This window comes from Haemaphysalis longicornis, unplaced genomic scaffold, assembly GCF_048455015.1.
Source record: "Haemaphysalis longicornis isolate Haplotype H1 unplaced genomic scaffold, Haemaphysalis longicornis Haplotype H1 scaffold_12, whole genome shotgun sequence".
Taxonomy (NCBI): domain Eukaryota; kingdom Metazoa; phylum Arthropoda; class Arachnida; order Ixodida; family Ixodidae; genus Haemaphysalis; species Haemaphysalis longicornis.
Genome location: NW_027526225.1, coordinates 5,252,226 through 5,391,341, shown reverse-complemented (window position 1 = coordinate 5,391,341; position 139,116 = coordinate 5,252,226). Strand labels below are relative to the sequence as shown.

Genomic DNA, 139,116 nt, shown 5'->3' with positions numbered 1-139,116 from the left:
GTCAGACACAAAACTCACAGCGAAATCAACAGCTACAGGTTGTGTGTGTGTGTGTGAGGGGGGATGGGGGTGTGTGTGGGTGTTTGTGGTTGTGTGTGTGGGTGTGTGTGTGGGTGCGTGGGTGTGTGTGGGGGTGTTTGTGTGGATGCGGGTGTGGGTGTGTGCGTGTGTGCGCGTGTGCATGTGTGTGGGCGCGCACGAGCGTGTGTGTGTGTGTGTGTACCACTACGAAAATAAATATAAGTTAGAGAATAAGGCCTGTCTTGGCGTGTCATGTCCTTGGTATGAAATTCTTCGCTCGATTGCGGTAAATGACAGATTGTGCAGTTAAGTGGGGGCACGCCAACTGATCTTCGCGCAGAGTCCGCTAAATCGGCTCTAAACTGGAACGAATTCGTGCCAAAATGGAATGCCAGCTTACACCCTGCTCGACCATAATATCTACCGACGCCGGCATTCCATACAATGCAGTTGCCACCACCATATACTCCGTAGAGATTCTTACTATAAATACCATAGAGGAATCGGGCACTAGGGTTTATGCCGCGGACACCTAGGGCGCTTGTGTCATCATTGGCCTCCATCATGCTGCACGCTCGCCTAAGCTTCATGATTGGCTTGGATTGAAACGTTTAGGTGGCCGTAGATTCATATCAGGGCCACGAACAGTGCGAAGAAGAGTGTAATTTTATAAGTATAAAGAAATCATAGGTTGGCAAAACAGAAAGAACCCAATAAAACTCACATTTTTTTCCTTCACGCTGTTCTCACTCAAACTCAGAAAGCTCATCTGCTCTCCTAATCACTCGTACTCACTCATCACATACTCTTTTGTATTCGTACTCACTTGTTCTCAAACTCATTTGCGCTCGTGCGCAGTCGTACTCAATCTGTATTCACCGGTACTCAATTCTTCTGTACTCACTTGTACACATACTTAATTTGTACTCACGAGTACTCGCATGCATCTGCACTCACTTGTACGTAACTCATCTATACTCCCAAGTAATAGTACTCAGTCTGTACTCATGAGTACTGAACTAGCACTGAAAAGTACTCAAGTTATTTGTACTGTTTGCTAGGCTGTGGCTCTAGTGGAAGACTGAATAGGGAAAATTATAAAGGTTCGATTAGGGAAACTGAGGTTACATATAGATCAGGACACAGGAGCACGAGAAGAGAACGTCTGACGCGCTGCACGGTCGTAGGGCGAGTCATTGCGAGAGGGAGAGAAAACAATTTTATTGTGTGCCCGGTGGGAAAAAGAAGAGGTTGGAGATCCTCCCCGGTCCCCTTCCCCGAAGGCACGTACACGTGAGAGACTGCAACAGAGCGTAAACAGTTGCGTTGCGTCTGGTGTCTCCTTGTGTTCTTAGGAATGAAACATTGAAGTCCGGGACGCATTGTGCTCTTGGGGGGCTCAGAACTTTTCGGTGAGGCCGTGGCCGTAAAATGCGGTTTGCTGCGTGTTTTCGGACGCCAGCTTTTGTCGTCCATTTTCGTTTCTCGGTGCGCCTATAATCTCCGAATCGCTGAAGCCAGCTGGCACGCTCCTCCTTAATGCCTGCCCCCGAGCACAATTAGGTGTCCGCGTAGATTGACGCTCGTTTGTATCCAGATCACTGCCCGCTTGTTCACAGTTGCTCGATGCCGGCGTTCGTTTCAGGGGCGAAGCACCTTCAGGCCGAGGCTTGTCCGGCGTCTGGCGTCCGTGCTCACGGCACAGCACCGTGTAAATTGAAACATCTGTGGACAAAAGGTTCACAAAAGTTTAACAAGAACCAGATAAAAGGTTCACAAAAGGGTAAAGAGACCGGAGAGAGAGATCGATAGATAGATAGATAGATAGATAGAGAGAGAGAGAGAGAGAGAAGAGAGAGAGAGAGAGAGAGAGAGAGAGAGAGAGAGAGAGAGAGAGAGAGAGAGAGAGAGAGAGAGGCACAGCACCGTGTAAATCAACATCTGTGAACAAAAGGTTCACAAAAGGTTTACAAGAACGAAATAAACCGTTTACAAAAGTTTAGAGAAGAGCTCCTGAAGAGCCGTGCTGCGCATGCGCGAGGAGCGTTGGATTGGATTGGATTGAATTGGATTAGGATTGAATTGAAATGGATTGGATTCGTCTCGGTGGATCTTTCGTCTGCCTGATCACGTGACCCATTGAACCTTCCGTCTTGGCGGATCTTTCGTCTCGTTTGACATTAGGCCACAAGCGTTACGCTCTTAGTGAGGTCATTTCAAGGGTCGTGGACTAGATAAGGGGGCGTTGGGTATCTAAAATCAGGCCTTTTCGACTCCAGACAGCCATGTATAGACCTTATGCAAAAACTGGCGACCCCTTGCGGTGACCGCGGGCCGTTCCGCCATGTTGGGGGCTTACCGGATTCCGCAGACCATGTGATAACGTGGCACAGTTTTATCGAAGATGCCAAAGCACTGCTGTGTGCCTCGGTGCACATAAAAGGATCGAAGGACGATCAAGGAAATCTAAGGCGTTGCGCTGCTGAGCACGAGGTCGCGGGTTCGATTCCCGGCCGCGGCGGCCGCTTTTCTGATGGAAGCGAAAAGCAAAAACGCCCGTGTGTGCGAGATTTCGGCGCACGTTAAAGATCCCCAGGCAGTCAAAATTAATCCGGAGCCCTCCACTACGGCGCGCCTCATCGCCTGCGTTGCGTCGGCGCGTTAAACCCTACAATCAATCAATCAATCGATCAAGGAAACAAGGTAAGGGTGCTAGCTTTGTAGATTTTTTAAATTTCTCCTCGAACAGGATGCGACGCCGGCGGCAAGTCGCTTGTGAGTGCCGAGTGCTTTTCGCGAGGTAATAATTAAGCAGGAAATGAATTCCAGAAACAAATAACACTTTTAAAGCTTAAAAGATGCTATGGTGAATCGCTCGCGTGCCCTGTATTTACCGTGGAGCACTCCTTCCTGCTATCAGTACAGTCGAAAACTTTATGACAGGGGATCGCGTGTCGCTCGGTACATGCAGAGCCATGTGCAGAGCGGTCTAGCGATGGGATGGCGAACGGTCGTAGTTCGTACATTTGGCGGATCCACCCCCTGACAACTGTTGATTGCGGTGTTGTCTGCTGCGGTAGCTATAAGTTAGACATCTGGAGAGAGAGAGAGAGAGAAAACATCTTTATTTGTCCTGCAAACGCGACGCGGCCTCACGTCGTGTCAGCCGGCCACTCGGCTTCTGTCACCTACTCATGCCTACCCCCGGGTGGGGATGACACTTTCGGGCGTTGAAGCTCGAGGGCGTCTGACACTTGCTGGACGGCCATGTGTTGTATGACGTAGTCTTTGCACGCCGCCGCACTGACAAGGTACGGCGGGAACGTCTCTGCTGCACTGGCCTCGCTCGGGTGTCTTCTGCAGTCCCACAGGATGTGGGCCGCCGTGGCCCTGTCCTTCTTGCACATCACACACACACATCACTGGGGTACACCTCCGGGCATATGTGTTTAGCTATCACTGGAGTCATCAGCGCACGTGTTTGCAGCGGCCTAAACACCACTGCTTCGCGTCCCGTCAGCTTAGGGTGGGGTGGGGGTAGTGTCCGACGGTTAGTCCGGTACCACTCCAGGGTGTCCTTGTAGGTGGTGAGTGGCACCACCTCGTCGTCTTCCTCCGCCGCAAGTTGGGGGCTCGGGCTCGCGCCGCGGCTGGTGAACGCGCGTGCCGGGCTGCGGTTCTCCTCGTTGCGGTTCTCGCCCGTTCTCAACGGGCCGGCGTGCGCCGGGAACCACTTAAAGTCACCGCTGATCGTCTGGGGAGTAGGGCCCCGCACACCCTCACAACACTGAGGGAGACACTATTCGTAGCGTAGTGCGAGATCGCCTGTCTAGCGTCACTGATGACTGTGGTGCACTCTGGGTTCGCAAGGGCTAATGCGATCGCCATATCTTCGGCCTGGTCCGTGCTCTTGGCCCTGACGCTGCCGGCCGTGTACAGCGCCCCGGTGGTGGCTGCTACCACCGCCGCGGCGTACGTGTTGGGCCGGTCCGGGTACTTGGCTACGTCCACGTAGTATGCTCCGGTGTCCATCGCGTGTGTTGCCGTGAGTGCCTTGGCTCTCGCGAGCCGTCGTTCCTGATTGTGCTCAGGATGCATGTGCCGGGGGATGGGTGGCACGTGGAGGTTGCGGAGCAGGTCCCGCGGGAGCGAGGCTCGCTCCGCGCCATCCTGCGTTCCTTGTCCCTGGTGCCCGAGCCGCTGTAGGATCGCGCGTCCCGCTCTCGTTTGCCGCAGTCTCGTTAGCTGTACCGTGCGCTGGGCCTCGGCTATCTCGTCAAGAGTGTTGTGAACTCCCAGCTCGAGGAGCTTGTCCGTGCTGGTGTGGGTGTATAGCCCGAGTGCCGCCTTATACGCCTTGCGGATGATGGCGTCGGGCTTTTTGCGCTCCGCCGCCTTCCAGTTGTGGAAAGCCGCTGCATAGGCTACGTGACTGACTGCGAATGACTGGACGAGCCGGAGCAGACTTGCTTCCTTCGTCCCCGCATGCCTGGTGGACACTCCGGATGAGCCTAGTGGCCGTTTCCATCTTAGTTTCCAGCTTCCTGATTGCGAGGCCGTTGTGCCTGAGCGCGTCTATGTGGAGGCCGAGGACCCTCAGGGTCTTAACATGTGGGATGGCCGTGCCGTCCCGCGTTCTCAGGGTGATGTCCGGGGTTGTACCCTTGCACCTTCCGTTGGGTGGCAGAATTAGGAGCTCCGACTTTGCAGGCGAGCAGATCAGCCCGGTTCCCTGCAACTGGTTCTCGATAACGTCGATCGCCTGCTGCAGTGCGGCCTCAATGTGGCCGTCACTGCCTCCCGTCATCCACAGGGTGATGTCGTCGGCGTAGATCGTGTCGTGTGCTTGACGTCCGGGAGGCCGGCGAGCCTGTTGGCCACCCCGATCATCACCATGTTGAACAGAATAGGCGATATCACCGACCGCTGCGGCGTCCCGACACTGCCCAGCGTCCTGGTAAGTAGCTGTATAGCCCCGACGTTGATTGCCGTCGTGCGCTCGGTGAGGAAATCCCTGATGTAGGCGAACGTTCTCTGCCCCATGTCGAGGCGGGACACTTGCTCAAGGATAGCTGCATGCTTGACGCGATCAAATGCACTTTGTAAATCTAGGCCCAGGACCGCTAGGTTGTCTAGAGAGTGGGTCGCTTGGTCGATCACCTCCTGCTTAAGCAACAACATGGCGTCCTGAGTGCTAAGCTTAGCCCGGAAGCCCAGGATCGTATCGGGGTAGAGTCCTTCTTCCTCGAGGTACGACTGCCATCGGTTGAGAAGCACATGCTCTAGCACCTTGCCCACGCACGACGTAAGCGATATCGGACGCAAGTTGTCGATGTGAGGGGGCTTACCCGGTTTGGGGATGAGCACCGTCCTCGCCTCCTTCCATCGCTTGGGTAGCTTGCCGTTGCGCCAGCACTCGTTGTAGTACCATGTGAGAGCCGAAATGGCCGCGTCGTTCAGGTTAAAACGATTCCAGAGAATGCGTGTTCCGATGAAGGGCATTTTAGCAAGCGCATAACGGAGCGAACGCACTAAAACGTTTGCTTTCCGGTGCCCGATCGGGTGATAAAATATGTTTTCCTCTGTGACGTCACTAATGCAGCAGGCCGCTGCGCGATAAAGCGCTTTCAGGGAGTGCGCCCGCCAACCGCACAAACTACGAGAGCACGCCAGCCTCTCACTAGAGCGCTCTGCATTTATTAGCGGCACGCGCTTCCGTGTTTACTGTCATAAAACTTTCGACTGTACACGCAAGATGAAACCAATCCTGCTATGTGGGGATTGGTTGCCGCGCAATGCACCCGCCGCTTTTTATAACCTTCGGTGTGGTTTTACGAAAGTCCTACTCATTCATTAGCTTGCTAAACAACACAGGCTACGCAAAACGCTACAGTTAAAACCCACACGTAGCGCTAGTAGGGTGCACATTAGGCAGCACAAGTCGACCTCTTACCGCGCGTTGCCGGCTGCTCGAGCTTCGGGTATTTTCCCGAGATCGAATTTTCTAAGTCATAGTGTGCACCCGTAGTGCAGCGGCGGTAGTCATGTTCGACAGTCGCACGATGGTACACCTGCTACAAGTGGGATTAGCGACAACGTTGCCGGCTGCTCGAGCTTCGGGTATTTTCCCGAGATCGAATTTTCTAAGTCATAGTGTGCACCCGTAGTGCAGCGGCGGTAGTCATGTTCGACAGTCGCACGATGGTACACCTGCTACAAGTGGGATTAGCGACAAAGATTATCGTGTCACTATCGCCAGCCGTTTTAACCTATGTAACTGTGCGGACCCGCCACAACGCCCTTAAAGGGGTCCTGAAATACCTTCCGCCGATGCATGGATGTACATGTAACCAAAGAAGACAATGTATTAGCAATCTCCTCCCGCAAGAATTTTGTTAAAGCGATGAGTATTAGCTGAGAAATCGTAAATCAAAATCCGCGCATTATCGCCGTGCCGCGTTTCCTCCTCCTTTCAACTTACTCTCCGCTGTTGACGGCGCGACAGCTTTCCCTGCCGTGATGCTGCGCTCCTCGGCGGTGACGTACTTCCGCTATCGCGCTGCTCATACTGCCGTCTGCTACGGGCAAGCTTTGTTGACACCTTGAATCCCTCACTCCGCTCAAGGCTGGAAATGCGAACGAAAAATCTGGCCGCATTTCTGCGGCGGCCTGGCCTTGCCCTTTCGCGGTGTGCGTTGCTGCAGGGCAGCATGTGACTTTTAATCGGCGGCGAACTCGCAGCCGCTCGGGGACGATCGTGCCCTCGGTCCCTCATGCCCCTCAGGCACCGCGCACTGTTTATCCAAAAAGCGCCGTATCAGATGTGGCCCCGCTGGCGCCGGGTCTTATTTTGCGGTGGTGGAAATTCCTGTCGGCGGCATGTGAAAAAGACATTTTAAACCGATACAGAACCCGTGCACAAAATGCTTCAATCATGTTGACCAGTTCAGCTGGGGGTGACGCGTGGTGGAGAGCGGCAACGTTGGCAAAACATGCTCCGGCGCAGCTCTGAGCTTTCTAGCGCTGCAGCGAGCGCCATTTCTTTAACGATCTCAAACATCGGTTGCCTTGGCAACAAGGCACAAACCGCCCTAGAAGTCAGTTACGGTTGCGTGATCCCGGTTCAGCTCGGGGCCCCACCTCGCGACATGTTGGCACTGCAGGCGTACCACTCACTCCCATTGGGAAGTGTGAGATGCGTTTGGCATTACAGGAGGCGATGGTGTGTGTGTTATGGACGCCTTTGTTTCGCGATGAAATGCGACGTTGTGCTTCTGCGGGTGGATAGTGCTTCCCATGGTCTGTATTATCTTTCTCGAGCGACGTACGACTCAACCTCGCATGGGGTATGTGCAGTGTGCGTGGCTAAAAGCCATCTCGACTTGCGCGCCAGAGTTAAGTGACTTGCTGTTCGTCCCCGCAACCGCGCGCGAGGTGAGTGCCGAATTTACGACGGGCAGGAGGAGGCAACCCATCGTCTGTCAATCGCGGTTCAGACTTGCAACGCATGTTGTGACGTTGTGTTCGTTCGAAACGCATCTGTGGATTGTTTTAAAGTGGAATAAAATGTATCCGTCAAACCCGGGCATTCGGCTCAAGGCGTTCTCTGCGATTGCACGAAAGAAGTGCCACGGACTTCAACGCTTTCTTTACGGAACGTACTCAGGTAAGAGAATATCCATGTCGTGTTATGGCCGTGTTGCATTCAACACGAACGGTTAAGCGTTTGTTTACACTTGTTTCGTTTGTCGTAAAATGTCCAAGCACTCCGACACTCCGCTGGCAGATCAGCCGGCGAGCCGACGCTGAGCAGACGACTCATCTCTCTGCCCGAAGTGCGTGAAAAAGCCGCCCAATAGCAGGATGTCTAGCTCATGGCGAACATCTGGGAATCGATGATGTAGACATGTGAAGATGGCGGCGTCCGAAAACACGAAGGAAAGGGTGAGAAAAAAGCGACGAACTTTGCAACAAAAGTGTGAGCTTTCCGCTGCGCGTAAAAGAGTAATACTTGGCCCAGATGACCTTGACGACCCTATCTAACGATTGCGCTACTTCGTTTAGTGTGCTCAAAACGCCTTTCAGGGCCCCTTTAATGCTCGAAGAGAATCTGCTCCTCAGTTTTAAAGTAAACAAAAAGTTGAGGCTTCCAAAGCATGCACTGAGTCATGAAAAGAAAAAAAACCTTGCCCAGGTACACAGTTTATTTCGTTGTGTTTTTCTTCCCAGGTGTCTTTCCAGTGCATCACAGGGGAGCACAAGTTGCGCAAAGCATGGCTAGTGGCTATAAAAAGGGACCCCCCATTTAACATTAGCACAGCCAGCGTATGCTCCAAGCACTTCAAGGAAGATGACTTTCTGAAAAACATTGCCAGTGGGCGCAGGGTGCTGACGGACACAGCCGTGCCTTCAGTGTTTTCATTTTCAAAGCCGAAGAAAACTCCAAAGCCTCCCAAAGCTAGACCTCCTCCAGTTGTCTCAACCGTTGTCCGTGAGGAGGCAACGCAACCAATGAACATCTCCGATAGCGACAACAGCTCTCTTTTGATGCCCTCAGATCACAGTTCTTCACCGGAAAACTGCCAGACTCCTGTCCCTCAAAAAAATCAAGAAATCCTTGAACTCCGTCGTGAGCTGCAAGAAGAACGTGACAGAGTCACAAGACTAGAGGCCCAGGTTTCTGTCCTTTTGAAGAGATGCGAGTACCTGGAGAGTGCAAGTGCGGAATTTGCAATAGAGAAGTTCAAGGACAGCGACGAGGACGTGCAGTTCTACACCGGCTTACCTTCCTACGCCGACTTCAGGAAGCTGCTGAACTATATGAAGCCGGACAGCGTGTGTACCGAAGACAACACCGAGGAATCGAGAAAAGAGCCAGGGCGGCCTCCTGGTTCTTAGCATGGAGAACCAGCTGTTTTTAGTTTTAGTTACCCTTCGGCTCGGGCTCTTTCAGAGAGACCTTGGCCACCGGTTTAACATTCGCCAAAGCACAGTTAGCCGAATTTTTAACGAGTGGATGAACTTGCTGTTTCACCGGTTTGGTGATTTCTCTTCATGGCCCCGACGTGAAGTGGTCGACAAATTCATGCCACAAGAATTCAAGGAGAAGTACTCTAGTACCAGGGTCATCATTGATGCTATGGAGATCAAGTGCGAAGTACCAAGTTAAAGTTCTTTTGCGCTCCAATCTGAAACCTACTCCAACTACAAGTCTGCAAACACATCTAAGGGCCTTGTTGGAGTCTCACCAGATGGGACGCTAATATTTGTGTTTGCACTTTATACGGGCTCCATCTCTGACAGAGAGCTCGTTAAAGCCAGCGGACTTCTTTGGCGACCCTTTGACGAAGGGGATGTAGTTATGGCCGACAAAGGGTTTACGATCAAGGACCTACTGGAACCAATGGGCGCTCACCTTAACATGCCACCTTTCCTACGAAATTGCCAGTTTTCAAAGGAGCAGGTTGAAGAGACAGAAGCGATTGCAACCCTCCTCATTCATGTAGAGTGCCGGATTCAACGCTTCAAGAGTTTCCATATATTTGATCGAAGAATTCCCATCCCGATGGCCCACTGCAGCTAACCAGATATGGGCAGTATGCGCTATTTTGACTAACTTTCAGACGCCCCTCATGAAGGCATCCTAATGGGCATCTAAACAGTGTACATCAACCAACCTCACTGTCTACCTCCCTGAACTTTTCATGTTTTTTTATATAAGTTTTAACATGCCGACGGTACACCGGCGATGAGGCGTACCGTAGTAGAGGGCTCCAGGTCAATTTTGACCACCCAGGGATCTTTAACCTGCGCCGAACCCTCAAGCACTCGGGGGCTTTTGCTTTTCGCCTCCATCAGAAAAACGTCGAAGTTTGACTTTTTGTGCTTCTTGGTGCTGAGTTAAATGTCCTGGGCCATCTCCCGAAATGTGAAGCCTGAGGAGGGGCGAAGCATGCAGTGCATAAGTGTATTCTTGGCGTTTTTTCCCACGGAGATGAAACCGTTGGGGGTAAAGGTATACATACAGCTTTGCTGTAAATATCTCGTGTCTTTGAAGCACGAAGCGTTCTTGCACGAGGTGTTGGAAAACGAGTTTCCCAGTGTGTTCTTTTAGTACACGTTACGTTCTAGTGTGAGGCATTGGAAAACGAGGGTCCGGGTGTTTTAGTACTGTGACTACATGATACAGCAACAACATGAGACTGTGACCACCCGATCCCCTAAGGCACTTCGCCCCTACAAATAATTATCCTGTGACGGCACTTGTTTGTGCATGGTTGTAAACTGTGGAACGCAGTCAGTCGAGTTTCTTCCATTGGGTCTGCTAACAAGTGAACTCGTTCTGGTGTTCTGGTACCCGTTTCTTTTGTTGCTCCTTTTTCACTGTGTACTTGATGCTCTGATCTCTTGAATATTGAGCCATTCAGGTCGAATATTGATTGTTTTAAGTTTTTTTCCATTGTCGGTGCATTTATGTAATAAACTTGATGGGTGTCTGTGCAGACTCGGTGCTGAGCTATTTGAAAGACTTCCGTAATAATGTGTTCCGTTGAATTGTACTGGCTCTTTGTGCTAAACATCTCTACTCACTCCTGCTATGTCTCAGAAAATAAGACAGCAGCATCTGTACATGAAATGAGAAGGCATACCCATGTGGTAAAAGTTACCTGGTTATTATCTCTTGTTGCATGCCTTGTAGCATGAAGAACTGCGACTTAATTTTTTCTAAATATACCCCACTCTTCGCAGGTGAAAAATCAAGAACCCCATGCGAATTATGTACGAAAGATGCCGATATGCTGATTCCCAAAACTACTAGATGGCAAATAATTCTTTATTCACTCATTAACAGGTGCAATATATTGACAATAATGACAGAATGCATGTGCCCTGCTATGCAAACAGCGACAAGACAAATGTTTTACATTTCAACTTGCTGGATCACAGTTGAGAAATTGATCAAATATTGGAAATGACATGACGTCCCCCTTTCTAGAATATGGCATCAAAAAAGCAAACTGAGCTAAAAAATTGCACTCTTTCATTGGCCTGCTAATCGCTACCTGTGTTATACTAGAGAACAAGCAATGACTAAAAAAACTACAAAGCCGACTATGCCATGGCATCAAAAAAGCAAACTGAACTAAAAATTTGCACTCTTTCCTTGGCCTTTTAATCCTTATCTATGTTATACCTGAGAACAAACGACGACTAAAAAAAAACACAAAGCCGAGTATGTCATTTGCGACTTTGGTTGTTTTTGTGATATGCAAATTAGATAATTTACACTAAGTTTGGGCTACAGAGCAAGAAGCTCCGTGGTTTAAGCACAGCAGACACAACATTTGTACATTGCTATCATGGCTGGCTTAGAGGTGTGTCGTGTGATATCTTATGTAATGAGCCACAAATAGAATAGCATGGTTAAAATAGAAACTGTCTAGCTTAGACTTCATCCCTATCCAGGTGGACTCTGAAAACACAACCGTGCAAACAACAATCCACTTCTCAGCATAACAAAATGGGTCCACTTGAAGCCAGAACAGAACATTTGTCCCATGACTTGAGCATAATACTCACTCGACACTTTAAGCTCTGGGATGCCGTCGTTCAGCTGCATACAAAAGTCCTCTGAGGCAAGAGCTGTGCTCAGTGGATCGGCCCTCTTGCTCCAAGGACACTTGACTTTTATTAGACCAAAAGGGGGGTCTTCACGTGGGTCGTAGACAACACGATCTGGCGTTTCACCTAGCCATGGGCAACTAGGACGCACCATCAGCCCACAGGTGGAGACCACCACACTGCGGCCGAGATGCTCCATGACATGGACGTAACGCTGAATGGCTCGTGGTTCATTCGTCGTGCCGTGCCTGCGCATATTTAAAAGGCGGGTATTCTGGGTCACTACAATGAATGTCAAGAAGCAGACCCAGCAAAAACATTAAATTACGCAGGTCCTCGTGCTTTACTGCCAAGAAAATGTTAGAGAATGTAGCAGTAATCGTGTCAAAGGAAAGTTAAAGGGAGATCTATTAGAAGACTTCCTCGAGGTGGGCATCAGAACGGTCTGCTGGTGAAAGAGGGGGCAAGGACACTGGACCATGTTCTTGCTGCCATCCACCTCTCACAATGCAAACTCATCAAGGGCATGAAAGCAATTTTGGCCTGTTCCTTCCCTTGAGGCCTTACTGTGTGCACATATAATCATTGGTTAAAAAGGGAAAGGAGGAGAAGGGGTGAGGTAGTAAAAAAGACATTATGGGTTATGTATTTGAGACTGCCAGTACTTAGAGACATATATACCGGCAAAATTGGATTCTAAAATTTGTACAATTTATCCAACCATGACAAAATGAGGTGGGGCTAAGTTATCTTGCTAGCCTAGCAACGCACTTTGCTAGGTAAGGCATTTTATCGAGCCATTACCACATTAAATTCCCACAGCACGTTTTATAAAATCTCGGGCGAAATAACAAAATTATGGTAGAAATACAAATTTATAAATTTTAACGAAAATCCAGCAGGGCTGGCAGGTATGAATACAAGTGCGCTCTGTTCAGGAATTAAACGGATTATGTTGGAGCATTACATATGCTTACCCCACGAAAAGAAAAAGAAACAGTAAACTAAAGAAACAACCTTAAAACAAGCTCTGTGTGTGCGAATTGCTAGTTTTTTCTCACCTCACAATGGAATTCGAGAACGCTTTTGGCCGCATGACATTTGCGATGACTCGCTCCGTCCATGGCTGTTTTCGGTTCAGAACTGCGTGGAACTTCGATGCCGTGAGCCTGTTGGCCCGTGCAGCCTTCCACGTCGGGCTCTTTGCCTGCTGCCGTGTGTTGAGCTCCAGTACGCTGGCATCCTCCGTTGACAGCACCAGACCCTGGGTGGACAAAACAAAGATATGGCAGGTATTACATGCGACAGCTCAGGTGGACATGCTGCAGACTCCCATTAGGTTGAGTGCAAGGGCACAGCAAAATGTTTACATTGACACTGCTACCCAAAATTTATTAAGTTGGTTAAAATTGCTGCCCGCAAAGAAACAGAAATTCAGTAATATTTGTAAAAACAGTATGTTTAATGCAACACGTCTTGCTTTCCTGGAAAGCAACTTTACTGCTGTCCTTGTGACCAATAAATTTTGCACGCTAAGTACTGTCAATCTCATTTCAGATAAGGTAACCACAACTTTCTCTCTCCTGCTGTTGCCACTAGAACATGGTTTTATCAGTTGCATTTCTTTACTGGCATGCAAATTTTCACTGACATAACATTTGGAACATAGTTTAAGCTACCAGAAAGTAAGCATTGTTACAGCAATTCAGTATCATACCTGCAAGAGCTCACTGTTTCCCAGTTCCTCGGGGGGCCACCAGCTCTGCTCGTTCGGCAAATATCTGTGCACTGGTGCCGATCCTAGTTCTTCCCTTGATGGTGTTTCTTGCCAAGGCACAAGGCCCTCGTAGCCACACGGAAGTAGTGGCATTTGTACATCCTTTGCCGAACCTTCAAAAGACGGCCCACACTGAGTCTTAACGAGGCGCGCGGTTGCAGAGTCAGCTAGAATGGCTGCCCAACAGCCATTAGCCTCGTTTGTGCTCTCTGAGAGCCTCATCATAGATTCCCTCTTTTGTTGCTCTGTAAGAGCTGGTTGAACAAAGTCCTGTGTGGAGCACTGTAGCTGAGTCATTGGAAGTCCGCCTTCTATACGGCGCAAGTTGACATTCATGACGCCTTGTGGGGCCATCGTCTTTCTTGGTCGTCGCCACTGCTGGGGCCGTTCAGTAGGGGATAATTGTTCGGGCGTCTCTTTATAACCAAGGTTCTGGAGGTGAACAACAGTCCTCAGCACTGCCATTAAGTGACTACAGTAGCCCGACACTCCTGCCGGGCAGCTGCACTGGGCCTGCTCAATGTCGCAGTTAGACCTGAAGGCAAGGTGCACAGTGTAAGGGTCGGCATTCTTTTTCCAGCTCCTGTAGCATGAAGAGCGGATGGCGACAACAGGACCAGTGCCACTGTAAGAAAGCAAATGCACAATGCAAGTAATTTAGTCAAGAACAGCTAACATGTAATGACAGCCCAAAGGATGACGGAATGACGAGGCTAATTTTGGCACAGCATCACCATCTAAAAAAAACAATTGTACTCAAACAAAAATGCAGTTTGTCTGTAAAAATACCATTAAAGTGAAACGTAGATGCCAGTGATGCCACCACGAATGTAAACAAAATGTAAAGTGCAAGAAAAAAATGTGGACAAACACACTGATATCTGTGCGCCTTCTTTTTTAGTCTTCCATTTTTTGCGCTGTTATTTGCTTGTGTAAAATGCACCGGCTAGCCCCAGAACACCTTGAAGCCCCATTCCGTTAACAAAATATTCAGAATCGCAGTTTAAAATTACAGGCGTGTAGGCAAGGTGTTTTTTTAGAGCGTTTGTAACGAAGATACTTGTCAATGGTGCCTGCATGCCCAACTACGCAAGTGTTTCTTAAGTACGTTTCTAAAACGAAATCTGTATTGAAAACTGTTAAAACTGCCGCTGAAAGATTGGACAGTGCATTTGTTGTCGCACGGGTCAGAGAGCAGGCTATGAGTGAAGCGGACTAGTGTGGAATAACTATTTTTAGGAGTTAGCTTTATCGGTGTTCTGCACAGCGCAGGTTACGAGCGTCTTCGTTTCGTGAAAACTGGACCCCACGGCATGAAGTATGCGCTCTGAACGCAATGAAACAGCACAACATAACCTATAGACGTCATGGAAACGAATCCACTTTAGTACCATTAGACGGCGTTAAAAACTTCGGAATTCCAGCAGTCCGCAAGTTTGAGCTAGGCGCACTCGTATTTAAGTGTGCTTTTCTGTGCAATGCGGTGGCGGATACATTCCATCAAATGCGACCAACCACGCAAAAAGAAAACAAAGGAACGGAGCACAACAACTGAAGAACAGTTTAAGATTGTTTAAAAAAGACAGAAAAAGACTATACTTGCCCAGCGCACTTCTTGGTCTTCAACGTCCGCAGGCTGACATACGATTCCGTTGTGAATTTGTAGCTTCACTGGCGGTGCCTGTCTGAATGCGTTTTGGACGCATAATAGGAGTCTGCGAAGTCGCTTGGAAAGTTGGGCAACACAGAAAGGTCCACAGACCACTCGTTGCTCATTATTTTTGTCTAAACGCGGAAAATAACAGGATCGCAAAACTGAGAAAGCTGCTCACATGCACCACGCCACACAAACCCGTGAACGCAAGCCCCCAACATGGCGTCGTTTGCTTGTTTCGGTTTTGTCCCGGTAGATGGCGGCACTTTTGCATAAGGTCTATAAGAGGACGAGGTGATTCGAACAGCCGTCGGGGCGAATCCCTTCAACCCGCAATCAGGGGCTAGGTTCGCTCGCCCGTCGCACTGAGCCGGCGAGCTGTAAAGAGCTGAATAGGCACCGGACACTGCAGTTTGCGCTAAGGTCCAATTTTAGGGACCTTAGTTTGCGCGCGACTCCAGCGCTGCCTCTCGCCGCCGCTTAGCAACTCTGGGTCGGTGGATGTCGCGACCGGCCGTTCAGCGCACGTAAAAACACACGCGCTGCGTGCGGTTCGACGTTGTTCGGCGGAAGTTTTTTTAAGAAACATAGTTATAATTGCAAGTTGCGGGGTCCGAAAGGATCAAAAGGGTGCAGGAAAGAATTAGTGGCAGCGCTGCTACTGCTGCGCGAAGGACAGCCACAATCGAGAAAGGCAGCCTGCCATCGTTCTGTACAGGTTTCTCGCTCGGGCAGCCGTGGGAGAATAAGCGTCGCAAGAAATGATTTTAGCAGTAAGAAAAATCAAGGAAATAAGAAAGTCATGACATTTTTTGTCAGTGGAAGGAGTAAACTTATGAGTACCGTTACCGTTTATGCGCATCGCAGACACGAAGGGCCGTAAAACTCAAACGTTTGCTTTCAGTGTTCATACACATCACGCGCTGCGATGAATCGCATGCCGTCATAGTAGTTGCATAACACAAGGTATTACCGCTTCCGCCACTATTGTTTTATCAGCAGTAACTTTTTTTAGCGACATTCACGGTACCGAATGGATACCAAAAGGCGGCACAAGAATATGCATTCACAGCCCTTCGCGGGTGATGCCAAAAGCAATGTCAAGACGGTCAATACGCATCGCTCTTACTGCCCTACTTTGTTACCCGAAGTGTACAGAGTTCGGCCACGCATTGCAAGCGAGATCGTGAAAAGGTATCAAAGGCAAGGTTGCATTCACTCGCGCTGACTTCTTTAATGTGTTTTGCGTACTCTGAAAGTTGAGATTATTATTGTTTAGGCATAGGATGGGGAGGAGAATTCTTTAATGCGTTTTGCGTACTCTGAAAAGTTATTGTTTAAGCAGAGTATGGGGAAGGGGAGGAAATACTTTTTTGGAGAATTCCGAACGGCCTGAACAAACTGTATCACAATAGCCGCTAAGACGACTCTAACATTACGCACAAGATAGAAGCCGAAACTAAACGGAATCTTCGTAAAGACAACCGCCGCTCCGCAGCAGATTTCGACCTGTGTGGAACTGCGTTTACTTTGCCAACAGCTATGCGTTCTTAATTAGTGACAACACCAACCGAGCTGAAGAAGGGCAACCGAAAAAAATCGCGCCAATCCACCCCGTGAATGTGGTTGGAAAGCAAAGCTGTAAACGGCACCCATAACGATTACTCATGCGACGTCACTTAAAATCACTCACATCGCTCTACAAATAGTAAAACCAGAGAGAAGTGAAATGCACTTAACTACACCATTCATTACTTCAAAGAGATATTCTTGGTAAGGTTAAATCAATGCATGATGCATGAACGGTGTTTGGTTGAGTTGTATTGGTGTAGCACAAGAGTAGAAACTTTTTTTATAAAATTAAAGTAAGCTCCAACCCGGTGTTAGACGATCTGTCTTCTCCGTCTCTGCGCCGCAGACGGAGGCGACGAGATTTGCGGCAGATAAGGAGGAGGAGGAAGAAATACTTCTTTTCAGATTTCTCAACGGCCCAGAGTGCAGCCCTGGGGAGTGATTCCTTCTTCTGTGGGGCCCATATGCAGTCCGCGCTGCCTGTGTTCTGTCCCCCCACTGAAGCTAGGTAGGTGGAGAGGGCCTGGACAGCAGCATCTCCCATTGCTCTTGTTGGGTGGTTGACGGAAGGAGAGGAGGGTGCTCAGGGCTAAAGCCGCACACCCCGATTACGGGGCGGAGCGTTCCTACTTCTGAGCAAAATTTACATTCAGCGTCGTAGCGATTCGGATGCATTACGTGAAGACGCGTAGGCTGTGGGAAGGAGCCCGGATCGTATGAGCCGTAGGGTAGTTTGTTGTTCTCTGGAAAGGTCAGGGTAAGGCGAAGGTACGGTCTGTCTCAGAAGGCGATAATGCTGGATTATCTCCCTGGACGTGACAAGCGGGTGACTCTTCTCGTGCAGCTCCATAGCACGGGAGGTAAAAGCTCAGGCTTGTTGGGAGGGCGTATTTGTTGCCCTCCATTGAAGCGTGAGGCGGTGTCCAGATGAGCTGAATGGAACCGTTTGGGGAGTGGTTTTTTAGCACGCACAGCGCAGGTCAGGACACCGAACCCGACTGGTAATCCCAGTAGGCTTGCTTGGAATCGGTGACTACCCTCCGAACCCCTGGTTGAGTGAGAGCCAAGGTGATGGCTGCCTCTTCTGCTGCCGTCATTTGTTGGGTCCTAAGCGAGGTACACGCAAGGAGGTTGGTTCTGGAGGTAGCCACGATGATGGCGTGTTGCTGCCCTGGATGTTTGGAGAAGTCTGTGTACATAACTGCATGAGCCCCACCGAGGGTGGTGTTTAGCGCTTGAGCCCGTGCTTTTCGTTGACCCTCGTCATGTGAGGGGTTCATATTTCTGAGCAAAGGGAGCATCTTTAGTTTTAGTCGCCAAGAGTCTGGGAGTACGTCAAGCGGAGTGACATTCTGGGCTGCCCAGCCAATCTGGTGAAGCATGCGGTTACCCACCGCAGTTCTGAGTCGGACCTTCTGGTTAGAAAGATGACCTTCTATCAGCTCTTCCACCGTGTTGTGGAGCCCCATGCTAAGCAGCCTCTGTGTGGACGCACTCATGAGAAGACCAATGGCCTGCTCGACCGCCTTTCTAATCATTATAAAAGCATCTCTATGTCTTCCTTGTCGAGAAGAAGACAGGGGGTTGATGTAAGTAACTCTTGAGAGGACAAAAGCTTCAATTAATCGTAAGGTACCGGATTCCTTTAGGCCTCGCTTCTTGGTGGCAACTCGCCTGATCATGTGTATGATTTGATTAATGCTGTTTTTAAGGCGCTGCAAGGAGACGACACTTTTGGTGTTAGCCTCGAGATATAGGCCCAGGATCTTGATGCTGGGGCTTGGAGTGATGGCCTGGCCATCAAGGAGTATTTGAATGTATTCCTTGATTAGGCGTGAGGGCGGACGACAAGGAGCCGAGCTGTGATTTTTTATGTGAACACTGGAGGCCACAGGCTTTAGCACATTGGCGTACTAGAAGTGAGATGCCATGCATTGGTGTGACTTCCTTTAAATTTTGTAACTCTTAGCACATGAGCAAGATGTGCACAGGGCCGCTAGACGGGCGTGAGTGGTCGCGTGACGATTTCACGTGGCATTCAGCGAGAACGCAGGGGGTAAACCCGTAGATGAGCTTGCTGAGTACACCACCTGTCTTCCCGTCTTCGCGTGGGCTCGTAGCTAAATTGGTAAGACAACGGGCTCTCGCTTTGTTAGTCTATTAGTTCCAGGTTCGATTCCCGGCGGTGCCAGTGAATTCTTTTATTTGTTCGCTGGAGTTTTCTGGTGACACCAACGGTCGCGAAAGAACCCTTGGGGGGTAGAGGTAAAAAACTCCCAAGCATTTCCCCGAGGGTGAACATGGTTAAGTGCGAATGCACGGGGTGATGCTATGAGGGGGAGTAAAGTTAAAATCCGTTGGCATTCGCCCGTGAGCGCACGCGAGCCGACCCACGGAGGTCTGGCAGTTTATCGCTGCATATATAGGGGGGTACGCCGCGCCGAGCGCGCCGAGCCAGGTGGCTGAGAGAGGAGGCGAGCGCAAGGGGAGAGGGACAGCGGCGCACGGCAGCTGCAGCCGAGCGAGGGGGAGAGGAGAGAGTGTGACGTCACGGTGGAGAGAGAGGCGCGCGGCAGCTGCTGGGGAGAGGAGGCGCGCTGTGACGTCATACCATGACGTCACGGCGCGAGGAGCGGTGCGGGGAGCGGCGCGCACCCGCGCAGCCACGGCGAGGAGGCGGAGCGAGCGCGGTCACGTGGTGAAGTGACGTCACCGCGCCGTTGCTACTGACGCTCCTCTCCGCTCCACGCCGTTGCCAGGGAGAGGAGGACTGCGGACGCCGCCGCCGCCGCCGCCGCCGGCGGTGGAAGGTTTGGGGTCGCTTATAAAGTGCATTCGCACTTAAAAGCTTTGCTTTAAAACAATTGCTGAATCACTAAAACAAACCGAGAGGTGCCGAATATATGAACGCGCGACCGCCGTCTGCCTCTCACCGACCCAAAGTTCGCTCAAGCTTCCGTGGGGCGGCGCTGGGTGTACTTATTCGTCGCGCCCTCTGAGCAGTGACCGGTGCCTATAGGTGCCTTTCTGTGAAACAATGCGGCACCCCACCTCTATTCTTTGGATGGAGCTCGTATAAACGTGGGAGGGGTTAAAGGGACACTGAAGTGAATTTGTCAAGCTCCCGTTTTTGCTTGCATTGCGTATACTGGCTCAAATTAGCACACTTTTCATCGTTTATCCGGTTGACAAATCGGTAATTATTTTACAAAGCGCGAAAGAAGAAAAACTACCATGCGCGGTTTGCGGCGGCCGCACCAACTAAGGCTGTGACGTTGAGAGGAGGGGCGCCGTGATTGGACGATGCCCAAGGTTAGCAATCACACGAGTTTCGGTTTCGGTTTCGGTTCTGTAAAAGATAACCAATGGCTTTGTTGGATGGGCATTCTCAATATCTCAGTAATCATCGTACCGCGCTTCTGCCATGCTGTCGGCTGTAAAATGCGTAAGATAAGCCTCCCAGGACGGCTTGGAATCGTAGCATTCACTACCCGAGGCCTACGCAGTGCATGAACGCCCTCCGCGTCCCCGCAGACGCTCAAATGCCATGCGCTTTTCCCCCATATTTGGAGCTTGCCGCACTCATGCCTGTATCGTAAAAAGCGTGCTCGCACCAGGCCAAGGGTCTGTTGATTCTGGCCTGTGCCCACTGCCTGCAAGCAGTCGGTGCTTATGGCAACAGCACGCCAACGAGAACTCGCTAGCGCGCCAGTGCCAGCCTGCGCGCGTTTTGTGAACTAGTTCGTGTAGCCATGAACGTTGCGGGGCCCCAAAAAAGGTGAACTCAATATAGAAAACATCGGCGGAAAACAAAAAAGTTAACTTACAAAAAAAAAAAGCACGTACCCGCGGGGATTCGAACTCGTGACTCGCAAAACATTTGGAGTGAAATCCCAGCGCCCCAGACTGCTCGGCGACTGAGCGGGACACGAATGCGTTACTAATATAGGGTATATATTGTACAACCAGTTTACACTTTTATTTAGTTTTGGCATTTCAAGCCGCTTAGGTGACTATTGGTTGTACTGCGATCGTGCAGTAAGCGTCGCCCGAGTTTCCACAGTAGCTCACGTCTAGCAATTGCATTTCGTAGACGGAAAAGCGTTCGCAGATGCGTAGTCGTGCTGCTGACCGCTGTGCTTGTTCGCCCAGCGCAAAAAAAGTGCTTCCCGCGCCCTAGTTTTACGCTGTACGGTAAAAATATCAGTTGATTTTATTTGCTTAGTACCTATATTGACTTCGCTGACTCTTCTCCCGCCTTCAAGAGGCCTTATATTTTCCTACTGGCGTACCAGTCAGCGAAGCGTCGCATGTGCAGCGCTTGTGTGAAGCGACCTTGACTTGGAGCTAGATACAGTGTACAAACAAACCAAGTAAAGAAAGGCACATTCTTCCATTCACAAACGTGTCCTGGCTTCGTTTCAACTAAGCGAACGAATTGCGACCAAGCAATTTTTTTTAACCTCCTTGATTGCGACGACCCGCCGGCGGCCGGCGGACGAAACGCTGGGCCGACTGACTCTGTCGGCCGGGGAGCCATGCAGTAGCGCAGCCGTGGCGCAGCCAATTGCCAGCTCATCCCCTCCTGACGTCACACGAAAACGCCACAGGAAATGGGCGAGCGTAAAGAGAGGAGGACAGCGTTTTCGAATTAGTTTTTCTACTAAATAAAATCGCGTAAACGCGCCTAGAGTGGTCGAAACATGGCCTGGGGACTCCGGACTACAATTTGCGCTAGTAATCCCGCGATGTTTACATATCACTTCAGTGTCCCTTTAAGCTAAGCTGAACCCGCCAGTCGGCTCGACCCTGCGTTGTTGAAGGGGCCATGCAGATAAAATAAATTTGGTTTTATTCGAGAGATTTGGTGTTTTATAATGTCCCCAGCAGTTGCGCGGCAGCGAACGAGGCTTTGTTCACTGAGAAATTATCCAGTTTAGTTAAAAATTTGATTCTCCCGCCAAATCGTTTTTTCGTGACGTCTGCAATGACGTATCCAGGACAGGTCTTCAAGCGCACGTCAGTACGCTGTTTAGTCTGAAGCGGACTGCAAAAAGCTTTGCATACCATCAGCCTTCTAGATGGCTCCACCATACTGCGCAGGATCACTGCCAACTCTCGGTTTCTTTCTGACCGTATTTGCCCCTGGCTTGTCCTTCGGTGGTTGGTGGTTGTGGTTTGCGACGGGAAAATGAAAGGAAATTCACTGGGGATATTTTGAGCTCCGCAGGGAGCTCACCTGCATACAACCCAGTGCAGGGGAAGGGAAGTAGAGGGGGAGTGATAGGATAAAGTAGAAAGAGAGAGAGAGGGAGAGAAAGTTATAAAGAGAGCTGTCAGTCCTAGAACGCTGTCAGTCCGGGCACACCAGTCAATCACTGCACTCCGGGCTACAGCCGCTGCGTAAGGCCGGTCGTCTCCAGGAAGTGAAGCAGATAAGTGAACACTTCCCGTTGGGTTGCCGCAGGTCCCTTCGGGAACAGAAGGTCCTCCATGTCGGCGCTGGGAAGGCCTCGAAGCTGGAGCGCTCGGTGGAGCTCTGCTCTCGGGCCCGCGTGGTGGGGGCAGAAGCAGAGTAGGTGCTCGAGCGTCTCCAGTTCGGAACAGTCCGCACATGTAGGGGAGTCCTTGCGGCCGTGTCGGTGCAGACGCTCCGCCACATTGCAGCAGTCCAGCCGCATGCGGAGAAGCAGGCAGCGGGCGTCCCTGCTGATGCGTGCGGGCAACGGTCTGGGCGCCAGGCCGCTCACGACCCGAGGGTCGGGGTGCATCGTCTGCACCATGCGGGCCAGGGCAGTGCGGGCCTCGTCGAACGCGGTGACGTCTTCGGAGACTGGGGTGCCCTCCTGGTGGGCCTCCCTGGCGTCGGCGTCTTCGTTGCCCCGGATGCCACTGTGGCCCGGCAGCCAGTGGAGCCGCAGGTCGCAGCCTCGGGAGGCCACAGTGCGCAGCTTGATTGCAAGGGAGTGCTCCGGGTAGCCGCTGCTGTTGGTGGGTTGATCGGCCGCGTGCAGCCGCAGCAGGGCAGTCCTGGAGTCCGTGAGGATGACCGCCACGGGGTGGTTATGGGGCCCCCTTTCGAGGAGGAGGTCGGCGGCCAGGTGCAGCGCTGCCAGCTCCGCCCGTGTGGAGGAAGTGGGGAGGGGCAGGCGGCAGCTCCGGCTGGCTCCCAGCTCAGGCACCACGCACGCAGCCGCCCCCTCGCACGTGCTGTGCTTGACGGAGCCGTCCGTGAAGAGATGCAGGTAGCTGCTCAGCTCGTCCTGCAGCAGGACGGCCGCCTCTTGGCGGATGGCCTGGGGTGGTGTGGTCCGCTTGTTGCGGACCCCGCGGAGGGTCGTGGTGATCTGCAGGGCCTCCCCGGTGTCTGGTTGTGGCGGCTCCAGACAGGGTCGGTTCGGAACCTCGATGCCCTCCTCGAAGATAGTGAGCAGCGCTCCCATGTGCGAGTTGGGCCGGCTACGGAACCTCTGCAGGAGCGGAGCCCCGTCACGTACGGCCAGCAGACGCTGGATGTGCCGCAGCCCCGTCTGCAAGGCCCGCATCTCGATGGGCCAGGTGCCCGCCTCGGTGTAAGTTCCCGCAACCGGCGACGTGGAGGGGAGGCCCAGGCAGAGGCGGATGGCGCGGCGTTGGTCGATCTCCAGCTCCTGCCAGCGTCGCGGTCCCAGGTAGGCGAGTGGAAGCGCGTACAGCACAGCTGCGGAGGCCATGCCGTGGAACACGCGCTGTGCCACTTGGTGTGAGCAGCCATTGCCTCGTTACAGAAGCTGCCGCACCCCTTGGAGCACCTGTGCGCTGCGTGCCCGGAGGGCCTTGACAGCGGGCAGCCATGTGAGCCGGCAGTCAATGAGCAGCCCCAGGTACTTCACGGTCAGCCGCCAGGGAAGGGGTCGCCCGTTGAGTGTGATGGGCGGTGTTGCCTGTCGAGCCCTCCATCCTCCCGGGTGCAGCATAAGGGCCTGTGTTTTGGCCTCCGAGAGCTGCAGGCCACGGCTCTCGAGGAAGACTGCAACTGCGCCCAGAGCCTCCTGGAGGCACGCCTTGACTATGTGGCAGTCTTTGGTGGGGCCATGGGTCCAGAGTGCCACGTCGTCAGCACACACCGCCACCTCTACTAGGCGTCGCAAGCCTGGAGGGATGCAGTCGGGGAGAGGAGCCAGCACCAAGTTGAAAAGAAACGGGCTCAGCACGCTTCCCTGGGGCACCCCGGAGCGGACGTCTCGAGGACTGCTGGTCGCCCGGCCTACCTTCACCCGCAGGGTCCGGTCACGCAGGAACGCCCGGATGTAGCCTCCTAGGCGCCCCACAACGCCCATGCCGTCCTGGGCCTCCAGGATGGCCCCGTGGGCAACCGTGTCGAATGCCGACCGCATGTCCAGCAGGAGCAGGAAGGCCACGTCCTTGTCATGGCGGGCCTGTTCCAGCATGGAGATGACGTCCTCCAAGGAGTCAGCCGTGCAGCGGTGCCGCCTGAAGCCGCTTTGCTGCTCCCGGAAGACGCCGCTGTGGTCAGCAATCCACTCGAGACGGACCAGGGCTGCACTCTCCATGACCTTCCCAGCAGCCGACGTCAGGAACACGGGACGGTAGGACTCTGGCTCCGTCGGGGGCTTGCCGACCTTGAGAATTGGCGAGATGAGCCCCACGAGCCAGGGTGGAGGGAGGACACCAGTCCGCCAGACCCGATTGAACAGTCGCAGAAGCGGCTCTAACTGAGTCACGTCCAGGTTCCGCAGCATCTGGTACGTAACCCCGTCCATACCAGGAGCGCTCCGCCGCTTGGGGCATCGGTTGAGGGCGGCCTGCAGCTCACGGAGTGTGATGTCCGTGAAGCAGAGGGACACCACTTTCTGGTCGTGTGGGGCGGCTGGCTCCGCGTCGGGTGAGGCCGCAGGAACTGGAGGCGGGGTTTGAGCGGCCTTGGCTCCGCCAGGGCCCCTTCTGTGATGCCCAGGGATATGGCGACCGCATGCAGGGGACGCCGGCTGGTGGTGGTAGGCCCCAGAAGAGCCTTAGAGATACGCCAGGCTCTGCCCGGGTCCTTACGAGAGTTCATGGACGAACACAGCGACTCCCAGCCCTGCCTGCGACACTGCCGTGCCCGTCGGCGGCATTGGGCGTCCGCCCGCCGGTACTCCGTCCAATCCTCTGGGCGCTTGCTTCGCAAAACCTTCCTCTGTAGCTGGTTGCGGCGGGCCCGAAGCCGTAGCAGCTGCATGTCCGGGAGTGGCGTGCAGAGAGGTACCTCTCCCCGTACCGTTGCCTTGTCGGCGCTCCGCACGACTGCTGCGAGGAAGTCGACTTCAGGATCCTCGGTGCATTTGGTCATTTCCTTGCGGAAGTCGACCCAGCTAGTGACTGCGTAAGCCCTTGTGTCGGCTCGCTTGCGGTGGTTCCCGGGGGTGACCAGTATGGGGTAGTGGTCAGAACCCCACGTGCTGGCGGCGGTCTCCCAGGAATAGGCGCACCGCTGCGTCACCAGGGTTAGGTCGATGCATGACTGCTGGACCGTGCCACTGCGATGACAAGGGCGGACGAAAGTAGGGCTGCCGGTGTTGGCCACGTGCAGTCCACAGGTGGTGATGGCGTCTAACAGCTCTCGTCCCCTTCGGGTGGCTCGATGACTCCCCCAGGCAGGGTGATGTGCATTGAAGTCGCCGCACAGTGCAGCGTCCGAGCCCAGGTTTGCGCGCATCCGGCACAGCGCCACGGCGTCCCATGGTTTCTGCGGCCGGATGTAGACGCTGGCCACGGTAGTGTCCGTTGTCCCCATGCGTACTGTCACGGCGGCACACTCCATTGGGCCGTCAGCAACTGGGGCCAGGTCAACAGGAGCACTGTTGAGGGTGGCGCGCACATAGACCGCTGCCCGCGACTTTCCCGGTGGGTGGCTGGCGTCGCGGCACGGTGTGCTGCTGCAAGACCTCAGGCGGCAGCTCATGGCGCTGAGATGGCACACGTAGCCCAGCAGGCGCAGCGTGTCGCTATAGATGTAAACTTCCTGCAGTGCCCGCACGTCGAAGGACTCCCGCAACAGGTGCTCAGTCAGCTCCGCGCTGCGACGGCCTAGGCCGTTGCAGTTCCACTGCAGGATGCGTGGCCGCTGGCCTTTCCCACTGGGTCTGCTAGCCATGGTGTAGGTGGGCGGGGGGGCTTAGGAGGGCCAAGGCGTCTGTGGCCGCCATCCTTGCAGGGTCATCGGCAGGCAGTCGGCCCACCAAGCTGTGCGTCAGGGCCAGGAGGACGGGCATCAGCTGCTCTGGGCCGGGGGCTGCAAGCGCAACGACTGGGGCTGCGGGCGGGGCGGGCTGCTGGGCAGTGGCGCGCCTGGCTGCCTTCCGCTGGGCTGCAGACCGGGGCTGCAGTCGTCCCTGGGGCGTCTGTGGGCCAAGCCGTGACTGCTGCTGGGTGCTGCACCGCCTGACCATCTCGGCGTAGCTGGGCTGCGCTGATCGAACCGACGCCTCGACCTCAGCACGGGGCACTGGCTTTAGCGCCTGGGCCATGGCTGTGGCCACACGGCGCTCGGGCTGCCAGCGTGGGCAACGGGGGTCCGTCACACTGTGGCGGCCACTACAGTTGGAGCAGCGGGCCACACCTGCGGTGCACTGTTGTGAGTTGTGTCCTCCCCCACAATGCACACACCTCACGGTACCCTTGCAGCCGGCCGTCACATGATCAAGTCTCCCACATCGGCCGCACTGGACAGGTCTGGGACGGCAGGCTCTCACGGGGAGCAGCAGCTTGTAGACAGCGACGAAGGCGGGTGGGACCGGTCCCGCAAGGTGCATCATCTTTGCACCATTGCACTGCCGGGACGCTTCACTTATCGGCACATCGGATTTAACGTTGGCCATTATCTCGTCCGACGTGAGTTGCGGGTCCACGCCGAAGATCAGGCCACGACTTGTGCCGCGTTCGACGGGTCGATAGGCTCGTACGGGTATACCGCATATTTCCTCCGTTGCCAGCAGAGAAGAGAGACACTCCGCAGTCTCGGCATCGGCGGCAACAACGTTTAAGCGAGTGTTCATTCTCACTTGGGAGACACCGGCGACAGCGGCCAATTCACGGGCGACTGCCTCCCTCGATACCGCAAGGAAGGAGGCAGAGCGGTCAGTGGGATGAAACAGGCAGGTGCCAACAGCAGGCTGGTGTATCGGGCGCATGGCAGCAAGCTTCCGCGCTTTGCGACGGTGTGCCTTTGAGAGCTTCTGCGTCCACTGGCCCTCCACATCGTCCGAAGAAGGTTCGGCGTTGGATCGCCCTTCTGTGGGGACGCCTGTGGCCGGAAAATCCATCGGCGTGACCACGCACTGCGCCGCATCACCATCTTCTTCCTCGGCCAAAAGAGCGGACGCGGCCGCCGCTCTGTCACGCAGCTCTGCGGCGCGCCGCGCAAAGCGCACAAGCTCGTTGGCGAGCTCGGCGCCACTCGGTGAGGTAGCGGGGGCACCATTCGATGAGGCAGCGGGACGCTGAGGAAGCTCCCTTGCAGAAGCCCCCATCGCAACCTGTCTAGTGGAGGTAGCAAGGGGCCGGTAATGCGCAGGAGAGCTCACGTGAGAGCGTGACCTGGCCTTTCGTGTTTTGCCGATCTGCGCAGCCTGGGACATTTTCACCCCTTGCGGAGCATCGCTGGTCTGGTCGGCGCTTGGGGATGGGGGCGCGCGCATTGGCCGCCGTCCCTGGGTCCACTGTTGAAATGTCACCAGCTCTATCCTCGGCGTACTCTTGTTCTTCTCCCGAACCGTCGGCGGGATCTCGGCCGCGTTTTTCTGGCGGCGCAGAGTCCATGCTGACCACCTGGTCGTCTGCATCGGCGTTGAGAGGGCTGTGCTGCGCTTCAACGCCTGCACAGTGGTCGCCAGACGTAACCAGGGAGGGCGTGGTGGTCGATGATACAGCGCCGAGAGGGAGAGGTCTCCTGCCCCGAGCTTGCAGCAGCTCAGTGGCGCGTGCATGGCTGGCCAGGATATCTCTGCACCCGGCTAAGAGGAGTTCTAAGCTGCGTGCACAGTCGATGCTGCTGGTTCGGCGGTGCCGCGTCACTTGGCGGCGTACCTCAGCTGGCACGAATGTCGTTGTTAACGGCAGGCTGTCTTGAGGCAGACTGTGGCTGGGCGGGCTTGCTCCTTGCGTGGGCATGCCGATGCACCGAAGATGAGCTTCTTTGGTGGCACGAGGGGTTTCTTCGGTGGTGAGAGCGCGTGCTTCAGCTGGAGATGCATCGGCGGCACGAGGCGACAGCGGCGATCGCGCCGTTGCCATGACACCGAATTCGAACTCCTTGGTTAGGCTTGGCGAGTCCCGGGCATGACTACGCCTTCGGAGACGGGGTTCCCAACGTGTATGCGGTCAAATGCGACAAATGATGGATCAGAATGATCCTGGAGACTTGCCGAATAGAGGAGACCGGGTGGTTCAGGTCCCAGGGTCGATGGCCTGGAGCGATGAGCATAGATTGCAGAGCTCGGTGTTGCGCCGTCTTTCAAGCCAGCAGACTCTTCGTACGGTTGGTAGTAATCGTTTCGTAAACATTGTGTATGCTCGACAAACAAGGTCACGTAAGACAGTGTCGATTACGCAAATCGGCCAGTGTCGTGTAAGAAAACAACAAAGCGCCGGACTGCTGTGCAGCTATAACAAGCATAGTCCGCGCAGTACCCACAGCAGTACGCGCTGGTGCTTGTACGTTAACGTGTACTTTCGCAACTTCCACTGCTCCCGCCACCATTCTCAATGCTAGAAAATGAATATACATTACATATAAGCGAAGATCGCTCGTCCTGCAAGCTTATAAGCCCTGCCTAGCTTGCGTTCGCTTTTGCTTTCCTCAGCCAATCGCACATCTTCCCATATTACGTCATAGGATCTCCTGCGGGAAATGAGCTGGTACGTCCCATGGCCATTCTCTTTTTTCCTAGTTATGTAGCATATCTGAGTGAAGTTTGCGTTAAAAGTGCTGTCAGCGTTATTCTAACGAATTAATCTTTTGAATCAACCAAACGCATTTTGTCTGCGTGGCCTCACTTAGTTAAGCAGTGTGCGCCCAATTAGTAACGTCGGGGCTTTTCGCCGATCTGGCGGCGAATCGTCAACGGGAGTGCCAGCTCATTTTGTAATGCGGGCGCCGTGTTGACAAAGGCAGGAATTTTGGCCGGCGTAAGGATGGACAATACTTTATACGGGCCGCCAGAGGACGGTGTTCGACACTCAGAGTTTTTAGTAGGTTAGTTTCACTAAATTTTACTTCTTTTTTTAATTATACCTTTGAGCTTCAGAGAGAGAGTGAAAGGTGGTCACATGATTATTTTTGTACACAAACCTACGGTAGTCGTTGTGGGCAATCAACGGCCTAGTGGATGTTAGTTGGCCCTCCTATCTTTTGGGACACGCCCTTGGAGGCGTGGTCTTTGTGTAATTAAACACAAGTGCGTGGTGTTTTTTGGAGGAGACGACGACCTAGAGATGAGAAGGTAGAGACGAGGGTCTGTCGACTGAACTACATCAAACAAGGCCAGATGCCGGGAGACACTCGCGGGTTCATTATGTTTAGCTGAGTGTTAGGGTGTTAGGTATTTCTCGGTTCTCATGTAAAATATGTATATTCTGTAATTAGTATGTCTTGAATTGTAACCAAATGCCATCGTCAGTTGATCAAAAAGAGCTATTACCTTAGGGCCTCAAGATCTGTTGTGTACTTCTATGCCGGACCCAACATGAACAGCCGCAAAAAACCAGTTCCCATAATACGGTGACAAATTTCCTCCGGTGAACTACTCGTCGAATATGAAAAACCGGTAGTGCCAAGGTAATTATCTACTTACCCTAACCGACAACTCTTTTTCCACGGAGGTGTCATTGGTGAGGAGCCCGACTGCACGGTCCTCAAGCTCGCCATTTGCGCATGCGATCGAGGCAGTAAGAGACAGACAGAGCCAAGCAGCAACTTAAAGTGGCGGCGGCTTTTATTGACTCGCAAACATTGGGGGGGATCTACGTGCTACCGCGTCTTCCCCCATCTGTTAGGACTTTGTGTGTCGTCGCCACAAAGAACACTACAAATCATTTGTGCCAGTAGAAGCAACCTAATCATCGACGATTTCTAGGAGGTTGTGTCAGTTTATGCAATTTTTGGACGGCAACTGCAGCCCCATGTCTACGGTTGTCAAGTAAGTGCGGATATTTTGGCACCCTTGAATATGCCTGCCTGCATTTACCCAAGATTCGTGCTACCGTAGCCCGACGAATGTAATGGCTGTGATGGCATTGATATAGACATTGTCATAAGAAATCAAAACGACAGCCCTTGTGGCAAAGGAAATCATTTTCAATAATTTCTGTGTGTTTTGTTAGTTACTTTCACCATTTCGGCAAAAGTTCTCGCTTTCAAATTCATGCCTAACCCTTGTCATTATAACGAAGTTGGAGGGCTGATACATGCAAGCACCTGGCGGTGTGCATAGTTTTTTTTTAACAAAGAATCGTGTGCTTTCAGTTCACCTTTTGTACCCTAATGCGCGATGCAACATTTGACGGAGAATTAGAGCGGCTTTACTATATAAAACGTTCGTTTCAAAACAGCCAACAGCACAGAAAAATAGCGGATTTATTTCTTGGATGTTTTTGTGTGAGTACACAAATTACTTGTCTCAAATCCACTTTCGCCACATCTTCTGTTTACAAATATTTTGATAGACTTCATAACGCGGCATATATCGCCCGCATTTCTTTTTAAATTTGTCTTGGCATTCTATATATACCATGCTCTGTTGCGGGGGGACACTCAGGTTTGCTTTTATTCGTGCTTCGCACGTCTCTCGCCACCTGCCTGCAAGAAAGCACATAATTAAAATAAAATAAAATGAAGTACTACAAAAAACAATGTCCGCATTAATATTGTCAGAATGGTCATTTGGCGTAAATATTGTTTCTCATATACAAATTTTCCAATATTCAATTCAAAGTAGTACAGAACAAAGAACGGAACGAAGCAAAAGCGTTCCTTCGATTAACTCTACTCTTTTGGAACACATAAGCTGCCATGTGCTGACTTCCGATACTTTTACACACAGGAAAAAACTGCACGGGCAAGAGGAGTTCACACATTTGTAAAAAATTACTGACCGAAATTTCTTGGGCCGTTTTTGTGCCACTTCCTTGCTCAGAAATGATTGAACGCAAGATACACAACCGTTTCAAAAGTGTTCTTTTTGCAGAGCACGTGGTTTCCACAAAAAATACTCGTTGAGTTCAAGAAGCAAATCAACTGAAATGGCATTATTGACAAATCAAGGCGAAATCATCACTAATCCGGAATATTATGTTTTCAATGGCGGGATATTCCTCCACTACTAAAAGCCTTCCAGTTTATCAAGCATGATATTGTGAGGGGAAGCAGAAGTGGGCACTGGCGAACAGGAGAAAATGACCCGCCGCGGACGAAGATTAAACAGACGATGGCACGGAACCAAAATTTTAGCGATGACGGCTGCTCGTACATAAATCACGTCGTTCTGTGGTACCATCACCTAAAAAAATTGGCCGTGTGTCTGCTCCTTTCGTTGCAAATGTCGACAAAAGACGATAGTCTCTCGTCGACATTTGCCAAGAAAAAGCCTCCCTTTGCTTTCCCGCTCACCTCTCATGCTGTTCGTCTTTCGTCATGCTCCTCTCAAAGTAAACAAACTAAAGGTTTGCTCAAGTCAATTTAAACTTACCGCGTTCCACTGCTCCAGGCCGGGTGCCTGGATGCTAGCGCTGCCGTACGGAGGAGTCGCGCGTGGATCGAGGAGCCCTACTTCTACGTTTATAGAACCACATTTCCCTACTCCACGTGCGTTCCAAGCAGAACGTGGAACCTATCTAGTGGAACCTTTTGTAACCGTGGCCGCTTGATTTCTTGAAATGCCGCCAGAAGCAATAGTGGTGCGGCCGACAGCAGGCGACGGAGTGAAGTTTTTTTTCTCCAGTGGATGTGGTATTTCATTTCGCAAAAATCAAGCACCGACGATTTTTTTATAAAGGAGCACTGCAAATATCCCTTGGGTATTGATTTTCTTCCTCATATATGGGTAATGTCTTGCTCTTGTACAACAATGTAGACAAGTTTGAACATTACACCGGACTTAGACGCTTCGATTTGGCGGTGAGTATATAAGACTATTGCGCAGATTCTGTTTCACTTTGGCCGGGTGGCTAAATCGAGTGACAGATAGACAGATAGAAAGACAGACAGACATACAGACAGGTCAAAATTTCTGGGTTTAAGTAGCCCAAGAAAGACTATCGTCTTTAATAGAACGCTTCAGCAGCAACCATCATTTGTGTCATTTGTCCAGCCGCCAAGTAACAGCATCTTGCTGCATTAACTTGACTCGTATGGCGTAACTGGTTCTGCATTCGAAACTCGTAGGCAACTAACCTCACTGCCGATTTTTTATTTGCGTCTTAGTATGGACATACTTCCGACATTGATCTCGACAATAAGGAGTGCCGCAAGGATAGACTCTAGGCGCTTTGCTATTTAATTTGTAAAACAACGGCACAATTCGTATTTACCTGTTGCCATTGTAATGCACGCTGTCAACGCATTCGTACTGTTCCCTGGCGGCAGCTTCGAAATCCTTGAATATGTGTCTAATACCTATATACCTTCAGCAACTTATTAAGAGGATTTATATAGATAGACTCGCATTGAGCACGAGCGAAAGTAAACCCACACTGTTTTTCCCAAACAACAAAGCAATCAACTACGACCTGCCGCTCCAGTTTTGCAGTAAGCAGCTAAAGAAAGTTCTTAGCCGTTATTTTTGCTAGTGGAGTTTGACGAGCACATGTTCTGGACAAATCATACTGTCGGGCGCTTCAGCACACCAACTGGTGCGGTAATGAAACGCACGTGTCGCGCAGCGCCTTGAAACGTCGCGCATTTCGAGGAAGGTCGCGCCTGCCCGCACCGGATGCGCTAATGGCCACCACCTGGGGTTGGACCCCCACGAAGGACTCGCTTTTCCCTCTTCCCTGGCCCCCAGCGGCAGGGTGGAGAAAGGATGAAGACGGAGAGCTCGGCCCGTCGTCTGCGTGCTCCGCGGGAGTACTGTTTTTTAGTCGCCCGCCGGGCTGTAAATAAATGTACAGTTTTGATCGAGGCTGAGTTCGTCGGTTGAAGATACCCGGGGTCAGATCCTCAGCGCTACGTCAGCCTGGAGGAGAAGCCCCGGGGAAAAGAACATCACGAAGATAACTGGCGCAGTCGGCACGATCTTCAACAGCGACGACTCAGCCGGCCGGCGGGCGAGGCGGGCCCCTCGACGGACGGAGCACGCGGAGAAATTGCGGTCTGCTGTACGTGATCGGCAGGACCAGCGAGCTCGCGACCCAGGAGGAGAAGCGGCTCGACCGGCGCTCAACAAACTTCTCAACGAAGACCGAGGCAGTGTCTGCGGCCTGCTGAGCGGCGGAGAAGCAGCTTGACCAGCGGTCAGTGGAGGCATCAACAGCCCACTGAACGAGGAGCGGCAGGAGCAGCGAGCTGTCGGCAGGCGAGAAGTCGGCGGGCCATTGTTTGGTGGACGCCTCTGCGGAAGGAGCCGGATCACCCCTCCAGCCCCGAGTACGAGAACGCGGCCGGCGCCGCGTGGATACGGATCGCCACCTCGACGGATCCAGCCCATCACCACAAGCACCGAGCTATGCAGGTCAGTGCCTCTCTTGATCCTGGGTGCGTGGCTCACCATGACATGTAGGGGGTGCTTCATGCGGAGCCCTAAGATAATGGAGGCCGGTTAGCTAGGCATGGTGAGATGGAGTTAATGTGTGAGGGCTGACGAGACAGCGAGCGTCAGGATTAGGTCAGCCATGTCGTTCGCGGAGCAGAAGGCGCTATTGCTGGCGAAGTTGAGAATCGCTGAGGCAGAGTTAGCGGCGGAACGTTCCAAGAGTGAACGCTTTATGAGAGCTAACAATGTTTCTGCCTCACCGATTGCTCACGGAGTAATGTTCAGTGCTGAGGGAGAGGGTGGACTGGGGTGCGCCCGTACGCCGAAAGATGCGCGGGGTGGAATCCATTCGCTGGGCGCGCGTAGTCCTCCTGTTTCGCGGGATCCGCCACGATCAGAGTCACTCGGGACAGGCGAAGAGAGGATAGTGGCGCACGTTCCTTCGTGGGCGTTGAGATTTCCTGCAACCGGGGAGCAGGATAGTGAAGCAATCCGCGTAGGGAATTTCACCGAAATGAAGATGGAGGTGAAGGAAGGTGTTACGCGCGAGGCTGCGTTGGTAAATGACAGGCAGTCAAAGGTGAATGAGAGTGTGCGATTTCCCGTGATGAAGCTGATGGCAAGAGAGAAAGGCTCCGCTGCGTCGCATGTTAGTGTTCATGTTGCCGATGAACCCCTCGCTACTCCTTGCGTCACACAACGGTGTGTGGTAGACAACGGCGCTTCGTGCGTGAACAGTGGTTCGGTAGCGGCCGAACACGAGGGTTCCCAAGAGCGTGAGCCCGTCGTCGCAGCGTGCGGAGACGCAGAACATTCCGAAAGCGTGGCCGAGCGGCCAGTAGCTTTGCAGGATGCAGAAGCACGGGAATCGTGCGAGTCGGATGCAGTTGGTGTCGCGCAAAGTGCATCCTGTGCTTCTGGAGATGCCCAAATGTCGAGTCGCGAGAATGCGATTGCCATGGGAAGCTCCAGCGAATTGAGAGAGGAAAGTGCAAATCAGGGTACAGCCGCTCATGTAATGCCGCCCAAGGCAGTTGCAGGTTGGTCTGTAGGAGTGGCTGAAGAGATAACCTCTCCAGCATTACATGTAAGCATTGATGTGGCCGCTAAGCAGCCCTCTGCTGCTTACGCTGACCAACAGTGCGTAGTCCAGCACGGCGTACCGAGCGCAGAAGCGGCCGAACCCGAGGGTTCACCTAGGAAGAGGCGACAGCGTCAGTCAGCTTCACCTCAGTGCAGCGTGGCTGCAACGCATGCTGACGAGCCAGCAGCGGTCGCTTCCCGAGCGAGAAAGCGAGAAGGAGAGGGGTTCCTGATACTGTTGTTCGACGGGGTGCGCCGCATGGCAGGGGTGTTTTCGGACGCTGACGGGCGGTGCATACCACCTTCTCAAGGCCGCTCGCTCTGAATGAGCTAGATGAGGATTGTGGCGGTTTTGTCATGGTGACCTGTAGCCAGGGTCAAGAGGCACTGGCCGTGCTATTGATGTGTCGTCAACTGAAGGAACGATGGCGCACGCGCCAAAAGTGTGTGTGGTGTGTGTTTCGTGTGTGAAACATTCCTGAAGTTATGTTTCACAGTGGTGGTGGAGGTGTCGGGCGCTTCGACGCATGAACTGGCGCGGGCCCTGGGGCGAGCAGCGCGGAAATGGAAAGCACTTGTTGCGCGGCGCTTTCGAACGCCGCGAATTCCGACAGGGCCGCGCCTGCTCGCACCGGATGCCCTAACCGCCACCACATGGGATGGCCACCGACGAAGATGACTAGCTTTTCCTTCTTCCCCGGCCCTCAGCGGCAGGAGTAAGGGAAGATGAGACGAGGAGACGCGGCCCGGGCGCAGGAGAGCTCGGTCCGTTGTCTTCGAGCTCCGCGCGAGTCCTGTTTTTTAGTCGCCCGCCGGGCTGTAAATAAATGTACAGTTTTGTATCGGAGGCTGAGTCTGTCGGTTGAGGATGCCCGGGGTCAGATCCTCAGCGCTACTGCGGCTTGGAGGAGAAGCCCCGGGGAAAAGAACACCTCGAAGATAACTCATACCAACGATATTTGTGTAAAGATAGAACCGTCGGTCGTCCTGCTACTCCGTTTATACAGCTTTTTCCTGTAGAGTTTACGGGTGCGGTTTTATCATGCCATAATTCAGTCTCAGTCACGATTTCCGTAAAGTTTTCTAATACGGGCTACCAGAAACAATATAGATGTGGAAAATCTCGCTGTGTAGACGCGTACAGAAATTGAGCCATTATACTCTAAAACCAAATATTTTAGAGCAAAACACCTTACGGTGCAATACAACATCCACGGCATCGAAAAAGCGCTTTAGTGTTCTTGTTGAAACAAGTCCCCACAAACTACAATGTTTTTAAAAATGTTTTCAGCAGACATTCGGATAACACATACTTTGAACAGACAAAACCCCGGGCCATCTCCATTAACGTGAAACCTGGTGAGGGGCGAAGCATGCAGTGTATCAGTGTATTCAGAGATTGTAAATCTCTCTCTTGCCACACGGCGCGCACTGATTGGGCGCTGCAGAAGCACCGCTGAGAGGAGGAATCACGCGCTTGCTGAGAAGATGGCGCCCCCTCTTGCGTTGAACCTGAATTAAGAAATTTGCATGCCCCGTCTCTCCCAGTTAGGGTATAATGACAGGGGTCAACGCGAGCGCAGTGCACTGCCCGACGGAGCGGACCCGAACGAAACTTTTATTTACGGAACGAAAAACATTTCGTTCCGTAAATAAAAGTTCCGACACTCTGGTTTCCTGAATGCTTCTCAGGCAATCCTCTGGGGTGTTATGTGTCATCATTATGTCCTATTTACCATGAGCAATGACATAACACACACACACAGGGATTGTAGTATCTTTAAGATTGTGGTATTCGTGCTAAGAAGATGATTCCGCTTTGAACTACGATTACTCTTCCGAGAAGTAGCGCATGGCGTTCAAAACGAGAGGCGAAACACTCCTCGTGGTGTTTACTTGCTGCTTTCGAGGAGGAGTACTTCAGTGACGAGGTTACGGCACCAGGTAAGTGAAAGGCACTTCGTCGCTACCATGGTATAAATTTACATTATTGGCGAAACGAAACACAAGAAAATCTAATAAGAACAAAATAATCGAATCTCTCTCACTACTCACAGCCATATCTGGCTCTAAAGAACTCACATTCTACACAAGCGGTATAGGAATGCTCTGCATTAGTCGACAATTCTCTGAATTTCGGTGTAATTTTCTTTAATGAAGTTTTTAGAATTGCCTAGGAGAACAGCAAGTCAATTTATTAAAAAATTATACCGCCCTTACCTCGTGGTCTATCGCGTGAAGGGCACGAGAAGGTTTTAACTATAGCACAACTGTTTGTACGGTCGAGGTATACAAGTCGTTCAAACTTCAATACTTTACCTGCAAATTGGAATGAAAGGGTTACTCATCGATCAGTTGTTAGTCAACTGCGGAGAGGGGTTACAAAGTCCTCGAGATGCTCAAGGAAATAGTTATTCAAAGGCTAGTTAAGGACCTCCCTCATGCTTCCATTATCAAGCCAATTGCAGGCATGACCATCATTATTGAAAATTTTATTTTCATTACTGCCACCGAACATTTCCATCTTGTGTGAGTTTTACCCTCGGGGCCAGAAAATTTTGTTGGTCAACTGCGTTTGTTACGAGAAATATTCGGCTTCTGGAACTTCTTCTGGAAGCGTTGGAACTTCTAACAATTCACAAAACACATGTTATTTCAAGATGTATATGATAAAGGTTGTTTTTTTCATCCAAACTTCCTTCGTGCTAGACGTTGTGTCACGTAGTATGCTAGGATTGCAGGCAAGTTTACAAAACTTTGAGGTCCCGTGAGTTCAGCGTCAACAGCAGAAATTGTGCTTAAAATTTCCCTAGTGACTGCATAAATATTTTATTCATAAAATCTGTTGAGCAATTGCAGTAATTAGGTGAAATTGTTAAGCTTTTTTTATCAGCCTTTGTGCTATTACCTCTCTTTACTCTGGACACTTGGTACTCCGGCGCGCTTATGGGTGACTACATGCAGGCTCCCAATTTTAACGCTTTGCGAAGTTGAAATTTATTGAAACCATTATTCCCCTCAGTCTCATCTGGCGGGATTACTTAGTGTGGTCAAAGGAAAACCGTTGATTTTCTTTATTCACACGAAACAGGTACATCAGCTCAAGATAGCCCAAACTATGTAGAAAAAAATTTAGCACTGTTATGATGATTTATTGTTTTAAAAGAATAATCATACGATTAAAATATGTTTGGGATCTATCGCGAAAGGTAAAAATATTTTGTAACAGCTGGATTTATCACCATCATCAATAACCTATTTGTGTTCACTTCAGGACGAGGGTGCTCCCATTGACTCTTATCCGCTGCTGTCCTGCGCTGCCCGAGACCCTTGTTTGCCGCCAAACTTTCTTATTCGGTCTCTCCATTGAGTTAAAGGCCTTTTCAATTCTCTAGTCCCTTGCCACGGTATCCCCCTTTCATTCTCATGTTGTCAGTTCGTCTCACGACGTGACCAGCCCAAGACTATTTCTTCTTCAAAGTTTCAACTATGATATTTTATACTGAACTTTGCACCCTGATACACGATGCTCGCTTCCTGTTCCTCAGCGTTGCTCCTATCATTATTCGCTCCATTACCCGTTGGCCAGACCTAACAGTGTTTTTCAGTTATTTAGTAGGGCGCCAACTTTTTGCTCCGTATCTCGTCACCGGTGGAACGCATTAGTTTCACAACTGCCTTTTTAAGCTTACTTTTTAGTATTTGTGAGTGCTTGCCGAGTGCACCCTAACCCAGTCGTATTCTGCGCCTGATTTCATTCTCGGGGTTTGGATCAGCGCTAACTACCCGTCCGATGTAGCTGTATTCCTGTACTTGTTCTAGTGTTTCATTGAATATGCTGAAGAGGGCAACGTTATCATGTTTAGTTATCGCAGGTTTAAGTTTATTCATATTTATTTGTATCATCACGGCGAAGCTTTTGGTTGTAGTTCTTCAGTAATTTTTGCAGTTCTGCAAATTAAGTGACCAAGACTGTCGTCTTCAAACCTGGAATGGCTGAAGTATTCCTCGCTCATGCCATAAACATGCGTTTACGAAATAAATCTTCTTGAATATCCCATTCAGACTTGCTGTAAACAATTTTAGCGAGGTAGTACCTCCCTGCCACACTCCCTTTCGTATCGGCCACTGTTGGCTTTGCTTCTAACGAATTATCTTGCCCGTACATCCCTCGTATATGTCGCCTAGTAGTCTTGTGTAGCTCCTCTCTATTCCTTGGTCCTTCAACGCTTTCAACCTATCTGCGTGTCTAACGAACGTTTTCTCATAGTCTAGAAGCGCCATGTAACAAGGTTTATTATACTCTGAGGATTTTTCTATTACTTCATTGATGGCGTGGATGCTATCCAATGTAGAGTATCATTTTCTAAACCCAGCCTCTTCCCTGGATTGCTGAATACCTAGGCCATCGCTAATGCGGTTAACTGCCGCCTTAACCTTGCGGTTACGCCGTTAACCTTGGTAGACAGCTCGTATAAAACCGACATTAGGCTCATGGGTCTGTAATTCCTAAGACATTTTATCTTCCTTCTTGTGAATCAGAAATATATTGGTGTTGTTCCAGGATATGGATACCTCTAAAGACCTGCAGTGGGGTTTATTTAGAGAGCCAAGGAACCGAGAGGATCAAGAAACGGAGGCCGAAGAAGCTCGAGCAGCTGAAGAAGCGGGGACGCCAGAACTGGACACGATCGCGATGGGCATGCTGCGCGGTTGATGCGGGGGGGATTGTCCGTGGCAATAGTCCTGGTTCAGCTTGGATTTCAGCCTGAGCTGGAATCCCGCGACCTGGACCTCGCTTCTTCGTTACAGCCCTTAATCATTCTGAGAGTAGGTTACCTAGCTTTTCAAAGACAATATGCCCTCCCTTTTTAAAAGGACCATGGTTATGCCGTCGTCACCTGCAGCTTCACCTCTTTTCACGCCCTTGAGCGCCTTTTCTATTTCCTCTTTAGCTACCAGCGCGACCTCGCAAGTTAAGCATGCAGGCTCAGTATATTCCCCTGGTCCAACGTCCCTGGCGTATAGCCTGTTGTAAAATCGTGCCGCTAACTTTATTATCTCGTCATATTGTGCGCAATGTTACTCTGCTCGTCTCAGTGCGTAAAGTCAAGATCAATTTGAAGGAGATCACGAGAGCAGTGGTAGGCGGGCCTCCTAAGCTGCGTAGCGGCCGATACCTGAACTTTTGAAAAAAATTACGCCCACCTCCCCTCGCGGGAACCCTGGTGTGATGCGACGCCGAGGGGGGGTTCAAGCGCAAGCGGAGAGCAACCGTCGACCGAAAGGCCGCCGGAGAGCGGCACATCGGTTATATGCGCAGCGCGCCCGAAGGAGAGGAGACCGCGGAGAGAGAGAGTACTGCACATGCGCAGCACCGCGCGCAGCGCCGCCCACCGGCGGAGTGAGAGCGCGCTGGGCCGCACACCCGCAGATGTTGAGAGAGAGTGTTCGCTCTCACCTGGGCACGCGCCGGCGCCAGTGCGTCTGCCGCGGCTATGACGCAACACAATCCAACACAATTCACTTTAATCCAATTCAATTCAAATCCAATCTAATCCAATCCAATACAATCCAAGTCAAGCCAAGCCAAGCCAAGCCAATCTAATCGAATCCAATCCAATGCCCCTCGCGAGAGAGTGTTCGCTATCGGAGAGGAGAGGGGGTGAGCGGAGGAGAGTGCGGACGCCGACTACGACGACGACGGACGCACGCAGGAAGGACAGGGCCGCCGACAAGAGATGCTCTCAGCGTCGCATCTAATAAAGATAGCGCTACCTCCTTCCCCTCGTGATGTCTGCCATAATGCAACCACGTTGAGCATAAAACATGGGACGAAGTAATCCCGTATGTCACATTCGCGTACAATACAGCTGTCCAGGAAACTACGCGGATGACTCTAATCGAGCTTGCCTACGGTCGACAGCCGACATCAGTTCTCTAAGCCATGCTTCCACACGTAGACGACGACGATCTCAACGGGAATGTCCAAGGATACCTGCAGTGTGCGGAGGAAGCCCGTCAGTTTGCTCGCGTACGTTCTACGGACCAGAAGCTGGCAGACGCTGGACGTTACAACCTCCAGCGCCGAGAGGCTTGTATCACCCAGGTAACCTTGTGTGGGTTTGGACTCCCATTCGACGACGCGCGCTCAGTAAGGAGCTTCCGTGACATTATTTCGGAACCTACCGGATTCTACGACGTGTTGGCCGACATACCTTCGAAGTCATCCACGACGGCGATTACGGCACATCCCGACAACGCACGTGGCCCCAAGTCGTCCACGTGGTTCGCCTCAAGCCTTACTACCAAGATGAGGGACCTCCTGTTTTTCCGGAATGTTGTTTCATTTTAGCATCGGGTAGATTCAGTCTTAGTTGGGAGTAGTTCTGCGGACCATGCATTGGGTTTCCTTATGGATGTGTTTTGTTTTACCGCCCGGCCGCGCCCGGCTGTGTTATCTGTGTGCCGTACGCCGCACGGGTTATTTTGTTTGGTAGGGAGAGTGTTTTCCCCTTTCTTTACAGGACTTGAATAGTCTTCTGTGATCTCCAGTGTTCTCGATGTAATTGGGCGGTTCGAGGAACAATCGCACGGAAAGATAAATGGTCACCGAGCAGAACCCGTGGCATTTGATTCGCCGCACTCGCCTGCGCACGTCACATTGTTGACTGTTGCTTCGCCGCCTGTGTATTGTTTGAGTTGTTAGGGGAGCACAAGTTCGCTCCAATAAGCTTGTTTTTTCTTTAAGACAACTGCGTCGTCCTTCAGTACGTGACAATATAACGCTCCTGCCTGTTTTTTCACCACTCATGTGATCACCTTCAAACTTATAGCGACTGTGCATTCTTTCTCTGCCATATGCCAGATTGATCTTTGGCGCCTTAAAAATTCCCCTTTTAACCATACACCTGCGTTTACCAAATAAATCTTCTTAAATATCCCATCCAGACCTGCTGCGAACAATTTTAGCGAGATGGTATCTCCCTGCCACACTCGCTTTCGTATTGCGAACTGTTGGCTTTGCTTGTGAAGAATTATCCTTCCCGTACATCCCTCGTATATGTCGCCTAGTAGTCTTGTGTAGCTCCCCTCTATTCCTTGGTCATGTGACGCTTTCCACCTACCTATCTGCGTGTCTAACGAACGCTTTCTCATTGTCTACAAATGCCATGTAACACGGTTTATTATGCTCTGGGGATTTTTCTATTACTTCATTGATGACGTGGATGTAGAGTAGCATTTTCTAAAGGCCGTGTCTAGATTGCCGTCCGACGGTATTATAAGCACACCACTATACCGACGTCCACCGGCGTTTTGTGACAAAATTGTCGCGTCTCGCACTACATCGCTCTAGATAACGTAAAGCCCCGATTCCGAACCTAAACATAACATAAGATACCCTAACGCACACAAAGAAATAATTTAAAACACCAAACGTAACCTAAGGCATAAAAATTATAGTTCAATTTTAAGATGAAAAAAAATCAAGGCAACAGCCGGTCTCGACCCACCGTCCTTGGGATCAAGAAGCAAAGACGGATCCTGTACAGTCCGACAGATGCTGCGGCCGCTGCTAGCCTAGTCTTAAATATTCGAATGTCGTCGGACGGCACTCTAGCCATGCCTGCAGCGATCAGCTACAGTGCCGTCCGACGGCACTCTAGACACTGCGTTTTCTAAACCCAGCCTCTTCCCTGGATTGTTGAAAACCTAGGCTGTCGCTAATGCGTTTAATATTAGCGTTAACCTGGCGGTTAAGCAATAAACTTTGGTAGACCGCTAGTATGCAGCCGGAAGTAGGCTCAAGAGTCTTTAATTTCGAAGACGTTTTTATCTGTCTTCTAGTATATCCCAACTATATTGGCGTTTTTTTTCAGGATATGGGTACCACTAAAGTCCAAAAAGCGCTTTGGGGCAGAGAAAGAGCAGGGGCAGCCTTGTCCCTGTCCCTGCGCGCTATCTCTATCTGCCACAAAATACCGTCCTCCTCACCTATATTGGAAGATGCATATTGCACGTTCATGCACATGTGTTTGGGAAAAAAGGCGCATATGTATGTCCCTCGCCTGGTTCCGCGGCAGGGTTGCAGCGCAGGGACCTTCCAATGCTACGCCTCTGGAGAGTTGTATGTACAAAAAAGAAAAAAAAAGGAGGAAAAGAAGAAAGAGAAGAGGTGATGTAATGGTACAGTGCTTGGGGGAAAGTCTTTACCTCCAATGTGCACGGAGGGGGGCGCACGATCGCCGAGCAGAACGGACGCACTCCACGTCGGCTCCGTCGTCGCCACGATTTTTGGGAGGACCATCCCGCCCCTGATGTCCAAATCGTACGTACGAGTTTCCTAACGTCGAGAGGATCACGTAGGTACCAAATTTGGGCCGATTAGCCCATTTTTTGGCGATTTTACGAGCATTTTCCTTCGGCGAGGCGAGGCGGCCCAGCTAAGCCTAACGAGGGAACCGACGAGTACGGGCATGGCGTCGGCCACGTCCAGTGATTTCCCTACACCCCCCCTAGGGAGTGTGTAGACCCCCCCTAATTTTTCTGGACACCCCCCCTTGAATCCCCGAATTTCACTCATGTCAGTCCTTGTATGGACCTTTTTCAGTATCGATCTGCGCATGCGCGGGCTGCCCGTCTGCTATTCTTGGCAGTAGCCTCGGGCAAAATAAACAAAAGTGCGCCCCCCGAGCTTGCTGTTAGCGTTGCGCGTATTTATTTCCTTTTTTTGGACAGCTCGTGGCAAGTTCGTATGTGCACACAAAAAAGGCTTTCAAAGGAAAGGGGCAAAGTGGTTTGAGGCTGACCACGCTGCGAGCACATTGCTACCAGCCAGGGAGTAGCGAAAAGCGCTACGGAAGCTAATCCTGGCGTTTTAATAAATCGGGAGCGTACAATCGGTGCCTGATTGTTTCAAGAACTCAAATTTCGTCACTGGCCCTGGTAACAAGTTCGAAAATGTCCTTATACGTTGAAAAATGGCGAGAAATTAAAAAAAAACTGAATACGGACCTTTCATGTTAAAAAATGAATTTCTCTAAATTTGTTTTTTCTTAGATTGAATAGACAGCACCGCCTCTCAGGTGTATATATATATATATATATATATATATATATATATATATAGAAAATGAAAAACGTACGTCACGGAGATGAGCGTCTGGTTAACAGACATCTATTATTTAACTAGTGGGATAAAAAAAATAGCTTTTCTAGTTTATGAACCACCCCTCCCAGAGCCATTGAGACACCCCCCCTTGATTCGATGCCTGGGGAAACCCCTGGCCACGTCGACGGCCGCCGCCGCCGCCGCGGGCGTGCCCGGACCTGCCCAGCGGGCGGATCTTCGGCGCTCCGGTGAGGAATTCTTCCACGAATCTTGCGAGATGGATGTGTCTACGGCGGACTCTTCTCAGCGAGTGCAGACTGTGTTAGACTGTGCGACGGTGAGAACTGTTTCCACGTGCTCCGGCATCGATGGCCACGTAGTCGACGGCAACGAGCGTCCGCGCGCCGACGACGAGCCGGAGGAAGACGATGACCACGCCGGGTGGACCCGCGTATCCCATCAGCGTCGTCGCAAGAAGACAGTGAGTGTTCTCGAAGCTTCCACGCAGCGAGCCTCGCCACACGCCGGTAAGCCTAACGCTTCACAACGCCACGTCACCCTCACGCGAGCCCAGATCGCGAGTAAAGTCAACGCCGGCATGGCGAAGACGGCGCGCATGCCCAACTTTGCGCCGAGAGACGAATTCCGTGTGGTCGTGCGGCCACGTGGCGGCCTAGAGATAGGCAAAACGCCGATAACCGACCTGCGCCGAGCCGTATTCGAGGCGGCCAAGGCGGGCGAGGAAGCCGGGCGCGAAGACACCATGCTCTCGAACCTCGCTCAGAATATTCTGGTCATCAGTACCCCGAGCTGGGAAAGAATGCTACAGTACGAAGTCGTGAAGAGGATCGCCATTGGCGGCAGAAAATACGAGACCTACGCGTACCGCGCGGCGCCGGAGGACACCTCTCGCGGCGTGATACGTGGAGTAGGCTTAGAAGACACCACGGACGACATCTATCGCCACGTGGTAAACAAGCATAACCCCACCGCCGGTGACGCACACCGCCTCGGCCAGTCGACGGCGGTCGTCATCCTGTTTCACGGGAGCAAGGTGCCGTCCTACGTGTGGTACGGCGGCGTAGTCACGCGGTGCTACCTATACCGGCAGCACAAGGAAGTCTGTAAGATCTGCGGACAAATCGGCCACAGGAAAGACGTGTGCCCCACGCCGAACGCTCGCGTGTGCTTCGCGTGCGGACTGAAGAACCCCGGCGACGGGCACGAGAGCCAGTGCAAGCCGCGGTGTCGCCTGTGCGGCGGCCCGCACCCCACGGGCGAGGGCTCGTGCAAACATAAGTTCAAGACCCCGTATCAAGTCCGCCAGCGGCAGTGGGAACGGAAGCTAGAAGAGGAACGAGCGCGAACGGCCACGCCGGCGCCCAAGATCCGACTTTCTCGAAGAGACGAATTCCCCAAACTCGCCTCGCTCCGCTGCAGCAGCCGCGGCAGGAGCGCGTCGCGCCGGAGCGCGGCGCGGATGAGTGCGTCGCGAGGGGACGCGCAGAGCAGGAGCGCATCGCGCGGTCGTCGCGCCACGTCGAGAGGCCCCGCCTCCTGGGCCAACGTTTATAGAACCAAGGTCAATTGTAAAACTTCGAAGTGTTTCCCGGCGGCTTATTTCTAAAATGCAGGGAGCCCAGCGCATAGCAACCATACCGACACAGGATTGGCTGGTTTCAGAGGAGCGACGCCGAAACGTCACACATAGCAACGCCGGCAGGTATCGTACTCTCGGCGTCAGGGACGTTGGAGCGGCCGCGGCTGCCCGATTCCGGAACTAAGCGAAAGTGACTATTCGGGGAGCGAACCTGCCGCTGCGATATTTCTACTACTTCGCGGAAGCGGTGGAGCGCCGAGCGGCGGCATCCTTTGAGCTTGAGCGCGCGATTTAGACCGCACGTGAGCGTTCGAGTATCGAGGAGCGATATCGCCGCTAGTTACGTCTGGGGAAGTCATCGGAGTAGAGCCGTAGAGCCACCGTCGGAGTAGCGCCCAGTGCTGCAACGAAGGGTGAGTGCGCTCTCCTCACACTGCCATTTTGGCTTGCTGCTGGACTGTTATAATCACAGTGTGCTGATGAATTGTTTTCGTGAAATTTCTCTCGTTCTTGCGCGCACGGAAGGGGGCAGCGTAGTGGGGATGTCTATAATGTAGATCAGATATTGCACGGCGTAAAACACTGGTTTCTTTGCGCCTGGTTACGAAGATGATCTCGAGTCAGCGCGAACGGACTATTAAGCTGAAATGCGATCTCAGCTTGTTCTGCTGTTTTCTGTACACGCACTCGTGAACTGGAGCTGTGCAGTGCCGGTGTGTTAATTAAAAAAAAAAAAAAAAAAAAACGTGCATCGAGTTTTACAAGCCGGCTAATTTTAGGCACTAAGAAAACTCATTAAGAGGATCCTCTAATTTTGTTAGCTATGATGCCAACGTGACTACCCTGGAAGTCACTCTCAGCACAGCTTCCGACGTTGCAAGTCAGGCATCCTGCCAAGGAGACTTAAATTTTTCAATACATGAAACCACTTCATCTCATTTAATGCACCCTCCCGGCCCCTTTCTTAATTGAATTTGAGCCGCTGTGGTTCAATTGAAGCTTCAAGCTTGGCCTAAATAATGGCAAACCTGCAGGGAAGTTCTTGTTTTGATATTTGTTACACTTTTGAACGATCCAAGCAGTGCAATGTTTCTGCTCGACAAACATGCACTGTATAGGCGTGAATCTACATGTAACTTGTATTTTGGCGAGGTGATGCTTGCATTTTTCATGATGGATGCATTTTTTTGAACTCCTCTCCTTCAGGTGGTGCCCGTATCGGTGGGCAGAGAGAGGCCCTACGGATGATGAGCACCTAGTGCACGTGGTTCCTCGGGGCCCAGCTGGCACGAGGTGTGTGCGACTGGTTCCTGCGCTCCTTTTATGGAGCGTCCCTGTTTTGGCAGTACTTGTCAATGCCATCAAGCAACACAAAATATAGTGCCTTTGCAGATATAAGAGCATTGGATAAAAGTGCAACCTCTCGCTGTGCTTGTGAATCACAAACATGGCAGCTATGCCGACGTCAGGGCAAGCTATCTGTGGTTCCTTGTGTTGTCCTATCTATACACATTTGAGCAGACATTTTAAACAAAGTTCTACCTGCCGGTATCACTGATAGTTAGGCGCTTTGTAATAAATATCTGTGCCTCAAAGCTGTTATGCTTGCATTCTTTTGCAGGCTTGCCACCATTTGCTGGCATAATGTCTACAGCGGAGCCACCAGAGTGCATCAGAGATGACGCATCTTCATCCAGTGAGCTCGAAGTTTTGCGCGCCAACCTGCAAGATGAAGGCTCAGCTTGCCACTGGGTGGAGGAGTATGGCCTCCGGACAAACACATCATGGATTGTGGAGTCTGTGCAGTCAACAGCAAGGTGTCAAAAGTGAGAATTGTAATAACTAGCGGGATCACAATTCTGCTTCTTTGAAAGACCATAGTGCACATGCAGATGGGTGCCCCACATTTCTTGAGGAGTGTTGTGGTAATCGTCCAACTTGAAAACACCGCAGCTCTACATTTTGTGTTCCACCCCATTCCTCTCGAAAACACCATGACAAACAAAGTACATGTGCGGGTGATTGGGTCAGAATAACAGTGTTGTCACGTTAGTGCACACTTCAAAACCAAGCTACACGTTGTTACATTGCGGTAGGACAAGTTCCCCAAACCAAGGTTAAAGGTGAAAAGATGTATTCACCTGTCAGCCATCAAAGAACTGAAGCAAAGCTACGTGCCACACACAGCTTTGTGTATGTGGCGGAGGAGGGTTGCACATACATTCGCAGGAGGAGGCTAGCTCAGTGCTATGCCTCACTGCCCTAGTGTCATCTTCTCATGACATGAGAGCCCCTTAAGAAAGAGAACTGCCAAACTTGTAAGAGCACCATAACCTGCAAGGTTGTTAGTTCCTTTAATTTGATATTGTTAGTCTTACAGCAAATATTTACACGAAGCAAATTTTCACACAAGCTTCTGCATTTGATGCTCATGGACAAGATCCAAGGAAAGGACGGAGGGTAGCTGTAGTCATACACCCAAACCTCCATATTAGCTCCTGTGGCTCGCTATGTCATCGTACCGTGACAGATGCCAAGGAGCTAGCTGTCGCTTTAGAAGCAGCAGAACACTTCTGGACGGGCCATTCACACCAATTTCCCATTTGCAAAAAAACTTGTAGACACTTTCTCACCAGACAAGTAAGCCACCGCACACTTTGTGTACAGCCTCCCAAATTTTTAACAATATAGCGGGAGCGACGATCGATCGGCATGTTAGCGCCTTATCAGCAGCGAAATAGGCAAGAGTATGCACATGCGCATAGGGCTATTGGCTGTACGAGTACCGTCTGCTATGCTGTCTCCTTGAGAGTGGTGCACTCCCTGCCACTGCATGTGAATAACTGTTCATGAGAAACCGTGGTTATTGGATGCACATGGGCATATCAAATGTGCGTGTGATTTTTTTTTTTCCGGGTCATTTGCCCCCTCCTAGCGTGAGGAATGTCATGGAAAAGATAAATAAAAGTAGAACAGGACCAGTGTTATGGCTGGAATAGCCATAGGCTGCTTCGCAATATAATGTGATGAATAAGAAATCTGATAACAATAAAACACGGTGCTTAGCTACTTTTTGCGGTACCGAAACGACCTTGCAAGATAAGAAAAATCAGGGGGTGTGTTGTCTTGAGGAGAACAGCATAGCAGATGACACTCCCACAACAGATAGTTTTAGGCGCATGCGCGTACTCTCGCCTGTTTGGCCAGGGAACACCGTGATAAGGTGCTGGCATGCCGATCAGTTGTCGCTCCTGCTATATTATTAAAAATTTGTGAGGCTGTACTCTTCCAGACTAAAGGCGGTGTACCCCAACAACCTCAGCATCCACCTAAGATACAACACAGGAGCCTGTGGGGCCCAGCACACTCGGGGAATATACTGCAAACCAAGCACCTGATGATTAGAACCTTGAAGAACCCATGCCACTCCCCAGGGCAGCATATTACCGTGGTATCAGGAAAAGATACCCTGTGCCACACGAATCCCTCATGAGGGCAGAATCCACCAACTGGAGACAGCCGCAGACAAGTACGTTCTCAAACTTAAAGGAGCCATGAAGAGAAAATACAATTTAATTTAATTTAAAAGAACTAGGATTCAGTATCTCACTCAGCTCCATTACAGCCCCGAAATATGTTTTTTAACCAAAAAAAAAGCAAGAAGTATTTAAAAACTTTCAAATTTGGCGCCACATTGACGTGTTACGAGCAAGAATGATGTCATGCGGGCCAACAATAAAACACAATTTTCAGTGCATTAACTGCACTTTAGCATTCAAGTGATGCGGTCAAATGGAACTAGAGGCCCCATTACAGACGTCCAGTCATGTGTCATCACGACGGCTCAGTTAGGCGGCCGCCAATCGCACAAACAAGGTTCCGTGACGTCATAGAAAATTGGCTTGGGAAATTGGCTAGGGGGCCGCGACTGCTTCACACGTTTTCTTTCATATCTCCGTTATTCGTTCAAAGATTGCGATGATATTGGTATCATTGTTATTGGAACTAAGCAGTCTTTCTAATAAACCCAGCTTGTATTTTGTCTTCATGGCTCCTTTAAACACGCTGAGTACAATTTACCCTACACTATATGCCCACTGGGCCATCAGGAAAAATCCACACCGCATGGGAATGCCAAAGCACAATGGCTGTCCCCAAAATTGGAAACCCTAATGCGGAGCAATGGGTGGCACTGCTGGCCAGCAACTGCTGTGATGACCAGATCGGCCTGACCCAGCGGGCACATAAAGCAGTAAAGGCCGTTGGAGCCCTGAACCAGTTGTAAATGCCCGTGCTGACCCCATCGTGAGCTGCAGCACGTGGCACAGGAACCCAAGTGGGGTGCCACCCAACGACTAACAAAATATAAACAAACATTTTCCTAGTCCAGTCGGTTCAAATCAACTTTTTAACTGCAGAGCTGTAGTTACTGGCCTTAATTCCCATGTTGCAAAAAACTCCCAGAGTGCATACCCACTGAGAGAGATTGGCTGAAAGAGAGGGCCAAAAAAAAAAAAAAAATCTCCAGTGTTCATTCTATTTGTGGCAACACTTGCTCGAAATGACAGACACGTCATAGCGTACACCCCTCGTTCATTTGTCCTCGTGTTGTTGTGCACACCAGCTCAGTACTGTAAAAGAGCCCTTGCACGTAGCAGTGTTTAAAAGACATGCGGCTTGGGAGAGACCACTGTGGCCACCGCATTTTGTAGAAGCCATTATGGATCATGAGAGACATTGCTACAAGTGTGCCCAGTCCTTCCCGAGACGACTTACAGATCCAACCGCTGACTCGAGTCGATGACAAAGAGCTGACGAAAGTCTACGATGCTGAGAATGACTTTTCATCCACCACTCGCCGCAAAGACAACAAAAACCTGTTCGATGCACATGGCGACAATTGCTAGCACCACGCCTATGCAAATAAGCAACAATACTGAAACTTAACCATGTGCCCGGCAATGCTCACCTAAAACAGCCTCGCCATCCCAGTCTTGTGCATGAGTGCAAGCTTCCCTGGATTTATTTTTTTTGTTTGTTTCCAGTCGTTTACTGAACTATAAAAACCAATCTGTGCCCTGTTACCCAACATTGTCGGCTGAAAGTGGTAGACCAGGGAGGGACACAAGACAAAATTTCTTAAGGCATTTAAAGGGGCCATGACGACAAAATTCAACTTTATTGAATTTGAAAAAGGGACCTTTAGTAACACAGCTCTATTCCAGCCATAAAAGATGCTTTTTAACATAAAAAAGGCGAGAAATATTGGAAAACTTTCAAATTTTGCACTAAAGTGACATAATATGAGTCATGTTGCCTGCACATTAGCATTCACATGGTACAACCAAACAGAACAACACGACCCACTACAAGCGGCCAGTCATGTTTCTTGCCAGTGGCTGTGGTCGCTACCCACCGATCGCACAAACAAGATTCCACGATGTCGTAGAGACATGTCAGAAAGTTGCTCGGAAGTCGCCACTTCCTCGTCTTTTTTAACAGCGGAGCTGCTTAAGCTCGAGTTACCTCTGTGCCTGGTGGGGTTCGAAACTTGCCGCAGCAAAATGGAGAGAAGGAAAGTGCCAGAGCCAGAAGTGTGAGGGAAAGTGGCCAGGAGGCAAGGAGCCCGCGAGCAGGGGTTGGGAGTGCATGCCTGAATGCTTTTCGTCTTCTGAATCAAACCTGGGTCCCTCGTGCAATGAAATTGGAGCAGTGGGAGATACTGCTGTCTAGCTCCCTACCTTGTGATCAACTTCTGATGGCTGTGACGGCACACAGTTACCTGAAATAAGGAACCACCCCCCCTCAAACCTAGCTCAATAAAGAAGTCTTGTCTTTCTCTCTCTATCCGATTGCGCGCTATCATCACGTTCGTTTCGGGCGCTTAGCATTTTCTTTGGGTTCAAGCACGGGCGTTGCCTGGCGTTTCACAATAATTAGTGCAGCAAAGTGGAGAGGAGGAAAATACTAAGCCAACAAGTGTGAGGGGAAGTGACGTGGAAGAAAGGAGCTGGCAAGCAGGTGCGGGGAATGCGTGTCACGGCACAGATGTTCAGGTGGGGGAGGCGTGCATCAGGATTGGCTGTGCCTAGTGACGACATAAGATTCGACATGCAGGTGCTCTCCAAGCTGAGGGATGCGGCATGCACTCAACGGCATCAGTGACCGTTACGATAAGCATACCTGTGAAAAGCCTAGTTAGATCTAGTGAAGACTGCCAGCTCCACTGTTTCCTCAGCGTTTACATCTCAACTGCAAAGGTGGCACTAGCATTACTTTCAGACAAAGCAGTAGTTTTAATGAACAGAACTTGCTTTTTGTCTTCATGGCCCATTTATAATACCTTTTGTAAACTACCAGGAAAGCCCTTGTTAACAGCACATATTTCATAATAAACATTCACTGCACAAAAAGATGACAAGGAAGAAAGTAATCGACATGATACACCCACTTCGCCCGAACCTATACCTTATTAATACATTTTATGTCTGACACTGCAAGCAAAAAAAAGATTTTAAATGGGGTTACACCAGACACAACGTGATGAGCATTTTTTTTTATTCTGCAAAAGGCGAACTTTATTAAATTGTCAGTAAGCCAAGAGATTTTGTAAAAATTGTTCGATATTTTAAAGGAGTAGACACTATTTTACGAGTCCGTCTTAACCCATAAAACTATATTTAATTAGTTAAGACGTGTTGCCACTGATGATCTACAGCTTCATTCATGGTATCAGTTTCTGCTTTGGCCGCTAAAAGCCCAGGAGCAGGATGCTGGGTGCTGTCGGGCACACCTAACTTCTTTGCGTCTTTGTCACTATTTTGATGCCTTGTCGTGTGCTTCAAAGGAATGAAGAGGCCACCTTTTGAGACCAGCTATACCTGTTTCCCCTTTATTTCAATTAAAAACTAGTCTCTGAATTGAGGCACTCTGAAACTGCCCAAAGGTGGGGGTGGTAAGGCTGAAGGGACCAAAAGATGCCACAAGCCCCCCTGAAATGTTGGCTGTGTGGCTATTTTTGCAGTGAATGTGCTTGTTGGTTTCCTTCTTGACTAATATACATGCTGCTGAGAGGGAAAGGGGCAGACCGCTTTGAGTCTGACAAGCTGGAAGTTTTTTGCAAAATGCCTCTCTAAGCTAGTTTTATGTCACAGAACAGCTGGCCCAAGCTGTTTTCTGGCTGCTCAAAGCTGAGGCAATGATACTGCTTTAAATTGTTCCAAGCAACTTCTATGCCCATCACCGCAGGAAGGCATCTTGACATCTTCATAAAGTGCACCGCATTAATTTTTAGAAGTCATACTGCAGTGTCAGTACTGTACTGCTTTAATTTGTAGTGGTGCATCATCATCTGCTTGCAGCGCCACTATCCTCATCATGAACAGGACTGTGCTCCAGGGCCGGTCGCATGTCTACGCCGCTATCTAAGTTCCGGCCGGGCCTTACGCACCTGAATAAATGTAGGAGAGCCACAGAGCGTAACCGAGTCCATGGCTCCCTTTCCTACAACACCGTTTCAAGCACAGGGGCACGCAGCTCAGAAATGACCCAGACACTCAAGGAACACACGCTACCAAAAGCTTTTCACTGGTGCAGTGGAGGCATGATTTGCCCCACATGCCTCCTCAGTTACACATGCTGCTGTAATCTTTTCTTCATTTTTTTTCTTTTCAGGATGGTGCTCCATAAAACATGGCGGTGCAAGCAGAACGCACGAAAGAAGCCATCTGGCAGCAGCGGTGCCTCTTGCCCGGCTAAGATAGATATAAAAATAAAAAAAACGAACAGACACACAAAAAAGAATGATCCCTTCTTGCGAAGGCCGAGCCCCCTGCCTGCAGTGATTAGGCTGTGGCACCAAGAGGGCCACAGCCATAGCACCACATCTGCCGATGCCCTGCGGCGTCTGGGTCCCGCCACCACGACCAAGGAGGCATTCGTGGGCTACTTCAATGACGCCATGTCCCCTGCGGAAGCCATCCGGCTCCACGAGAGCAAGCTCCTTGTGCAAGAGGGAGGCTTCACCCTGCTGGCCAATGCTGCTCTGAACCCCCTGCCAGCCGCAGTCTACTACTGGCACAGACTCTGGCGGCAGGAGAATTTTGGCAAGCAGGTGGACCCCCTGGACAAGCTGGCAGAGAAGATGCCAACATACGAAGAGCAAGGTGAGCATGCTGTGTTAACTTGTGCCACAGCTACGGAATGTGGCACTGGAGGGAAAAAAAAAAGAAGTTTTGTTCAACTCTGCTCAGCATAGCACACGTAGTTCCTGCTCGTGTTAACGGCAGCCATAGGCAGGCTGTGAGAATGCAGCCAAGGAGATTAGAGAACTTCGTTGCAAATGCAACATGGTATGTTACCACTATATTGTTTGTCAATGTGTTGAATCATAACCTGTTCGCTAATGTGCGCATAATTTGAACCGCCATTGCATTACTGCCTCCAGCATAACAAATGACTGAGGGGGAGAGATACAAACATGCACTTTCTTTATATGAAATAGCTGTACATACTAAGAAATAGCTCTACATACTAGTCACATCGACAAAAATGATGCGGGAGAGTACTAACTGTCCCTATGCAACCCTGTCTGCTCCATAGCATTGGCAAAGGGTACACCAGGTCCCTCTAGGCCGATTCCAATTGCTGCATGGTCTAGCATGGTTTCTCAAAGTGGGTTCCGCAGGCTCCTCCTCAGGGTTCTGTGAGCCACCGATAAATTTTTCCTTGTTCCACGCTCGCCAAGTAACTTATATGGCGAACCCGAGGTGCAGTTGATCTAAGCAACCTCCATTACTCATGCCCAATTGTCAGTAAGCGCATCTCGGTGCATAACACAAATGTGCGAGCTGCGCAATAAATACCGCCAGCAGCTTGTAGGCAGCCAGACTCCGAAAGCGGGCCACGTGGTTAAACTGTTGCACTTGAATCTTGGCCTTATATTACCCCGATGCGGATTTCTCCTGTTTGGAGATAGGTGCAGCAAGCTTATGTGGTTGTGTAAAGTCAACATTCAAGAGCAATAAATTGGCGAGAAGGGGGGGGTGTTCCTTGGCACTTAGTGGAGCTTTGCAGGGTTCCCTGGGACCAACATGCCTGAGAACCCCTAGTCTACTGTATCTGTAGCAGGACTCCTTGGCAAGGGATTCATGCTTTTGGTGACTCCTATAACTGAATAAATCTTATTATTTAAAACTGCACGGTGTTATTACCTGCTCGTCATCTACTCTTATCTTTATGCAGGGATTGATGTCCGGCTGAACCGCACCAAGGATGGCGCCTCCTGGGCAGTCCTTGTTGCCACGCCAATTATGAGGCGGGCCCAGCAACTCCACACAGCACGCGAACTGATTTTTGTTGACTCGACGTCATCCTGTGATGCGACACATGCCACAGTCACAGTTCTGCTGGCTGCAACGAGTGCTGGGGCAGTCCCCATAGCTGTCTTGCTCCACAACGCCCAGACAGCCGAGGCCTACGCCACAGCATTCACACTCCTCAAGGAGGCCTACCCACTGTGCTTCGGCGGACTCAGCGTAAGTGACATGCATGTGTGGTGCTTTCACTGACAATGTCTTGTCATTTTCTTTTTGAAAGGCTTGTCAAATCTATGTCACAAGTCAATAAGCATGTGTTGCTGAACCTAATGGAAAGATTATAAAAACAATGCACAGGGAAAAGGACCAGTACAATCATGAGGGCATGGTGCAAAATTCTTTTCTTATTTTTTGAGCTTTCAACCAAAGCAGACATTTACTGCAAAGTTTGGTCAAAGGGCAACATTATTGGTCAGCCATTTTCTTCAAGTGCAAAAGACGATAAATTGAAATTGTTATTAAGGGAAAGAACCACCTGGAGGGACAGAAGTACATGTAATTTAAGTATGTGTCTTGACTTTGATATCTTGACACTGGAGGGTGCATAATTCTAACTTGACCAGGTGGCACGTGCTGGTAGGTCCAATTTTCTGCACAATATAGCAGTGACTCGCAAAGAAAAGCCAGTGCCAACATCTGTAATAAATGGGCGTCTGCCCTTATGTCTCCACTCGGGCATGACATGCAGCTTGACAGGCAAACACTAAGAAAACATGGACATGTAGGAGCACCACCTCACAACGGCTAGACAAACCCTGCGAATTGTTTCTTATAGTTTCCACGAAGTGGCGCTGCCAATCGGGTGACTGCCCAAGCCGGGAGCACATGCAAAATCTAGGAACAGGAGAGAGCAACAGGGATGTGGCTCTTTCGCCATTTTCGGCTTACACACGACAGGGAATGTTGGCCTGAGAGCATTCATATTTTTGCCGTCAAGAGCAGTGCCATAGTTACCAATGGTGCCACTTTCTGTAGCAGAGGTGGTGCTGAAATCGAGTGCATATTCTGACATGCCTGCATGCATGAAGCAGCGATGACTGCTTGATGCGCCCCAATTTGCAAAGATGTTCCTCACAGTAGTCTAGAAAGAGACTTGTTTTTTATTGCGCCATTTTGCCACAGGGCATGAAAGTAACGGAAGGTTAAAAAAAATTGGAAAGAAACTGGAGGCAAGTGGCTTTATGCACCACAGAATGCTGTATAGGCCAGTCGCAGCAAGATAGTCCTACAGCAGCTTGTAAAGCTGACCATGCGTCCACTAATGAATATCGGGTGGACGGCCTGGGCGATTTCCTAGGGCTACCAAGTGCTGGGTTCGGGCTGATTGGAGTCCTGGGCATGTCCCCAGGGGGTGGTCCAATGTCGCTTCCGCAGCAGAAGTAGGGCGGTAGGGGCAAGTTGAATTAGTCACCACAAGGCTAGAAGTCCACGTTGCATGAACACCCAAGCAAATTCTCCAGAGCGTGACCACCTCACGGTGGGTTCAACCGCCAGGAAAGTCAGCCCCATGTAGAGGAAGACGGCCACGCGTGGAGTGCCGAAGAGAGGCTGTTTTAAAGGGACAGACAACCAATTTTTGTAGAGTATATATTCTCTATCCCAAATGAAAGTGCATCACTTAAAGCACCTTAACGATAAACGGTTTTGCCGATAACGCCCTAGAACTTTTCAAATCGGAATTTTTTAGATCTACGAACCATATGTGTCCTCCCAAAAATAATGCTGGCAACCATGACACACAGTAGCGTGGCAACATACTTTTGTCTGTATGCCAGATGAAAAGCGATATTTAAAAATTCGTCCCCAGTTAAAGAAAAGTGTGAATCGCGGGCTTCCTTATTCCTTTATGTGCTTTTTTTAATTCACCAGTCTATTTTGCACGAAGGTGCCATCTGCTGGGATGGACAATAGGTAGAATCTGGCTTCACGTTGTGGGGGTCAGAAGTTCGCTTCTCCCCAGGCTTGTCTTTTCTTTTTTTCTTCCATTGGATTATTTGAAAACTGAAATTGAATACTTTGGCAGAAGAAAGTCCCTGACTCAGGCAGAATCATCAAAGCTTCTTCACTGGGTCTGTTTACTGAACGCTGCCATTGATTCTGAGCATGGATGCTCAGTTATCCACACTGAGAAGAACCCAGCGGCGGCGGGTAGCGTGTCTCAAAAATTTACAAAATAGTGTTTAAAAATACATATACAATTTTAACTTTTACAAATACTTGTGTGAAAAGGTTTTCAATAAGTGAATAAACGTTTCAGCAGTTACAGTAGCAGCTAGGTTTTCAGGTCACGTGACGGGGACACATATTGTAGTGTCAAGTTTCGAGAACCGCCACCCTTCCGATTTCAGGAAGTTTGCTGCCAAATTAAAATTATTTCCGCCAATTTGTTTAGAAATTTCTTGTGGTTACCGGGCTATATCAAATGCTGGCTTTTATATGAGCTAGAGAGCATATGCACGACAAAAATCGGTTGTCCGCCCTTTAAGTAGAAGAGCATCCTGCAGTGACAGCTGCAGAAGCGGGAGCGGGTCCGTAGCTTACGGATTATGAGCAGCCAAGTTGGCCTCCAAGTGGGTAGGTGTGCTGCAACATGTCCAGAGGATGCAAACAGGGCACGGGAACGATTTCAGCATCCGGTGCACGTCGAATGTAATGCTCAATGTGCTGTGTACACGCCGCATCTCTCGAGTAGCCTGTGTTGAGTCTGTGTAGATGATCAGGCAAGACGGTGGGGCAACACAAAGACAAGGGCCTAGGGCTGAGCTCTCCTAAAACAAATGGAAGAGGTGCCTCCGTAACGTAAGTGCATGTCTGGTTTACAGATGGCATAGCACGGCAAACTAGGCTCGTGTGGATGATACCATTGCCTTCACATGGGCCTAGAGGCCATGGTGTGTCAATAGGGACGGGTGGGTAGGTCTGATGCACTGGGCAAATACTTTTTATATGCCAGAAAGGCCGGTTGTGAGGGAGTACAGTAGAACCCCGCTGTTACAGTCCTCACTGTTGCATTTTCCTGGCTGTTACGTTGTGTGCCATCGGTCCCGGCATAGCTCCCATAGGATATAACATATTGCGAACCCCGCTGTAACGACGCAACTGTGGGCCTGTTACCGTATAATGCGTCGCAACCTGACACTTCAAAGCGGCTTGGGCACCGCCATTTTTGCTTTTGATGAGTCTTGGCCAGGATTTGTTACTAAACAACCTACAAGAAGCTGCAAGCGAGTTGGAGAGGCCGTCACTAGATGGCCATCTGTCGAAAGTGCTATTATGATCATCACTGAGCTTACAACAGAAGTTTTACTTCGGAACGCCGGAAGTGCGTGATGTTAGCGCCGCCGCACTGTTGTAATGGTGCCGTGCAGCGTTTTTAGATTGGGTCAGTTGGCAAAGAGCATGGCCTTCCAGTACCGCGGCACGGGCCGATGCTGCTGCCGGTGCGGTACCGTTGAGATCGGTCTCGATGCATCGTCTGCTGCTCCTTCCTTGCCACTCTCGGCACTTTCTACACCACCCATACCGTCACTTGTGCCAGTCCTTCTACACCGCCTTTCTGCAAACTGCACTTTCTACACCACCCATACAGGCGGTCGGAACGGCTAGCACGTGGTACGGGGATTTCACGACGCTTGATTTTGTTGTCGACCTTCATGAGTAAGGTGACGACGAGCGAGTAGTACAGTGATTTTGCGACGACTATCATGACTTGACGCCCGTCTTAATTGCTCTTGGCAACACTGAATGTGCACATGAAAAATGCAAAAAAACACCCCTACATTTGGCGGAACGGGCAGAAATGAAGTGGGCAACAATGGAGTTCCAGATAGGGGGTCATTTAAAGGAGTACTGGCACGAAATTTCAAAGCTGAGATAACTATGTAGAATGCTTCCTTTTTATCAGGAGATATCTCCCAGCAAGTTTCAACAGCAACCGTTCAGTGAAACATATTTAAAATCCATTTTAATCTTCGCCCGCACGAGAAAGCCCAGAGCGGACCGACATGACATCATCTGCTACTTGCCCCAAACTGCCGACGTTGGGGCTCCCGTGACGAAGCCGACGCACTGGCTGTGGTTGGCGCACGCTGCTCGGGCGTGTGTACACGTCATGATTTTGGGACTGACGTCATGCTGCCCGGGCCTGTGGGGACGGTGAAGACCTCGGCCGGTCTGAGTGCGCGCACACTACCAGAGCGGCAGTGATACGGCAAGAATGGTGACGTCACGTGATACCTCCTGTCATGGCGGCCGCTCGGCGTTCGTTTTGTCGAAACCGAAAGTGACACGAATAAACGATGCCGTAAATGAATGTTTACGCTGCGCTCGACCGTCTAATCTGTCATTCTATGATTAGTGGGCTGGTAGGCATGCATAGCAGCGAAAAAAACAACACAACAAAATTTCGTCTCAGTACTCCTTTAATGACGCCAGTAAGACGCCGACCCATTTTCGTGGCTTTCCTCACTCTTTCGTTTTCCCAGCTGTTACGTTTTCTTTTCCCGGTCCGGTGGAAAACGTAGTAATGGGGTTCCACTGTATTATGGTCAGGCTGAGGGCTCTATGTGGACAACCTAAGGTCACTAACTGCTGTTGTTTCAATACGCATGAACATTATGAACTAGGGCCTAACACTGAAAAGAGAGCTTTTGGCATTCTTTGAGGTGGAAAGCATCACGCAAAAATTGTGAAGAAGAAGTGGAAAGAAAGGAGTTCGCTTGATCGCTAGCTTTAACAGAAAGGGTGAATGAGGTGAAAATGCCCTTAATATCATTTGGAAGGTGACAGCTGCAGCAAAAAAAGTGCCTAAACTAATTGGTGCGCCAACGAGCACCGACAACGAATGCTAGCACAGTATGATAAAACAACGTACAACTACGCTGACGAAAGCTATTTGGCATCAGCTGAAAGGCCCTTGGCAAATGGTTCAGCCACCACCTAATACCGGACAGGCATCCCAATGTGCCGTCGGCACAACAGTCAAGCTTCTACAGGTTCAAAGGCAACAAAAAGCTCCTGCAACTGAATGAGGACACCTGCACTATTCAGACCTTCCCAAGTAGACATTATACCGGGTCATGCTGCCAGTATCCAGTATTTTACAATTCCAACTCATTGACTGCACCAACTGTTGTTGCCCACAAGGTGTCCGAATGGACGGACTAAACACTTTGCTGCACAGAGTGCAGCAAGGCTTAATGAAGGCACATGGCTAAGGCACAAGGCTGCTGCGTAACCGGGATTGCACTTGCATTGAACCAAACATTAAATACAAGGCACAGTGTTCAAGTGCTTGCCGTTAGGACGGCCACACTGGCTTACCTGGCTGTTGTAATAACCCCACAGGCATCATAGGCTGTAGGGGAACAATGTATGCGCATTCAGAAGGCAGTGTTGAAGATCACAAAGCAAAGACAGAGATTTTCATCCTTAAGTCATGTAGTGTGGGATCCACTATCCTAGCAGAAGGCTTCCCTCTTTAGTTGGCTGTACATGCTAGAGCAATCAAAGCAGCATTAGTGTGAAGAAACAAACACATGGCAGCATGGAAGCAACCGTTATCGAACGAAGGCAGCAGTTCCTTAGTCTCTTGAGCACTATCCGTGCTTTGCTCCTGTGTAAATGATGTCGCCATGAGTACTTAATCTTTTTTGAACTCACAAGCTAGAAATAACAGCGCTTTATCTTCTAAATACCAAACCCAGTCCACCAGCATTATTTCTTATCAAGAACACCCAACATAAGCTCAGCGTCCTCCTTTGGGCAGTATTTACACGTCTCAAACACGTCTATGGGCAGATATTGCGTGGCACCCTACCTTTGACTTCACTAAAAGAAAGCCTGGAAGCTTGGGTTATTCATGAATGCACTAATAACTCTACAAATAACCCACGCATGAATGCTTGGGTTATTCGTAGTAACAATGTGTCTCATTAGCGGCATGTTTGTCTGCTAGGTGATGAGGAAATTGCTTTTGAACTACTTGTTCTGAACAACACAATTACCCTTTTCGACCACTTGTTCTGAATAACGTTTTTGCATTTGTCGTAATAAAGTCTAGCGATGGAGCACTTGAGGGCTGCTAAACTGATGCCAGGCACGACCATAACTGAGATGATAACGTCACCTTAGGGAAAGAAATCAAGCACTACGCACCAGGCACGACCATAACTGAGATGATAACGTCACCTTAGGGAAAGAAATCAAGCACTACGCAATCACACCTCGCCACTGCTCTGCGTGCACTACAGCGATACTGCGGCAGGGTTATTACAAGCGTGCCACAGTATACCGTGGAGATAATCTTGACAAAATATAGTTCACAAGTTCATAATTAGTCCTTACCGACCGTCTGTCGCCGGCGTTCGCCGTGATATAATTGCCTGTGTGACCGTCCGTAAGGGCGCCGCCATCTTTGAACGCTTGACCTGGCTTGGCTGAAGCTCGTCTAGCGCACTGCGTTCCCACAACACGTTCACAGAAAATTTCTTTACATATCTTTGCACGTGACGCCGGTTGTTTCCCCATAAAATAAACTTACATGGTTATTTTTGAATTAATGAAAAAACTGCCGTCGCAGGAGTTCTATTCGCAATGGCGGCGCCATCTATCCAGTGCTAGACCAAACAGTGCTGGTTACGTGTTTTGTTTTCGTGTGGATAGGTGGCGCCGCTTCCAGATGCGCGCACAGATTTATATGCTTAGCTTTTTTTTTTTATTACTGTGTTGTCTTGCAGAAGATATCAGCTCAAACGTTGCCGTTTTGTCTGAAAAATGCTTTCATATTTGAACGAGCCGACAACCCCTTATGTGGGGGGAAGGAGGTTGAACGTCGGTCTGATTTCTGGAAGAACAAAGAAACTAATGGAAAACTAACCTCCATTCTACAAATTCCTGTTATTTATCCTTTGGTCACAGGGCGTTGTGGGAAGGGTAGAGGTGAAGGGCAGGAGATTGGAAAGGGGAAGTGAAGAGTAGGATAGGGAGTGGAGATGAGGAAGGGAAGTGGGAGGAGCAGGATGAAGTGGGAATAGGAGGGAAGGGGGGGGGGGGGGCTTATTTGTTCGACAGGCAAGACTGAAATGCTGATACATGGCCAGTTTTTCTAATAACCTTTTGAGCTTGCAATTTTGGGAAATACGTTCGTGTACTGCAGCCTGACTGGCACCTCAGTAGCTGATATATTAATCTGTACTAAAACGTAAATGTTTGTAACTCTCCATGAGTTCTGTAAATGAATGGTGGTTTTCGAAAAGCTAATGGGAGCAGCACACTCTCCTGCTGTTTGGCACACAACTGCCTTTTGGACAAATTACCATAAAAATTTTAAGGAACATAACAAAAACCTATTTAGAGCAAATGAAATTGACCTATGAAGGGAGCTTGAATTGCATTTTCATAAGCACATCATCATCATCATCACCATCATCACCAGCCTATCTACGCCCACTGCAGGGATAAAGGCCTCTCCCATTATTCTCCAATTACCTCGGTCCTGTGCCAACTGTGACCAATTTATCCCCGCAAACTTCTTGATCTCATCTGCCCATCTAACTTTCTGCCGCCCCCTGCAGCGCTTGCCTTCTCATAAGCACAGGCACACCTTAAATGATATGCGCACCACAAATGTTACGCTTGATTTTAAAATTTTACGCTTCGACAGCTGCACACGTAATCATGTGCATACAGTACATCACTTCATTTATATTATCATTGCTATTTTTGTTGCCCCATTTATAGGCCCCTGGAGCATTCATGACAGACAATTCTGCTGCTGAAAAAGCAGCTCTGAGGACCACCTGGCCCGAAGGAAGGCAGCTTCTGTGCCATTTTCATGTGGCACAGGCAGAATGGCGGTGGTTGACGGCTGCTCGAAACAATGTTGAGAAAGACCAAAGGAGAGCTTTGATGACGAAATTTCAGCAGGTTCGTGTTTCCCATGTATTTTCGTGGCAGTACCAATGCATGAGTGGCAATGACATGGCCATGTTACGGTCTACCAGGTAACTAGGCACATTTATACAAATGATGAAAGCAGTGTACATTTTCATTGTACTACGGACTGGCTGTTAACATGCTGCTAAAATTTAGTCCGGGCAAGAACACTGATTTCATTACACTTTATGCATTTAAAATGACAAATTTTAAGTTTTTAAATTTACTTTGTAGATGTTAATGTTTGCATGATTTTATGTATAAATGTTTATATTTGAAAGGACCTGACAACAGCTATAATGAGTATGCAGACGTTACACAAGAAAGAAGTCTGGCAGGAAATGAACATGGAACCATTGCCGTTGAACCTAGCCAAAACTTAGTTTTATGATTAGTAATCTTTTGCCCACTTGAGCCTACATGAACTCTCAATGTCCTAATGACACTACAGGCAATGGTTTTTAACATTTCGATTCAGAAAGCATAGCATTTTTATCAAATTACCTCACAATGTAGGCGTAGATTTTATGGCGTCCACACATGCAGGAAAAAATGCAATGTGGAAAAAACCAGTTTATAAGGACAAAGCTTTTTGCGAAAGCAAACATATATCACCACTTGCACCAAACCACAAATTCCTGCCTGGAAAGTTAGGGTTAAAGAGGTCAGAACAAACGCAAATATGTATCACCAAAGCAAGTGCATATTGCCACTTGTGTCAAAGCTATGTGTATCTGTGAATGTATGATGTAGTGCATGATGTAATGTGCGCTTGATAAGGCAAACAAGCACGTGGGGTTGGAAAACAAACGCCCTGATGTGCATGCTATTAGCAGGCCTGCCGTTCAAAATATGACTTACAGTAGAAGCTTAGACATCCCGTCGCTTAGATTTGTGTATTATGAATAGATTAGTTATCAATAAGCACCATCTTCAAAATCAGTATGGTCAAGATAAAGGTGTGTGTGTGTGTGTGCAGTCAATGCTCAAGGAACGTGAAATCCCTAGAAAATTTTCACCTAAATTCCGTTACGTCTGTGTGATGTGCTAGAATGCTTTGTGTTCTAATTTTTTATGCATTGACTTCTCTCAGATCATGTATGCCACCAGCGTGGAGGGCCTCAACAAAGCCATCGAGGGCCTTCGGGGCAGCAGCCACGAGGGCTACAAGGCGCGTGTCGAGGCCTTCTTGCAGCAGCAGCAGGGGGAGTGGTTGTTGCTGTGCCGTGCAGACCTAACTACACGAGGCCACAACACCAACAACTTTGCAGAAGCCTCCATCAGGATTCTGAAAGACATCGTGTTGTCGCGGACGAAGGCGTTCAATGCTGTGGCACTTGTGGAGTCGGTTGGCCAAGTGATGGAGGAGTACTTCAAGAGCCGCATCCTGAAGCACGCCAACAACCGGGTCTCCACGCACCACCTGCTCTACCACAGCCTGCTGAAGAGGATGCCGGAAGAGGCTGCAGCGGACATTCGAGTGCTCGGAGACGGCTGCTTCTCCGTACCCAGCTCCAGTGGCAACGGCGAGTGGTACGAGGTGTGGGGCCACACAGGCCTGTGCACGTGCCCAGCTGGCAACTCAGGGGCATTCTGCAAGCACCAGGCCCTGGTGCACAAGCACTATGGAGGGCTTTTCCCGAATTGCCCTGCACTGACGGCCGAGGACAGACATGAGCTGGGGTGGCTTGCACTTGGCAGTGAGTGCCCGAGCATTGACTATTTCACAGCATCGGGTGACGAAGTGACGCCAAGCCAACGTGCTTCCTTGCCGAGGTGTCAGAATGGTGAGCCCGTGGCCTGTAGCAGCCAGGACTTTCCGCCAGAACCGGCGGCCAGTCCGTGTCAGGAGGAGCAACCGGAACAGGATGCCTTGTGTGATGCGCTGCCATCCACATCAGGTTCGCAGCAGCAAGACAGGAAGGTATGTGCGCCATTCCACAAACCAGTCTCATTTCACTAGGCATATTAAATTGTCCACGCAATAAATAGCCTAAATGAATACACCAAAAAGGTAACTGCCACAAAATTTCCTAGCTCGAAAAACGCACTGAAGCGCAACAAAAGAACACAAACAAGACAAGCACTATCCCATATGTGCTGTTATGCTCTCAAGTATTTTCTATCAGTTGTCAGGAAACCTTTGTCCAATGTTGCGCTAGGTTGTGATACCAGCCACCCACGCACTCAGGTGCACCCACCCACGCACTCCTTGGTCTTTTTTTCGCGCTGTGTTGCTAATGGATTACCAACTAGCCGGAACCCTCGCGCTTTTATTTATATTGAACACCATTCTGCTGAATTTGCCCCAAGTTCTTTTCATTTGCATGCAAATGTGAAACAAGTATGAATGAATTGCTAGGCAAACTGCAGCTTTCAAACCACTTGTTAATCTTTGAACGCACGTGCGTGCAGCTCTGGGCAGAATGTACATTTGTGAAAGGCTGTTGTGCAGTGTCATACTTTCAGAGCACAGTCAATAAAAATATGATGCAATGTAATAAATTTTTCTGCAGTCAAAAGCCACTGGCGCTATGCATTTATTGCATACCAGCCCAAAAACTAGATGGGACAACGAAAAAGAAGTCAAGAAGCCTGCTAAGTTGTATTGTGTCTTTGTGGTCCCGTCAAATCTTCCGGTGTTATGGAATGAAGGGTCCACTACTCGCATACCGATACCCCATTCCTCAATACAATGAATACGTATAGCAAGTGTCTATTAAATCCGAACACTATTGACGTGTGCTGTGATAGCATTTTTTGTACTGTAGCAAAATATTTATTTCTCCGATAAAATTAGTGTCCTGGTTATAAATTGCTGTCTTTGGAAGCAAGTATTGCTTTAAAACCCATCTAATTTTACTCAAGATCAGGTAATCCTCTCCCTTTTGCCTCTTTTGTGAAAGTTTCTTATGAAACTGTTTGTGCAGGATGCAGATGACAACCTGGAAGCCCTCATTGCCGAGATGAGAAAAATTCATGAGGCTGAATGGCACAAAGACTCGTACAGAAAGCACCTGACAAGTGCAAGCATGCGCTTGCAAAGATTGTGTAAGCAGCAGCGTGGTGTAGGGGCCATCATGGCGATGAATTCGGCACTTGGCCTCGAATTGAGGCGTGGCCGTACTATAAAAGTGCAGCCCACAGCCCTGTCGAGGCGCCGTCCAGGGCTTACCAAGGGGTCCAAGAGAGTGCCGGCTGGGCGACCACCAAACAATGCAGCATTGAAGGCAGCCCGAAAGCGCCCTCATGTTCTTTGCCGCAGTGTTGGCGCAAATGTTCCCCATGCGAAGATGCACGGCCAGGGACATTAACTGTTTCCTTACTTCGTCTCCTCTCTGAAAACACAAGCCCCTTGACCACGCCTTCTCACCCCCCAGCGTTTTTCTGTTGTTTGTTTTGAGGTACTACTTCCTGTTTGTTGTTTGTTTGCGGGTGTGTGGTGCCGTGTTTTTTCGTTTTGCTGTGACAGTGCTTCAGTGCAGCGGGCAGACAGTCACGTAGACGTAGCCCTGTGTGAAGTCCCCCTTCCCAGATTTTTTCTGTTGTTCATTCTGGGGCGTGCGGTGCCGTGTTTTTTAGTTTTGCTGTGAAGTGCTTCAGTGCAGCGGGCAGACAGTCACGTAGACGTAGCCCTGTGTGAAGTTCTCCTCCCCAACTTCTTTCTGTTGTTCATTCTGGGGCGTGCGGTGCCGTGTTTTTTCGTTTTGCTGTGACAGTGCTTCAGTGCAGCGGGCAGACAGTCACGTAGACGTAGCCCTGTGTGAAGTCCCCCTTCCCAGATTTTTTCTGTTGTTCATTCTGGGGCGTGCGGTGCCGTGTTTTTTAGTTTTGCTGTGAAGTGCTTCAGTGCAGCGGGCAGACAGTCACGTAGACGTAGCCCTGTGTGAAGTTCTCCTCCCCAACTTCTTTCTGTTGTTCATTCTGGGGCGTGCGGTGCCGTGTTTTTTCGTTTTGCTGTGACAGTGCTTCAGTGCAGCGGGCAGACAGTCACGTAGACGTAGCCCTGTGTGAAGTCCCCCTTCCCAGATTTTTTCTGTTGTTCATTCTGGGGCGTGCGGTGCCGTGTTTTTTAGTTTTGCTGTGAAGTGCTTCAGTGCAGCGGGCAGACAGTCACGTAGACGTAGCCCTGTGTGAAGTTCTCCTCCCCAACTTCTTTCTGTTGTTCATTCTGGGGCGTGCGGTGCCGTGTTTTTTCGTTTTGCTGTGACAGTGCTTCAGTGCAGCGGGCAGACAGTCACGTAGACGTAGCCCTGTGTGAAGTCCCCCTTCCCAGATTTTTTCTGTTGTTCATTCTGGGGCGTGCGGTGCCGTGTTTTTTAGTTTTGCTGTGAAGTGCTTCAGTGCAGCGGGCAGACAGTCACGTAGACGTAGCCCTGTGTGAAGTTCTCCTCCCCAACTTCTTTCTGTTGTTCATTCTGGGGCGTGCGGTGCCGTGTTTTTTCGTTTTGCTGTGAAGTGCTTCAGTGCAGCGGGCAGACAGTCACGTAGACGTAGCCCTGTGTGAAGTTCTCCTCCCCAACTTCTTTCTGTTGTTCATTCTGGGGCGTGCGGTGCCGTGTTTTTTCGTTTTGCTGTGAAGTGCTTCAGTGCAGCGGGCAGACAGTCACGTAGACGTAGCCCTGTGTGGAGTTCTCCTCCCCAACTTCTTTCTGTTGTTCATTCTGGGGCGTGCGGTGCCGTGTTTTTTCGTTTTGCTGTGACAGTGCTTCAGTGCAGCGGGCAGACAGTCACGTAGACGTAGCCCTGTGTGAAGTCCCCCTTCCCAGATTTTTTCTGTTGTTCATTCTGGGGCGTGCGGTGCCGTGTTTTTTAGTTTTGCTGTGAAGTGCTTCAGTGCAGCGGGCAGACAGTCACGTAGACGTAGCCCTGTGTGAAGTTCTCCTCCCCAACTTCTTTCTGTTGTTCATTCTGGGGCGTGCGGTGCCGTGTTTTTTAGTTTTGCTGTGAAGTGCTTCAGTGCAGCGGGCAGACAGTCACGTAGACGTAGCCCTGTGTGAAGTTCTCCTCCCCAACTTCTTTCTGTTGTTCATTCTGGGGCGTGCGGTGCCGTGTTTTTTCGTTTTGCTGTGACAGTGCTTCAGTGCAGCGGGCAGACAGTCACGTAGACGTAGCCCTGTGTGAAGTCCCCCTTCCCAGATTTTTTCTGTTGTTCATTCTGGGGCGTGCGGTGCCGTGTTTTTTAGTTTTGCTGTGAAGTGCTTCAGTGCAGCGGGCAGACAGTCACGTAGACGTAGCCCTGTGTGAAGTTCTCCTCCCCAACTTCTTTCTGTTGTTCATTCTGGGGCGTGCGGTGCCGTGTTTTTTAGTTTTGCTGTGAAGTGCTTCAGTGCAGCGGGCAGACAGTCACGTAGACGTAGCCCTGTGTGAAGTTCTCCTCCCCAACTTCTTTCTGTTGTTCATTCTGGGGCGTGCGGTGCCGTGTTTTTTCGTTTTGCTGTGACAGTGCTTCAGTGCAGCGGGCAGACAGTCACGTAAACGTAGCCCTGTGCAAATTCCTCACCCTCAACTTTTTTCGGTTGTTCATTCTGGGGCGTGCGGTGCCGTGTTTTTTCGTTTTGCTGTGAAGTGCTTCAGTGCAGCAGGCAGACAGTCACGTAGACGTAGCCTTGTGTGAAGTTCTCCTCCCCAACTTCTTTCTGTTGTTCATTCTGGGGCGTGCGGTGCCGTGTTTTTTCGTTTTGCTGTTAAGTGCTGCTTCAGTGCAGCGGGCAGACAGTCGCGTAGACGTAGCCCTGTGTAAAGTTCTCCTCCCCAACTTTTTTGTATTGTTCATTCTGGGCCGTGCAGTGCTGTGTTTTTTTCGTTTTGCTGTGAAGTGCTGCTTCAGAGCAGCGGGCAGACAGTCACGTATATGTAGCTCTGTGCAAATTCCTCACCCTCAACTTTTTTCTGTTGTTCATTCTGGGGCGTGTGGTGCTGTGTGTTTTTGTTTTGCTGTGGAGTGTTTCAGTGCAGTGGGCAGACAGTCACGTGGATGTATCCCTGAAAGTCAACCCCCTCCTTGTCTTTTTTCATAGTTGAAGGGAAGATTTATTCTTGGACTGAGAGGACTAGTCCCAAAACGTTACGATGGCCAAGAGTTGGTGTCCTTGTGTCCTTTTGTTGTAGGAGTGCGGATAGTGGCTCTTCTGTTGTGCATGGCCATTCATGGCGAATGCCCGACGCTGGTTATGTCTGTCAATTGTTTAAGTGGACATGGTGTTGGTGACAGTCTTTCTTGCAGTTGCCCACAAGAAAAAAAAAAGCCATCCTCTAGCAACATGGCAGATGAGATGATAAAAGGGTCTATTTAAGGCTTCAGGTGATGGAAATAGACGTCATGGATGTTTTGGTGCTGGAGAGGTGGAGTAAAAGCCGAACCACATATTTGCGGGATATGTACATTTGACGACGCGGTAGAGGCCATGGTAATGCGAAAGCAGTTTACTGCTCAAGCCAGGAGAACTTGGTGGCAACCACAGCCTGATGAGTGAGCTTGGTAAATAGGTAAAATGAGGCGTGCTGCCATCGTGGTGTGGCTTCTGACACTCTTGATCTTGCTATCTTTGTTAATGATCAGGCCAGTTGATGAAATTGTCCTGAGTGCTTAGCAACATCAACAATAAGCGTTCACTTTGAGTGATCAGGGCAATGGTGTGCGGGGGCTTGCGTTTACACGAAGAAAAAAATGGAGATAGGCTGGTTGTAGCATGTGTGGCAGTGTCAGGATGGTATGCATTGGTGCTGTAAATGGTACAGCAAGCTTTGAAGAGAGCCTTGATAACTTTGAATGAAAAAACCCATTTTAGGTTACTAGGCTTTTTACGGGATGCTCTTTGTTGCACAGTTAATTGCCACGGAACAAAGGAGGCAGCTTTGCGCACAGTAGCAGCAGGCAGTCTCTGCATACCACATCAAGTAGTCGACAGCACACTGAAAATAGTAAAGGCTGCATAAGGCCAGTTCCGTCAAGGAGTAGAGATTTTTTGGCATCGGCATGGAACACAGAATGAACGTATTGACAAATTGAAATGTACGTGCCTCACCAGTAGAACTGCAAGTGTTGATATATTTTGTATGCCCCAGCATGGGCACAGTGCAGTTCTTTATGAAAATAGGCACATATTTGTGAGTCTAGATGCCACGGAATTAGACAAGCCATTTGCTGCCTTTGGTTCAATGCTTGTACTGGAGCAGCATTTCATCATGAATGGCAAAGTGTGATGATTTCTGGCATAGTGTCTAAGGTGCACCATATGCAAATAAGCCACACAGGAAGCTCAAGATGGAGGAAATCCATGAATCTTTCTTTTGCTCTGATAACATTTAGTATACAGTAATCCCTCAATAACACAATCTCAGCTATCTTGAAATATTGGTTAAGTCGAAACTTTTTCTCATCATAGGCGCTATGTATTTGCACCCCTTTATCTCAAAACTTTTTTTTGCAAGACCATGGATATCTCAAAATGTTGGCAGAGAGGACATGCAGCAAAGCCCACTACAGGCAGCTGATAAGGTCTCTGGTCGAATACTTAGTTCCCCACTATGTGCCAAACAGTCGGGAATGGCGAATTCACAAGGAGGACGAGTTGTAGGAGGCCGATTGTTCGAACGCTTAGTTCCCCACTATGTGCCAAACAGTCGGGAATGGTGAATTCACAAGGAGGACGAGTTGTAGGAGGCCGATGTCCCCATGACCGGAATGCTGACAAATGCCTACATCGTTGACGTAGCTGTGGCCAATGCAGCTTATCGTATGGATGATAAGGAGCCTCGAGAAGTGCCTATTATGGCACAAACAAAAAACATGCTGCACCTGCTTCGCATCAAGGTAGAATGTAGCGGTGGCAACCTTTGATTTATGCGCTGCATCGAGCAGTTGAAGAACACCTTTCTAAGACCAGATGCGAAGGCGAAATGGGCGAGCATCACGCCATTCTTATGAAATCATAAAAATTTGTTTCCCTGCAAATTATTTTGCCTTTGTTAGCAGCACTAGCTCTTATATCAGTGACCTGGCCAGAAGTTTTCTGCATTTCGGTAACTCGAAACAAAATTTTCAGCGGATTTTATGACTTTCAGTTGACGAGTGATTACTGTATCTCGAGTGACGACATGTAGCAATCAGTGCTTGAGACTTCCTCATTGTCATGCAGCAGCAGAGAACGGTAAAGAGCGTCAGCATCATGGTGCCTACAGCCCAGCAATAAATGGCTTGTATGTCATAGTCCTGTAGTTCTCAAAGCCTAACTTGCTAGGCAATCAAATGGATCTTTTAGCGGGGACAGCCAGAAAAGCACATGGTGGTCCATAACTACTTTGACAGAGCAGCTGTAACGGTATGGGCAGCAATTCGCACTCAACCAACCATGACCAGGCGTTCCCTCGTCATCATTTTGATATTAACCAAGTGCAACTTGCATATGTGACTACATGCCCATTATATACTGCCTTGCGTACAACGAGAACTGCCCCCAAACCAACACCACTTGCACTGGAGTGAATTCCGGTTGGAGCACTATGGTTTAAATAGTGCAGGATTGGCAGGGATGAGAGGAGATGGCACAGTTTAGTAAATGCATCCTCACTAGCTGTTGACTACTTAGAGGGGCCGCTATCCTTGCTGAGGAGCTGGGTCAGAGACCCAATGAGATTCGTAGTTGATTACAGGGTGGGTGTCTTAAGTACGAGCAAATGTCAGTAAAGCTGCAAAAGGTAATCAACATTTTCTGCTTCTGGAATTCCATTACAACAGGCAATTTGGCAGGATCTGGTAAAACACCATATTTGGGGACAATGTGGTCAGCTTCTGGGCAGCAAAACAGCACTCTCTGAGATTTAGCTGGAGTCCTAAGGCCATCAGGACTTTGTTTCCTCAGTCTTTTGAGTGAGCTATTAAAGATATCTCACTGTTATTAAGCTAATAATAGCATAGGCTTCTCATTTCTCATTGTGGCTTCAGGCCATCCCTTAATAAAGATTCTTCGTTACTTACTCATTCAGCTAATGTTATGCTTCTCACATGATGTTATTAAGCCTTCTCATTTCCCACCAACTCTACTACCATAAGCCGTCACTGTCGAAATGTCACCTGCTCACAGAAATATTCCTACGATCTGTGCAGATGTCTTGGTAGCTTCGTAGAACACTTAGCAGAAAACCATGACAATATCTAATTGTCACCGAGTACACGGAGTGCCAGGGGCACTTGGTGTAAATTGAATACAAGGGTGCTGATTAAAATGAGATCGCCTTCACTTGATATGTATGTGTACAGCAGCTAATGCCACAACGAGGGTGTTTATCCCATGTTGCAAATATTCCAGCTTTAGTCATAATGGAAGAGGAGGAAGGGCTTTAGTCCTGATTGGAGGGAGAACAAGAGGTTTATCACAATATCTTCACATAAATGAAATCATTCTAACTTGCTCACTAACTCTTCGAGAAAATGTGCACATTTCTGTTCCGTGTGCTAAATGAAGTTGTCTCTGGCAGCAGTGCACTTCAAAATTATTTCCCCTCTAGCAGCATATCTTTGCTTGCGGGTGGTTGTATTACACTGCAGTTTGCAGTAATACAACCACCCTGTAGTGTGGTTGTATTACTGCAAATAAATCCCTGTAGCATGGTGTTTGGTACACATTTGTTTACTTAACTGATGCGGTTTGTTCTCTGTGTACTGTATTTTATGTGGCTCTGGCACATGAATAAAGAAAGTGCAACATTGATGCCGTACCAGTTTCTGTTCCTATCGTCGCCTACCAGCTGCTGTACCCTCACATTTTGAACATGTTGTACTCAGCTGCCAGCAAATCAAAAGGTATGTAAACTAAGGCGTTAATAATAAACAAAGTTGAACTTCTTCAAAGCACCCTATACGGCAAAATAACGGGCCATTTTGAGGTGGAGAAAATGGCTGAGGCCGCCGATTACTTTTCAACAGAGCTGGAGAATCTTTACACGCCGAAAATTGAAGCTATCTGCCACAGTTCGTCTTTTCAAGTCATATATAAAAGTAGATCGTCCAGTATAAGAGCGAAGTTAGCTGCTGTAAAAATACCATTCCAAATTAATAGCTGTCAAGCCGTATAATTTAACAAATTTGCTTGCTGACTTTACGAAAAAGAAAAAAAAAAGACGAATACGCAGCAGCAACAAAACAACAGGATGCGGTCAACGGAAGGGACCTGACCTCGTTGGGAGTTCCAAATTACAACCCGCCGCGGAGGCTCAGTGGCTAAGGCATTGCGCTGCTGAGCACGAGGTCGCGGGTTCGATTTCCGGCCGCGGAAATCGAACCCGCGGAAAAAAAAACGCCCATATGTACGAGATTGCGACGCACGTTAAATATCCCCAGGTGGTCAAAATTAATCCGGAGCCCTCCACTACGGCGCGCCTCATCGCCTGCGTTGCGTTGGGGCGTCAAACACTACAGCCAAATCAAATCAGTTCCAAATTACAGCTCCTTGCTGCATTCGCACGTCCATTGGGGCACCAACAAAATAAAGGAAATTATGTGCCGCACACCTGATGTACATACATAATGTGGAGATTTTATTTACGAAGTACGCCGACCCTTGGCCAGGAGAGTGCAGACATTGAAATGGTAATTATTAGTAACGTGTGAACAAAAGTACAAGAAAGCCACTGAAGGGTCGCGAACGCGTCCGTGGTGCGGTAAAAACTCACTTTTCGGCGGTAAGGCATCGCGCACTTGCTCCTTAACATTCACAGGCCCGCTCACCGCTGGCATATAAAGATTATTATTATTATTATTTGCTCCTAGCATTGCCCGCACACACTCGTTTCCTTGGCGCTTACCTTACCCAAGCGCCCCTCTGGATTTGAACTCTTTTACCACGGCAGCTGGATGAGAGGCGCACCAGCGGCCGTGCTTTTACCTTCCCAAGCGTGGCCAAAGCGCTTGTGGGCTTCTTGGGGCCCGCTCAGTGGTTCGAACTTCGCACAGGCGCTGCGCCGGTTGCGCCCATCTAGGGTAGCTGGTAACGAGAGTGTTCTCCTCATCGTTGCTACGTGTGACGACATGGCGTCGCTCCTGCTCACCAGCCAATCCTGTGTCGGTATGGTTGCTATGCGCTGGGCTCCCTGCATTTTAGAAATAAGCTTCCCGGCGCCGCCGCACCAAGCCGCATTGATGGCGCTGCAGTCGCACCCGGCTCCCGCGCGGAGCACCGGGTGGCTGAGGTCAGCACGTTCTGAGGGATACACCTGCCGTTGTGCGGCTGGCGTCTCCGCTCGTGCGTGCTTGCGTGCGCGTGCGTGCGTGCGCACTCCAGTTGTAGATGGTTAGGTGAGCACCATGCCGGCGTGTTGTGTCCCCGGTTGCGCGGGTGGCTACAGGGGAAACCAAACCCAAAGGCGCTTTTCTCGCACTTCGTTACTTCGGCCTTCGTGTAGATATATGGTACCGTGCCAATGCGTGTCTCGACCGAAACCTCTCAGCCACATCGCGCGTGTGGCGTGAATTTTTACCCTGAGGACATAGCGAGCTACACCCACTTCATTAACAGTGAAAAAGTAGAAACTGAGTGAGGAAAGTGGAGCCTCGTGGAAGGAGCAGTCCCGAAAATATTTCCAAACCTGCTTCCTTACCTATCCAAGCCGCCGGCAAATAGAAAGAAATTTCCACGCCGAAACATGCAAATTGTTGCACAGACCTCGTCTGCACAGAAAGCCAAAACAAGCGCTAACGGTGCAGCCGAAGAAAGTGCTGCAAATTTAGACGTGCTGGCAGCGAGCAGTAAACCGTCTTTGAGAGACATGGAAGGAGTTCGTTTTCAATTGGCGAGCTGGCGAAAGAATGTTGGCAGAGATTACAATAGAAGTCATGTTGGCTTTTTGTTGTTGTTGTTCTTCAGAAAATAGAGGGATAGCTTCTTTTCGTTTAAAAGTGTTTCAATCGGGGAAGAAGTAACTATTTCGGTCAGCTGCAGTCTCCGTTGCAGTGCATAGAAGCTCTGTCAATAGCGTAAATACAGTTACTATAATCTCATTTACCGGCACGAAGTAGACGAGATTATAATAGCGGTATTTGCACTATTTACAGAGCTACTACTGCAGCGGAGACACAGATATACGGTTTGTGCCGGGCGCACTGCGATCGTCGTCTTCGTCTTGATTCCCTTCTCGGCCCCATCACCACGCGAAGCTGATACTTGACAGCCTATTCTTTTCGCCAAGAGGGATATCCCGTGAAAATATCTCCTTACCTTGAAACTAAAAAAATACCCCCTTTCTGGTTCTTTTATTCAACCGATAAGCTTTTTTAACGAAATGATGACAATGTTTGCCAGCCTTCACTAATGTCTCTGCATAACGCACCAGCCACATTTCCTGCCTAGAGGGTTAGAATATGCAGCCGCCTCAACAAGAAACGTAAATTATGAAATGTGAAATGGCAGACGATGCTCTAAACGAACGCGGAAGTGCAGCCACAAAGCCGCGCGGCCTTTGAAATGCAAGCGGCTACTGCGCAATGGTTGTCGCCGATTGAGCGCCGTAGCTCCGGTGACATGTGGCTAGATTTACCACTTACAAGCGTAAATAAAAGGTTATAAACACAGTGATCGGCATATTTCGCGATTAAGCTCGCAACGGCAGTACAGATGCGGCCCCCGCTGCTTTCGCTCGTGCTTCCCCAGCGCCTGATGGGAGCCGGTTGCGACGGCGACGCCACCTGGCGCTGTGGGTCGCTCTGGCGCCGTATTGCTGGTATGGCGGAGGCGGAGAGTTTTAAAACTGACCTTGGTTCTATAAACGTTGTCCTGGGCGGCGATCACGACCGGCGCAGTTGGCGGAGCAGCTGCCGCGCCGAGTCGCCGGCGCTCAAAGTCCGCTCGCCGCGAGCGCTGGGAATCCAGACGGAGAAGCGCGAGCCGAACGCCGCCGCGACGCAGCAACAACGACACGAAGCAAGCGAGTGCCTCCCCGGAGACCGTGGAACTGAGGAAAATGGTGAAAGAGCTGCAGGCCACCGTGCAGGCTCAGCGAGTAACCATCGAACAGCTAACCCTAAAGCTCGAAGAACTGTGGGGACCGAGAGCGACCACGTGGTCCAAGCCTGCGCCCGCAGAGACGGCCACCGTCAAGCCGACGGAACGCCCAGCACCGCCGCCGAAGCAGGTGGCCGAGCGCGTGGAATCCCCGGCACACGAACACGACGCCGAAGACGAGTGCGACGAGGACATCGACGGCGACCGCAGCAAGTCGGTGGGCTACGCCGGCCTGAACAACCGCTACCGCAAACTCGAAACCCAAATGAACCGTTGGAGGAGAGACCTCGAGGTCCTGGACAAACGACTCACTAACAGGCTGATGCAAGTCATGCAGCGGCAGGTGCAAGCCTTCCAGCAGCAGCAGCAGCAGCAAGTCTTACAATAAGCCATACAACAACTCAGTCAACTGACGGCACCCGCGAGAGGAGTCGTACAAGAGCACGGCAGCCAAGTCACCGTCACTGTATCGCCACCATGATGACGACGACCCGCCACCGCACTTCGCTACGCATCTGGCACTGGAACGCCAACGGCTTTCGGTGCCGGAGGGCGGTCCTGCAGCAACACCTTCGCACCCTGACGCCGGCGGAACAACCCGACGTCCTCATGGTGCAGGAGACCCACGCCGAAGACGCCGGCGCGGTGTCCCTGCCGGGCTACAGGTCGCACGCCAGCCCGCCGAGCGCTCGCACCTGCGGGCGCGGAGCGGCGCAGGGCGTGTGCACCTTCGTCCGGAAGGGCATCGCGTTCATCAAACACGACTCGCTCATGGGCAGCCGCGGCAGCGCGATCGAACTGTGCGCGACCGAGCTGACCGTGGAGACGGGCAAGCACAGGGACAAAAGCACGAGCACGACCGTGATGGTGGTCAACGTGTACAGTAATCCGCAGCACAACCAACAAAGGTTGAAGACGTTACTGCAGCGAGCACGCGGGGTGGTCTCCGCATGCGACGGCGCCATCGTCGTCGCGTGCGGGGACTTCAACGCACGACACAAGGAACTCGGCCACGCCGCCACGACGGTCAAGGGCCGAGAACTGCTGGAGGACGCCGCCGAGGCTGAATACGTTCTCCTAACGGACCCGGCACATCCCACGCGCATCGGCACGTCCGTCGTCAAAGACACCACTCCGGACCTGGCGTTTCTCCACCTGCCCGACGACCGGTCGGCGAGCTGGAGGAACACGGGAGTGAACCTGGGTAGTGACCACTACATAGTCGAAGTCGTCGTCCCACTCCGACCCAACGGCAGAAACGGCGGCGACGCCGGAGACGGGCGCATCAAGCACCGACTCACGAATTGGCACGAGTTTCGCACCGAAGACCTGGGCGAGATTAAGGACATCGAAGAGTGGTCGCGCAATATCGTCGCGGCCGCGGAGAAGGCGACGTCCGTTACGGAGACGTCCGAGGAGACCATGCGCATGGACCCCCGGCTCGCGCACATGCTGGAGGCTCGAAGCTCGCTACAGCGACGGTGGAAGCGGCAGCGGCACAACCGCGCCCTCCGCAAGCGAATCGCTACGCTCGGCCGAGAGATCGAGAAGTACAGCCGCCAGCTGTGCGCGCAGCAGTGGTTCGAGCTGTGCAACGAGGCCGACGGCCAGCTCCACCGAGGGGGCACGTGGAAACTCCTCCGCCACCTGATGAACGAAAGCCAAAGCAAGGAATACCAACGACACCGGCTCGCGCAGATCATGTACGCGGCGACGAAAGAGCTCGGGGAGCGGGAAGTGCACAAACGCCTCAACGAGCGCTACCTTCCCGAGACCGCGAGAGAACAGCACGGAGAGTACGCCGGCCCGCCCAACCCCTCGCTCAACCGCGACATCGAGGAGTGGGAGGTCCGGCGCGCCACCCAGGCCCTCAACTGCCGGTCGGCGGCGGGCCCGGACCGCGTCACGAACAAGGCGCTGCGCAACCTGAGCGACGCGGCCATAACATCGCTCACGAAGTACTTCAACGAGCACTGGCGAGCCGGCAGCCTCCCGCGGCAGTGGAAGACGGCCAAGACAATACTCATACCCAAGCCCAACAAGCCGCCAGGCATAGAGAGCCTGCGCCCCATCTCCCTCACGTCGTGCGTGGGGAAGGTGCTGGAGCACGTCCTCAACGACCGGTGGCAGCGGTATCTCGAGACCAACGGCCTGTACCCCGACCCGATGCTGGGCTTCCGCTCGCGGCTGGGAACGCAGGACGCGATGTTGCTTCTGCAGCGCGAGGTGCTGGCTCCGCCGACGAGATCGACCTCGGACAACCGCGCCATCCTGGGCCTGGACCTGCAGAGCGCCTTCGACAAGGTGAAGCACTCGGCGATCCTGGCCCAAGTGTCCCGGCTCGGCCTGGGACAGCGTTCCTACAATTACATCCGGACCTTCCTGACCGGTCGCACGGCCCGGCTGGAGGTGGGCCAAACTCAACTCGAGGAGCGAGAGCTGGGCAGCGTCGGCACGCCGCAGGGCTCAGTGATCTCGCCGCTGCTATTCAACTTGGTAATGATCGGCGTGGCCCGTCGCCTGGACGAGCTGCCCGATGTGCGCTACACCGTCTACGCCGACGACATCACGCTGTGGGTGCCGGGCGGCAGCGACGGCCACATCGGGTCGGCGCTGCAGGAGGCGGTGGACGGCATTGAGGAGAGCCTGCGCGGCACGGGTCTCCGGTGCGCCCCGCAAAAGTCGCAGCTCCTGATCCTGCCCCCAACGGGACGTTACCGCAAGAAGACGTCGGCCGAAGCGGAGCGCAGCATCGTGGTGCGCGGGAGCGACGGCACGGCGATTCCCGAAGCGACGAGCATCCGCGTCCTCGGCATGCACGTCGACGCGAGCCGCCGCTTCAACAACACCACGGTAGAACGACTGGTAACGAAGATGGGCATCGCCACGCGCCTCGTCAAGCGACTCGCAACACGCGCGCGCGGCATGAGAGAGGCGAGCCTGCTGCGCCTGCTGCAGGCGTTCGTGGTAAGCCAGGTGGCATACGTGGGAGCATTCAACGACTGGCGGACCCCGGAGCGAGCCAAGATCGACGCGGCGATCCGCAAGTCGTACCGGGCGGCCCTGGGCCTACTCAACAGCACGAGCAACGCGGCTCTCGCGTCTCTGGGAGTGCACAACACGCTCTCGGAGATCAGCGAGGCGCAGAGAACGTCGCAACTGGAACGCCTGGGGTCGACCCGGACGGGCAGAAGGCTGCTGCAGCGCGTGGGACTGAGCTGCCCCTTCGACGAGGAGGACGAGCTGGTACCGCTGCGCGACGATATCGCCAACAGCTTGGTGGTGCTGCCGCTCCCGAAGAACGTCGCGCCGGGACGGAACCCGGAACGGAGAATGGCGCGGGCGTGCGCGCTCGCCAAAGAGTACAACGAGAGGAGCGACGCCGTGTACGTGGACGCTTCCAAACGTCGCGACAAAGAAGACACCTACGCGGTGGTGGCGGTGCGTGCCGCCACGGGAGAACTGCTGAGCTCGGGCAGCGTGCGCGCCAAGTCCGCCAGACAGGCGGAGGAGGCGGCGATCGCGCTGGCCCTGCTCCACCCCGGGACGAGGACGGTGTTCAGCGACTCCAAGTCGGCCATCGCCAACTTCGCCAGGGGAACGGTGTGCAGGACGACGATGCGCATCCTTTCCGGCATCGGGGAGGGAGCTCGCACGAACATCGCAACGACCGTACGGTGGTTCCCGGCCCACATGGGACGGGAGCTCCGCAACGGCCACCGAAACGTCAACGAGGCAGCCGACGCTGCGGCCCGTGATCTCGCCGCGTGCCGGGCCGCGCCAGCGACGGACGCCGACGACGACGAAGACTCGAGCAACGACGAAGAGGACGACGCAGAACCCCTGACTACGTACGGTGCGACGCTGTGCTGGTACAGGACAGAGAGGCAGGCCTACCCTCCGCCCCACCCGGAGCTCGTGAGGAGGGAGGCAGTGCTTCTACGACAGTTGCAAACCGGGACGGTGCTAACGCCGGCGCTCGCGCGCCACGTGTGCCCGGACATGTACGAAGACGCGGTGTGCAGTGTTTGTGCGCGTGTGAATGCGGACTTGGCCCACTTGATGTGGGGATGCGACGAACACGACCCGAGTGACGGGAGGCCGATCCTCCCTCCGGACGTTACGAACTCGATCCGCTCCTCGGAGCGCGAAAGCCAGCTGAGGGCCATCCAGCGGCTCGAGGCTGCCCTGGGCAAGCAACGGCGAAAGGGGAACCCGCACTCCTCTCGGCCTCCTCCCGCGGGAGCGAGGGCTAGGGGCGATCGCGGTGGCACTCCGAGTAGCCCGCGCCGACCGGACGCAGTCCTCGGGGTCGGCCCGACGCCGCGGTGAGCGGAGAAGACTACGGGACGGTGAAGCCCTGCGCGGCCTGATCCGTCCCCGACTGCAGGAATCTCAATAAAGTCATTTCTCTCTCTCTCTCCAATGTGCACGATAACCGTTCAGTCCATACAAAGTGGTGCATGGTAGATGTTAGAGCTTCTGTGCACCAATGCAGAGTGTCACAAATTCTGAGCATATCCATGCTCAGCAACCGCCTTCCATTACATAACCAGTTCCGAAATGCTGCGTTGTCCGGTCAAATGGTCGCTGAATACCATGGGAGGCTGTACTAGATAGGTTCAACCATAACAGGGCGGGCCCCCTGGGACACAAAACAGAGAGAAAGAGAGAAAGTAAAGGAAAAGCAGGAATGTTAACTAGGCTACGGCCTAGTATGCTATCCTGCACGGGGGAAAGGGGAACAATGAGGAAAAAGAGAAAAATAGAAAAAGAAGGGGAAAGGTACGGACAGAGCATGGAGTGGTGTGCCCAGCGGTAGCACACTATAGACAAAAATGTTCAGACCTAACCAGACGAGGACTGGTTTCCTCGAGGCGTTTCCTAACGAGGCGTTTCCTAACCAGACGAGGAATTGGCCAGCCTGGTTGAGTACATTTGCCAAAAATCCTTCCAATGATTTCACAATCACACTATGGGCCTCCAGTCCCCAGCAACTGCATTGCCCCTGCCCAGGGCACGGGAAGGCAAGCAATACAGTGCTAAGAATCTCTAGGTTCCGGAGGGCCCCGTTGGAGCGTTTCCCACAACACATCAGATGAACAACGGGGGGTCCTTATAGAGAACGGAAGAGAATTATAAGCGAGGACACTTCCATATATCTTAGCAGGTTAATTTACAGTAGCCCACAAAGCAACTGGAGCAAAAACTAGCCCCCAACATCTGCTTTAGGTTATGGGCGCGGGAAGTTTGAATATGTGCAATGTGCTCCACGTGGCGACGGCCACTGGTCCGGTACTCTGTTGCTTTTGTACGTTTGTTGGCTAATTTATTAAAGAGAAAGCTTTCTAAGTAGGGCTGATGGCGCACCGTCAAAAAGCTAATGCATTTCTGCGTGCATCAGTTGGTCTATCTAAAACCTCTGGTAAGATCTCTGGACACGAGGCGTGCGCGGAAAACCGGGCTTCCATTGTGTCAAAACGGTTACTTCACAATTACAAACAAAAAACGGTTCGAGATACGGCAATACACCCATCGGTTGTGAAAGATTACAACAGTATACCTTTATCTCATAAACTACGTATCGTTATACATTTAAATCGTTCGTAGACGAGCTTACTTAGTCTGCTCAAAATTGTCGCATTCGTTCGTTCTTCGTTTGCGATTTTGGCCTTTGAAGATTTGGTGAAAGCCCTCCTACCGAAGGTACTGAAGCACTTTTGACGCATTTCGGATGTGAGCAAGCATCCGCGCTTTTTATAACGGTCTTTAGGAAGGGATGAAAACGTTTGTTTTTAACATATCGACCTTCGATGGGTGACCGCATGCTGCTAAGGGTGAAAAATTCATTCTTTGAAATTACACTGCATATCGAAAAATCGTTACAGGCATGTTAATACCAGAAATACCGTTGCTCGTTCAACATCTTGTTCAGCCACAGAATAGAGACACCTTCCCAATCAAGAGGTGTTTATTTCACGGCACATAATGTACCGAAAAGTTCAAAGTGACGCCTTCCGTTGCGGGAAACACGTACAAGCATATACCAAAGGGAGGTAATGCAATACAGAATAGTTAAGGTAGAGAGGAATCACTTGCTGCCAGACTTAACAAGTGTAGCAAGCTAAGCAAATACAACCGCATAAGAAATTCTTGATGGTAAGCGAAATGTGAAATCCAGAATAATTCCTCATTTGCACGTGTAATCATACAAATATATCAAGTATGAATGAATGAATGAATTTATTATAGAAAGGATGGCACTCTGGCCTAAAAATAGACAATCGCTAGCGTTTCTGGTCCCAATGTTGGCTGATTAATTTTACTTATTGTGGCGAATTTACCAGTCGACATGTTGAAATATCAAAACACCAAAAGGTTTCTATGTAAGTAGCATCGCTAAATTTATTTCTGCAATCAGCTGTAATTTCCCTCAGCTACTACTAATAACCTGTGCTAATTGCACAGAAATCACGTTTGTGGGGTCAGTAAAGCAGAACCGTTAACAAAGAAATCAATTCCCGATTGGCCTGTGAGATGCGTGAAATATCTGAAGTAGCCGGATAAGCTTCCTCAATCAATCAGCAGGACTGATTTGGGCTAGTTGGTGAATATTCATCATTATCATCAGCGCAAAAAAGAATCCTGGGATAAAACCACATGGGAGATAATTCAGGCATACCATATAAGACGATCTGCCGACTCCGCTGCACCAGCATGCCCTCGGTTTCATTGCACGACCCAGAACTTGCCTATTTACGTTATGCGCTTGTGTGACCATGTCGATAAAAGACTATGCTTGCGCAGAGGTGCCGGTGATTGTGTTCGTTTTGTTATGATTTAGCGCCACGTGGGTGACTGAAATATGAATATGAGCCGTGTTTTCTTCTGAACATAAACTAGGTGAGAGTCTATGGCTTCCCGGTGCATTCATCCCGTTTGCGTCTTGTTAGTGTTCGCATTGATTGTTAATTATAAATATTCCCAAAACGCTGCCATGTGGCGACAACGCCAACGACCTATCAATGGTGCATGGTATACATAGTCCTTGGAAAACGCAAAAATAGTTTCCGTGGTTCGAAAACACGTGTACAGGCGCATAACAACACCGGGAATCAACAGTCCAGTGCTAGCGAACTACACTGGGTCCCCCGGTACTTTTCTCGCTACAGGAGCGCTGACGGAGCCGCGCTGCCCACCGCTTTGAGGTTTTTGTTCGAGAATTCTATATTGTGTTTGCCGGGTCTTGGTACTTTTCTCGTAGGACTTTCACCAGGCTTGTAGGCTGTCTGTGTGTATGCGTTTCGGTCCAATTATTTCGTAAGGAAGAATTTTTGTGGCAGTCGCTGGGTCGGTGACGTGTTCATCATGAGATCCAGCTGTTTTCGAAGGGGTGCCTATCCGAAGGGACAGGCACCTATCTTTCCGGAGGGGTGCCTATCTTGTAATACAATGGCCCGTCCCAATATTCTTTTTCCTAGCCACTTGCTTCGCGCTTGGACAATTGCTTCCTGATTTCTTCAGATGTCTCTTAAAGACCAGTTTGAGGACCTTTTCGGCGACCGGGAAAATTGGGAGGTGAAGGGCTGCCTTCTATGCTGTCCTGATGACTCCGTTTCATTGGTTTTCTTGCCGGTTGGTATGTTTGTGGTACTGGAGGCTGTATGCATGGGCTTATAATGAGTGCAGCATGCGTCATCGTTTTTTCTCTCGCTCCCCTGATTGTAGGCGTTTGTCAGTGTGGCCCAATTCGTTAAAGATTTCTCCATTTCGGAGGAGAACATCTCTGCTTATTCTCAGTAGGGCCATGCCGATGATTCTTACGTGAGTTTTCTCTGGGATGATATCCTTGCCAACTTTAGGGTGATTTTTTTTTTAACTTCGCCGAGTGCCGCCATCAATCTTTTGCCCCACTCACTTTGAGGCGGTGACAGAGCCGCGCAAAAATCGAAAAGCAATTTGAAAATTAGTCTAAATAAACGCTATACGCAGTGTTTTATTTCTCATTTGGACATATTGTATTTCACTTCTGCTCTTAATCGAGGCCTACCTCGGTTCTGGGAAACAATTGTTAGTCTTTTATCCCACTGTTTGGTTGCGTGACAAGCTCGTTCAGGCGTCAGTTAGGACGGGAGAGTCGCTGTGGTGTAACGGCGTCAGTGCGGGCGCGGCTGGAAGATGTCTGCCGAGCCAACGCCGCCTGTATGGCATTGCCTATCGCCTCTGATGTAACTGGCGAAGCAGTAACTTTCCTGCTTCCCTCAGCTACCCTTCCCCGCTCGATAGCCATTCCCCTAGTTGTCGGTCTTAGCCACAGAGTTTCTTAGTAGGTATACTAGAGAGGAAAATGCAGTTGGGAATCCATGGTGGCGTCGGGGGTTACGGGGAGATCAGGGGTGCTGGCTTGGCAAGTCTATCAAATTCTTAATCGTCTTTTGGGGGTTTGCTTTCTTCTTTATGCAGTACTACATCTACGAGGTAGCGGAAATGTTCAAAACTTCGAAATTGGCTTCGCTTCTCTCGTTTTGCTTGGAGACTCGAAATTCGCTCCGTCTGTTCATGCTAAGACAGCAGTGCTTCATTATAAGTAAATTGGAGGACTAGTGCCGGCGAGGAGCCATCGGTACATATTTACATAACTACAAAACCACTATGCAGATACGCTAGTTTGTGGTAATGAGAGTTCACTTCCGTTAGCAGCACCCGAACATCTTCACTGAGCAGGTAATTAATCGTCGTGAAAGTTGCAACAAGCGGTGTTTGCACCTGTTCACCGCCAAGGGGATATTTTTAAAGGGATGCTCATAAAACCTTTGTGAGCTTTTTGAAGCGATTTATATTGAAATGTTGGTAAAATATGAGTCTTTATTGAGTCTTCTCCCAAAACTTTACGTCATTCTTAACTACCAGCTTGGTCTGCATTATTGTAGGCACAACCATTCCGGAAAACTCTCAGTAAAAAGTAATGCGCTTTACTTTCACTTTTCTTGGCTTTAATACAGACTGTTTTATTTTGTACTTACAAAAGTACACGCATTTCCTTGCATTTTCATGGCACTTCAGATGAATTTAAGGCTACTAAAACATTTCAATCAAAGCCAATGATGAAACCAAGGCAAGCGCACGGTTTGATAGCGGCCCATTACGACACAGACAACATAGACGCTAGCGCCGCATTTGATCCGCATAGACGCTAGAGACAGAATCCTCTCTAGTGTATGTTGTGAAAAACTCTATGGCCTGCGTACTGTCCGACGGGCAGCGCCATTTCACGGAAAGTATGTGAACTATTGACAAGGTTTGTACAGCCTTCTCAAGGTGGTGGTCCTAAGCCTTCATGTTAGGGACCCAAATAAGACTAGTCTCTCCTCTGATCCGTGGTGGGGAACGTGCCGGCAGACACGCCTCAGGGGTACCTGCTCAGGGGGTCCTATTGGAAAGCAGCTGACGTGTGAGTCATGTTATGCAGGCAGCGTTGGCTGGACAATCTCGCACTGCCATAGCGTTGAAGGCAGCGCAGCGCCTTCTAAATTCTATTATATTTTCTATTCTCTCTCCGTTATATCATTCTCGCCCTTTCAACACTTGAGTTGCTGCTGTGTGTATTCAAGATTCAGGCGAGTATTAGTATCTGGGACCCTATTCACAGCTTTTTAAAGTAACCGTGAATTGTTCGTTGTTTTTGCGTAAGCAAAACATAAGCAGTGATTTGATGGATTGATTGATTGATTGATTGATTGATCGATTGGTTGATTGATTGATTGATTGATTGATTGATTGATTGATTGATTGATTGATTGATTGATTGATTGATTGATTGATTGATTGATTGATTGATTGATTGATTGTGAACTGTAAAGCGCCAACGCTACACAGGCGATGCGGTGCGCCGTGGTCGAGGGCTTTGAATAATTTGCACCACCTGGGGATCTTTAACGTGCGTCGAAATCTCGAAATCAGGCATTTTCGCTTTTCGCCTCCAACAAAAAAGTGGCCGCCGCGGTAGGGAGTCCAACTCGAATCCTTAGGCTCAGCTAAAATGGAAACAGTCAGTGACGTGTGCACGTATAGCTATGATGACATGCAATGTAACCTGAGACTTAGCTCATAAAGATCACAACCGAGCTATCAAATATTGGGCGTAAAGATATGAAAGCACTTGGCATGTATTACAAAGGTTAGGACGGCAGCTGAGGCTGGCAAGAGAAACACATTTTGTAAGGTTAAAATTGGCGCCAACACCACAAATCGATCAAGTAACGATCCGCCGCGGAGGCTCAGTGGCTATGGTGCTGCGCTGCGGAGCACAAAGAAGTGTTCGATTGCCGGCAGTGACGGCCGCTTTTCTGATGGAGGCGAAAAGCAAAAACGCCCATGTGTTCGAGATTTCGGCGCACGTTAAAGATGCATCGGTTCCTCCCTGCCGTTTGTATTATCTGCGATCTGACTGGTCGGCTACAATATCAACAGCTAACGTATTTTCGTCTGCGCCACTGAAACGTTTCGTTCTTCTTGGCCTTCCCTAGCAAAAATTCTGATAGAAAGTTGTATTAGTCTTATACATTTTTGTATTAGGTGTATAAGACATGTATTAGTCTTATACAAACTTGTATCAGTTTTATAAGTTTCATATACAAGTTGTATTAGTCTAATACAAATACACCCATTAGTTTGTATTAGTTTACAAATACTAATAGATCTGATAGACCTGAGTCTAATACGAACTAATAGAGACGTATTGGTTTTAATAAAAACTAATACAAATGGACCCGCAAAGTGCGATTTCCTGAATTTTTATTTTTTCTGGAAAATCACAAGCCAAAAAAGGTTGAAATGATCGCCCTTGAGCAATAATGTTTATTTGGTATATTATTATGAAGCGTTTTGTTCACTAACAAATCTCCGTAAATCTCCAACCAAATTCTTATACAAAATAGGTCAACTTTTTTTTTTCATTTTCGCTCCTAAAAAATGCGCTACTTAATGATGGGAGCTGGGAGTGCTGCGCCAGTGATAAGCCACCTTACCTGACCTAGCGTAACTAAATAAGCTACGCCTTTATTTAGTGACGCTAACCTGACCTAAAGGCCCTTGATCGGCGTTTAAAGCAGATGATGGGACTTTAACCTGACCGTACCTGCGAGGCTGCAAGAAGAGCAGCAAGAAATCTAACTAAGCCGAAAAAACTGCAACGAAGTCAAGCCAAGCCGTGCAAATGGTCTTCGTTGGGTAGCCAAGATGGCGACGGTATCAAAGTGCGGCTGGCGTGTGTGTACGTTCGGGAAGAAGACGGTTAGAAGGAAGCGGCTTCTAGCGTTATTTCACATCAGACGCGTGTGCATCGCGTCATCTAGAAGTGTTGGAGATGTGTCTAACGCCCGTTTAACTTTGGCAAGTATGAACCAGGCCGCAGCGCGATCCATCATGGACCCGTCACCTCGCGGCTCCGGACATCTTTGCTCTGTCTGCTATGCTGACATCGAACGCCTGACATCGAAGAAAGCGTGTGCATCACGTCATCCAGAAGTGTTGGCGATGTGTCTAGCGCCCGCCGAACATTGACAAATGTGATCCGGGCCGCCGCCCGACCCATCTTTGACTCGTCACCTCGCCGCTTCGGACTCCTTTGTTCATTCTCAACGCAATGCCTCACGCAGAAGAGACTCCATTCGAATCGCGTTTTGCGGAAGGGTGAATGCCGTTTTGAAGTTGCATCGAAATGGGAATGGTGTTCAATCGACCATTAATGCGTTCGATATGTACCCTACGGCTGGACCGTACAGGTTTGACGAGCTTTTCTGATTGCATGCTGCAGCTATTTTGTGGATTCCCATTGCAGTTTATTCATTCGTTCTTAATCAGGTTACGAACTGATGTAACATTAAATTATTCAGCCAGATTTCTGTCAGCCAGAGGAATTTGCCTGTGTACCCTGATAATAAAATGTGTTGCCATGTTTCATTGCTTTGTTCGAACTTGCACTGGTTCTGATAGAACTAGTACATTCTGGTAGACCTATCAGACTAATACAGTCTGATAGACCTACCAGACTAATACACACTGATAGACCTAATAGACTAATACAGACTAATAGACCTAATAGACTAATACAGACTGATAGGACTGATACAAACTGATAGACCTAATAGACTAATACAGACTGATAGGTCTATTAGTGGCAATAAGCATATACGTGTATTAGAATTTGTATCAGAATTTTTGCTAGGGTTGTTAAATGACGTTACCTTAGATGCCTTCTTTTTGTGGGCGCCCGTGCGTGACTCGTGATAATCCCGGCTGTTGCTGTCTATGACAGGGCGCCGATACTTCCGTAATATGCATGCTACGAACCGAGCCCGTGATATTCTTTGCTACAAAAAATGAACCCCCCCCCCAGGATATAGGAAATGGCGCTGCTTCTTGCGAGGCAAACATCAGCGCAACGTGCCTGTATAGAGATTAAACAAGCTTAACGAGCTAACCCTTGAAGCTAGGTTGCAAAAGGCCAGCGGATAATGAGTGTCGTGAACAGACTACTCGAAAGTGCCGGGATGCTCGTCCTGTAACCTCCGTTCCTCGTTCCTTCTTTGTGCTACGCATGCTGCATCATGCCAACCGGCGGTGTACTCGTGATCCACGGCTGGCTCTGCACGCGTTCGTGGCGTCAACTTCAAACCTTCGTGTGTCACACTTTCACGTGGTTATCTACCGTGAGTCATCTTTGACCTTGAGGGGCACAATTGCGGCTGTGTCGCGTTCATTTTCTTGTTTCCTTTTTTTGATTGAGTTGTCAATGCGTAGAGCATGTGGGCTAAAGTTTTCGCCGTCGAAGCGCGGACACAGCCCAGCATAAGAACATAGAACCAAGGGGCTCGTGCGGACAGCGGTGACGTCACGCATAACCGGTGGCGAGGTTGGTTGCGGTGTCGTTGCAGTCGAGGTGGCGGCAGCTTGAGCATGGTTTCCGAGACTCGGTTGTGTTTGGCACGGCGCGAGGATTCTTCACAAACGGTGTGTGACAGACGCCGAGTTGCAGGCTTCTGAAGTGAGAGCACTCCTAGCAGAACATAGGCTCGAAAGTACTAGAAAGGCGTTTGCAACATAAAAAAGGCAGTTCAGCGCATATCATTGCTTTAAAAAGAAGTGCCCGACCCCCTTATCAATGCCCAGTCAGAACTGCTACCCCAGGAGACTTGAACCCCCCGCGGTGGCTCAGTGGCTAAGGCGTTGCGGTTCTGAGCAGAGGAAGCGGGTTCGATTTTCGGCCGCGGCGGCCGCTTCTCTGATGGAGACGAAAAGCAAAAACGCCCGTGTGTTCGAGGTTTTGGTGCACGATAAATTTCCCCAGGTGGTCAAAATTAAACCGAAACTCTCCGCTACGGCACGCCTCATCGCCTGTGAAGCGTCCACATGTTAAACCCAATCAACCCCAGGACAGGAGACTTGAAACTTCGGGAGCACACTTCTATCGTGGCAAAAGGGCTCAATAAGACAAAAATTTGGAAATTGTTTTTTTGTGGATTTGTGATTATCTCGCTCATTGGGGAAGATATCTAAGTGATTTTTGTTGATATATGTAGTCCGTAAGAATATAAAAAGTAGCTTTGCGGTTTGGCCTGAACCAACACTAATGGTGTGAATCGGCATTTCGGAGCACATTTGCTGTTTTTAGAGATTCTCCAATACCTTAGAGATTCTCTTCAGAGATTTTTCCAATGCTTGGCATATTCGACTGGTTTTCGCTGAAAATGTTACTTACAAAAATGCGGAAAACCAATTTCAAAAGTATAGCGCTGCGACGCCGGTAAAAGGGGGAGAAGAATTTTTATATGACATGTCTGAGGAGCCGAAAATGCCTGGCAGGTGATCAAATCAAATCAAATCAAAGGTTTATTTGTTTCAACACAAGGTTGGGGTTACATCAGGCGAAAAGCAGTTGCGTACTGCTTGAGGGTGCCTGACGACCCTTGGACGACAGCATGTTCACAATAAAAAGTACTGCGTAAAATGGCCTATTTACAACCTAAAGTACTCGCGATAAAAAAGTAGCATAAACTCGTATGCTCATACCTAAAAAGCTGCACTCAACCAAAAAAAAAACATGTCTATAAATTATTTGTTCACAACGAGTTGTCTAAAAAGTATTCTACCAGTTGTTTCCGGGTAACACTTCCAATATCAACACCTTTTTTTTTTCACACGTATTAAGCAGAACAAGTAATGAGTATGCGAGTGATTGCAGTACATAGTCAGTGCGTCGGCGTCGTACAAGCCACTTGTCATTGCATCTAGTGCGTACATCCGTAACAGTTTTGAATAAACCAGATACTGAGTGCAAAAATGATTTGAAGCTCTGGTTTGAGAACAAAAAAGAATAAAGCAGACGAAACTCGTATGTTCGCGGAAGGGGTATTATCTTATAACCTGTAAACAGCGGCTTTGTAGTGTGCGCAAACGGGACATTGTCAATACTACGCAGTGCTTTCTTTTGCAAAAGGTGAATTGCGTTTATATTTTTATCTGTAGTCGTGCACAAAACAAGTGTGCAGTAATTGACATGCGAAGCGAATAGAGCATGATACATTTGCAGCTTGGCTTTTGTTGGGAAAAAATGACATCTAGCTAGCGCTCCCGACGCAGATGATAAAGATTTCGCTACAGACCGCACATGGCATGTCCAGGTCATATCATTACAAAACGTTACCCCAAGAATCTTGTGTCTGCTGACAATTTCTATAAGGGCAGACGCAAGTGTCAGCTGCTTATTTAACATTGCTTGTTTGTTCCTGGACCTGAACATTATAGCTTTTGTTTTCTGCGTATTTATTTTTAAACCATTTGAGTTAGACCATCTGGATAGTTCTGACAGACATTTTTCTGCCCAAGTTGCTGCGTCACTTGCATCTGGCCCTGAAATAAAGAGGCTTGTGTCATCTGCATAATGTATAAAGTGAACACTTGAGTCAAGTTTAACAATGTCGTTGACGTAAACGCCTGGCTACTCTGCTGGTCAAAACGGCTTAAAATATAATGAACACGTTGTGATTGGGGTGTAGGAGCTCCATATTGCTGAAATGTGTAAACATTACTCCCTGGAAGGATTGAAAAGCACTGAAATATGCCTCTTTTTTATCGGAGGCAAGTTCAGGTGTTCAACTGGTTTTAGTTGTTATGGGCAACTCTGAAAGGTACCGTGAACCTGTGACTGATTGATTGATTGGGGGGTTTAACGCGCCGACGCAACGCAGGCGATGAGGCGCGCCGTAGTGGAGGGCTCCGGATTAATTTTGACCACCTGGGGATCTTTAACGTGCGCCGGAATCTCGTACACACGGGCGTTTTTGCTTTTCACCTCCATCAGAAAAGCGGCCGCCGCGGCCGGGAATCGAACCCGCGACCTCGGGCTCAGCAGCGCAACGCCTTAGCCGCTGAGCCACCGCGGCGGGTTGAACCTGTGACTGATAAATATCCTTCATACCTACTTAGATAACGCTTGTCATAGGCAAGTAGTCATTTGAGCGCACCATCTTGGTTTAAATTGTTTCGGGATAATTAAAATAAAATAGTTGTCCCAGATGTTTCCTATTAGCACACGCCTCTGGTGTGGTAACAGCAGGTTGCCAGCAGCAGTTCATTGTATTGACAGAACGTGGGAGTTCCTAAATGTGTACGACTTCACCATGAACTCGCTAATTCTCACAAGTGAGATATAACTGAACAGGTGTTACGCCCATTAGTGTCAGTATAATGGCCCACCTAGGGCTTCGCCACGGTACTACACCTAGTATAACATATATTAAGCATTTTTAAGAGCTACCTTATAGGCACGAACCGTATCATATTGGAACTACCATATAGGAATAATAAGATAAATAAATGTTTGTCTAAAATTTTTTTTTCCCTTAGTTGCTTGCCATACCCACCTAATTTAACGTGATCTCTTGCGGTCGTTTCCGTACTGCCATTCTTACGAAGAAGCAGCACACCTCCAAACAGCACCCCGTTGATACCCCTATAGAACACACTCTCGTCAAAATATTACCATGCAACAAGATTCACCCAAGCTTGTTTATCCTCAATATCTACTGCCCACCATCGAAATCCCTTGTGGGCCACGACAAACTCCTCCGAATGACCAAACAACTCACCCACGTACACAAACTGGTCATCCTTGGCGACAGCGTTTCCCGTGACACGACGCCTGACCTCACCTTCTCCCACAATATCAAGAATATCTAATGGACAAGACTAAACGAAACCCTGGGCAGCTACCATCACATCTTTCCCATCCTAGCAAAACATCATCTGACCTCCCAGAGAATCGGGTAAGCGAAGATCACGAACTGGACCGCATTCCGTGAGTCCGTGCAACCCACAATTCTCACTGATATCGAGGAATGGACTAAAAATTGTTGGATTATGTCAACAACACGCTTAAATTGTTCAGCTTACGACGGACAACCCGGCGGCGGACGCGCATCTGCTTCATATATGGGACGCCCGGCAGAATTTGATTCGTCGTGCTGGAAGAAACAAAAACACAACACAAACTCAAATAGCGAATAGCGCAGGAGACTAAACAAGCTGGAGAATATGCAAACGCACTCAGACGCAAAACTTGAATCTTATTTACGACCAATTACAAGGAACCTTAAGTAATCGCCGCACCTGGCGCATTCTCCGGTCGCTGCTCGGACGCACGGAAAGCAAAGCAACTACAGGACACCTCCAGCATCTCATCCATAACTATCCCGGCAGAAATGAAGAACTCCTCCTCGACATCACTGCCCACCATATCGGCGGCTCTGTTAACGCTCCTTCCCCGACCACGGGCCTACCCGATTATACTGGAAGACCTAACCAGGACCTGGATGTCCCTTTCACAACGACAGAAATTATTGCTGCTATCCGCAAACTGATCCGCACTACAGCCCCAGGACACAATCGCATCAACAATATAACACTCCGAATCCTTGACTACAAAACCACTGACAGACTCCTTCAATACACAAATGAAAGATTGGAGCGAGGGCAATTACCGACGCAGTCGAAACACGCAGACATCACCATGATTCCCAACCCAGGAATGCCTATTAACATCCACAACTTGCGCGCCATTTCTCTTACGTCTTTTGTCGGCAAAACCTATGAACAGATGGTGCACGAAAGGCTATCGCCGTACTTGGAAGACGAGGAGTACCTCCCACACACTGTTTGACTTTCGCCCCGGACTTTCAACACGGGACATCCTTTTTCAAATTAAAGAAGACTTATTGGATAATCTCAGCAGCCACCACAAGAGCGCCATTCTCGCACTTGACGTCAAAAGCGCGTAAGACAATGTCACCCATCAAGCTATACTCGAAAACCTGCAATCCACCCACTGCGAAGAGAAAGTATACCGTTAGGTGCGCGACTTTCTGACCGACCACACTGCCACGATTGGCGTGGGACAGCTCCGCACGGCAACTTCTTATAAAAACCCCACCAAGAGCCCCCCCCCCCAAGGTTTTGTTATTTCTCCACTGCTTTTTAACTTGATAATCCTAGAGCTACCGCCACTCCTGAACAAAATACTTGGGATAAGCCATGCGCTGTACGCAGACGACATCACTATCTGGACGCGTACAGGCTCAGTAGGCTAACAACAACACGCAATCCAAACAGCAATAAACACCATGAAAGAATACCTCTGGGCTCACGGGCTTTCCTGTTCCCTTGACAAATCGGAACTTTTACTGCTCAAGAAATGCAGCACAGGTCACCCCCCCCCCCCCCCCGCCCCATACCGGACCTTGAACCTTCAGTCAATGGTAACCCAATACACCTTCGTTGATACCCTACGGATTCTTGGCTTCACCATACACAGAGACGGAGCAGGAGTTGCTACCATCCAAACACCAATAGCCGCCGTAGTCTGAAAGAGCACTTCGCTATACGCTTGACCCAAGCCCTAATCATTAGTATGATTACATACGGCACTCCATACCTCAGTCTCAAGAATAGCGAGCGCGACAAACTGAATATCCTTGCCTGGAAGGCCTACAAGCTTGCACTTGGTCTACCTCCGACAACTTCTATCGACAAGCTAATGAAACTTGGTCTGCACAACATCTGGGAGGAACTGGCTGAAGCTCACAAGACCAGCCAACTCGAAAGACTCAAACTCACCAAAACGGGTCGCCATACGCTACGTCGCCTTGGCTATGATACACAGGAGACCTCCTATAGTAAACAGCGCATCCCCCTGGCTCTACGACAAATTATCACTGTTGCTCCCATCCCCAGAAATATGCATCCCGTATTCAATGCATACCGAAGAAGAGCCAGGGTCATCACCCTCAGAAGATCCTACGGAGACTACAAACCAGAGGTCCACCACACAGATGCGCCCCCGTACTCTCGAAAGTTTGCGCATGCCATCAGCGTTGTCAGCAATCTCGGCACAGAACTCACGTCGGCCAAAATCCCAATCCTGGACACAGAGTCTGAAGAGGAAATCACGGGCCCGAACTACCTCACTGTCATCTCTGACTCCAAAACCGCTGTCGCAATTACCAACTAAGTCATGTCTCTGGTCAGGCCATTCGCATCCTGAACACTCTACAAAGCCCCCCCCCCCCCCTCCCCCCTCCCAGAACTCCACATAGTCTGGAACCCAGGCGACGCATCCCTCGAGGAGGATGAAGCGGCCCACGCCGCTGCCCGCGAGCATACCTCCCGGCCCTTCTCCTCGTTGGCAGACCGATTGATGAACTGAGCGATGACATTCCAAGAAGATACACGGATGCCCTCGCCCATTACCGACTGAAGCGCTGCATTTACCCCCTACCACATCCCAAGATGACCAGAGAGGACGCCATTGCCTTCGGACAGCTGCAAACTAACACCTACCCCCACGGAACACTACCCCATGCTATCTACCCAACAACATAAACAATGACCTGTGAACACTGCCCCACACTCAACACTCTCTACCACATAATTTGGGAGTGCCAACAATCACCATCATTAACCCCCTACCGAACCCAATCCTGTAGCAGTGGGAGGACCAGCTGACCAGCTCATGCCCTCAAGACCAGCAACGACCGGTGGACAGGGCCCACCGGGTAGCCAAGAAGCAAGGCTTCCTGGACAAGGAAGGCCTCCCGTACGGAGCTCACAGTTGAATAAATCTTTATTCCACCTCCTCTCAGTTGCTGTTGTTCTGTTCTCGTTTATTCAATAGCCTCACGGCTTAGTAGATATTATAAATATTAAGCGAATCCTATCTATATCCACGAAACTAGGTAACTTCCCAGATATCGTCCAGCAAGAAACGGTAGGCTTGACCATGGAGCCGCCGATGGTAATGCATGTGTTCATGCGTAATTGCTAAATAGACTTGATGCGGACTCAAAAAAAAAGAGTACGCAATTTGCCTAAATTTCCGGTGTATACTTACCAATAAATGTTTATTCGTTCTGTCTTTCCCCTTTCCGCGATTACAAATTTAATACTGCTTTAGGGTCGGGATACACGAAGAAAAGTGTTCTCATTTGACCTGTTATGTATGCAACACCGACACGCACACAAACGGATTTTGACAAGTTCACTTCAGTGTTCCTCCAAAGCAATGAATGCATGGTTAAAGCAACTGGTGTATAATCTTTGCCGGATAATTTCACAATTAAAAGAATACTGCGCAGCGTTTTCAAAAATACGCAACAGATCATACGTCACCTTCTTCAGACAAATACATGACGGATGTATTCTTTGGATCAAAGAATCCCTTGAGCTCCTTTTTATGCTTTGTAAAACTGTGGAACAAAAAAAAATGCGATTTTAGGTAAATTTGGTTAGAATACATTTATTATGTGTTCACAAGGTTTACACTCATCGGAAAAGCTTATAAAGGAAAAAAACCTCATTTTACGATGTCACCGAGAAAGCACGATAGCAAAGCGAAATCGGCCGCAAGTAACAGGCAAAATGTGTTATGCGCGCGCACAGAGAACCTCCCTGCGCTTAGTGTTGTTACACAGTTAGGGAACACAGAATAAACTCGGCACGCATACACGATGTCGCATGATGATGATATTATGATGATAGGGGTGATGGGGAGGCTGCTGCTGGTGATGATGAAGATGATGCCGGGGATGTTGTTGTCGATGATGATTATGATGATGATGATGATGACGATGATGATGATCATGAACTTTACTCATCTGTTTCTTTTTTTCCTAAATCTGTTTCTTTTTTTTGCAAAAAGCACCACGATGCCTGCGAAGGATTAAAGCGTCTTTGTATCCACAAAAGCAATGCAGAGAGGGCCGTACAGCTCTGCGCGTGAATCGTAGTACGACTTCACAGATGGCCGCCCCAAACGCTGGAGCATCACTCAGCATCCAAAAGCGGAATAAAAGCATGCCAGAAATATCCGATCAAGGACCATTACAAGCTGAGTTTTTTTTTTTTTCTCGGCTTGAACAAAAAGCTGACCCAACCAAACATGCAGCTTCTGCACTATAGCCACCCACACTAGCACAAAAAGAACGAACGCCATTCTGCCCTCCATTCTGCCCTCCCCTTTACGGACTGCCTTTACGGGCCCCATACGTTTGTAGTACCTCCCGTGGGGAGGAAGCGAAAAAAAACCCTGGCTCGAGCCCGAGCCCGCGGCGCGAGCACGCAGGGGTTTGTAACCAAGCGGACTGACAGATCCGCGGCCTTTACGGATGAAGCGAGCTAAGCAACAGAGGGAAGTCCTGGTCTGGCAACCATGGTAGCCCCGCGAAAAAATGGCGGGAAAATCTGCGGGTACGCCAGCCGAAATGCTACCGCATAATGGGAGGGGGAGCCGATATTATCGACTTTAAACGCGCACTTTTAATCCTATTATCGATTATGAAAATACGCACGTTAACCTTCACGCTACGACACGCACGTAATGATCAGCGAAGATTCCTTGTCTTTACAGTACCAGGACTTTGTTAGTTCGTTACCCCTTTGAACCCTATAACGTTTGCTGATCCTCTCCAATTTATGCCAATGAACGGGCGGAAAGGCTAAGCCCAGCCTACCGTTTCGTCAATTATGTATCGATCTATGAAGACCGTTTGCTTCTACAATGCAGCACGTCTCTGCACACTCACTAGTCTCATGGTCTTCCCTGATTCGATCGAACATGTACACTGATGTATTTATTGCACAAAAACAAGAAAGGAAGGTCCACCAACAGGCGTAAATTGTCTCACCTAGGGGCGGACACCGGAACGCCTGCTGGTGTAGGGGAGGTGGGATAGGGAGGAAAGAGTACATAGGAATAGGGGGATATGGTAGAGGGCTAACATAACAATATAAAACATGGGCAAGAATAACCTATATACAACGTTAGGTGAAGAAAAAAAAACGAAACACTAGACAAATAAATAAATATCAAAATACAGGACACGAAGGAGTAGCACACCTGCACACTTACACACACACACCCACACACACACACACACAGGAATTCTACCCTAACAGCTACACTCCACTGCGACCCGGGCAGTTACGTAGAGTTGTAGCTTAGTGCATTGTGGAGCCCCGAGGCCCCCAGGTATTCTCCCAGGGCCTCGAGCACTTTGCCCCGCTCCCTGGCATTTCCTGGGGGCCAAAGCAGTTCCTCGAGCGGCCGCAACCCTCGGAGCACGGCCAGAAGCTCCGCCCGCCCTGCCGCAAACTTGGGGCACTCGTACAGTACATGCGGCAGGGACTGCAGGGGCGCTCGGCAGTGAGCGCAGGCGGGACTGGCCACCAGCCCCAGTCGGTGCTTCCGCTCTGACGTCCACGCGGCCCCCACGCGGAGGCGCAGGACGGCCGAGCGCAGTCGACGAGGCAGGCGTGATGCCCGCACAGGCGGCAGACCCCCTCCGACACGCAGCCGCGGGTCTGGATGCCCGGTGCGGAGGTGTCGCTGGATGAGCAGGCGGGCGTCGTCCGCTGCCGCCTGGGCCAACATGTCCGAGGGAGGCAGTGCGTGAGCCCCGGCGGCCAGCTCGTCTGCCCGCTCGTTTCCGTCCAGGCCGATGTGGGCGGGGACCCACTGAAGGCACAGCCGAGTTCCCCGGTCCGCCAGCTGCGCCGCTTTCTCCCGGATGCCCCGCACCAACAGGGAGTGCGAGTCGCCGTCCCGTAGACGCGCCAGGGCCACCCGGGAGTCGCACAGCAGGGCACAGCGCTCGGGCAAGGGCTCCACCTCCAGCAGCAGGTCCAGGCCCAGTCCGACACCCACCAGCTCGGCTGTGTCTGAAGATGAGGCATAGGGCAGCCGCGCCTGCCGGGAGGCGTCTCCCAGCACGGCGGCCGCTGCGGCCGACCCCTGCTGCTGCCGCACCGAGCCGTCCGTGTAGACAAGGGTGTGGCTTTCGAGGTCGCCCCAGACGACGCCCCGTGTCAGCTGCAGTTGTCCGCATGGGGGCGTCCGCCGCTTGCTGCGCAGACCTGGGATGTCCAGCCTCACTTCAGCTGTCAGAGCAGGAGCCGGGCCACCAGGCTGCGCATCCACGGGGGCCACCACCTCTTCGTAGAGCGCGAGCATGCGCCCCATGCGCGAGCGGTGGTGGCCCCTCAGTCGCTGCAGCAGCGGGCCGCCCCCCTCGGCGCGCCGCAGCCGGTCAATTTGGCCAAGCGCCCGCCGGTCAGCCGTCATCTCGAGGGTCCACGCCCCCGCCTCGGCCAGCGTCTTCTCTCACGACGAGCTCTGGGGCAGGCCGAGGCAAGCGCGGACCCCCTTGCGGTGATCCCTTTCCAGCTGCCGCCAGGTCGGTTTCCGCAGGCTCACCAGCGGCAGCGAATACATGAGGAGACCCACAGCGGAGGCGTTGTACAGCCGGAGAGCCGTCCGCTGTGAGCAACCCCTGTCCCGGGCCACCATCTTGTGCACCGCCGTGGTGGCCAGCTGCGCCCTGGCTCGGAGCTCCTTGGCTGCCTGCCGGAAGTTCAGCCGGTGGTCCAGGGTGAGTCCCAGGTACCGCACCCTGGTCTTCCACTGGAGCTCCTCACCATCGATGGTCAGGCGCCGGGTCCGTGCACGGGCGGCGGCGTCTGGATGCACCAGCATGGCGTCTGTCTTTGACGCCCACAGCTGTAGGCCGACGCCCGCCAGCTTGGCCCGGACTGCATCCATGGCCGCCTGTAGCTGCCGCACAATGGCTCGGCCCTGACCCTTGGGCCCCAGCACCCACAGGGCGATGTCGTCGGCGTACACCGAAATGTACACTCGGTGGCCTCCTCCTCTGGGCAGGCAGCCTGGCAGGGCGGCCATCACCAGGTTGAAGAGGAAGGGGCTGAAGACGGATCCCTGTGGGGTGCCCACGTCCACCGGCTGGGGGGCCGACAGGGCGTCTCCCACCTGCACCTGCGCCGTGCGGCCCATCAGGAACGCCTCGACAAAGCCCCGCAGCTTGCCCCTAATGCCAGCCTCCTCCATGGCCAGGGAGATGGCACGACGCTGCAGGTTGTCGAAGGCGCCCTTCACGTCCAGCAGTACCAAGGCCGCCACCTGCTTGGAGGCCATGGCGTGTTCAAGGGCCGCCACGACGTCGGCGATGGAGTCGGTGGCTGCCCGGTGCCTCCGGAAGCCCGTTAGCTGCTCGGGGATGGCCTCTTCCTCCGCTGCGATGGCCTCCATCCTCCGCAGTGCCACCCGTTCGAGCAGCTTGCAGCCACAGGATGTGAGGGCCACAGGCCGGTACGCCGTGACTGCCACAAGGCCCTTGCCTGGCTTTGGGATGGGCCGCAAGATGGCTAGCAGCCACTCTGGTGGCAGCCGGCCCGCGTCCCAAATGACGTTGTAGGCGGCCAGGAGCCGGCCGAACCCCACCTCATCCAGATTGCGCATCATCTGGTAGGTGAGGCCGTCCGCCCCCGGCGCCGACTTACGCTTGCAGCTTCGGAGGGCACTGCGGAGCTCAGTCTCCGTGATAGGGGCGTTGTTGAGGGGGTGAAGTACCTCCCCCGTCTCAGCAACAGCAGCAGCGGGCCCTGGTTCCGCCTGGTGTGGCGGCAGGAAGTGTGCAGCGAAGAGGTTGGCCAACTCCGCAAAGCTGGCCTACTTGCGGATGGCCATAGCAGCCAGGGGGTTGCGGTTTCTCTGGGGCTTCAGGACGGCGTTGAAGATGCCCCAGAGGCGGCGGCAGCGTGGGTCGGCCTCCGAGCTGACGCATAGCTCGGCCCAGCGTTGCCGGCTCAGGCGGTTGGCGTGACGGCGGCAAGCCGCATCCACTCGCCGGTATGCTGTCCAGTCCGCCCGCTCCCCCGAGCGCTGGGCCTTCCTCTCCGCACGGTTGCGCACCGCCCGCAGCTGCAGCAGCTTCAGGTCCGGCGTGGTGGCCCCCTCTGCTACTGTGCAGCTCTGCGTGGCTTGTCTGGCGCAGCAAACCAGGCCCCGGAACAGCTCGGCTCCTTCCCCCAGGTCCTGCTCGGCAAGGCGGCGCCGGAACAGGTCCCAGTGGGTGACGTGGTGCAGTGCGGCTCGCTTGGCTGTCCTGTCGGGTGGTGCGATGTGCAGCGGGTAATGGTCGGATCCCCACGTGCTGGGCTCCCTCCTCCAGGTGGCTTCAACCCCGGCTGACACTAGGGTGAGATCAATGGCGGTGGCTGCGCAATTGCCCCGCCGGAAGGTGCTCTCACCAGTGTTCAGCACGGACAGGTTGAGGCGCAGCATGGCGTCCCACAGATGCTCTCCGCGAGCGTCTATCCGGCCATCTCCCCAAGCAGTGTGGTGTGCGTTGAAGTCACCACAGAGGAGATGGCGGACTGCACACAGGGACACCAGCCGATCCAGGAGGCACGCGTCCCAAGGCCGTCCAGGGCGCACGTACACACTGCACACTGTAAAGTCTGCACCACCCGCACTGAGCCGCAGCGTCACTACCGCGCACTCTTGCACCACTGTCGTCACCGCACTGGTATCCAGTACACTGATCCCGCTTACCAAAAAAGCTTAATGCATAGCCATTTGCCTCGCAGAGGACGCCGGCTGCATTTGCGTTGTGACCAATGTGTTGGGGCACGTGTCTTTAGCGGGCCATGACAACAAAATACAAGTTTGCTTTATTCGCGAGATTTTGTGTTTTATAGTGCCGCAGCTCTTGTCCGGCAGCAAACGATGTTTTATTCACTGACAAAAAAAATAATTTAAGCCGAAATATCCATTCTCTCGTGGAATTCTGGGTTTTGTCACGTTAGTGATGACGTAATCAAAGCAGGTACCCTAAACGAAAGCTAGTATGTTGACTAAGGCTGCCGCGAACGCCAAAACTTATCTTTTCTTCTCTTGCTTATCACCCGCCCTCCTGGATTGCGCAAAGATACCGCTCAAGTGCCACTCCTTCCGGACAAAAATCGAGCACTCGCTTGGTTTTTGACCGGATTCGTACCTGGCCTATTTTGGTTACGGTTGATAATAACTGTTTTGCGAAACATTTACTTCACAAACAGGGTCACGTAACCGGCCATGCCGCTTATGCCAGTTGGCCAGTGTTGGGTCAGACAAGCCCAACGCGCCTAATCGCGGTGCCCTTTCGGACGGCATTTTGCGCGCCGTACGCACTGGTTTGCGTGATCTTTCGTTAGTTTCATTATTTACCTCACCGTTCTTACTGCTTTAAAATATTATTCACTAAATTTAATCATCATATTACTGCCATCCACTACTAAATCCACTACTTAACCACTAAATATTACTGACATCAGCCAATCGCAACGAAATCAGTGTGACTCCTCATGAGTTCAGTGCAGAAAAGTAGCCATGGTGTAGCATGCCTATTCGTTTTCTTCATCATTACAAAGCTTATCTCAGTAAAGTTTTCGTGTAAATTGATGCCAGGGGTATTCGAATGAGGCGATCATTTGGATGAACCATATTTTGTCTTCGTCGTCCCTTTAATTACTGTCCCTCAAGGCCTGCTCGCACATGCGTTTTACGTTGCAGCCCTAACCTCAGTGTGAATGGTGCTATAAAGGCCTGTTTTCTACTGCCGGTCCTTACCTCACACGTTGCCGTTATGCAGTGGCCCTTTTCCAAAAGATACTTACTTTCGCAAGCCTTGCAGGTATTTCCTCGTGAAGTTTACGCTGTTATCGCTGTCATTGAAGGAGTGTACCAAATCGAACTTGCACAAAATGTTTTGGTCATATTCCGTTCCATACATTGTCCATTTGTAGGGCATATCCTGATTCATGAACTGAAATTCAAGGCTACAGTCCGTGACTCCAGAACGCAGCGACAAACAAAGCGAAATGTACTGATTGTAATATACGGACTTCATGCTCAGTAACAATTCCAGCTTTACAAACATCGCACAATAAAAATCGCATTGAAAATAGTCGCCCGGCCGTTCGTACTAATGAGAAAGAGTAAAGATGTGAGGTTTGTTTTCTTTGATATATTTCCCCACAGTTCTCATCGACGTTTCTGGAAAGTTAGAAAACTCCGTTTACCGAAATTAGAGTTACCCGTACCTTTTTTTCTGGAAAAATGATACAGTCAAACCCGGCTATAACGAACCCGGATAGAGCGAATTATGCTATTTATCGAACAAAAATAATTCAGTTACGGAAATACATGGGAAACATATTCCTTATAACGAAGTTCACATCCGATATATCGAACTCTGGACGCCTAGAACGGCAACCAAAATGCATGATCTCGGAGCGGCGATTGAGATGTGGATTGGCCGCGACCACGGAGCAAGAGCCGCGACTGAGACATTGTGCCTCGCACGGAGCGACGTGACGCCCAATACTTTCCGGAACTGTTTCCGATGGGCGGGACTCGCGACGGAACCCGCCCAGTCAGTGAGTGCGGACCAAGACAGCAGCATCAGTGAACTGTGGGAAGAGCTCGCCAACGTTTCCGATGATGTCGCCTCGGAAATCCGTCCGAAGCTTATAATTAAGGGCTTTCGGCAGTCGATGTGCTCCGCCAATGCTTCTTAGATTTTTGAGGACGCGGACTCGAACTGGTGCACACAATGTTTCGTGTAGAGAATGCTATGCTAGTTGAAGCCGCCGAAATGAAAGTGGAAACAAAAATCACCGTTTTTTTTTTTTTGCAACGTGGGCAGTTAAGGCGGAAAGTAGCTTTGATACTTGCAATAAATGAATTTTTTAGATGCAACGTTAACTCGCCTTGTCCCGCGTCGTTGTCGCGGCGTAGTCCGCATCCCTCCCCCATTCTCCTCGCCGCGGCAGCTGCGCGCTCCGCCGCTCTCACCGCAGCGCCATCTGTGCGTCAGCGCGGTCAGCGCGCAGCTTGCGCTCGGCTGCGCTCGCTCCCGTCGCCGTGCCAGCTGTGCGTTAGCGCGCAGCTTGCGCTCGGTTAAAAATTTACACCATCTTCCCGCGAGGGGAACCATGGGGTAGATGCGACGCATCGGGGGTGAACATGCTGCGTAAATAGGATACACAACAACAGCAATCTACACGCTGATATCGCTAACATAACGGAAACGCAACGGCAACCCCCGATGCGTCACATCTACCCCATGGTTCCCCTCGCGGGAAGATGGTGTAAATTTTTTGGTCTGGTAATTGCTACTGTACTGTGTCCGTTTCTGCATACGCGGATGGCGGAGTTGAGGAGGGGAGGGGGGGGGGGGGGGGGGGGGCTCCCGCGGATTGCGAACTCGTAACCATAAGCTCGTTATAGGCGGGTTCGGGTATATCGAACTATTGGATATATCGAACTAATCGCGGTGCATATTGCAGTTCGCTATAAACGGGTTTGGCTGTATTCAATTGAAGGCGGCCTATTAAGCTCTGTTGACCGTAATCCCGCTAATGTAAACACTAGTCACACAAATGTCAAGGTATGAACTATGATTGCCTCTAAGGTAATTAAAATACCTTCAATTCATTACACTTGTCTAGAACTCTCAAAGGAGTATCACTTTTGCTGAGAGGGGCAAAAAAAGATGTCGCTATAGTTGACTTCCTATGAAAAGAAATCTCATCGCACTTTATTTTCGCGTTGATATGCAATTTCCCAAAATGTAGAGCCAATATACTCTTAAGTACTACGCTCGACAGCTGAAAGATCTTTGATATTCGATCTTTTCAGTTTTGCAGCCGAAGGTGCCGTGTTTACGCCATTGCTCTTCATGATTAACGCTCACACAACGCCTCCACTGTTCTTTGGGCTGCCTTAAAATGTCGCAACACTTCGCAAAACATGTTTCTATGGCAAACAGCGCCTACAACCGGTGTTCAGTTATGATGTGCTTCCTCTAACGGCAACAGTTCTTCTGATTTGGGAGACGCAAGCCTGGCATAAAGTAATTTTAATGGCATCAAAACAATAAATGCAACGTACTTTTTTAAAGTTCGGTTGACTCCTTTTTGTTGAACCTCCTTCCGTTTGTATTACCATGTAGATCCAGACCACTAAAAACCTCTTGCTACTCCAGGCAAATTCCATAGTGCTGTATAAAAAAAATTTCGTTCATCGGTTGCATACACACACGCACACGCGCGCACACACACACACACACACACACACACACACACACACACACACACACACACACACACACACACACACGCACACACACACACACACACACACACACACACACACACACACACACACACACACACACACACACACACACACACACACACACACACACAAGCACACACACACACACACACACACACAAGCACACACACACACACACACACCCACACATCGAGACAAAGAGCGAAAGAGTGAGAGAGAGAGATACATTTCTGAAGCCCTCAAAAACCCTCAACTCTCTTGCATCGTGTAATAATTAGGCTGCTTAATTGCTGTTACACGTATATCTACGTGTTCAAAGGAACCCTGCAACCCCATTTTCAACTTTTTTTTGCACTGAAATGCTTTCAAAACGTATTCAGAAAGCGCGTCCAGTTACTAAGAACAGCGGAACACAAAGTACCACAGCCAAATATTGCTGTTCTACGCTCATCACCTGCGAGGAGCTCGCTCGAAACATTCTTCCCTGTTTATTACTCTAATCTTTTCTCTCGCGCTTGAGTGACGCAACTGCGACGTCCCTGGAAGGGGCCGCCTTTTTTTTCGTCTGGAGCTATAAACGCATTTCATATTCATTTTAGCTAGGTGCTAGGAGCTAGGCGCTCCGCACGTGCTTTTTGTTCTTGCAACCAAAAGGAAGCTGTTTGCTAGAGGAGGTATTGTTTGCAGGGCGTTAAGTTATTGGCTTGGCTTGAAAGTTATTTGAGCTAGAAGGCTTCGGAGTTTTGTTGCGCAGAAGGCCGCGGGTTTGATCTCGCCTCCAGGGCCATTCTCCAGCTGGCGGAAAAAGGCGAAAACGCCCGCGTGCCCAGATTTTGTAAGCACGGTAGCCATTCCCAAAAGATTCAGAGACCTCCCTAACGTTCCACACTGCACTCTTTGTAGCATTACTGTAGCAGGGTTCGTTACGCGTGCCTCAGGGAAAGCCAGATATTCCAAAAACACGTTTGCGGGGGCCTCTAAAATGTAGCTGTGTTGTGAGATCTTATCCGAAGTTTTTTTATGCCCTGAAAACAGGCATAAGGTCAGTACTCCGTAGATGTCAGAGGGGCCATCGTAGCCCACCAGCGCGCTTGTGGCGTTAAAGTGAAAGCGCCCAAAGACGGCGACCAACTGCGTCAACAGTGAACCCAACCCTAAGAAAGTAGCTTGTAATGTTTTTTATGTTATTTATGTTCTCTATGTCCGATTGCTTGCAGATATCGCATTTCTTAGGGTTGCGAGTGGTTATTCATTATCGTCATCATCTGCAGCGGCAGCCGTAGCAGACGCAGTACTAAAGTTTATTCTATGTCCACAGCAACGTGAAGGCTTCTCCAATTGCCTTTCAACTTCTCCTATACTTCACTCTCCGAATCCATTCCTCCCAGCGACGTTTCTTATTCCATGCCTCAATTAAGGTTTCTGTACTCCTCCACATTTGCTTTCGTGTCTACGCAGTCACTACGTTACGCCGGTGTTCCGCCAGTTGTCCTTCTCCTCATCCATCTCTAGGCCAACTTCTTCCGATATTAACTAGCTTATTGTTTAACCAAGTTGGCTTTCTGAACCACGACGATTGTTCCTACTAAAATTTAATTTTGATGGATTGTTAGAGTGACCTGACTTATTATTACATAAATGCGGGTATTCTCGTCAAAGGAAAAAAATGAGATTGGGATGGTCTGCACAGTGCCTATTGCCAACACCACTCGACGCCATTGATTGTTTCAGTGTTGATGTTCTTCTAATTTTCTTGAAAATAAAAATCCACGGCCATCTCCACTAACGTGAAACCTGTGAACGGGCGAAGCGTGCCCTCTGTATTTAAAGATTGTCTCTCTCTTGCCACATGGCACGCGCTCATTGGGCGCCGCAGTAGCGCCGGTGGGAGGAGCAATCGCGGGCTTGCTGAGCCGGTGCCGCGCTCTGTTGCATTGAACGGGATTTAAGCAATTTGCAAGCCCCCTCTTCCTCAGTTGGGGTTAATGGCAGGTTGACCCAGTTTTGGTTAACGCGAGCATAGTTCGATGCCTGCGCATCATCCTTGGGGCTCGTCCTCGGTGATTAACGAGGCCGCGGCATCAGGTAAGTAGGCCTTTTCTTTTTTTCGACCGACGACCCAACCCTACCAGGCCTACAGCCGGTGGGTATTAGAGTGTAACGCAAATTATAACCCGTCAACAAACAGCTTCTGCTTATACTTGGCGATTGCTGAAGCGGACGGGGAGCGTTCCCCGAATCATTAAATGATGTTAGTTTATTTTGAACCGGTTTTATCCATTACACACTTTTCTTCTAGTACTCGTTGCGTTCCAGGCCGAGGCGTTGAAAAACGAGTGTACCGGTGTTTTAGCACCGTGACCACGTGAGCCGACGACGACAGGAGAGGCCTACCCCCCGAGCCCCTAAGGGGCTTCACACCTAAAAGACCCAGGTTGGTGCTCATTTTGAAGAGCACATTGTATGGAGACTTTTCTTAGGGTATTTTTTTCGGGAGGCAAGGTAATGTTTTTTTCCAAGTAACGGGTCGTTGTACCCGCCAGTAGCTGTTGATGTTCAACTTTGTAACGCCATAAATTAGGCGCAAGCTTTGTTCACGAGTCGTGCGTGACGAAAAAACTGAGAACCACACGATCAGCGTTCATCATAAATTCGGGGCAAAGCCGTTCCGTCGGCTGATTATTGTCTACGCCATGATGATATGACAATTTCTAGCAGCTGCATAGAAATTCAATAACCGAAAACGCAGGCGTTTCTTTTATAATGGGTAGAGTGGAGATACAGCAGCCACCCCAGGCTCGATGATTTCCGTGTAACATCAAACAAGACCATGTTTCGTTATACTATCTTCATTTACTTGTATTCGTTCGTAATAAATCTGAACGCCATTTCTTCCCGCGGAAACCAGAATCCACTACTAACTGTTGTTTCTCGATACGCTCGCTGAGAAGAACGCAGCCCACAACCACCACCACCATGGGTCAACCCCCCCCCCACCCCCCCTTATCACCCCTATCTACACTTGTTTGTGGAGACTTCGCAACCGCTTTATTAGTCCCGTGCGTATTCAACCATACAACATACAGCTGACCCATAATGCTGGACACCTTCACCACACACATAACAATTCACTTCTCCACGTTTCATTCAACGAACTGGAATCGCGCATGTAATTTTATTACCTGTACACACCAAACTAAATCCCTTGGTTATTCATCGGCTCTCTTCTTGGCCATCAATCAACTCCCCTTCTCGCCCCCCAAAAAAGCATTTCGCTACATGATGCTGACTCCCGTATTCGACAGGTGACCAATCTGTAAATTCCGCCCCAGGTTCGTTCTCTCTATCTTGAGTAGACTGCGCCTTCCAAAAGCGATCCTCATCCCCCCTTCACCGTACTGTAACTGGTACGTGCCCTTACCTTCAAAAAACGGGCACCACGCCGTGTGTAGACAACGCAGATCTCCTGTTCAATCCTGAAGAACCTCAATGATAAGAACAAAAAATTTATTCTCTACAAAATTTTAATCAAGGGTACCCTCCAAGATGAATACATTTCTTTCCGAATTACCGTCATCCCCAGTAGTGGTGAGCATGCCCCCCTCCAATACCTTCATCCTGCTTTCTCTCACTTCTTGTGCTCACCACCTCTTCTACCTAACCCACAACCTCTCTTGAACTATACGGACATCTTGGCGCACTACCGACACAAACGGCGAAGTTTCCCCAATCCACACAACCAACTCACAAGCGATGAAGCAAAAACGTTCAGACGGCTACAGACTAACACATACCCGCAGTGCACCCTTCTTTATGTCATTTATCAAACTATCAAGCCACCTGCAACTCTTGCCAAACGCCCAGTACCCTGTAGCATCAGGTGTCGGAGTGCCAGAGAACACTGGACCTGCAACCAATACCCAACCGCTCCATAAAATATTAGACGGCGCGGTTGACCAGCAAGGACCCTACGTTCCAGCTGGACCTGGTGAGAAGAGCTCGCACAACCAGCGGATCCCGGACTTGGGATCGCCTCCACCAAGCGGGTGCCCTAACAACGGGACCTGGTTTCTCAGTGAAGATTTTATTCATTTATTGTTTGCGTCGGCAAGAACAAAGCCTCGTAATCAGCGTCTAGCAGACTTTTGCAACAGTACCAACTTTTTTCCCCATAATCTAATCGGTTGTCTACCCCCTACGTCTACTAAAGACCTCTTTCCTTTCTTCAGGAAGCTTTCCGCCTTTGGCACGTCAAGTTCATGCACGCCTGAAAGTGGACCTGCGCACGGATTTCGATACCCTCCTTCATGAAGCGATTCCCCCACCCCTTCAAGACACTAATCGTGACACCACTCTATACTCTTAAGCTTGTTCCTTCCTCTGCTGCCGACAAGCTCGATTCCCACTTGGGACCACTCTTTCCCCACCCATCAGCCTTACGCTCTGTACTTCTTAAGGTGCCGTACTATCGCCCACTTTCTTCAACCACGGCTATGCCCTTCTTGCCAGCGCGTTCTCATAGACCTGGAATTTCGAGTCGCTTCTCTACACCGCCGATAGTATGCTCTGGTACACTCGTGGGTCTATGTGAGAAGTGAAACTAACGTTGCAACATAATCTTGGCTTCATGTCTTGATTTTCTGCTTGCTGAGGCCTGCAGCAGTCCTATAAAACTCCGAGCCGATACTGCCTTCCGTCACTAAATATCACAGATCTGGAAAGCCACTCTTGCCGCTTATCACGTCTCCTATGCATCACCCTGACGTGTTCTAAGATTTCTCCTTCAATACCTTTTTCTTCTCCCGTGTCGTAAAGTCCCCGATCGCTATATGCCACCAAGTTATTCACTTCGTCTTACGGGTGGTCAAGCGGCGTGGGGCCCCCATAAACATGAAGCCAATCCATTTGTAACAACCTTGGCTCTTAACTACACCCTATACACTCTCCCACACGGCGCATTATCACATACACAAACGCCAAGCATTCAATCCGCCCTTAACAAACTTTACAAAGACGCCCTGCATCTCCAAATTCACGCCATTACAGAGAAATATATAAGCCACAGATCTTTCTTCCTCTCTCTGGTCTCTTCCGCCTGAAGATGTATTGGCAGCTGGGCCGTCTGTCTGGCTGTGCGCAGGGTCGATTGGTACTGCCAAAGTCTGGCATCTAGCCCAATGGCTTTACTTTCCACACCTCCAACGTCATCTTCCTTGTGGCTCCGCTCTGTCTAGTCCCTTCCTCTAAATCTTTCACCTTCACTGGGCAGTGGGGGTTTTCGCACACCGCTGCCTCCCCTTCCCTCCGGAAACTGTCACGTGGGACACTGACGCGGCTTATCACAATACTCGGGATTCCAGTGCTGCGTCACAACTTCCGGCCCTGTTAACGCCATATCACACCGACAGCAGCTGACTGTTATTGCATCCTACTTCATCCTTAGACCTCCGACAGGCGGCGATTGCTCACACAAATAAGCAACTCAATTTCCTCCCCTTTTCTCCCAGCTATCGAATTTGCTCAGACTCCATTGCAGTGGTTCAGGCTTTAAGACAACCCACTTCCTGACGATCACTGCCCAACTCTTCCGCTCCTCCCCCTTGACTCGGTCACTGTGGTGTGGGTGCCTGATCACTGAAAGATCGGCGGCAATCAACTTATCGTCGAGATGACTAACCGGGCACCGGTGATTCATTGGCCTTCTCTGTGAACAGCGGACGAGGCGTATTCCTTCAAGACTGTCAAACAGCGACATGAACACCCCCCACGGATGGTTCTGCCACAAATGACTTCCCTCGCTGCTGTACAGCTGAACACCCTCATCACTCCCGACGTCTCTGTATCTACCGTTATCGCTCAGACCCATCCTGTCCCAACTGCCCATCTTTGTACGCAACTGTGAGCGCTTTTTTCTCTCCTTCCTAGCCAAGAAACAGTCCCCTCATTGCCCAACCCTCTTCCTCACAAACGGCGGGTGAATTTCTCGTGGACGGCCTTCGCCAAACAATTTGCCCGGGTCCTTGTTGCAGGACAACAGCCGTAGCTCTGAGTCAGACCGTTAATAAATTATTTTCTTTCTTTGTTACTAATGACAACGGTCTCTTGTGTTCTAAATGAGAAAGAACCAGGATCTTAGTGAAAAGAGAAAACTCACGTTGACCTTGCGCTTGGAGATACGCAGGTGACTTATTTCGTCTTGTGGTCGTCAGCTTTGGAACATGAATTCGAGCCCTTCAGGAGCTCGTATATAATGCTCGTACGTGGAGACCAATAAGTGAGGTTCACCTAACTTGCAAGCCTCAACTGAAACATGCTTGGATGCCAGGTGTGGGAGATAATTGCTGGCCAATTTTTTATGTAAACAGTTTCCTGGACTCACGTAAAACATCTATTTTAAAAAGCAGGTGCCTAAATATCAGCATTGATTTCTTTTTTGGTTTTTCGGCTCTTATGTTTGGCCAGCCCTGTACTTTTATTCTGCTGCTTTTTTTCAGGGTCCGTGAACCGAGAAGCCGCGTCCCTAGTGTTTATTTTTCTACCTTGCTTTGAGATCGTTATTCGATAACAAGACAATTTATGCCTGAAATACAAACACAAATGGGAATCGCAAGCACTCGAGCAATGGCCTACAAATTGTTTTCGAGGTCTTGTGAGGCCTGTGCTTCAACGGTTACAAAAAGAAAATTAGTAATTTTTTCGATGATCGGTTTTGGGTAACCTTACCTTATTCGCACGTTCGAGCTCAAAAGAACAAATTACAAACATTTCAAACGATAATTTTGACGCAAACATTCAAACGTTTGCGTTCGTTCACAGGTATTACTTCGTGCGCATCCGCATTCAGCCAACCCAAGCGAGTGTTCGACGTCAGCATCATTGGATGCATACAAGGAAGCAGCAACGTACAGAAAAAAAGGTGAATTCCCTTTAGTCAAAGTTGTTGTAGAAAATAACGAAAACTTTGTTATATATTGGCATTTCACCTGGTGTAATATGATTTTTTGTATTGAATAATGTTGTCCTGTTTACAGGAATATATCCTTCAAGTTCACAATACTGTAATTTTTGCAAGACGTAGGGTCACGCTATGGGAGCCATTTCGGGTAAAAGTTGGATTACCTATTACGTTTTGCAGTGCGGCTTTTAGCTTCACTACCGACAAATTCTGGAGGGAAATAAAATAAACTGACATCGACAAGCCGAGTTTCAAAAGAAAGGTTCCAGGAAATCGTATTTTGTGGGCACGGCGGACCAGTCTCCGGCATGTCGCCTTACAACCTTTCTCGCCTACCTTGTGCAGGTTGGTTATTATTGCGCTGTCATCAGCGACTGCCCTGGTCTTCTATTTGCGTCGCGCCCACGGAAGTGCTTTTATATTGCTTATTATGCATATTGTTTTTGCAAACTGTTTGTGTACGGTTGAGATTATTCCCGGGCCACCTACAGATAAATATGCTAGGCTCCCCCTAGAATATTTTAGCAGCCGTGTAGAGCTGAAACAAATTTTCGAGGATCAGGAGGAGTCGAGTACTGAAGTACCTGCTTTATAAATTCAGTAGGATGGCATGCATAAATTGCTGACTGATTTGTCCGCACGTATGGATAAACTAGAGATAAGTGTAGACAAGGTAGATAGTCTTGATCGCAAGCTTGAGTTTCTTCATGCAAACATAACTGACCCGGAAAATGCAAGAAGGCGTTCAAATTTTATTGTTTATTCATAAAAAAGATCTTTTTAAAACCATCAAATCCTTCAAAAAAAGGAGTGCTGCCTGTTTTTTTTGCAAACAAACTTGCATTCCCGTGCCATATTCCGTAGGTATGATTTATAGAATTAGCAAGCACGCCAACCAACGTCCAGTTATCGTGTTCTTTCAGGACTACAATGACAAGGAAAATGTTCTAATGAACGCAAACAAACTCAAAGGATCTGAAGTATTAATACAAGACGACGACTCTCGGGAATTCCAAGACCAAAAAAATAATCCACCCCTCCGTTAAACGTTGACGATGGTTCAACACGAAGCTTTCTTGTGATAATTTGGTTGTAGTCTGAGTTTTCCAAACCGGTACCCCACAGCATGACCCTGTACTCCGGGAACCAAAACCACCCGATGGTGGGTTTCCAGATTCCAGGAAGTGCGGGCCAGTGGGGCCTGTCTTGCCTTCCGCTGAAGATTCCAGGGACTTTGATGATGTTGGCCCGTCAAAGGAGGCCGAACTGCTTGAGATCTCCTGTGACAGCGCATCTCTTCCCTGCAGCGGAGTGGCTAGGGAAGACCGCGCTACTTCCGCAAACTTCAACAAGGCTGGGGATGGTTCTTCGGAGCTTAATTGTTCGCCTTTGGCATCGTGGGCTGACGCTTCCCCTTTTTCTGAGGAGATGATGGACGCTGCATCAGGGCCCCTGAAGCGACCGGCCTCTCTTTATTCAGAAAAAAACATGTCCTGGTGCAGAGAAGAGGCAGGCGCCTGACCTTGCAGCAGTTGCAGTGGAAGATCCGGGAGCTAGCAGATCAAATGTGCGGCCCACCCCACGGAGGCAGTCTCAGCGGTCGTAAAAAACTAGGGTGGCTCCTTTCGGTTAGGGGAGCGATTAACTGATTCCTATGGCCAACTTCGCAGCAGTACAGTCAAAGCCAATTACAACGAACCCAGATAGAGCGAATTAGGCTGTATATCGAACAAAATCCAATCCGTTACGAAAACGCATGTGAAGCATATTCCTTATAATGAAGTTCACGTCGGATATATCGAAGTCGGCGCTCCTACAATCGCCACCGAAATGCACGGTCTCGGAGCGGCGATTGAGATGCTGATTGGCCACGATTGAGACGTTGAGCCTCGCATAGAGCGACGTGACGCCTGACACCTTCCGTAACTGTTTCCGACGCACGGGATTCACGACGGAGCATAGCCAGTCAGCGAGTCCGGACCAAGACGGCATCATCGGCAATGTGGCAAAGAGATCGCCAACGTTCCAGATGCTGTGCCCAAAGGAGTGTCATTTGAAGATTTCCTGAGTGTCAACGACGACTCTGCTATTACTGTGAGCCCGTCAGGCACAGACAGTGTCAGTGATGTCATGGCAGCTGGTGCTGCTGAACGCACCGAAGAGACTGAAAATTTCACGAGGGACATCCTCAGTCTCTTCGGTGCTTTAATAAAGATTAATAAAGTGATTTCGCCAGTCGATGTGCTCTGCCAACATTACTTCGATATTGATGGACACGGACTTGAACTGGCGCAAATGACGTCTCCGCCAAAACGGAAGTGAAAACAAAAATCACCGATTTTTTCTGACATAGGCAGTTAAGGCGAAGAGTAGCTTTAGTGCATGCAATAAATGGATTGTTTTGTGTAAGGTAATGGCATAATTTATGCGTTTGTTTCTCTGCGGCGTAATAATGACAGGGGAGGGGGTAAAGCGTATTGCGAACTAGTAACAAAAAAATCGTTATAGACGAATTCTGCTATATCGAACTATTCAATATATCGAAGAAATCGCGGTGCATTTGACAGTTCGTTATAACTCGGTTTGACTGTACACGTTGCCTCACTTAATGCAAGGGGATTAAGGCAGAGACGCAGGCAGTATCAGCTTCTGTAGCTTTTTCAGAGTAATTCTATAACTATTGCGGCCATTAAGGAGACCAAGCCAAGTACACATTAGGACACGCAGGCCTCCAGCCCTTTTTATCTGAATACGATCTTTGCGTTAGCCACTCGGTTGGCATATCAGGTGGGTTTAAGCTATTGGTTAGTAAAAACCTTGATGCGACTGTCCTTGCTTGAAAAGTGGATGATGGGGGGCGGTTTGTCTGCTGCGATGCTGACATATCGGGAACTGAACGGCGCATCATTTGTTTGTATGCTCCCAACAAATTGACTGAGAGGAGGAGTTTCTTCCTCTCCTTGGCTCGATTTTTGTGCACCGAGAGGAGTGTCCTACTGCTAGGTGATTTTAATTGTGTGTCTACTCAGGAGGATTTTCCGGCAGGTAACTGGCACTGCGATTCCAGTGCTGCATTTCTCAGTGACTTGATTAGTGAATACGGCCTAGTTCACATAGGAAGCGTTATAGGAAGCACTGTACAATTTACGCATTTTCATCGTTTTTATAGTGCCCGTCTGGACAAAATTTATGTTCCCACGGGAAAGGGCTCCATCATGCGTGAATATGTTTTTAGGTCAATATTTTTTACTGATCATTGCATGGTCTCTGCACGGATCGGTCCACGGGGCTGACGCGCTCCTCACATCCCTTGGGAACTGTAAAAACTGAACAATAGTATACTCTGGGACAGACTTTTTCAAGGCACAGAGGAAGCTTGCTTGAAAGATGCATTCGAATTTTCAAGCCTTAGTATTTTCCAAAAATGGGAGCTTCTTAAACAAGAGATCAAAAACTTAGCTATAGAGGTGTCAGTTCGGTCATCCTTTTTGAAGCGACTTCACATAAGTGAACTCCGCAGTTCCTTGATGCAATTATATGAGGCTGAAAGAGCTGAGGCCAGGACACATTTTTTGATGAAATATGTAATGTTAAAGCTCAAATGCAGCAGCATATGACTTGAAAATACCGGGGGAGCCCTTGTTTGGTCAAGAACGCGTAGGTTTTTGCAAAAGCCGCCAATACGGCGCGCATTTGGAGCAGTCAGCCCTACAAAAAGTTATAGTCAAAATTGAGTATGGGGGCCAAAGCCGTTCTGATAGCCGCAGTATACTTCGAGCATTTTGTGCCCATTATGATAACTCTTTGATGGCAAAACGGGTACCTTTAGTACGCCTGATTTTAACGTATTCCTCCAGCCTTTTCCTAAGCTCAGTGTAGATGAGCGGGCTCTTGTAGAAGGACCAATTACGCTTGAAGAAGTGAAAATTGCCATTTCAAACCTGAAAACCCCTAAGTCACCTGGACCTGATGGCCTCACTTCGGAGTCCTACCAAAAATTCTGGAGTGTTGCGTTCCTTCAAATTGATCTTGCTAAAGCGTTTGACAGGGTTAGCCATCTTTTCCTTTTTGCTGTTCTGGAGTCAGCTGGGCTTGAGGAAGCCTTGTAAAGAGGCACATCTCTCTGTTACAAAAGCTGTACGACCCGGTTGATTATAAGTCGCGAACTCTCTAGACCTATTCCCATTTGATCTTCCGTACGGCAGGTTGCTCGTTATCACCCCTTTTATACTGTTTGTACTTTGACCCCCTGTGCATTAGTACTATCCTACAAAGCAGGGTCATTCATGGTTTCTCACTGGCAAACTATGAAGTCGAAGGTTTAGCCTATGCAGATGACCTTACCTTTTTTACGGACAAGAAAAGTGTTTTGGAGGCAATGACGCTGACACAGCGGTTTTGCGATGTGAGTGGTGCTAAAGTGAACCTTGAAAAATCAAGAGATTGTTGGAAGGGCTGGTTGGGTACGCAGCCACGGCAATATGCAGGCATAACATGGGACTTTGAAACAATACAGTACCTTGGGGTTCCTCTACATCAAATTCTAAACAGTGGACCTCATTGGTCTTCTGCGCTTACTGTAGTGAAACGTAAAACGCAGGTATGGATGGGGCGGGGGCTGTCTATATTTGCGCGTGCAAAACTGTGTAATACACTTCTTTCCAAACTTTTTTATGTTCTGCTGGTCCTTAGTTGTGCACAAAATAAGGTTTAGGCATTCCATGGAGTGTCGGCTACCTTCGTATGGCGGTCCAAGTAACTATTCTCGACAAGAAAATGATTGATAAGCATTTCAACGTGCATTTGCATAACGTCTAGTCTTCCTGTAATGACCCAATGCACCGAGCTTGTCAAAGTAATGTGGATGTTCCAAACACTGTATTCTTAATTAGTGCTGTTTCATTGCTGCTCAACTTCATAAATAAAAGCGCGACAAGTCCTGACTAAATTTGCAATCTTCATTTACGTCAGTATGCCGAGATTTTATCCTAATTTCTTTGTCATTTTCTGCGCTTTTGTCCGCTCTCACGGCTTAAATCGTGAATGGGAAGAGGAATTAATTGCTCCAGTGCACAAAAAGAGCGAGAAAGATTTGGTTTTCAACTATCCACCAAGTTCTATTACGTCTCATCTTGCAAAATACTTCAACCCATTAGAGCTAAATTTATAATAACCTTCCTCTGCAAAAAATTGCGTACTTTTGGATCTTCAACATGTTTTCAGGAAAGGCCTTTTTCCAGAAACCCAACTAACCTTTATGGTTCACAAGTTCGCCCAAATTTCAGATAAAGAAGTCAGGTTTCTGTCATCTCTTTGTATTTCGTGAAAGCATTTGATCTTTTTCCTTATAATAAATGCATTCAAAAGCTGGAATTGACTGGCTTGCCTTAGTTGTTATTTTTTTAAAATCTTCTCACTTGCCTGACCATATGTTCAGTTTCTTGACACAGACCGAAATTGTTCTGATCCGTTTCCCGTAACTTATAGGGTTCCTCACGGGAGTGTTCTTGGGCCCTTATTATTTTTATTTTGTAATATAGACATTGTCGATAAAACTTTCGCACTGGTTCAGATCAGACACTTTGCTGGTGATTGTATTTCGTTTAATGAAATCACTTCCGATTATGACCAGGTCTTGCTAAACTCTCACCTTCATGAAATCTTTCGGGATGCGAACAATAGAACACAAAGTTAAATACCAACGAAAGCGTTTAAATGCGAGTAAATAACAAACGCTCTTTTTTATCATACAAGTATCAATTTGATACTCACGCCCTAGCTGATGCTGCTGAGTACAAGCACCTCGGTAACACTTTGATCATCAACCTAAACTAGAATGAACACATTTTTAATGCTTGTTCGTCCTCCTTTAGCAAGCTTCGTTTCTTGAGAAACAAATGAAAGCATGATACCGCTAATGTTAAAAACAAGCTAATTCGACTGTATGCGGCCCACGTTGGAATATCCATCAATAGACGGAAATCTATGCACTAAAACAAAGACCGTGGCAGTTGAATTAATTTAACGCAGATAAGTTTATTTAATTTACTCCAAGTATCGAGGGTCTGATTCCCCGACTTATCTTATGAAAGAGCACGGTGTTCACGCACTCGGCATAATTGGTAAAATTGATACACCCAAGTTCCTTCCGTTTCTGAATAACAACAAGGTATAACAATAAGGTATAGCTGCTTCTACACAATTCGCTTGATGTATTTGTAATCGAGGGTCCCCTTTCAGTCAATTGACTCTGGGACCCTCGTCTGCATGCTAATTTGTTTGTAATCCTTTTTTGTAATAAACTTTCTCTTTCAAAAAAAAATAAGCGTGGAGAATAGTCCACTCTTCAAGAGGAGGGAATTTCGTTGATTGATACTGCTCGAGTGTCTCTGTTTAGAAATCAGGTAATTATTTTACCACTGTTGTGTAGCATCGCAGCCTGCTAAGGTAACCTTAGACTCATTGAATTGTGGTGCTGTCACAGTTTTCGAACCAAATCCGATCTCTACCTTACCAGTAAGAGTACAAGTGGCCAAGCTAGTCTTCATCGTCCCATCTGATAAATACCGGTTATGTTGAAACTGTTATTAACAATCTTCGCTAGACAATGATAAGAAAAATGGTAGCACCCGGCAACGCTGGATAACTACGGAAAAGTGGCTTCTTTCTCCATGGTGGTCGTCCTGGTGTTCTGCCTGAGTTTTATGGCTGCAGACCAATCTCCGCCCACAGACACTGTTATCATCGTTTATGTCTTTTAGGGCTGGCCTCTCGGTGTCCCTGGGGCATTGGAGACATGTAGGGTGTGCCCCCGCACCTTTAGCAAATGTTCCGTAGTGATACGACGCAATACTCCCGCACAAATGAATTTAGGTGACCAAACCTTTGCTTCACAATGACTAATGGAAAAGAACAAGCCACGAAAAAGCACCCAAGGTGGCGTCCACGACTGTCCCTTGGTGAAATTAATGCTGCGCGCGTTGAATGGGCACGCCGTTTATCTTAAAGCGCAATTCATTATAAAAACAACCTGTGAAATCAACGAAATTGCCGAGCAGCTTAGGGCAGTCTAGGTGTGATGAAAGTGTTCATACTGGATATCAAACAAGATTCTTCTGTGTGGCACAACAAGAAAACCAAACCCTGCCGTAACGTGAACAGGGGTGCACACGAAGCTTGTTGAAACCTCTGAAACCATAAAGCAACCACTTGTGAAATTTCTGTCAAACCAAATACACCACCCCTACTTACCGAATCTTTTCAGCGGTCCACCGTTGTTGTTTCGCCCCGCATTCCAGTTGCTGAAGCGCAGGATTCGCTCTTCTTTCAGGGCTGCCTGCTCTTCGGCTGAGCGGACCAATCGCGGCAGATGACTTTAAACGGGCGAGAAACGGCACGTGCGGACCGAATTAGCCTCCATTACCTTTCCCCGGGAGGAGGGAGCATCTGTGATTGGCTGGGAGTAGGCGTGACCCGATGCGCTGCTTAATGTTTTTTTTGGGGGGTAGGAGAGAGGGGCAGGGGGGCTTTTCAGCCGCCATCTGGGGATGAGAACGGGGTTCGGCAGTTCTGGCGTACAACACCATCGGCAATAGCGACGCCAATAGCGAGTCAGTCAATATCAGCTTCACTTGAAAAAATAAATAACCGGACATTGCCCTGAAACACTCAATTAGGCAGCCACGCGCGGCCCCGCGTTGGCAACAAAACACGTACAAACGAATCACAAGATATGCTTCGTGGCCATATGAGCAGCCTCCAAAAACATGATGTAGTCAGCCGCAGGGTGAGTTTTTGTATAACTACCAAGTGGATAAATGGCATAAAACTTGACATTTCAACAAAAAAATGTCTACAGCGCCCAATTAAGGCTGAGGATGCTCATGTGAACGTGCTTTTAGAAACTTTGACGTGTTTTTTTTCACATTTGTTTACCGTACCAAAGAGAAACGTTGATTAAAATGCTTGGTACAAATATCGAAAGGCGAAGTGACGTCAGAAGGAAAAACGCCGGGGTATTGCACTAGGGGGAAAACGTCCGATACGACCTTCCGTGAAAGCATAATTGAAGGTCAGTAAGACAACATGTTGTGCGAGTAGATTTCGATACACTGTGAGCATTTTACAGCGTTAACATGCTTACAGAACAAGTTTATCAACCATTTACGAAGTTTATGCAGGAAATGCATCAGAAACAAAACCTTAAGAAAGTTGTTTTATCAAATTGAGCTGTGAAATTATCGAAACCGTTTATGTTCAAATACTTCACAAAATATTGGTATCTTGGTGTACGTTATTATATTCTAACAATTTGTACATGCAATATGAATGGCACAGAAGATGGCGATGTAACTCGAGCATGGTATTATTCTTTATATAAATATAGTGGGAAAAGCTAATAGGTGGTATATCGGTGGAAATTTGTCACTTTCTTATTTCTGTTCAAAATGTTCACTTGCTTACGAAAATTCCTAGAAAACGTCTTTTCGGAATCGCTTTATTGAACAAAAAGCTTAGCATGGTTAGTACGTTTCATGAACTTTGCAGTGACTCCTAATTCAGACCGCAAGGGATCCGCTCAGGGAAAGGTCAGAAACGGCCCCTCGTGACACCATCGAATGTCACTATAATATCGCGCTCTTCGAGATTATATCCGCCAGGTGTTAGCATATTACCGGGGCAAAACATATTTAGGGAGAATTACAAACAAAATTAGAAACAAACAAAAAAACACGTTTGTTTGTATTTTGTTTGTTTGTTTGTTTGTTTGTATTTTGTTTGTTTGTTTGTTTGTATTTTGTTTGTTTGTTTGTTTGTACTCTTAGCCAATTAGCTGAATGAAACTTCGATGGACTCGAGCTTTATTTTAGCGGAAAAACGTACGTCGAGATGTCTGCTTTTATCTGTTGTCATTGGCAACTTGAAGTTTGTGTTACGGAACAGCCCCATCCCCTCGACCACAGAGGACACCGGGTAGGTAGCATTCCGCCGTTCTACGTCCATGTTTAAACCACCCTCCAGCACAACAGACACGTCATTTGTAAGTACACGAAACCAATAGCTTCGTGAGCGCGCCCTCCATCCCTCCCCTCCCAACCCGTGCACTCATAAATGGGCAACCCCTTATGTCCGCGGGATTAGAAGTGAGAGATAATGTCGAAAATGTTGCTCTGAAAGCCATTTCAGCTGACCAAGTACTATTGGCTCACGTCGGCGTTGCAAGCGCGGAAGTTACTGTACATTCGAAAGCCATTCGCATCTACTCGAAGAGCTGGAACTTGAGGCGCAATGGCAGCGGCTTTCTGTTGTTGCGCGCCCATGTGCACTTCTGTTCTGGCCGACGCTTCTTCAATTCCAGGTTTTCTTCTTCTGGGCGAACTACATGCATCCGTCCCACAGCGAGTTAAAACCCGTAAGGCCTCAAGCTTTATTCTAGCGGACAAACATGCGGCTGTCCGCCCACCTCCATCGTAAGCATCTTACTTTCCGTGTGACTCACCAACCCAGACCCAAACCACTCGATTACGGTGGACAGCTGACAGGGCGCATTGAGCAAAGAGACTTCCACGTTTAAATCTTCGACCAATACGCACGTTCATTTGATCGGAATTCTTTCCTGAATCACGACCACATTGAAGCTTATAAACTGCTGGTTGGAGAATTTCAAAACATTTATGACGTTTCAAGAACGAAATTAAAACTTAAACGAAGACATGTTGGAAGCCAGTGGATTGACAATGACATAATTGCGCTCCCGCACGTAAAGGACCAACTTTTTAGAAAATGTCGAAGAGACCCAAGTGATTTACTCGCGAAAGAGAAATTTAAACAAATAATAAATAAACTTACTGTAAAATTAAGGCTTGCGAAAAAGGAAATATCGAAGCACCGAGTTTTTTCTATATAGAAAGAACACAAAGCAAACCTGGAATCACGTGAATAAAACAATCGACCTACCTCTAAAGGCATATATTTATAAGTTCACTAGCGGTAGTACCCGGCGGTGCCCGGGTGGGCCATTATATTAAGGACAGCAATTGGTATTTGTTAGTCGCCATATTAGACTACTTCATTGGGAAGTGGTACACACTCGGGAGCGCCTGCCTGCTGTCACTACATAGGCTCCTACTGCAAGCGCGTCGTGGTAATGTGAAACGACTGGTACTCGTGTTTTACTCCAACTCTCGCTAAACAAATTGCACCAAGATGGCGCATTTGAGCGAATGAGTCAGTGAGTGAAAAAGGTTTTATGGAGCCGGCGAAGTGGGAGTGGTTCCCTATTTAAGAAAGCCATGTGATGAGTGGGCAGCCTTCGCTCTGGAGGAAGTATTGTCTGGACATCCAGATCGCTGTTAGCCACCAGGTTCTTCCACAGCTCAAGGTTTGGAAAAGTGGATGGAAGAAGGAGAAGCTTGGTTTGCTTGCACTCTTAATATGATATGAGGAAGCGAGCCAGGTTTCAAACACAACTTGAATTCGGCAGGAGATTGCGCTGGGAACACATGATGGAGGCCGGCTGGGTGAGGGGTATTCTTCCTCGTAGGAAATGCTATCTCAGAATATATGTACGATGCTCATTGGTACAGTTTCATCATAAGTAACATGGGCTCCCTACGGGAGGCGCGAGATGGCCGGAAGTCCCAGGAGAGGCCGAGGGCTAACCTTTGTGCTTTTTACTGGTACCCCTTCTCTTTTACATTTATGATATATGACACCTGCTCTTACGGGAGACGCGTAGTTGCGGAAGGTGTCAACAGATGGCGACCGCTAAGCGAACGCGGGAAAACTCAACTGAACTTTACGTCCAAAAGAATGCAGATAAAAAAATCTCGCTGGCCTTCTTATCCGCATGTTAGGACAAAATGATGAAAGTGGTTTTCGGGCAATTAAATGAGTAGCATTTTAAAGAAAAAAACGAGTGGGAGATATCAACTGGCTGCGTGGTTATTTACGAAAGCGTAAAAACACAGTGTTTTCCCGAAATCCAGCTTGCCTCTATTGGGAGGGTGTCATTGAAAAATGTTGTATAACCGTGTAGAGATACGTGAGTAAGTTGCCTATCTCAACAAAAAACAGTTCGATATCTCAGATGGCGGGCGGTAAAAAAATTAATATCTCAAAAACTATTTTACCGCTTTTCCCTCTCTTAATGGTGGAATTTTTAAAATTTTAAGAAATGTTGACCTCCAACACCGTAATCAGAATGTGCCCTTGCAATCTGTAGCCGTTTGAAAGAGCAGTTTGCTAGACGTGTACATAACCTGTCAGGCCTTTTTGGCTCATCAGCCGTGTCATTTGCAAAAAACAATTTGACCCTTTTAGCGGCGTCGCAGAGCGAAATCCTTAAAAACGGTTCTGTGCATTTGTATGAGTAACATATTCTAGCAAAAATCAGTCGGATTACTGAATCGATGAAAGATTTATTTGAGAATCTTTAGGAACACCGTTGTAGTTCCGGAATGCGGAATCACCTCGCTGGTGTAGGTTAGGGCGAAATCCAAAAACTACTTTTTAGGTATTCTTAAGGGCTTCTTATATCAGCAAAAAGCGCTTTGATATGTGAATGGGTGACCGAGAAAATCACGAATTTGCGAAACCACAATTTCGCCCTTTTCTTCGGTTAGGAGGGCAATTTCTGAAAAACCCGCCTTAGTGAGCACCTACTCAATGACGCAAATAAACTCGTGAAATTTCAAGTCTCTAGGTCTAAAAGCTTTGGATGGGCGTTGATGAGTCAGTCAGTCAGTCAGTCGGGCACTTCTTTTTATGGGTATAGATTGCGGAAGCTTTCCCCGTCCAAACTAAAGAAGTATTAGCTAATAACATTGCTGACCAGTTATCAGGTCTTATTCACGAACTGTATCAAAATAGCCTACAGCCTGATTCTCTTAAAGCGTCTTCATGTTGTAATTCTGCCTACTCACCAATGGCCACCGAGTTTGACTTATGGCAATCTATGCGCAGCTCGCCCATTTCCGAGTCTCCTGGCTTGGATGGAGTTCGACTACGAGATCTTGTGTGCAATTTTATTGATATTAAATCAGCACTGCTTTACATCATTAATGAAGCCTTCAGAACTGGTAGAATACCGGAAGGTGTGAAGACCACGGTGGTACGGCGCTTATTAAAAAGGGTAAAAACATCTTTCAAATGACTGGCCGATAGCCATTCTGAGTTCTTTAGCTTGCGTACTTTAAAAGATAGTTTACAACAACATGAATTCCTTTTGTCAAATACATGATCTCTTCAGCTGTCATCAGTTTGGGCTGCACAGTGGGTTAAGAACTTTTCATCTGCTTGAAGATTTCGATGAATATTTACGTAGTGAAATCAATAAAAACAAACTCGCGCAGACAATATTTACTAACTAGTAAAAAATCATTCGACATAATAGACCACTGTACATTATTAAATAAATGATTTAGGTATCAGGGTTCTTGTCTTGCCTTTTTTCAAAGATTATTTTCTGAGCGTAAAACGCGTTCGGGTAGGTGATGGTTAGTGAGCAGGTACGAATGAAAAAAATTAGCCGCGTATCTGCTCCTTTAGTTGCAAATGTCGTCAAAAGACGATAGTCTTTGTAGACATTTGCCAAGGAAATGCCCACTCCCCTTTTCTTTCCCGCTCAGCTCTCATGCCGTTCCTGTTCAGGTAAACACACTGAAGGTTTGTTCAAGGCGATTTGAATTTACCGCATTCCACTGCTACAGGCCGGGTTCCTCGACGCCAGCGCTGCAGTACGGCGGAGACGCCCGTGAATCGATGCGGCGGACTACAAGATTGATAGAACCACGTTGCCGTGCTCCACGTGTGTTCCAAGCAGAACGCGGAACCTAGCTAGTGGAACCTTTTGTTGCTGTTGCCGCGTGATTTCTCATATGCCGCCAGGAGGTGGCACGGGCAAGAGCTGGCAGCGGTTTTCTGCAGTTGATGTATAATATCATTTTCCGTCGAAAAACCAAGCATCCATGAATTTTGTACTAAAGGAGCACTGTAAATATCCCTTCTGTACTAATTTCCTGTCTAATATTTACGTAATGTCTTGTTCTTGTTCAACAAAGTTGACAAGCATGAACATATAAACCGGGGCTTAGCCGTTTACATTTGGCTGTGAGTATATAAGACTATCGCGCAGTGCCCATTTACTTTGGAAGCGTGGGTGAATCGAGTCACAGACAGACAGACAAACAGAAATACAGACAGACCGAAATTTCTGGGTTTAAGTAGCCCAAGAAAGACTATCGTCTTTAAATATGAATGAGCCAAGGGTCAATTCTTAGGCCCGTATTATTCAATATTTATGTTAATGATCTGGCCAGTCTTTCATTTATTCCCATGTATATATGTATGCCGATGATACTGCCGTAGTTCTCCCTTGCGTAGTTTATAATGATGGTGCGCATGTCTTACAAAAAGCATTTGTACCATTTTAGACTGGCTGAGCGATAATAATATCTATGTCAATGAATCCACGACAATTTTTATTTTTATCCATATTCCATATACGTGTTTTTAAGCAGCTTACCCTTATTAGATTTATTTCCATGTAGGTGTACTACATGGCAATAAATGTAATTACTGTTGCTGTTCCCTGCTACTTGGAATCATATTTTAACGAAACACTTAATTGGAGACATCACATTTATTATGTTGCCAAACGTCTTAGAGCAGTATGCGCATTCTTGTATGCAACACTGGGTAAAATTAGTGTATAAAAGTTTACGAAAGTCCATTATCAAATACGGAATTACAATGTACGGTCTTGCATTATTTTATAAGCTCAATATTCTGTCCAATATCCTCCACGAAACTGCCCACAACCTCGCACATAGCACAAAGCACCATGATGAAACAATGAACGATGTTTCGAAACAATTTGACGTTTTACCGATTTGGAAGCAATTTATCTTTGATGCTCTGTGCAAGCACATCTATCAGAATCAATTTAACTTGTGAATGTTAAAGCTAGGCCTCTAAGAAATATTAAAAAGTCTGTATTGACACGTGTGTACACTTATCACGCCAGAAACCCGTGCCGCTTCTTTAGGAGAATTTAACATTTAACATTTAACAGAATTCAGCATTTCTTTAACAGAATTAAAACCGATCAAGCAGTCACTAATATGAAGAAAGTAAAAAAAAATGACATTTATTGGAGACATTGAATGAGTGCATTTCGGTGTTGTGGATGTAGCTAAAACCATTATAACAATTTTTTTGTACGGCTGAGTGTTACTTTGCCGTGTATGTATAGCTAAAAATTCCCCCAGCGTTTTGCAGGATTTATTTTTTTTTTCCTTTTTTTCTGGGAATTGCAGATGCTCAGTTATTGTCCTTCAGATGTTCGGCTCTTTGTTCTTTTTATTCCCAATGTCCCAATTCGCATGCTTCTGTGACTGCTCAGCGACGCACCGAAGCCATGTAACTTGAGCGGGCTAGCAATGTTCAGTAAATTGCAGTGATAATGTAAATGATATGACATACTATAACAATTTAATATAAAAATTGTAATAATGATATTATCATAATAAATAATATTAGTAATTAATCGATCAATGTTTATTAGTGTGCCGAGGAACAGCCGGGGGCTTTTGTGCTGGCGCACGAGAACAAAACAATAAAAAACAAAAGGAAACAGGCGACGCCAGATGTGGACTCACACACAAAAAAGAAAATGTCCTTGCTTACACTGAACAACAATTACGCGCTTTGACAAACACACACATATATGTATACAAATTGTAGCGCCTATAGCAATAGGGCAATGCACGCGAACGGTTGCACACATACTGGCAAAAGAAATATCCAGTTGGAAAAATGTCAGCCGTACAAAAACGGAGTGCTCTTAGATGGCTTCCACTCGAGAAAAACAGCATAAACGAAATGTATGCATTAAGAGATATGAGAAAATAACAAAGCAATAAGAAAGGTCGGTGTTGCTAGCGCTTTACGCCGAAATGACAGCATAAACGTTAGTCGTATATCAACAGGACAAGAATGAAAAAAGCGCAAAGTTATGGCATGACAAGATCACGGACATGCTCGCGAAAGAGTGTCGACGAATTAATAAATATATCTAAATATTCACAGTACCGGTTGTACAAATACTGCATTCGTAACAAAGGGCAGAAGCCCCGTGCACAGTTCGGATTATGAAAAACATCCTGTTTTCTGGTCTATTTCTGCGGCACATAGAATGGAACAGTTTGTAGCAGCACTACACAAGACACTGATCCTTGCATAATTTTGAATAGGTACTGGAGACCCGCCTTATTCCGCCTGGAGATTAATCGTGGTAGTTTCAATGCAGATGATCCAGAGATATGGTTAGTGGCGAAGCGATGGTTGAAGACAGATATAAACTTATTTTGGACCCCGTCTAGAACCATACAGTTTGTTTTAAACGTGCTATACCGAACAACACACGCATACTCAAGCTGCGGTGGTGGCAGTGGTTGTGGTTTGTGGGTAAGGGAAGGAAAGGAAGTCCACTGGGGATACTTTTGAGCTAGGCAGGGAGTTCACCTGCATACAACACATACAGGGGAAAAAGAATAACAGATAGGGCTATTAGTCCGGACACGAGTCAGACGCGGGTGACACATAGTAGTGCCCAGCTTGACAAGAGAATACGGTTCTTTGAACTCCTATGACATCTGGCACACAATACCGACGGATCGAAGAGCCCTACGAGTAATTAACCGGATATGCGACGAGAAGCTCAGCTTGCTGTCAAAATTTTTCACCGAGGTCATTAACCTCGCCACCCGAGTTAGTAGTACACCATTATTGTTATAGGGGAACAAGATGTCAGTTTATCCTATGTATGTTATTACCTTAGTTTTCGGTGTAGGGATAAGAAGTTTGCTGCAAGAGCACCAGTGTGAAAATAACGATAGCTTGTAGTGTTCGAAACAAATTTAAATATTTTGACATCGCCAGCATATAAGAGAAAATTGCAACCCTGAAATACCGGAGAAACCTTATTTTTAAAGATTGAAAACAGAAGTGGCCCGAGTACAGAGGCCTGAGGGACACCACTGGTGGCCTTATAGCAAAGTGACGACAGCCCATTTACACTCCCAAAACATGACCTTTCACATAAATAATTGCATATGAAACAGGTGAGGGATGGGTGTACATCGAGTCGAGACAGTTTGTTAAATAACAGATCGTGGCGGACGACATCAAAAGCCTTACTTAAATCAAAATAGACGACATCAAGTTCACCTCTCCCCTGCAGAGCTGCCGAGGCTTGTAGCATGAAATTGACAAGATTGGAGGTGGTCGATCGTCTTGTTCAAAATCCATACTGCTCAGTTATTAATACGTCTTCTATACTAAACATGAGTAGCGTATACAATAATCTCTCAAAAAGCTTGGAAGCAGCGCATACAATAAAGGTTGGCCGGTTGTTCCTGGGGTCTAATTTCGACGCTCACCTAAAAATAAGAACAACTCGGACAGTCTTCCAGCGAGAGAGAAATCTGCCAGTTTTGAGGAAAGTTTCAGATATACACGTCAACACACATACAAAGAGGTCACCAAAAGCCTAAAGTACTGCTGAGGGAATTCCGTCAGGCCCGCACGAAAGTGACGCCTTCATTCGCTTTAGAGCTTTCGAGACAAGACTTCGAGATGACAATTTTGGATCATTTATAGAGTTCCAGAGATAGCTTAGGGGGGCCAGCTCCCCTTTTCTTGCCGTATGCGGAACGAAATTGTTCCGCAAAATTATTAGAAACGTCACATATGGTCTCTCACTCCTCATCAAGGAAGTTAATATTTCTGAAGAATTTTTGGATGTTAGTGAACGAAAGTAGCCAAAGAAAGATGTAGCATCCAGTGTGGTGTTAGCTTCAGCTTCTGCAATGTAATTAGACCTATGACGTCTAAGCAGATATTTCCAGTGAGACCTGAGTTGACGAAACTCACTTTGCCTCCTTTCCGCTTCCGTACTCTTATCCGGTCTGCTAGTCGATCCTTCCTTCCACTAGCCTTTTTAGTTAAGCTGAACCAGTATGGAGAATTGTCATTCTTTTCTGTTACTTTACGTACAAATCTTCTGAAGCCGTTTTGCAACCCTTCAGTTAAAAAATCAGCCTGCTCGTCAGCGTCATTGAGGTTGCCTACTGGCGACCGGTCAGTGTCACCAAGAAAATGAAATGAATCAAGGCAGTCTCCACGAGCGAAGTTGTAACCACTGTATAGTGGTGTGAGAACAGGGGGACTGTGATGAAGGAGATATACGTTACAAAAAGAAATGAGTAGACGAGGATGAAATTTATCACGCTTTCCCAGTTCAGGGAAGTGGTTTGAAACATCACCTGCTTCTGCTTTATCAGACACAAGTCTGAACCATTCCCACATGAATTCTTAATGAAGGTACACTGCTGTAGTGAGGTAAAGGAAACAGAATCGAGTATGGCGTCACACTTCTGCGTGGCCCATCATCTGCGTGTCCCATGAAATCCCGGGGACGTTGAAACTCCCAGTGATCAGGAATCTGTGATTACTGTGAGACGTTACAATAATTTCAATTGACTTTAGGGTTCATTTAAAGTTAGACGGATGAATCTCGGTGATATTTAATATGTACTTAGCAAGAGGCGTTCAACCCTTAAACATAGCACCTCTAACCAGATTACACTCAGCGTATTCTTCAAGGTCGATGCGGCGCTTACACTTCATCGAATCATAAACGGCAATACGCCCACCACCACCCTTTTGTGTCTCGTGCGAAGGATCACGATCACGCCGGAAAACTTGATAATTTGGAGAAAAAAGGGACGACGAACTACTATCAGGGTACACCCAAGTCTCCGTCAGAAGTATAACACGAAAACATGATGAGACAACGTTAGCCAAAACCTCAGCTGATTTATTGCGAAGCCCACGGTGATTTTGCTAAAAAAATCAAACCCGTAATTACGTGCCAGTAGGATGCTTCCCTGCACAGATAATTGTAGCATGCAGTTCTCCACGGAAAGGTTTGTACAAACAGTGCCTAGGCCAGAGCGCAGGGTCGCTCAGCCGCTCGAAACCAGCGTCGTCGACGGCAACATAGAAGGAGTCATACCAGTCGTGTCGAGTTTTCAGCCGCTTGCACAGAAGCGGCACAACTCCTACAGCAGTCAGGTGCGCAGACGTTTGGGCCGAGATGGTCGTCGGAATCAACTTAGCCCCAAACACAGTGTTTTTTGGGGCTTGCGGCGGTCGACAGCCCCCAGTCCAGTTTCTTCAGAGGAACCTACCTCCAAGAGACGCGGCGAAGAGCACGTCAGATCCGAAGCACGTTTTCGGCAGGGCGAGTATCCACAGATGGTGTTTGGGGTGTTAAAGTGTCCACCAAGGATTATGTCATGCCGTTTGGGAAAGGATTGAAGAAAACGAAATAGAGGAGAGAGCAGGACTGCGGAATTGGGGGGATTGTAGACATTCACAAGAGTAAGGGGTGGCTGCGGGGGCTTTGGGTAACAGCAGAGGGCCGTAACGTATGGAAGTAATGAGGAAGGGACGTCTTCCTGTTCATATGCGATATCCCTACGAATTTAAATGGACGAAAGTGGCGTAATAAGGTTGGCGTGCAGAGTTCGATAGCCAGGGATGACTTTTGCATGTCTTGTCTCTCGTAAAAGAGGAAAGTGAGGGAGTGTGGCTAGCGTAAGGAGCGATTGATGCACAGGCGTGCGATTCGTAGAAAGGCTACGGCAGTTCCACTGTACCAATTTTAGTGCCACAGGGGAGCTTATTCGGAAAGGTTGGGTGGGATGAGAAGGGTGGGAGCCCTAATTTTGGGGGCCAACCCAACTGACGAAGCGGAAACCGGGTGGCCACGTTTATTTGATTGGCTTGTGTCTTCCATGGGTGTTGGGGCGTCATCAATTTTTTTGCTTATGGTGGCAGCTAGGTTGTTAAGCGACTCCGTGAGCGTTGTAATGAGCGCTTCGAGGCTAGAAGTGCGTTGGTCTTGCTCCTCAAGACGTGTTTATTCGTTCTCGACAAGCGATGTAAAGGCAACTACGTGCGAGGTAAGCTCGGAAAGCCGCTGCTCGAGCTGGTTGACTCGACAAGGAGTGGGGAAACTTTGGGAGGCGAGTGCTGGCGTAATCGGTGGCCCTACCTGCAGTGCGAGAGGTGGTGGCGTGGACAGGTCTTGATTTACTTATTTAGTTGATTTAGCTATTTGATCCGATTATCTTTAACCATTTCTACGGGTTTGTTTAGCTTTTCTTTCGAAATTCCTACGGGTGTCTTTAGCCTTACCTATGCTCCTGGGAACAGTCACCCACAGAATTCTTTCGCTGTTTGTATGGTTTGCGAAAGAGATTTTTATGGTATCTTCTATAGCCTTCTTTAGGACCTTCCAAATAGGTTCTATATATGGTTGGTTTTTCTACGCCTTTTGTGGACGTCTCTATCACCTGAACCATGCCCACATGTTTTCGTTCCTTCATATGGCGTAGCATGCTAAGCTATATGGCTCGGCTAACCTCGCTTTTATCATTAAATGCATTATCTCTCTCTCTCTCTCTCTATCACCTATGCCACAATTTTCTTTAACAAGGAAGCTACAGCGAGCCATAGCATTTTCTAAAGAAGCCTGTAGACTATTACTGACTTCTCTATTGCTTATCCTAGCGACACCTTTAGCCTAAATGCTATAGCCCCATGTAATGGCATCTCTATCACTTATGCCACAATTTTCTTTAGCGACGAAGCCATAGCCAACCAGAGCATTTTCTAAAGATGCATATCGACTACTGCTGACTTTTCTACCGCTTATCCTATCGACACCTTTAGCCTAAATTCTGTAGCCCCACGTATTGGCATCGCTATCACTTATGCCACAATTTTATTTAGCTAGGAAGCTATACCCAACTATAGCATTTTCTAAAGGTGCTCATAGACTACTACTGACTTCTCTATGGCTTATCCTATTGGCACCTCTAGCCTAAATGCTATAGCTCCAAGTATAGGTTTTAATTTCAAGTTTTGTAGCTGCCTACAGTGGTTTGTACAATTTTTCTAAAGGCACCTTCGAGACAACTGTTACGATGCTCTTCAGACAGCATGCTATACCTGCCTAAGGCATTTTTTTTCATTTTATATGTCCCCTATGGCCGGTACTCAATGGCTTGGAATGCATGCAGGCAACCATGCCAGTGCGCCGCCCTATCTGTGGCCAAGCGTCTGTTGCTAGGCGACGCTGTGCACACGGCCCCCAGATCAGGCACCCCTCTTCTCCTCCATGCAGCCGTATGAGTGCGTCGTCACTCGTTACGTCGGACTCCGCGGGATGGCGGTACTTGTCCATGTCCGTGGCGCATCGGCCATGTCTGTGACCGTTTGCAGTGTTGCCAGGCGAAGAAATTGACCGCTAAACTTTTCAACGAATACCATCTATAGCTGCTTTTACAGCCTGCTTTGGACTCCTCTATGGCTTATTTAATCATAACCTTTAACCAGCGTGCTATAATCCCACATATGGATACTCCTTGGCTTCTTTAGCTGCCTTTATTCTTTGGTGTACTTTTAAAAAGACACCCTCACGATTTATCCTGCGGTTCTCTTTAGACGGTATGCCACAGCTGCCTACAACGTTTCTTCTGGTTTCGTATGTCCCCTATAGCTGCACTTAGGGTCAGCTTGAGGCTTCTCAAAGGGTTATCCCACCACAACTTTTTACCTTAATGCCCCGGCCCCACATGCGGGTTTTCCGTTCTTTAGAGTACAATGTGTGTCCAGCTTTGGTCGATTTTTTTCTGCCCAAATGGTGATGAAACAAAATATCAGCTCACCAGAGACAGTACTTTTGGGGTATTTCTTTTTAGTTGTTACTGTTATTTCGTCTAAGCTTTACCTAGGCTTAACTGGGTAGTATGCTTTTTGCCCTGCCTTGCTTCTCGGTTGCTTCAACTAACCATAGGCCTAAAATCTGATTAACACACCCACCTTCAAATGCATGACCTTCATGCAATAGCCATGCACAGCTCCATGCACAAGTCACCTGTAACTTCCATCGCATCTCCAAAGGCCTCTCAATGCATGGTATTCCTTAAAAACTGCACCTAATACCTATTTCACTATTTAGAAGTCTGCTACATTGCACTACTGGGTATAACTAAAGAGTAGTATACGGTTCCTTTAGAAAAGGAGTACAGTTGACCATTCTGAGCAATAAGAGAGATCATAAACAACAGCAAGAGCTACTGATCAAACAGTTTATTGATATGATCAATTTAGTCAACAGTTTGTTCACGTGCAATTTACTTGTCCACGGGAGCCTTTCCTTATTGAACATGGACGCTAGAGGAGACTGCACAGGCCCCTCTTTCAGCAAGCCGACCTTCTTGAACGTGTACTCTGAAAAATGAGAGGACAAATCCCTAATATTTTGCCTCCCCGTCATAGGCAGAGCTGCGTTTAAACTAACAAAATATTTCTATGAGTTCAGATCCCATAACTTGTTTTGTGGTCTAAGGCACGCTGGCACATTTGTGCGATAAACCTGGAAATCGCTAAAATTGCGAGATGAATCACTTTTAAAACCAGTCATTCTAAAATTTGCACCCTTTATATAATTGCTTCAAATGGCAACCATGGTAAAGGATATGCAAGAGGCAACTTAACGGTACAACTTACAATAGGTCAAGCCTACACAGAACTCTGTTTCATGTCAGCATTTTACGTTAGTGCTTCATTAGGGGCCTGGTCTGATCTGCTGCCATGAAAAATTTGCCCTGGGAAGAGATCAACTAAAATGTAACATCTGATCATGATCCTTCAGAGCATTTTGCTTGTGTCCAGCTGGCTTAAAAATTACGACAAGTTCGCACAGCATGCGAAAAGGAGCAGAAATGGATAACAGAAGACTAAAAAATTGGTAGCATTTCTGCTCCCTTGAAAGATGATAGTCTCTTACCACCCCTGCAACAGTTCTCCTCTCTATCCCCTACTACTAATCGTGCTCTTCCCCTTACCTCTTGCTCTTCCCCCCAAGGCGGGGAGGTTTTAATCCTTTTAAGTAACTTGTCCCCATTCACACTGCTCGCTTGCCATTTGTGGGGACTGCCCGGCTCAGCCTGTATGTAGTTTTTTTCTGCTTGGAGTCGCTCAACCGAGTGTTTGTTTTAATGTTTTCGTCGCACCTCGCTGACACTATTTTTAACCCATCGTTTTTATCCGCTGTCACCAACACCTATTCCACACCTACTCAACTCTGGTCTTCTTGATTGCATGCTTATGTTTGGGCTCAAATATGTCTGACGTTTCCTTTGCACCAAGTACTTCGACACATGCGGGTTCGTTTGAAATGGTTTTTTCCTATACATGCAATGTCTATTTCAAGCATTGATTTTTTTCTACTTTTTTGGCTGGGAAGTTCAATTGTTGACACACAGGCAGGTAGACAGACTAAAATTTTTGCATTCAGATAGTCCAAGCAAGGCTCATCTTCAAAACTAAGATACCAAAATCTCACAGCAATGAGTCGCTTTGTCTCAGCAGGGTAGAGTGAGCAGCGCAAACTCCGTCAGTCGCCGCAGTGCATGCGTGACGTGGTGAATAAGGAATGTCACCACCTAGCCCGAAAGCTGCATGCAAACGGCTTTGCTCTTTCAAGGCAGAAAAAAAAGCAGGGTATTGAGTATGACAGGACGCACACGTGCTCAGTGACGACTGGACACCAGAAGTGCATCGAGTGGTGTGTCGATGGGCTTTGCTACCCACTAGCGTGCCCCGGTTAATTTTGATGCCAGGTGTGCTTCTACCAACTTTTTGCTGCTGTTCTTGCACACCAAACAAACTTTGTTTAAACAAACAAAAGTGCAAATATCTTCACAACAGAAAAAATCACTGCAACCCACAATAGCATTGCAAAAGTTTAACAACAGCCATGATGCCTATCACTCTCAAGCCAAGATGAATGCTCTTAATACAGTTTCAACTAATGAATATGTACTGTCACCCCCCGCCCTCAAAATTTCGGATTTATATGGGGACCATGAACCATTCCACTGAAATTATCTCATATCTTGACTCTATTTTGTTGTTTAATTTACAATATTTAACTGTTATTTGACCTTCCTTTTTCTTGCTCTTGGCCTCTATTCGGCAACTATGCCCACTCTAAAATTTATTTATTTATTTATTTATTTATTTATTTATTTATTTATTTATTTATTTATTTATTTATTTATTTATTTATTTATTTATTTTCAATACTGCCAGTCTCATTCCGAAACCATAGCAGGTGGGCATACAGATTGTACATGCAGGTGGTACATAAATAAATATCAGCGCAGAAAACAGAAACAGGAATGTAGTGAAATGACAGTCATCACAAAGTATAAGAGCTAAAAATATACCAATTAGTTTACTTTTAATTATAGCTAGGAAGAATACGGAGCTGAAATTCTTGAACAACACAATTGAAAACTTACAACATGTACACACTTATAACAAAAAGCATAATCAAGACACATTTTTTAACCTCTTACAAGACAAAAAAACCAACAGCAAAACGAAATTGTGCCTGAAATGCACTGGTACACAGGCAAATAATAGCAAACTTTCAAACACTCTAGTTAACACTTATATACTCCGCTAATACGCTTTCACTGGTGGCGCAATGCTTCTGGGGATGCAAGTGTTACTGCATTAAGAGAACATATTTTCTAATTTTGGTGCAAAGTCAGATAACGATTTCGCATTATTTAAGGAGGAATCTAAACAGTTCCATTCCCTAATGGCAAGTGGAAAAAAGGAGTGTTTGAACGTGTCATTGCGGTAGGAGTACTCTTTCAGTGTGTGTGAATGTTTGTGCCTGGTAACGCGGGAATCTTATGAACGGATGTACAATGATGGGTAAATTTTATGGTGGTTGTGAAGTAGCTGAAAAAAAATTAAGTCGCGTTGTTTTGCTCTAATCGCTAGTGTTTGGAGGCCAGAGCTTGCTAACATATTTGTGGGAGAATCAGTGCGCTTATATTTCTTGCAGATGAGTCTTGCTGCCTTCCTCTGTACATTTTCTAGCTTTGAAATGTTAGTGACTGTACAAGGAAACCATAGTGTGTTAGCATATTCTAATACCGGTCTTACGTAAGTAGTATAGGCTTGAAGCTTGGTTGCGTGAGGGTCCAACCAAAATAAAATGTGCTATACTGCTGCCTTCCATGGTATCCAAATGCGCTTTCTTCTGACATTCAGGCTTGTACGTACAAGTCAGCACAGTTTGTTTTCAAGGCATGGCAGAGCCTAGGTCCTGGGCGTCAAAAAGTACAGCTTTACCTATGGGCCCGCGCACCCAAAAGGAGAACTTTACCTATGTTTACTAATTGGAATCACAACTAACAAAGGACACAGAAAGTACACGTTCCCACATAAGAACCGTGCAAAGCACACTCACAGCCGAGCAAGCAGGCATGTCCTTAATTCAGTTGCTTCAGATTGACTGTACCCGAGATACACGAAAGAGAACGAAAGGAAACCAAAACGCAAAAATGAATGACTGGGTGAGGCCATCAAGAGTGCAGTATTAAGTGCAAGGAGGAAACCTGTGGTGTCGCGTCGGCGACGGCCCCGAAGGGCGAAGCAGGAGACAAACGCCCGGTGAAAGAGTCAAGCCAAAAGAGACCAGTTTATTTATTCGCGTGAAATATATACCCAGGGCTAGCCCCCTGGTGGTGGAATCGGTCGACGTCAAAACCGAAACCGAAACTAAAAACCCTGAATACTACATTTTCCCTCCCTTAAGAGAGGAAAAAAAATAAAAAGAAGAAACGAAGACCTTGACATGACATTCACAATCAGAACACACTACTACCAATGAATCTCTATGACCCCAGATACAGTGACGAAAGTAATGAGAAACCTGGGGACCCTGCGCATGGCAACAAACGTTGCAAGACAAGTGTCAGGGCAGGTCCACACGTTTTCCCTTCCTTAAGAAAGAGAGGAAAAAAAAAGAAACGAGAGGACCCTTACATACATTCCTAATCCGGACACACTACTACCAATGAATCTCTATAATCCCAGATACAGTGACGAAAACAATGAGAAACCTGAGGACCCTGTGCATGGCCACAAACGTGGTAAGACAAGTGTCAGGGCGGAACCGCACCGCAAAACGTCGACAAAACACAACAGGCACTCGCATTGACCAAGTCACGGTCGCACAACTTCGCCCAGCAGCTCAGCAAACAATACAGCGTTGGCTGAAGGTGAGCTTACGCCCAAACTTACGCCCAGTAACTTACGCCCAAAGTGCCATGAGGGCAGACATGTACACAGTCGGAGACAGTGCAAAGCGACATGCTACCCGACACATCTTCGGGGGGGAAAATGAGTGTTTCGAGTAGCTTATGACCTCTCCAGATACAAAACCAGAAAACACTGAAGAAATGTGGCAATATGCCACTGTTACTCTAGTAACTTGTACACGTAGACACCAAATGCACAAAATTGGTTCCAGTTCCATGAGTCACCCGAGATTCATCAACATCAAGGGTGTCGGGGAATAGCTATGTTGCGGGGCGACACTCGCTTCGATTTCCACATGGTGAAATTCAATCTGTTACATTTAGAGCCAGCCACCGGAGTTCATCACCAACAACTTGTGGCCGTTGTGACACATGGAATCCACTTACTGTTCGTGGAAACTGTGCTGGGAACGAAGGAGAAGCAGTTGAACGACTGCGTTTACACATTTATGACGACCCTATGTAAACATGATATTACGTGTACCTAGGAATGTTGTGTCATGACATGTATGTAAAATAGCACACCACCTATACGGGAACCACAATGCACATATAATAAGTACCTCTAAGCGCAGTGCAGTGACTTCACCTACGAATTCAGAAAAGGTCGACATTTTGAGGGAGTGGTCCTGGAAGTAGTGTCACGTTGCAAACTTCTTGTTCGCATTTGAGACCAGACGTAGGGAGGCCAAGTTGATGGCCATGTTGTTCTACTAAGAGTTCACATGAAAAAAAAATTGTTTAACACCGAGGACGTGTGTCCAGGGAAAGGAAGAGGGGAAGAAAACACCAACTTTCACTTTCACTTGCACTTTCTCTTTGACGATAGACGCAGAGGAACCACTGTTGCTGAACCACCGGTTACATTCGTTTTGACTGTTTAGAAGTTTTCTTAGACGTAGGCACAACGTAGTCTTGAAGGTGCGAGGGAAGTTTTCTAGTCCTTTGTGGACGGTCGGAAGTCGTTGCCGCACTATGTGATGATTGCGACAGGTGGTGTGAAGCCGTTGCTTGTCTTGTGGCTGCGGGTGGTGATGGTGACCTCGGTGATGTAGTCGGCTCGTTGGTGTCGGTAGTTGAAGGTTGTGGCGAGGAGTGTAACTCTTGTTGCTCGGATGTACCTGAATTATTTGTTTCATTTGCATTTTGTTGACGGTCTACGATAGGGAAAGGATATCGTTCCTCGAAGTGGTGCGGGACTGCTTGCATGCGTGTCCTGGTTAATTTGGACGCGTTCCAACGAGTTCCGTGTTCCATTTCGTACGTGTTCTCAGCAACTTTACGGCTAATGCGCCTGGGTAATGAGTACCTGGAGTTTGTTTTGGAGGCAATCGGAAGACTTGTGCGTACCATAACCTGCAGTTGGAAGACTTTGTCCGAAGCGGCATGTCGACGATCATAGTCTCTTTTCATACGAGCATGTTGGAGCTCAACATTTCGACGCAGTTCTGACCATTCCTTATATGGATTTTCATGAAAGCGCTGTGCATGGAACCCTACAATCGACAACCTGGTTCGGGGAATACGACCTCTGAGGAGGAAAAAAGGAGACTGCTTGGTGGTTGTGTGGGGTGCAGTTCTATATATGGAAATGTATTCATTAACTGTTGTTTGGAGATGTTTCTTTTCGGCAATGGCACACTGAATGAAGCCCTTAAGCACTCTATTGAACCTTTCTACCTGACCGTTAGCCTGTGGGTAGTAAAGGGACGATTTCATATGCTTGATGCCTTTAAGGCGAAAGTACGCTTCAAATTCGGAAGAAGTGAATTGGGTTCCGTTATCAGATACCAGTTCGTCCGGAAGACCTTCTCGGGCGAAAACGTCGGCCAAAAATTTTACGATGGTGGAGGAGGAAATGGATGTTGTGAAAAATATTTCTGGCCACTTGGAGAAATAATCGACGAGCACTATAACGTAGCGGCAGTTTGCTGGCGCTGTTACGAAAGGACCTATGATGTCAATCCCTAGCTTTGACCAAGGTTTATCAGGATATTGAACAGGTTGTAATGGACCTTGTATTTTTGCCGACTTGTCAACGGAGTGACATGTAGTACACTGGGTAACTACCTGCTCGACATCGTGGCGAAGGCCCGGCCACCTGCAGTGTTCCGTCTTAAGGGATGCTTGCATCCGAGTAATGCCTGGGCGTCCTTGGTGGGCGAGCGTCAAGATGCGTTTGCGCAGACTGGACGGGGGCACGACTTGTTCACCCCGACAATTGATATTCTCCACTAAGGAGAGCTCATGCCTGACTTCGAAGCACGGGCGAACACTTTGCGAAAGTTGCGTTTTGGGGGGCCACTGGTGAGTCAAATACGATGCAACCTCTGATAATACTGGATCTTGGGCTGTACCCTCTTGGACTTCTTCTTTCGAGATGAACGACTCGACTGTCGCTATGACCTGTTCTTCGAAAGATGTTTCTTCTATCTGAGCATTTTGGGGATTTCGCGGGAGCGCATCGGCAACCTTATTGTTGTCTCCTTTCCGGTACTGGACATCAAATGTATAGTTTAAGAGCCTCGCTGACCAACGCCCGATACGTCACAGGTGGCGTCCTGACCCTTTGGATGACAAGAGTGTGACGAGGGCCTGGTGATCGGTAGTTAATGTGAACCGTCGACCCCACAGATACGAGTGCCATTTTTCGCAGGCCCACAGACATGCAAGCGCTTCTTTTTCGCCAGCTGAATATTTACGTTCAGCTGGCGTAAGTGTTCGAGAGGCATATTGAATTGTACGGGTAATATGTCCATCTTGTTGTTGAAGGACAGCACCAATCAGATGCATCTGTAGCTACTATAACTGGAAGGTTCGGGTCGAAAAGAGACAAGACTGGTGCCGTATGCAGGAGCACTTTGACCCTCTGAAAACTATCATCTATTTCCTTATC

At 49.0% G+C, this 139,116-nt stretch overlaps 1 protein-coding gene and 2 long non-coding RNA genes across 3 annotated transcripts; 1 reads left to right on the top strand and 2 right to left on the bottom strand.

Moving 5' to 3' along the window:
- Positions 1 to 30,251: 30,251 nt before the first annotated feature.
- Positions 30,252 to 118,320, bottom strand: LOC144161841 (uncharacterized). Its single transcript, XR_013320502.1, has 6 exons — positions 118,210 to 118,320; positions 103,818 to 103,926; positions 101,540 to 101,688; positions 95,201 to 95,277; positions 36,677 to 36,775; positions 30,252 to 30,483 (listed from the first exon to the last, which is right to left on the bottom strand). It is a non-coding gene; the product is annotated as an uncharacterized LOC144161841 (long non-coding RNA).
- On the top strand, positions 45,337 to 72,192 carry LOC144162321 (uncharacterized). Its single transcript, XM_077692801.1, has 8 exons — positions 45,337 to 45,581; positions 46,375 to 46,461; positions 46,790 to 46,994; positions 52,843 to 53,333; positions 54,412 to 54,704; positions 62,286 to 62,471; positions 63,574 to 64,404; positions 65,411 to 72,192. Exons 3-8 carry the CDS (start codon positions 46,813 to 46,815, stop codon positions 65,792 to 65,794), a joined length of 2,367 nt encoding a protein of 788 aa, XP_077548927.1. The 5' UTR covers positions 45,337 to 45,581; positions 46,375 to 46,461; positions 46,790 to 46,812; the 3' UTR covers positions 65,795 to 72,192.
- Positions 55,628 to 60,952, bottom strand: LOC144162322 (uncharacterized). The gene is made up of 2 exons (XR_013320652.1): positions 60,735 to 60,952; positions 55,628 to 60,672 (listed from the first exon to the last, which is right to left on the bottom strand). It is a non-coding gene; the product is annotated as an uncharacterized LOC144162322 (long non-coding RNA).
- Positions 118,321 to 139,116: the final 20,796 nt, after the last annotated feature.

What these genes read in the sequence shown, in the direction of transcription:
- LOC144162321 (XM_077692801.1), top strand. Translation starts at nt 46,813, where the DNA reads ATGTCTACAGCGGAGCCACCAGAGTGCATCAGAGATGACGCATCTTCA. An exon ending in GCCAACATACGAAGAGCAAG is followed by an intron (nt 53,334 to 54,411) that starts GTGAGCATGCTG and finishes ATCTTTATGCAG; the next exon opens with GGATTGATGTCCGGCTGAAC. An exon ending in CGCAGCAGCAAGACAGGAAG is followed by an intron (nt 64,405 to 65,410) that starts GTATGTGCGCCA and finishes CTGTTTGTGCAG; the next exon opens with GATGCAGATGACAACCTGGA.